The sequence below is a fragment of the Emys orbicularis genome, chromosome 6, assembly GCF_028017835.1.
Source record: "Emys orbicularis isolate rEmyOrb1 chromosome 6, rEmyOrb1.hap1, whole genome shotgun sequence".
Taxonomy (NCBI): domain Eukaryota; kingdom Metazoa; phylum Chordata; order Testudines; family Emydidae; genus Emys; species Emys orbicularis.
This window is the reverse complement of record NC_088688.1, coordinates 97138598-97244723: the sequence shown is the minus strand read 5'-3', so window position 1 is coordinate 97244723 and position 106126 is coordinate 97138598. Positions and strand designations below refer to the sequence as shown.

Genomic DNA, 106126 nt, shown 5'->3' with positions numbered 1-106126 from the left:
CCCAGGTATAGGACAAATACAAAGTTATAAATTTTATTGCTACATCTTAAACCTCCTTACTCTTACGAGTATTCCCATGCTGGTTGCAAGTGGACAAAAGCCAAGGTTTATTAATCACCCTTAATTAAACAACTTTACGTTGTACAGATAGTTACACGCACTATCACAGGTTTTTGGTTGAGTGCCCAATGCATTCCCAAACATATCCATCCTCTGTAAAAATTATATTCTGTCCCATTAGCTTTCAGGGTGATAGCCCATTTCATGAGTATCTACTTGTAACTCTGATAAATGAACTGCTGACTCCTGTGTCTCTCGACTCCCCTAGGACAGCTGATTTGTTAGTGTGCCTGTAATTTTTCTTTCTGTTGGTGTCAAACAGAAGGAACTGAAAGGACTTAGGATCCAGATAGGCCACGGGCAGGTTATTCCATAATTGTCCATTACTGGATTTTTTACTCCTGCTTTTGAAATATCTTGCACTGGACACTGTCAGAGACAGAGTACCAGACTATATGGACCACTAATTTGGTCTGGTTTGGCAATTCCTATATAACACTTGTGTTTAATACCCCTAATCACTTGTTTACATTGTCCCAGCGACTTGTGCATGCTATAGCTATGTGCATCTTAAGTGCTGGTTTTCTGGGTCTAAGCACTGCTGGGGGTTGGAGAATGGGCTTGTCATTGATTCACCCCAACAAGGGTTAACTGGTTAGGCCATATGGTGCAGGGGAAGAAGAAGGCAGACCTATTCTCGATCCTGCTTAGTGAGGCCCTGTTCAGAGCAGGAGAGATGAATCTGGGTGATCACTGCTTCTTAGATAAGAATGGCCATACTGCATGAGACCAATGGTCCATCTAGCCCAGTATTCCGTCTTCTGACAGTGGCCAATGCCAGGTGCTTCAGAGGGAATGAACAGAACAGGGCAATCATTGAGTGATCCATCCCCTGTCGTCCACTCCCAGCTTCTGGCAATCTTTGTGTATTTCTTGCTCAGCTACAGAGACTAAAGGGTCAATACTCCTGTCATTTACTGTTGTGTACATTTTGTCCTCTTTGTAGAAACCTGTCTGACAAAGAAACAACACTGTGTGAGGTGCCTGGTACTTCCTCCTAGAGTGTTGGCTGGATGCTCGCATATGAAAAGTGGTTACAGTTAACGTTTGTGACAGAACCGGGGGTCAGAGCACTTTGCAGGGCAGCTTGCATAGATCAAGCAGTTTGCTGGGAGCTATGAACAGCAGACTCATCCGTACTAGAGGGAAATCATTAGCGAGTCAATTCCACACAACCAAGAATATTGCTTTTCAAATTTTTGCCAGCTGTGAGAGAGGCTGTTTGTCAGGGTGAGAAATAAACATTTTTCCTATCAGACATATGTGGACAAGGGCATCCAAAAAAGTCATCCACAAATAAATAATTGGCTTCCTTTGAGTGTGACAGTGTGGAGACAGCAAAGTCGCTGTATCTATTCCTTCTATGTATACCTGAGCTGCATTGTGTCTCAGAGAAAGATACAGATTTTCAGCATGAAAGCAAGTTTCCTGATTGTAATTTGAGATGTTAGAAATGTCCAGCCCAATTACTGAGCTATCCAAAATTTTGTTGCCCTCTGGTCACTTCCTACCAACCTGAAATGTCTCAGTTTGGGGCATGGTATCAGCTGAGCAGACTGCTCAGTCTCTCAGTGTCCAGTTCAGTTAACCAGTCTCTCTCAGGGCTTTCAACCCCCCCCCCACCCAAAAGTGGAGGAAGGAACCCAAGTTCCTGCTGCTAGAGCAGCCTTCACAACACTATTGCTGCGCCCTGCACAGCTCAGCATCAGCCTTGCTTCATGGTGCCATATGCAGCTCATTGCCCCTCTCTCTTGGGCTACCCAGGTCCTTTTAAACTGCTCCTCCACTCAGAACATGCCCTGCAGCGGTTGAGGGACAGGGCCTCCGTAGCCCAGTATTGCTTTACTCCCTGCCCTGGGGCCTGTAGAGCCTGACACATCTCTGAATTACCACATGATGGCTTTGAGCCATACACAAGACCACAGAGTCATCTCCATGTCTGAGTTCTGCACCAAAACAAAATAAAGGTGGTATTTTCATGCAGTTGCAAAAGTAGCTGAAGTAATTACTGAAGGATAAAGAAGTCATTTCATGCCATGATGTGACTGTATAAGTAATTAGTGAGGTGAACACTTGCCGCAACATTTCCACAGTGATCTTGACGGGAAAAATAGAAGCTAATAAACCAAAGGAATTGTCAACAAACAAACAAAGTTGTTTCAATTTCACAAACATTTTCCAGATTGGAAAACAAGAATTTTGATTCAATCTCCCTATTTTATTATATATACTTCACCCAGTTCTCTCCTGTACTTCATTACTAAGTGGTTTCTTTTAACCCCACATTGGAGACCATTTGGTTTCTTTTATTTCATGTTTTAGACATATACATACTGGTTTTCAGTGGTGCTGAGCATTGCCATCTCCCCCCTCACTTCAGTGTGGGCTACAGGTGCTCAGCACTTCTAAAAAAAACCCCAAGTCCCTATTTTTTACATGTATTAAAAGACTTAGGCCAGCATTTTCCTAAATCCACATTTAAGTACATTTTGGGGAGCCTAATTTTAGTCATCCATGTTTGCAAATTTTGGTCTTAGCTTGTTACTGTAAAACAGCAGCCCTGCTAGGAACTTGCTCAACTCCTAAAGTTCAGTTCCTCTTTTGATGGGGAACATCTGTTGATTTAAACCTTGTCCAAAGCAGGAGAGAGAACACTTTCAGCTACTTTTACTCAGCTGATGTCTTCACTTGGCAACTGAACGTCTGATCTCAGATGAACAGCTCACTGTGATACTTAAAAAAAAATTCTCCCCTTTGTTCATTGTTTCATTCCAATATTCAGGTTAATTTATCATTATTGATTTGTTTCCAAGGGGCTGCAGGGAAGAATGGAAATGCTCAGACTATTTTTTAAGTTATTCAGATGAGAAAAAGGCCTGGCAATAATTTTTTATAATGTGAAAAGCGTATTGTTTTTCTTTCACTCTTTCAGAACTCAAAAATGGTTCAAATAACATAAAACAAAATAATCACCTTTCAGCAAAGAGCAAACATGGACAGTTTCAGTCTAAAGAGTGACCTTTTAAAAGATTGCAGTTGCCATCAGAAAAGCCTTCTTATTCCTAATATTAGTATTTCATATTATAAAGGTCTAATTTGAATATGCTTAACACCTATTAAACTAATTCACGAGTTTAACCTCAAGTTGGACAATCACAAGTTAGTTGTCTTGCTTTTCCCAAACTTGATAGAGCACGACCACACTGCAGAATAACAGTCAAGTTCTGAGTGCCTGTTTTCATGCCCCTGCATCCACACTGGTGCTGCATCCAATCAGGAGAGACACAAAGATTTCTGGGTGCATACCCCATAGTTCATAGCACCACAACTCACTGTGCTGCTCTATGCTCCCTTTTGTAGGGCTTGGCCACCATGTTGAACACCATGATTGGCCCAGGCTGGAGGAAGTGGGGAGGGGAGGAAGGAGGAATGTGTGCAATGGTCCTGTGGCCACCTGCAATGGGGGATTGTGGGCAGAAATGGTGTAGACCTGAGAAATTCATTTCCTGGCCAGACCGAAGCTAATGTGCTGGCACCTCCTTGTACTGTAAGGTACGGATCCCACTCACCTTAACAACTGGGACTGATCCCTGCTGGCTTTTATGGAGGCAGTGTTTCTTTAGCATGCCTCTGCAGGGGCTGTCATCAAGATGTATTGGTGGGTGTTTCTGAGGTGGCTTTTTGGCAGGAGAAGTTGGTAGCAGCTTGCTGTTACAAACCAAGGGAGACAAGGTCAGCACCACATAGTCATGGATCCAGTTGATGCTGTCTTCCATGGCAGACCTCCCCCACCTTATTCAAACTGCTGCCCCTGGATTAGGACCACAAGTGTGGGAGGACTACATCATGATGAAAATATGAGATGACCAGTAGTGGGCTCAGAACTTTTACATGAGGAAGGCCACATTGCTGTAGCTGTGTGAGGAGCTTGTCAGAGTACCAGAACCTCTGGATATGAGAGAGAGGCAATAATGGTCCAGAATGTTGCTATCACCCTGTGGAAACTGATTGTTAGGGATCTGTTGTTGGCAAATCCACTGTTGGCACAGTGGTCATGAAGGTTTGCAAGGCCATTATTGCTCTACTGCAAAACTGGGTGGTTACATTGGGAAATATCCCCAAAATAATTGTAGGATTTGAATGGATGGGGTTTCAAAGCTACTGCGATCAGCTCCTATACGCTGTTCCTTTCCAAGATTGAGACTAAGGCTAAAACCCACCCACATATTTTGTAATATTCTTTATAATAACAAAAATAATAATGTGGGAAGGGATTGGTGGACCTTCATCTCTTGATTGTTGTGACTAGTTGTGGCTGTGCAGATAGCTTGTCTTGCTTTGTACTAATTCAAGGTAACTTTTGGCTTGCCCTAGATCCAGCGGCGTATTATCGCCTAGGCCAACAAGGCCTAGGCCTAGGGCGGCAAATTTGCTCTTGCCCCCTCCCCAACTCCGCCCCTTCCCCAAATCCCCAACCCGCCTCCTCCCCCAGGCGCGCCGCGCTTCCCTCCTTCCACCTCCCTCCCAGGCTTGCCGCGCTGGGAGGGAGGGAGAAGCGAGTTGCAGCGCGCTCGGAGGAGGCAGAGCAGAGGTGAGCTAGGGCCTGCAGGTGCAGGGAGTAACGGGGAGCCGGGAACCGCTCCCTGGCCCGCCCCAGTTCACCTCTGCTCCACCGCCATCCCCCGAGCGCGCTACAACTCCCCTTCTCCCCCCTCCCTCCCCGGCTTGCCGTGGGGGAGCGGAGGTGAGCTGGCGGGGGGGGGGCGGCAATTTTTTGACGGCCTAGGGGCAGCAAATTTGTTAATCCGCCCCTGCCTAGATCTCAGAGTGTGGTGGCCGCTGCATGGCACAGAGATGGCATGACTGAGGGTGTTTGTATCTGAACACAAAGTATGTTAACCAGAAAGCTTGTGATTCACAACCAGTTAAATCTTTAGTGAAGATGTAGCCTCACTATATGTTTGTGCAGGGCTGAGCACAAAGGGAGCCGGATCTTGGTTGGGGCCTCTAGGTGCTAACACAATAAAAATAATAACAATAATGACCAGAATGTACTGATCAATGTGCAAATGAACACATGAAAACTTCTTCTCTCAATATTTTGGGGAAATATGCTACTATGTTGCACATGCAAGAGAGCCAGTTTTAAAGGCCTGTCCAGCAACTGCACATACATCATATCTAAGGCTACATTTTAGTCATGGGTATTTTTAGTACAAGTCATGGACAATAAAAGTCACAGGCAATAAACAAAAATTCATGGCCCGTGATCTGTCCGTGACTTGTACTATAAATACCCCTGACTAAATCGTAGGTGCTCTGGGGTGCCGCTGCTGCTTAGGGGGGAGGCTCCAGGGGGTGCTGCTGCTTAAGTGAAGAGGCTCTGGGGCGCCACTGCTGCTCCGGGGTGGGGGGGTGGAAGGACCGGGATGCTACTGCTGCTGCTCTGGACAGGGGCACGGCCCAGGGCACCGCTGCTGCTCCATGGGGGATGGCTGGCCCAGGGTGCTCCAGGGCCATGCCAGGGACCACTGCTGCTCTGGCAGCCTCGGGGGCCAGCTGCCTGGACCACCCGAGCAGCAGCCGCTGCAGCTGGCCTCGAGGCACCGCAGCTGCTCGGGCAGCCCTGGGGTCAGCTGCACCGGCTACTGCAGAAGTCCCGGAGGTCCCAGAAAGTCACAGAATCTGACTTCCATGACCTCAGTGATAGACTCGCAGCCTTAATCATATCTTAAAGAATCATATTTTCAGTGGAGTTAGTCTAGACTTGCTGTGTTGTAAGGGAGAGGAGAGTCCAGCTGTGTGTGTGTGTGTGTTCCTTTTTCTTATGTAGAGTGACTCAGATTTTCAAACCAATAATTTTAGAATAAGAAAAAAAGAGGAGGGGGACCTCCACAACAGCCATTTACAATGTTTAGGGAAAACATGTATTAATAACATTTTTTTAAAAAGCATACACACATTTCCAGCTTGAAATAAGTTTTCCCTCCCCAAGAACATTCTGAAAAATGCGTCATTTCCCGTAATTAAATCTCATGGCTAAGTTTGTTTAGGAAAGTGCTCTGTACTTCACATTTGCTAGAGGGTTTGAAGTGATATGGCAGTTGCTAAGATAATTACCCATGTTTAATGAAGAACTGAGTAAAAGACACATTTCACATGGATAATTTGTCAGCATGCCATTTCTGCCATTCTCCTCCCTCAACTTTTTATTACACAAAAAAAGGGATTGGGTTTTCTATTTCAATCCCGAATATACATTTTTAAAAAACATAATGCTTGAGGCACTCACTATTTTGATGACTTTTGTTCATTTACATAATGAGAGGTGTCTACTTATATGTTAAAATAGGTCTGTTGAATTATGGGAAAGTATACGTTGATCTGAAACAGTGTATTTTCCTGAGACATTCCTCATCTGATCTCAACGTAAGGATGGGTGAACTGGTTTAGACCATGAGCTTGTCCTTGATTAAATCTAAAATAAGAACTGGCCTAAACCTTTATTCATCCTACAAATAGCAGAACAAGAACAAGACCTTTTATTAAGATTCAGACTTTACATCTTGGAGAGAACTTGCCTGGCTCACTTACCCCTTCTGATTCCCTTGAATTTGGTGGTGGCACTATTCATAACTCTGACTATAATGCAACAAATACCAAGAGAAAAGTTACTGAGAACAATGTTACAGGTGAACACAGCAAGGCTCAGTACTTCTGTGATCTTGGTTAGCATAGCTGTGAAATAGGGAGAGAGTGACAAGCAACAGGAAAAAACAGATTGTACACAGGTTTGGATTTAAATAACACCATATGCCAGACGGCCTTAGCTCCTGGAGTGACATTTTTCAAAGGTATGAACAAGTTAATGGAACAAACTTTTCCTGATTGAGCTTGTTTCCTCTATGGCACACTAATAAACACTTTAGGTTTTAAGAGGCTTTTGCTTTCATGGGATGTAGGGGAAGTATTATTATCCCCATTTTACAGATGGGAAAAATAAGAGAGAAAAGTGATAAGTGATATCAGCGTATTGATCCATAAAGCTTACAGTAGTCAATGCCTATTCTTGATATAGCATTGATAGGTTTAAATGCACATAGCGATGCCATCTGGTGACTAAATATATACATTACGTTTAATATTTAGGGCATAAATTCATCAATATATAGATTGGATGATTTTAAGGCTGGAATGAACCATTGAATCATCTAGTGTGACCTCCTGTATAACACAAACCATAGAACTTCAACTACTTACAAGCCCAATACATTAAGTTTCCCAGTTAAGTTTCCTATTATTTATGATTTGTATTACTCTACAGACTAGGAGCCCCAACCAAGGACCAGGACCCCATTGTCATAGGTGGACATTCTCTTCCCAAAGAGCTTACAGTCTAAATATTTAAATATATATATTTTAGATGGGATGGAATTTTCAAAAGAGCAAATGTAGTTGGGTGTCCAGCTTCCATTGCATGTGAAAATCTCAGGCTTGGGCTTTTCTATCTTTTACACAAACACAGACAGCACCTTGGAGAGCCAGCAGTGAATCCCAGTATTACTATTATTTGTAATGTCCAAATCTAAGTGATATTTGAATAGTACCTCTATTTGTTGATATTTGGATAGCAGATTTCATCAGACTATTAGAGAAAATCATCACAAGAATAAAGGCATATAGGGGTTTACAGGCATATCAAACTCACTGTAAGAGCCTGCATGGCTAGAACCTGGGATCATGGGGGGTTCTCGACTGCTGAAGTCTCCACAGCCCCCTCCAAAGTTTAGGCTGGGTTCTTGCAGGAGGACTGTGTGAGGCTGGGCTCAGCAGGAAGTACCACCCAGCAGGACCTGAGTGGCACCTCCTAGCAGCCCACTGATTGGCTGGTACCAGTACTTAAACTGGGAAGCTATGATGGGGAGCTGTCTGAGCAACAAGAGACTGCCTGCCTCTCTCTCTTCCTCTGCTTCAGACTCTGTGTGTGTGAAGAGACCCCATACTCTGACTCTGCCTGACTCTTGGTTTGCCCTCTGACCTTCTAGTACCTGACATCCTCCAGATCCTGCTCTGACCACTATGTCTGACCACCCACGTCCTGGTCGTGACCCTCATTGTGTGAAGAAGGGGCTATATTTTAACAAAGATTTTTGGCTGGGTCTATAAAGCTACCCGTAATCCATAGCAATCTTCCCACTTTCAATCAAACAGGTTTGCACAAAGATTGAGTAGAAGATGGCACCTATGTAACACTACAGTCCTGCTTTTACACTACAGTCCTGCTTTCAAATTGTTCAACATCCTTTATAAAATATAGACACCAGAACTGTACACTGTATTCTAATACTGGTCTCACCAATGCCCTATAGAGAGGTAAAATAATCTCCCTACTCCTACTCACTACTACCCTGTTTATACATCCATTGATCACACTAGCCATTTTTGTCACAGCATCACACTGGGAGCTCCCGCCTCCCGTTGAGTTATTTGTCCATTATGACCCCTACATCTTTTTCAGTCTCTGCATTTTATAGGTATGGCCTACATTTTCTGTTCCTAGATATGACTTTAGTTAGTTAGCAAAGTTACTGTTGCAATCAGCATCTCTCACTGGGGAAAAATAAGGCAAAGTACTTTTAGAACCATTGCTATGTCTGCCCTATGTTTACTTGGTCATTTGCACATGCAATTACCCAATTTGCACAAGAAGTTCTGGTAAATGTGCAAATTAGGGTGCACTACTGCATTCCTAAAATATTTAAAATACAGATCATTAAGTGCCATTATAAGGCTTTCAAGTCAACAATCCACTGAGATGAATAAGTCCAGTTCACTTTTCTTGGAGCTTTTGTTTGATGCTCTCTACAGACTCAGACAACTCTTCATTGATTTTATATCAATTATACTTGGCTCACATTTGGCAAGTTTTCTTTGCAACAGAAAGAGCTAGAGATTTTTATTTTAAAAAAATGAAGTATTGTATTCTGCTGCATCTGAATGCTTCATGAAGATTGGATCAGTACTTTAAGTAGACTAGATCCAGTGTTTGGCACCACTGATTTACAAGGTATTATGAGATAACTAACTCATTTTTATGTCATATGGATTCTTATCTGAAGTTTTCTCTTCAGCAAATAATTAAGTTTAATAGCTTCTGCTGGATTACACTCTAGGAAACATTTCTGCATCTAATATTTTAGTCACAGTAAGATCAAGTATTCAAAAAAGAATGTACATTTTAATTTAAAAGGGGCACATGTTGCATGGCATTGCTGCTCTGCCATTCACAACACACATTTTTGTAATTTTCTCCACCAACCTACTTATTGAGAATGAAGACAATACAACAGAGCCACACATATCTCAATTTCTATTTCCCTTAAATCTCTTATGTAGTTCCTCATAAAATCCTTGTATGTTCAGCAAAAATTACCAAGTTACCTTTGAAAGCTCTAGCTAATTTACACTATATTTAACAACATCAATTAAACAAAAATAAGTGACAGAGAACAAAAGGGACAACACCAAGGAAAAGCACTCTGTTCCCCAATAAAGCCAAAGAGAACTGAAAGCATTTTCAGTAATAATAATGTAATTATTTACAGCTCTATAGCCTCATCCAGCAGAGTAAGATAAAGCAACATGGAAGTAAGACAAACCGAACAGTGGCCACAAGTTCACAAGCCTTCACTGATTTTCTGTGCCCCAGGTATTTGGGTGCCCAACTTTGAAACTCCTTGTGCCTGATTTTCAGAGGTGCTGATGACCCTCCTTGGCAGCTATATAACTTCAGCCTCTCTGAAAATCAGGCACAAAGTGTTTCACCCAAAACCAGAGGTACACAAAATCTATTCCTGTCTCAGATGCTGTCCCTGAAAGCATATGTTATGGAAAAAGTTCAGCTGATCTTACAAGATATGGAGCAACTGATGCTAATATACGAGATCAGAATCAGGTTGAGAATGTCCCTCCTCTAACCTCTTAAAAACAATACATTCTTCTTCTAGTGCTGTCCCTGTGGGTGCTCCACTTCAGCTGTTGGTGCGTCCCGGCACCGCCGATCAGAGATTTATGGTAGCAGTGTCGCGCATGCACAGTAGCCATCTCGTGGTGCTGTTGGTGCCGCATCCAGCATGCGTATAACCCAAGCCCTCCAGTTTCTTCTCATCTGTCCTCGGCTGAAAACGGAGCTCAGGGGCAGTGTTCATCACTCTTGCCAAACCTTTGAAAAAAATAGCAATCAGGCGTGTGTTAGTGTTTTACATGGAAGGACCAAACCTTTCCGGAAATCTTCTAGACTTTTTGTTTCTACTACCGAACGTTCGAAAGGCTGTGCAATCTCCACTCAGGGACTGTCTAAATGGATCTCTGCATGCATTCAATATTGCTATCATATTTGGAACGCGGACTCTCCTATGCACATCAGAGCGCACTCCACATGATCAGTTTCAACCTCTATAGCGTTCCTAAATAATGTTTCGATACTAGAGATTTGTAGGGTGGTCACTTGGGCCTCTGTCCACACATTCACTGAGCAGTATGCAATCACTCAAGACTCCAAGGCTTATGCCATAGTGGGCCTAACTGTACTTACCACTATGACTCAAATGAACCCAAAGTCCCTCCTGCCTTCTGAGGGGCACTGCTGTACAGTCACCTGAAGTGGAGTACGCACAGGGACAGCACTTGAAGAAGAAGAGAGGGTTACTGCACCTTGTGCAGTAACTCAGGTTCTTTGAGATGTGTGTCCCTCCACTGCCCGCCCTCCTCCCATCTACTTCGGAGTTCGCCACTAGGACTCTGCGGTAGAGAAGGAACCGGAGGGCTCGGGTGGTGCGCACACTACACCCGGCACCAACGGCACCGCGAGACGCCTACTGCGCACGCGCGACCCGTGCAGACACTGCTACCATAAATCTCCAATCAATGGCACTGGGATGCACTGACACCTGAAGTGGAGCACCCACAGGAACACACATCTCAGTTACTGCACAAAGTGAGTAACACTCTCTTTGACTCAAACTGTGTAGTATTGCTAGCTATAACCAGTTCTGAAAATGAGATTCGTCCCCATGCTCTGTCTCTCTTGCCCTGGCCCAAATACTGAGAAGATGTCTTCTTAGGGCATGTCTACACTTACCTCTGGAGTGATCGATCCAGCACGGGTCAATTTATCGTGTCTAGTGAAGACGCAATAAATCTACTGCCAAGCGCTCTCCCGTCGACTCCGGTACTTCACTGGAGCGAGAGGCACAAGCAGAGTCGACGGGGGAGCGTCAGCAGTTGACTTACCGCAGTGAAGACACCGCGGTAAGTAGATCTAAGTACATCTACTTCAGATATGCTATTCACATAGCTGAAGTTGCATAACTTAGATCGACCCCCCACACACACTGTAGACCAGGCCTTAGTGTTCATTTCCCTTTGCCCAAATGGGGTGTTTGGGTGTATGTCACCACAGCCTGCCCCCAGAAGAAATATGTTGGCTGGGCAGGGTTATTCCCTTTATGCAGGACCTCTTTCCCCTATTAGGACTTAGGCTTCCTAACTATAGGGTGAATTCTGGACAGAAGGTGGTCTGATGGCCTTCCCTTCATGCACAGTGTCTTCATAGGGTGTCTGACTGGTCCCCTTCTGGATCTTCAGTGATTAGCAGTCCCTCTTTTCCATTCAGTTACTCTAGGGAGCCAGTCAGTAGGTCCATATGCCCTAAATCCCCCCAGTAACTATCTTCAGAAGAGCTGTAAGGAGACTGCTTATTTTTCTTCTCCATCCTCCAAGCATCAGGACCAGGAAACACTTTCTTTGGCTTTGTTTGGCCCTTTAAAACTCTCAACCAGACATACCCCAGAGTAGACTGGAATATTGGGAAACCCTGCCCCATGCTACAGTGCACTCTTGGGTGTCTTTACTTTAGTGAGTTAAAAGGCTAGTATTGCAGGAATGTTCTAATTCCCGGTGCTGTAAGAAGGTGAGTGGGCAAGGTGCCCGCCCTGTGAAGATATCTACTGACATGACTTAGAGTGGGAGAGGAGGGCCCAATGATGGATCCTTAAGACGCAGGAGGGGAGTTTATGCTAACTGGACTCTCCGAGAAGGAAAAAAGGAAAAGCTTGGGTACTTTTGAAAACATCAGAGGGGAAGGAGATAAAAGACCACTAGTCTGCCTCTTCCAGCCTAAGCTAACATAAAATAAAAAAATTCCAATTCTTAACTCAGCTACCCCCAAATATTTTGCTGCATATGTTGCAAATGCCAATTTGGTACTCAGATGTGCTTTATATTCTTATTTGGGGGTCCTGATACCTGAATAGTAGGACTCTGGCTATCAAATTCTCCCAAATATTAATATTCACCTATTCACACATCACTCTTTTATGCCTATGATACCTATCCTGTGGGCATAAAGTTGTTCTATGTATTAGTTTTAGTAGTATGTCATTCTATCTTGTTTTGTTTTATCTATAGATGATTTAGTGTTTTCTGTTCTGTTGTTGCCGGAGGGACCTAGAAGGTGATTTCAGATAGGAGCCATAAATATGAAATGTTTTACTGTTATGATGGGCATATTTCTCAGCTCTCACACTCTGGTTGCAAGATTCAAGGCTGTCTGTGAAAGGGGCACTGTCAAGTACTTTTTGTGTCTGTATAGTTTACACTCATCGTTTGTTTTTTGGATTTCCCCCCCTCTCTGTTGTTTTTAAGAATTGCTTTTTAAAAGCTTGAGATTAACTGCTTTGTGTCCATAGTGCTTTGTGTCCTTCCCCCTTGTAATCCACTGGCAAGTCTCCTGTGTTCCTTACTGAGAACAGTCATTTATTCAGTGCATTTAGTACACAGTTATTCTAGGTGCTTGCATTTTACCCTGATCCAGCAAAGCATGGTAAGCATCTGTTTAATTTTAGACTTCTGAGTAGCCCTATTCAAGGGAACTACTTTGGGATCCTTGCAGGACTGAGTCTTTAGAAAATATTCATCAAAAGCATCTAGAGCAGTGCCGTAAAAATGAAGCACAAAATATCATAAATGAGTCAGAACTAACCAGCCCATGTACATATTCAAATGAGTGAGAGCGAGGACTCTGGCACCAAAGGAAAACCAATAGACAAAGTCCAACCACTCTATCCGAAATAGGGCTCAGTCCTCAAATTATTATAAATCAAGAGGAAAACAGGGAAGGGGGCAGTATATAGGACAGTTCAACCAAACCAGATGGATCTCGTCATGTGCTTTAAAGGCAGCCAAATGGGGGATTCAAGAGGACCTCTCCCAGGATGGTGTTCACAGTTATGGACCCTTAGCCATGGAGGCCTGCTCTTTGCTTAGTCCTAGGCATCAAGAGCAGACCTCAGTCAACCACATCTGCCAGGAAGGGATTATAAGGCAGACACAATACTCAATCATGTCAGAGCTCTTTCTTTAGAAACTATGCAATCTGGAACTCTCAAGGCCTAGGATTGTACTATTTCAGGAGTGACAAGGGATCAGCTAATATGTTGCAATATGGTTATGAGCTGGGAACAACCTAAAGGCTTTGATTTTGCAAAAGTCATCTGTTCCTTAATATAACAGCAGTTACTTCTCTAAAGCTGCCACATAATAGACAAGGATCAGGAATGAATTTGAGAGAGACTTCTATTCCCAGGCTAATGGATTATGAGTTACTGTCTTTGACTCCCTCTTAGTCACAGGTTGGTTTTCAGAGGAGAAAACAGAATTATAGGGAGAGGAAAGAAAAAGAGGGGGGAAAGGCATCCCTCTGGCTGGGTGATAGAAAAAAGAAAACAACAAACATATGCTCTTTTCTCACACTTTCCCTCTTCCTCACCATTCTGCATCCTTAGTGACCTTCCAGATAGTTTCCTAATCATGCAGCTGCTAATCGCAGGCGGTGACTACTAATGGGGATGCATTGCTTGTGTTCTGGATCCTTTTAATTGGTACAGGTTATTCCATCATGAGTTTTCTTGCCCTTTGTTCCTGAAAGATCTTGTGCTGGCCGGTGTCAGAGATAAGACCCTGGACTACCTCAGCCAGTGGTCTAACAATTATTTTGTATTACAAAGTATGGCTATAGGGTGAAATTCACTCCAGTGCAGAGGGCTTGCAGAATGCTCTATGCACCACTTGAGACCTACATTAAGGGCATAAGTGGTGCTTAGGGACTTGGTTTCTTCTATTTCATTATTTCTGTCTGCAGGTCAGGAAAGATTTGATTAGTTTCTCTGTTTTTCCACATCTAAAACCAGACCTATGCAATAAAGCAATTGGAATCATAATGTTGTCAAGCACAAGTGTAACGTACAATATCACTGGGACAGGCCAATTATACTCCAGCGTTGGGTTGCATTCCCTATTTTTGGCTGTGGGAATAGGTAACCATGGTGATTGCAGTAGCGCTACTTCTGCATACGAAGATTACAGTGAAAACTCTACAATTGCCAGCACTCACAGCCACGCTGCCTCCTTAACCCAAAAGGAGAAAACACTCTCCTGCTCAGCCATGGCTTTGTCTACACTGCATACTAACCATGGGGTAAGTAATCGTGCTTGTCAATGCGTGGTAGCCTACCCCAGTACTGTACTAACCTATTCTGCCATTACTCCTCCCAATCTTGTTAACACTGTATGTGGGCATGACAAGCAGTACAGCTATCTGGCTGATAGCCTGAGATTCATATTGCCACAATTCCATGTTCACACTCTATGCTCACATTCACAACATGTTGTTTTTGTCTGTTCACTCTTGGGATTATGGGAAGAAATGATCTAAGCCAGCAAAATTCATTTCCTGGCAGAGACCCAGCTGGTATGGTGATACATTGCTACATGCTGATGTCATGGCTCCTCCTATCCTTAATTACCAGGACTGAGAGCTGCTGCTTTTTTAGGAGGAAGTGTCTTTTTTCGTGCCTTTTGCCAGAAAACAGTGGCTGGGGGTGGGGGGTGGGGTTCCAGAAGCTGTTTTAAGGCCTGCGAAGACAGGGATGGTGACTTACTGCTCAGAGAGGCATAACAGTTACTGACTAGGACTTTGTGAATGTGGAGGTGTGGACTGAGCTGAAGATGTTTTTAATGGCAGATGACCCCCATGCCACTCTTAGGCCAGGAACACAAGCACACACTGTGGGACCAGCAATGGCCCCAGAACTTTCCATGAGGAAAGGCCATAGGCGCTGGCTTCCTCTGGGCCCGGGGAGTGCTCAATCCCCCGCTCCGCCCCAGGGCCCGCCCTCACCCGACCCCTTTCCCCAACCCCACACCCCCATCCTGCCTCTTCCCGTGCCTGCTCTGCCCCCACCCACCCCATCTCCCAAGGCCCCATCCTCACCCCGCCTCTTTCCACCCAGTTCCGCCACCTCCCCTGAGCATGCCCCATCCTCCTGCATGCCGTGAAACAGCTGATTGCGGCAACATATCCTTTAGAGCCCTGGTTGATGAAGCTTTCTCCTAACATGAGCCAACAGGACAAGATGCAGTTCAACAACGGCATGAGGAAGTGCAGGATTGTGGTGGAATGTGCCTTGGCTGACTAAAGGCAAGATGACACAGTTCACTGACTCGTCTGCCTTGCGGTATGTTGAACACCATGCATGTGATTGGGGCATGTTGTGTGCTTCACGATATTTGTCAGCTTACGGGCAAGTACTTTGGGCTGGAGTGGATTCCTCGTCATTTGAATTGGCATGTAATTAAAGACAACCAACAAAAGAACCCGTTATGGCTGCAAGGTCTGCTACAGCAAAGGCTGTAAGCGATGCCGTTTCTGCTCACATATTTGAGCTGCATGGCGACTATACTGGGGCAGAATAATGGGGCTGTTGCATAGTGCATTGACAAGCTCCTCTCCGAGCCTATGACCACTCCCCTCTTCCTCTTTCTCTCCTTGCGGTCTGACTGTGGGGGTGGGGTCATGTCTTTGCAGACATCCAGGTTCCAAACACACACCTGTCCCAAACAGATGCCTCCATTCTGAAATGAGGTTGTGTGCTCAGAATATGGTCCAATTCACTGTAAAACCGACAGGTTGTTGGGGCATCACTGAATCTCTTATCCTTATTGCTGGCCTTCCAGTAGATCACCTTGAGCCGCTTAATCTTCTCCCTGCACTGCTGTCTGGTCTACTCAATCCATGATTGGTCAGCAGCTGCATAGATACACCTTCATACGGCTGGATGTTCCTCTTTGTTAAATTCATGAGTTTTGCTCACTTCAGCCCAAAGATGTATTCATATGACCAGGTGCCTGCACAATGATACACAGGCTTCTTACGGGCCATTGCTCTGTTGGTTCAAACACCAGGAATGGGTGAGGCTGGAGAAACTGCAAGCAGGGTGGGACTGAGGATACTGAGCTGGAGGATATGAAGGTAGACCACTCCCAGTTAGGGATCAGAACACAGATAGCATGGGTAGATGGCAAGGTACTACACAGGAATGGGAGCTTGTAATGGTCTGGAGGTCACCCTGGTGCGCCCACTGTGGTCAGGTGTGGTGCTACAGGTGAGCCACTTCCCCAGTTTCCCTTTACCCCAAGTATAAACTAGTACAAGCAGACTTCCTAGTATTAAAGCGTGTCCCCTTTGGAGGGTCTTATGTATTTAACAGAAAAAGACAAAGAAACCTTCAGTCAGCTACTTCACCAGAAACTCTCCACCTATGGGCTATAAGAACAATCATATTGGGTCAGGCCAATGGTCCTTCTAGCCCAGTATCCTGTCTTCTGACAGAGGTCAGTGCCAGGTGCTTCAGAGGGAATGAACAGAACAGGCAATCATTGAGTGATCCATCCCCTGTCGTCCAGGGCCTCCCAGAGTGGGGGGCAAGTGGGGCAATTTGCCCCAGGCCCCGGGCCCCACAGGGGCCCCCACGAGAATATAGTATTCTATAGTATTGCAACTTTTTTTTATGGAAGGGTCCCCCAAAATTGCTTTGCCCCAGGCCCCCTGAATCCTCTGGGTGGCCCTGCTGTCGTCCATTCCCATCTTCTGGCAATCAGAGGCCAAGGGCACCCTTGAACATCTTGGCTAATAGCCATTGATGGACCTATCCTCCAAGAACATATTGAATTCTTTTTTGAACATTATTATAGTGTTGGCCTTCACAACATCCCTTTGCAATGAGCTCCACATGTTGACTTTGTGTTGTGTGAAGAAGTACTTCCTGATGTTTGTTTTTAACATGTTGTCTATTAATTTCACTGGGTGACCCCTGGTTCTTGTGTTATGTGAAGGAGTAAATAACACTTCCCTCTTCACTTTCTTCACATCATTCACGATTTACCAACCTGTATCATTTCCTCTCTTAGTCGTCTCTTTTCCAAGCTGAGAAGTCTCCTCATTTGGAAACTGTTTCCTATCCTTAATCATTTTTGTTGCCCTTCTTTGTAACTTTTCCAATTCTAATATACATTTTTTGAGATGGGGTGACCAGAACTGCACACAGTATTCAAGGTGTGGGCCTATCATGGATTTTTATAGTGGCATTGATATTTTCTGTTTTACTGTCTATCCCTTTCTTAATGGTTCCTAACATTCAGTCTCATGTCTTGCCCCTCCAGAGTCTGGGCACTCTCAAACTGAATTCCCTGACTGGAGCTTGGGCCTCTGCTGGACATATGGCTGGGTAACAGTCTTCCCCCCAACAGTGCACCACTCTTTGCTGAGCCAGTCCCTAATAGCTGCCCAGGAGGTTCCACACCCCGTTCATTCTCCTAGGCTGCTCCGGTACTTATTAATACAGATTCCCATAAATGGCCCTGTTTCCTACAGTAACTGAAGGGCTGTTATTTACACAACAGGAACTCTTTATGAGCTGATTACAATGGCACCAGTCCCAGATTAATCAAATTGCGTGGGTCAGGCTACAGACTCAGTGAAATGAATGTTCCAGCTGGTTCAATATTTCTTAACATCATTATGATGTTTGAAATCAACTGATGGGAAAGTGCCCCCTCTCCTGCAACTGTGACTTTTACACCTCTTGTAAATGCAAAGGATACTTTAAAATTCACCTCTGCATGGTCATTTCTTCGCTACCTGCAATTACTGGAGCTGAAAGTCTCTCTCCCCTTAAAGAGCACTGTCAAGAGGGAGAGAAAGTGTGATTAAAAGGGCAGAATGCAAACACCATTTTCTCCAGAATAATATTTTTAAAGCCTTCTATGTTTTTAATAATCCTATTTAGAATTTTTTTTAAGAGTAAGAGAGCAGGGTTAAGTTAGAGATGTGGCAGTGTTTTCATTATAAAACACTATTTTGCAAGAGTTTCTAGTACGTTCACAAAAAAATCCACTATAGTTTAAAACCAAGGAGAGAGGGCTTTTTTAAATGGCTGCTGAATTTGAGTGCAAAGTTAGGATGGAATTTAAGGCTTCCCTCTTTTTTTGGCATTTGCATAGCTCACCATTTAAAAACAAAAACAGAAGCTATTTTCTGAGAGACTGTATAAAGCCCTGACCCTGCACTGCAGTTGACTAATGGGACTCCAGATGTGCATGAGAACTGCACTAGTGGCCAGGTTCAGACACTATGGTGATGAATAGTGTTGGTGGGTGTAGGCCCAATCAGGCTGCCTAGATTTTACACATGTAATGATAAGCAGCATAAAAAAGTAGATCTACAATTAGACTAGCTGGGATACAATTTTTAAGTGGTATAAATTCAACCCTCATCCTTCAGGATTAAAGACACTCCCTAACTGCCCTGGGTTAAGAAGAAACTTCCCCATAGGCATGTTACTGCATATTTGTCCATTTCAACACGCCAGCTAAAACCTTCCTCTGAAGTCTCTGGAACTGAGGACTGTCTGAGACAGCATCAAATAAGATAGACCATTGATCTGAATTGGAAAGGGAACTCCTTTGTTCAAATGTGTTAGTAAAAGAAAGAAGAGCTTTTGGTGGTGACAGTGTTATTTTACATGTTGTGTTCTGCAAATGCTGAATAATAAAGAACAAGCCAACATGGCTGCCTCCTGACTACACCAATTATTTACCATTTCTATTGGAAACTATTTCTCAAAATAATTTTGAGCCTTTCTTTATAATCAAAAAAGTTGTTAAAGCTCTTTACATATTTGCCTCTAGCCAGAAGGTGTTTGATGATTCTGACATAGAAAAGAAATGTATGTTTGACTCATCTCTTTTTGTTCCATTAGGAAGAAAGCTACAATCATTTCTGAGAAACAAAGTAATAGCTATTTTCAAGAGAAGAGACTTTTTATTTTTCTTTGCATTGCCTGGGCAACACGGGCTCAGAGAAGAAAATCAATACCTTTAAACAAAGAGTTCACCAGTCTTTGAATTAATGTAGTTATTTTAATCCCACCTAAACATGCATGGATTGGTTAATGAAGAGACTTAAAAGCCTTCTGACGATACAGAAAAAGGAAGCTGTGGAGGCAGATCAGTGTGTAGTGGATTCTGATGCTCCTATTCATGTTTCCAATTTACCTGATTTTTAATCAACCCCCTCTCATCTGTGTTCCTGGTTTATTTTTCCTTTCCCTTTCTGCAGTGAGGCAGTGTGTCCTGACCTTTGTCCCTGTATAAACACTATTCTCTCTAACGCAGTTACCATCTGAGTATATACAGCGATTGAAGTACAAAGTAAAATACCCATTGACTCCACTGGGAATGTGTTTCCTCACTCTTAAAGCATCCATAATCCATTAGCCTGGGAATAGAAGTCTCTCTCAAATTCATTCCTGATCCTTGTCTATTATGTGGCAGCTTTAGAGAAGTAACTGCTGTTATATTAAGGAACAGATGACTTTTGCAAAATCAAAGCCTTTAGGTTGTTCCCAGCTCATAACCATATTGCAACATATTAGCTGATCCCTTGTCACTCCTGAAATAGTACAATCCTAGGCCTTGAGAGTTCCAGATTGCATAGTTTCTAAAGAAAGAGCTCTGACATGATTGAGTATTGTGTCTGCCTTATAATCCCTTCCTGGCAGATGTGGTTGACTGAGGTCTGCTCTTGATGCCTAGGACTAAGCAAAGAGCAGGCCTCCATGGCTAAGGGTCCATAACTGTGAACACCATCCTGGGAGAGGTCCTCTTGAATCCCCCATTTGGCTGCCTTTAAAGCACATGACGAGATCCATCTGGTTTGGTTGAACTGTCCTATATACTGCCCCCTTCCCTGTTTTCCTCTTGATTTATAATAATTTGAGGACTGAGCCCTATTTCGGATAGAGTGGTTGGACTTTGTCTATTGGTTTTCCTTTGGTGCCAGAGTCCTCGCTCTCACTCATTTGAATATGTACATGGGCTGGTTAGTTCTGACTCATTTATGATATTTTGTGCTTCATTTTTACGGCACTGCTCTAGATGCTTTTGATGAATATTTTCTAAAGACTCAGTCCTGCAAGGATCCCAAAGTAGTTCCCTTGAATAGGGCTACTCAGAAGTCTAAAATTAAACAGATGCTTACCATGCTTTGCTGGATCAGGGTAAAATGCAAGCACCTAGAATAACTGTGTACTAAATGCACTGAATAAATGACTGTTCTCAGTAAGAAACACAGGAGACTTGCCAGTGGATTACAAGGGGGAAGGACACAAAGCACTATGGACACAAAGCAGTTAATCTCAAGCTTTTAAAAAGCAATTCTTAAAAACAACAGAGAGGGGGGGAAATCCAAAAAACAAACGATGAGTGTAAACTATACAGACACAAAAAGTACTTGACAGTGCCCCTTTCACAGACAGCCTTGAATCTTGCAACCAGAGTGTGAGAGCTGAGAAATATTCCCATCATAACAGTAAAACATTTCATCTTTATGGCTCTTAGAAAGCAATTTTCTTCCATTCTAATTCAGTTTGAGCTTTGAAAGTTCTTGAGAGTCTGCATAGAAGCTAGTTGATGCTTTGGAAAAAAACAGATATAGTTTAAAACCTAATTAATGTATTTGTACAGCAAGTTTGCCACTAATCTGTAGAAGTAGCAAAATTCTCCCGGCCAACTCTGTGATCTGGCCTGTCTACTATTTTGCTATGCTAAATGCTATTACAAACATCTGTCCATCCAAAATGGCCCCCTGTCGTATGTTCTCTTACGTAAGCAAAGAGAGATTTAGACAGGAAGCAGACTTCTACTATTTCCTGTTTGCTCACGTGTGCCAAGGAAACCATTGAGGGGCAGAGCAATAGCACAGCAGACTGGTGGAAGCTTGGAACCCAGGGTACAGTTATGGAAGACAGGCACACACACACTTCCTTGGAGTTTTTTAAGGTCAGGCTTAACAAAGCCCTGGCTGGGATGATTTAGTTGGGGATTGGTCCTGCTTTGAGCAGGGGGTTGGACTAGATGACCTCCTTAGGTCCCTTCCAACCCTGTAATTCTATGATTCTATGATAAAGAGGGCATGGTTTAGACCACGCGTCAGCAACCTTTCAGAAGTGGTGTGCCGAGTCTTCATTTATTCACTCTAATTTAAGGTTTCGTGTGCCAGTAATACATTTTAACGTTTTTAGAAGGTCTCTTTCTATAAGTCTATAATATATAACTAAACTATTTTTGTATGTAAAGTAAATAAGGTTTTTAAAATGTTTAAGAAGCTTCATTTAAAATTAAAATGCAGAGCCCCCCGGACCAGTGGCCAGGACCCAGGCAGTGTGAGTGCCACTGAAAATCAGCTCACGTGCCGCCTTCGGCACGCGTGCCATAGGTTGCCTACCCCTGGTTTAGACTCTTTGGGACATTTCCCAAGCCAATTCACCCATCCCTACTTTCTTTTTAATCATCACTTTAACGGTACATACAATACCTGAAGTCCAAATTCATTTCGATCTTCATTCAATGGCCCTTTTTAAAATGTGAAAAGACACATTTTTTAAAAGTGTTGGCCAGTTCTTATGCAATGAGGTAAAACCCCAAATGTTATTTTGTTCTACACACTCTACACCAATGTGATGTCCAATACTATTTCTCGCATTCTGAGGTGTTATTTTCTAGCCCTTTCTGTCTGATCATAAATTAGACTTAGCTTGTAAAAATATGCAATTTTTATCTTACATAACTCCTCAATGTCAACTGCCAGAAAGGTATCTCAAAGGATCATAAGCGTTGTTGACATTACACTAGAAAGTCAAAGTCAATGATCCTGAAAAGGAAACGCTCTTTCAATGTTTAACAAAGGAAAAATCACATACAATATACTCAATCCAGGACATTGATAATCAAATTTTTAAAAATCATTAAGCACATCACTTACCTATTTAAAGATACACTATTAAGATTTACACTGTGATAATTGAAATATTTATGTATTTTCTTTAGGTACTAATAATGCCATGGAGTCTTTAATTTAAAATCTGTTTGTAAACTTAACTTGTCTATCCTCATGTATGCTGTTTATTGCTTTTTAAGTTATGAAAATGTGTTTATTTCTTAATTCACATGCACAAGCATAATGACATCGTCATCTCTGATGATTGGACATCTGATCTGGACACCTCTGCACATTCCATAACATAAAGGAACAGTGCTTCTGATAGCTGAACTTCTGCTATAATACCCACTCCACAAAATTCGCTGAAGTCAAGGCATGTGCTGAATTTTGTACAGTGGTTACTTTTTGGGTGGTATAACTTCACCAGAGATCTGAATGCTAATAAACGTATCATTTGTTTGAAAAAGCAATATCTTAGATTTTCACATAATTGTTCATTTACAAATGTCTGATATCAGATAAATGCATTGAATTAGAGTCTCCCATCAAATTGGAGACTGTTATAAATACAGAAATACTGTGCTATTGTTGCCATTGGATTGGGATATTGGGAGAAGGGGGAATCCATGTGACCATCTTGTTTTGAAAGGATGAAATTCACCCCTGTGCTGACAACGAGCCCAAGCTCAGACTTGGCACTGCAAAGCTGCCCTATTAGGACAGCTGGAGATCCCCCTTGTCATAAGAAAATCACCAGTTGCCTAAAAGCTGGCATACCTTCCAGTAAAAGGAGCATCTGGGGGTGTGGTCAAGAGTGGGAGGGGCATGGCTAGAGCACAGTGTGCTCTGCTTAACCCGTGCCAGCAGGATAGTGTCCATGGGGCTTAATTTACACTGGGGGGAAAACTGGCCACAGCACTGGGGAAATGGAAAGAATATTTATAGCCACCTGTACCTCAACCCCTGGGTCTTGCACCAAGCACAGCTTAGACAAACCTAAGGATCTGGCCCATAGAAAATTAGTGGGGCATAGGTCTTGTGCTGGTCCTCTGCACAGGAGTGAATTTTACCCAACAAGCAGTCTACAGTGTGAAAATTGAGACCCTCTGTATTATAGTAACTCCTGCTCCCAACAAAACTTCACCCCAAGCATTTATATTCTGAAAAATATAAATCTGTGGTGGTGGGGGGAGGGGAGGAAGTCCTTACAAACATCTTCTATTTTAGTACTTTGATTATTTAGGCCAGATTGTGAACTCCTTGTGCTCAGTGTGAGTTACTCTCATGAGTCAGCCCATTGACTTCAGTGGGGCTGGTCAGCTGAATAAGTTCTCCCCAATTTGAGTAAGGCTTGCACAATGTCACCCTAAATATTTACAATAGCATAGGACAACACAGTCAGGAATAAACATAAACACAGCATAAATAGCGTTGCCAAATCCAAGTCCCATGGAATTCTGTGGCAAAATTCCCATTGTGTGACCTGGATTTGACCCAAGATGAACAGCTCAGTAATTCTGAGAAAACAGTCACGTTCCTTCCCAGAGTGAAAAGTCAGCACTGTGCTGTTCTATCAAGTACAAATGTTTACTTTAAAAAAAAAGTGAACATGCCAGTGAATCTGCAGTTCTGCAGAAAAGGACCTGGGGATTACAGTGGATGAGAAGCTGGATATGAGTCAGCAGTGTGCCCTTGTTGCCAAGAAGGCCAACGGCATATTGGGCTGTATTAGTAGGAGCATTGCCAGCAGATTGAGGGAAGTGATTATTCCCCTCTATTCGGCAGTGGTGAGGCCACACCTGGAGTATTGAGTCCAGTTTTGGTCCCCCCACTACAGAAGGGATGTGGGCAAATTGGAGAGAGTCCAGCGGAGGGCAACAAAAATTATTAGTGGGCTGGGGCAGATGACTTATGAGGAGAGGCTGAGGGAACTGGGGTTATTTAGTCTCAGAAGAGAAGAGTGAGGGGGGATATGATAGCAGCCTTCAACTACCGGAAGGGAGGTTCCAAAGAGGATGGAGCTAGGCTGTTCTCAGTGGTGGCAGATGACAGAACAAGAAGCAATGGTCTCAAGTTGCAGTGCGGGAGGTCTAGGCTGGATATTAGGAAACACTATTTCACTAGGAGGGTGGTGAAGCACTGGAATGGATTACCTAGGGTGGTGGAATCTCCATCCTTAGAGGTTTTTAAGGCCTGGCTTGACAAAGCCCTGGCTGGGATGATTTAATTGGTGTTGATCCTGCTTTGAGCAGGGGATTGGACTAGATGACCTCATGAGGTCTCTTCCAACCCTAATATTCTATGATTCTATGAACAGGCTCATAATACAGATTCAGCTTGGGTAAGTAGTTACCTCCATTGATCACAGACCATAGCATAAAACAACCAAGTGAAGGGAGCAAAATAAGCAAAGTACCAAATTTTCAAAAAGTGGCCTGTAAATTAACACCTTCTACATTTCTACACATAGGTATCTGTGAATGTAAATCCCACTGCTCATGCAGAAAATGACCATCCTTTCACTCCAATATCCCTCAAAAATACACATGTGAGAAGCCACTGAAAGATATCAAGCTCTTTACAGATGTCTTGAAAGGAGAGCTGGGAGCAGTACTATCACAGTGTCAGGGAACTGATTGGTTGCCAGTCTCACATGCATCTCGGGATATGATAGCTGCAGAGAAATTGTATGCACAAATTGAAAAGGAGACACTAAGTATAGTGTGTGGCTGTACAAGATTTTTATGACTTCCTCTTTGGTCATAGGCTCAAAGCAGAAAAAAACACCTAGGATACAGCGACTACTTTTGAAAAGTGAAAGTATGATGACAGCCAGATACTGTTTTTGACCATGAGACTGAATAGTCTGTTGTAGACAAGGACTTGTCTGATGAGGGTTTGCAATGCAGCATATTGGAAAGATTGCTGAAATGCCCTGAGAGTCTGATTGAGATATGTTATGTTGTGTGAAAGCAACTTGCAGGGCTGCTAAGTTAGTTATATTTGTCATAGGTGATTAGCTTAATTTAATAGTGTTTTAGTTCAGTAAAAGGATCTAAAAAAGGGAAGATGTGCTATAGAGTAAATCATGTAGGTAGTGCAAAGATGCCACACTTCCTGTACACTACAGATGCCGTTTTTGTTTTCCCTGTGACCCTCCCTGCTGGGACCAGAAACAAAGAAGCCCAGGATACGGGAGTCACAGGCTGCAGCTACACAGAGCAGTAGGAAGTTTGTTACCTCACTGTTGGATACCTCACACTCCAGGAGTAGAGTGTGCCTGCCTCCGCTGGTGTGACCTCACCCCTGCCAGTGATCTCACACGCACAGTAAAAATCACTTGTTATAAAGGGCATCCCCCATCGGATGCCAGACAAAACTATGTCTTGTTTTGTTTCAGTACCGGAAGGAGGGGGACAAACCGCCCAAAAAGAGGAGTGTCCCAGTTCAAAACCGGACAAGTGGTCTCCCCATTGCTGTATATAGTTCTGTTCATAATAAAAGGGTTTAGCTTGACACCGCTCTGCTCATCATAAAGTTCCTACAGTTTTAACCTGTAGAGCCTGAAATGGCTGGAGACCCAATTACCTGAGACATCGTCTCTCTCTCCCTGTGATGTATTGCCACAGCTGAGAGCAGCAGAGGTAGCTCAACTGGAGCTCCCTCAGTACTGTATACATGAGGAGCTGCTGGCATCATGTTCTCTGGGAGGTCTTTTGGAACTTGCTCACCACAGTTGCTTTGCCAGAGCCCAAATTCACTACCAGCTGGGCACGTGACAAAGGCACTTGAGGGTATAGGCTGAAGTGGGTATATTCATGGGCAGTCCTTTGTTTGGGCCTGCAAGGGTTAATGAGCTGCTATGGGCCCACTCAGCCCTGCCCTGTTACACCTGCACTCACTGTCAGGTGATGAGGAGGTGGTTATAAAGGGAAAAGGGCAGCTCAGGTGGGGTTAAGTGCAGGTCTCCTATCCTTTGCTCCTTGAGGGTCTGCTCCTGAGACTGTCAGAAGGAAGGTAGGCAGGCCTGCCATAGGAGTATTGTGTTTGTTGTTTCAAAAGACTACTGGGGCTTTCTGTGCTACCTGGTTCTGGTCTAATGAGACTGTATGGATAACCCTGACCAAGGAGGTGGGGAACTTCCTCAATAAACTCTGTGGACTTTTGTACCCTGCTTGAATTTACCCTGTGATTAGTCTTAGAGCCTGAAGAGCATGGACATAAAGTTCATGCTCTGATTATTTTTAATTTAGGAGATAAGTGGCCAGAGCAGGGGCAGGGTGTTTGTAGTTGCATTAAAAAAAAAAAAAAGCCAATATTCTGCTTTCCTGACATGTGAAGCTGTATATGTGTAGGGAGAGCAGAGTATCAGTTATGAGTTGTCCTATAGATCTGAGTATTTTGTCACTTCAAAATCAAATATAACCAGTTAGCTTTAAAGAGATACTATTGCTTGTTTTTAATCTAGCTTTTCAAGCTGTAAAACAATATAAAGCACAACAATTATGATATGAGGGTATGTGTTAAAAGTCTTTAAATTAATTGTTGGATGTCTCCACTTTCTTGGGTACTTAAAGTGAGACCCCTTTAAAGGGCCTGACTCTTCAGAAAGTTCTGAACATCCACCCTATGAGAATCCGGTTCCTTTAAGATGTCTCCAGTTTGAAACCCAACAACTGAGACACCCCAAATCAGTAGTCACTCTAGAGCAGGGGTAGGCAACCTATGGCACACGAGTTGATTTTCAGTGGTACTCATGCTGCCCGGGTCCTGGTCACCAGTCCAGGGGGCTCTGCATTTTAATTTAATTTTAAATGAAGCTTCTTAAAATTTTAAAAACCTTATTTACTTTACATATAACAATAGTTGAGTTATATATTATAGACTTATAGAACGAGACCTTCTAAAAACATTAAAATGTATTACTGGCACGCGAAACCTTAAATTAGAGTGAATAAATGAAGACTCGGCACACCACTTCTGAAAGGTTGCCGACCCCTGCTCTAGAGCCATCTTTATTGCAAACTCTTCTTTGTTTTAGCGACACCTAGTGTCCTAAACGAATTTCTGTGGAAGTCACTGGTATAAGTGAGGATAAATGCAAAACCAACAAGGTCTTGCAGACTGTTTTGACTTTTTTAACATGTAAGCACAGTAAAGAATTCTCATTCTGAGCAACCATAGCCTCCCAGCAGTACGCCACAAAACTCTAAGCAAATATAAATATGTACAATACTTTAAATTGAACCATTTTTGTTTTGTTTTTTCTTTGTTCCCCAACATATTATTTCCTATTCCCCTTAAATGGAAAAGAGGTCTCCCTTAACCCAGCCAGTCTTCCTTTTGTTTGTTTGGCATAGTAATGTTCAATAGTAATGTTAATACAGTACAAAATCATAAAGGCAGTGAAGTCTAGTGGATGAAGCTGCTGACCTGTGGACTGACCATTGGGCAAGCCACATGTCTTCTCCCATTATTTGTGTCTATGCAAATAGTGAACTCCTTGGGGCAGTGACTGTTTCTCCCTATGTTTGTACAGTGTCTAACACAATGGGACCCTTACCTTGGTTGGGACCTCAACCAATTACTGTAATACAAATAATAGCAGTAGGAGTTCTCTACACTTTATTTATTTATTTATTTTTTTAATTTAATCAGTGAAATTGAACACCGGAGACAAGATTAAGGAAAAAATCTTGCTGGAATCTCTTGATCTTACATCAGTGATAGAAGAGCCAGTTAAAAACTCCTATAACTCTCCCCTAGATGAGTAAATATAGTTATATTTTAAAGTATTTTACCTTTGGCAAAGTGCAAAGCAGTCCCAGTTGTACAATTATAACATGACTCTATGGGGCTGTTAAAGCAATTACTTTCTTAGAACTGAATTTTGTTTGATAATGCTACAACTATGGTTCAGCATGGGTGGAATTTAAAAAAATAAACCTGTTGAGCCAGTCTGATGACCTAGAAGTAACACTGAACACTGTCACCTGGAGGATCTAACTTAAGATCAGGGTTCTCACTCAATGGAATAATCTGTTAATCTTTATTCTCTCTCCCCCCCCCACCTCCCGGATCATTGTCCCTTAGAATCCAGCAAAAGAACCACTAGCTATTGAATTGCTTCTCTTAGTTGATCCTCTCTGAAAACAGTAGCATTTTTTTAAAAAAATTAATTTCCTGGAGCTTGCTTGCAATGCTTGTAAAATCTGCTAGGGGGCAATAGATGCTAGCTTGTTTCCAGGCAGATTATGTCAAGGACACTGGGGCATATATTATGATTATGTATATTGCAGCAGTACCTAGAAACTCCAGCCCCATTGTGCTAGTGCTATCAGCATGGTGGAGATCTGCTTACAATAGTCTGTTTTTAATGTATTCTAGTTATAATGAATAATCATGTGTCTAAAGCACAGAACTTGATGACTTTTTTGATTCTGTTCTGGACTGCAGGTAGGTCATTTATGCCCCAGTTTTCTTACCTTTGTGCCTAAAGTTAGGTACCAAAATCCATATCTAAGTAAGTGAAGTTACAGGTGCAGAGCACCGCTGAAAATCAGGACACTTATTTAGGTGCCTACAGATTTAGTGTAGTCTTCAAGCACCAAGTATATGAGTACTTTGATCAAAGTTCTGACATCCTCCAATCCAGGCCTTTCTTCATGCACTGGATTCTGGATCTTCTTCCCAGGGCTATCAATAAGAACTTTGCCATTGATTTCAGTGGAAGTAGGACTATCCACAACCTTTAACAGGTGAATCAGCTACCTGACTCTTCAGTGTATTTCATTTTCAAATCCCCATTACAGCTGACTGTAGTGCAGTTGGCATGATGCTTCAACAGCCTATTTGTGCTTTTGCATTTACAGCTCTGAAGGTAGTTAGGCAGCTATCCTCCACAGTTTGAGAGAAGTACCCTGGCTACAAGCAGTGAATCCATAATTGATTCTCTTCGAAAAATTCCCTTTCACGTTTGATTTTTAGTTTATTCAAGTCAACAGACTAACTGATGTGAATCACTGCTGTCTCCATAAATTATCCTATTGTGGAAGGGAGAGTCACCCTGCATGCCAGACTTCTGGCCTATCATTTTAGGAGACGCTCTTCATAGTGCTCTGTCTAGTCAAGAAATTGATAAAACTAACCTACTGTACAAATAGGTTACAGGAATTCAATTGTCTGCAGTACCATAGCACTCCAATTTTTCATATTAATTGATAGGGAAGAAAAATATGTATTTATGAGTAATGCACTGGACTTGAACTCACAAGATCTAGGTTCAGTTCCTGGATCTGCTGCAGATTCCTAACTCGTCACTTTGGGCAATTCACTTGGTGTATCCCCATTTTCCCATCTGAAAAATTGGGATACTATTTCCTCCTCACAAGAGTAGCAAGCTGTGATGAAGTGAGAATCTTCTGGGACACTTTTGCTACATGTGCATCCATTTACCTCTGGACTTTGCATTGGTACCCAGTGGATACAAAAGGTTTAAAGCTGCTCTTGGGGCAGAACTGGAGACAGGAGGTGTTGTCATGTTGTCTGGGATGGAATGAATAGGTCACTAAAAGACTGACTGAGACTGACCTATCAATTGCCAGGACACTTACACGTAGGTAGCAGCAACAAAAAGGAAGGAGATTTCTCCCTCACTCCTCACCAGAGAAGCAAAGGTCCCAGCTCAAAAACAATGGAGCAAAAGGTATCGGTACTAGGATAAGAGTTGGTGTTTGTATCAAATTAGCTGGGACTGAGAGAAATTGAGAGGCAGAACCAGAAAGGGATTCCATGACTGGGTGGAACACTGGCTTGGCTTTAACCTTTTTCTCTATGCTAATGTAAGGATTTTCTGACAATGTTTCAGTTGATTAATAAATCCTGGTCTGTCTTGAGAAGGCTGCCTGATGTCACTGCAAATACTTAGTGAGATGCACTGGCCCCTGAAAAGGGCAAAAGTCTCTGACCAGGAGTCTAGCTCAGCAGGACCTGTTGGACAGAGCTCACTGTGTGAAACAGCAGTGCTGGTGCCCAGAGGCTGTCTTGGAACCATTGAGGCCACATGGCCTACCCTGGGGCGGGGAGGTCTGCTACACAGAAGGAGTTCCTCCAAGGGACTATTTAAAATGTAGTGTGTGGCACAGATCCTATGGATTCATGACATGAGTATAAATTAATGTGAGGCACGGCTTCCATCACAAAATTATCTACTTGTAGGTACCTAGACACAACTGCCATGGGGGGGGGGGAAATCTGGACTCTCCCTTCTTTTGTAATCCTAATATGGTCACTTCAGAGGTCTCGCACAAGACTTTGAAGTGTATTTCTCCCCGTCTTTGCATCATTGTCTAAAGTAAACGTTCACTTGCAGCCCCATACCTGGACATGACTTTTCCAGGTAACCAGTCACCTCCCTCCCTTCAACTAAACAATTTCTTTACAAAGAATCAAACTCTTTAACATTTAGGAAAACTGCATGAATTTTTAGAGACTCTTGCTTCAATGTGTTCAATTCATACTGTAAGACTAGACTTAAATGGCAATTAGTTCGGTTTACTTTTTCTTGACAAGACTTTGAAATGACAATTTTGATGTAAATGTATCTGTCCTGTTAGTCTCTTCCTTCCTGCCTAGAGTGAAGTGTAACTTTTCAGATCATGTCTACCATAAGGCATTTTTATACTGTGGATAGCAATTTTGGGAACTGAAGTATGAGAGTGTTGGTTGTGACCGTTGTTTTCAACACCATGTCGATAAACTCCCATTCTAGGCAAGTCTAATCAACAAGGCATGGAAAATGGTTGCCAAAGCTGTCTAAATAGTTATTCCCCACCATTGTGTTAGCAATGGTGTAGAAAAGGCCTTAGTGTAACAATGTATGTCAGACAGTATGGCCTAGGTGAGAGTCAAATGTAGATTCCCAACCATAAATCAGTTAACTGATTGAAAGAAGTAGAACTAAAGAACAAGTCCTCTTTTTGTATTCCTGTTTTGCCCTGTTAATCACCCATCTGCTCATCAGGGCTTGTCCCCAGCATTGACAGGCTGTCACCACAAGAGCAGAAACCTTCCGCTAATTCTCAGATCTTGTGGAGACTGCCAGTTCCATGACGTACTTTCCTACAACTTCAGGATTTCCTCTCACCTTAGGCTAAAGGGCCAGACCATTAGTGAGTTTTTTCCAGCAATACTGTTGCTTACTGAAAAGATGTTTTGTCATACTTAAATCACTCTCCCAAGTGAATTTCATACCCAATGAACTTCCTTGTTTCCATTTCAAAAAGCCCTATTCTGAAATTAATTCCAAATTACCTATGAAAACCCCCTAGTTTTCATATCCTTGTTTTCTCTATATCTGTATTGCCGTCAACGAGCAGGAAGGAAGGCAGTGTCACACTGAAGCAGACGTCAGTGCTGTCAATGGAGGGACGTCCTCTGACAACAGTGTGACTTGACCTATAACCCAGGGTTCAAATACCATCTACTCATTTCCCATTAGACTGTACATCAAAAGTTTCAAATCTGTTTTCCACTTCTGCCACTCAGCAGCCCAGTGCTCTGCAACATCACTAGCTGGGTGGTTCTTCAAACACACAGCCTTCAAATATCAGTGTGCTGAATATTTTTCTTAAACGACAGTTTGTAGTTTATTTATAAAACCATTACATGAAAGAGCTCTAATGGAACAGAAAACTAAGTATTAGTGCCCTGGCTTTGAAACACATTTTCAGACCTTTTGATATGCACTTTTTTATTTATTTATTTTAAGGTTACTGATAGTAGGTACAGCTTCATTTTCTGTTACTTGCCAACTATGTATATGAAGTTCAGTGAAAGATTCTCACCCTCAGTCTGGTCCCATTATGCTGGGTAAATGCGTCAGAACAGCATAAAGGGCCCTTAAAAACCATAGGGAATATTCCCCTAGTGTGTGCACTGCGAAGACTTCCATAATACACCTGGTATAGGGGGCATACCAGGGTGGCAGAGGGAGGGGCACATAAGGAGTGGGGACACATGATGATGTAGTATAACACATATGCCAGCCTGCAATCCATAAGGCTTGAGAAGGCTGTTGTATCTTAGATGCCCCCAGCATAACTTAGGCAGGCCCTGGGTCTCTCCAGTTCTGGAAGAAGCCCAGGTTCAGAGGGTGCAAAGTGGCTTAAAGCTGTCTTAGCCCTTCATCCCCTGGACTGAGTCCTGACTCAGAACCTCTCCCACAGAGCCTCATTCAGCTCACTTTTCGTGGTTTCACACTGGTGTAATTCCATTCACGGCAATGGAGTTGCCTATGCTACCAGTATGAAAAGAGAAATGTGTTCTTGACTAAATTCAGAATCAAAGAGCTCATACTTCACATGTATCTGAAACAGGCACTCTAAAGTTTATTAACCCCAGAGAATACCTTGTATTTTAATGTCCTAGGTGCTTAAGATTTCTTTTTCTCCTACTATAAGATATGTAAAGTCAATGGGAGTTAATTGCATGTTTTGGCATGACTAGGACCTCCAGATTTTCAAATGCGCCCCCCCCCCCCCCGAATATCATCTTAAAGACAACTTTATGTAACTGAGTCTAAAAACATGTTTTTTTTTTATTGCAGACAAATTAACTACAGGGCATCTTCTGAAGATGCCCTGTAGTTAACGGTCAGATTGTATGATCAATTCTCACACTACTTTATCCAGACCTGATGCTAACCATCAAATAAGCCTGGCTCCTGAACTCAGCACAACTCAGGATCAGGCCCCAAGTGATCTTTTGCATGAGGCAATCAGTCCTGTGATTGTTAGCAGTGGTGCTTGTGCAAAGTGCAATAAAAAAATTGTCCAGCATCAAAGTTTTTCCTCTGTGGTCAAGGCAAAGTTTAAAACCCCATACATATCTATACAAAACCATAGAAAAACCCAGTATTCTTGCAAATATTCATGTATACTGTAAGAAAAGGAACTATCTTACTGGAACAGACCAGATATTCATCTAGTCTCGTATTCTGAGTGGCTAGGATCAGACTTTAAAACCAGAAGTGATAGCCTAGTCTCACCTCCTGCACAACACAGGCCATAGGAGTTTCCTGCTTCAAGTTCAGTAGGTGTGATTCAGGTAGGCACATCTCCAACATCGAGTCTTGATTTAAGAATTTTGAGTGATGGAGAAGCCATCACAATCCTTTGCAAGTTGCTGCAATGGTTAATTACCATTAGTGTTAAAATTCTGCACCTTATTTCCAGTCTAAAATGTCTGTCTAGCTTCAACTTCCAGCCACTGGACTATCTTCAAATGATCAGAAAATAGCCTTCATCAAATTTCTGTTCCCTATGAAGGTACTTAGAGTGATCCTGTCACTCCCATAACTGTTTGCTAAGCTAAATAGACTCAAGGAGCTCACTCATGAGAGAGAGCACATCTTCCAATCCTTTAATCGTTCTCCTGGCTTTTCTTTGAATCCTCTAACTTTTGTATGAGATTACAAGAACTATTTCCCACAAATCCATGATGATTGACAGTAATTATATTACCCTTCTTTAAGAGTGCCACATGAGTCATTCCATTTTTTTGCCTAGGACTGTCAGACTTGTGTTATGAAGGAGCACCTATTTTACTTTCTCCAAACCACTTTGTCATTTTGCATTGTGATATCTATCATCCCCTAATCCTTTCAACCTCTCCTTGCGTGAAAGGCTTTTCATGCCTCTCCCAAGTTTTCTCCTTTTCCATGCAATTCTCCTAGTTTCCTCAAAACATTTTTTGGAATCCAGCATGGAGGTCTGTGTGTGTGTGTGTATATATATATGTATATGTGTATATGTATATATATATATATATATATATATAAAAGCTCATTTCCTTCTCCAATTTAATAATTGCAAGTTTTGTAATTAGTTTCTACATCAAAGCTGGGTAATAACTACAATAACCTCCTCCTTACCAACACCCCACACTACATGCTTTAGTGTCCATATCCTGTCTTCTGACTCCAGCACAGGTATGGAGGGACTATCTACTTTGTTTATAGAGCCAACTAAAATACCTGCTTTTACTCTGTCCTCTCATTTCTTGCCTCCCCTCCCTCCCTGAAGGTGTCATGGACACACTGACTAGCTCATCAGAAGTTACTATCCAATCAGTAAGTCTCACTTTTTTTTTTTTTTTTTTTTAATAGAGATATCCCATCTCCTAGAACTGGAAGGGACCTTAAAAGGTCATCGAGTCCAGCCCCCTGCCTTCACTAGCAGGACCAAGTACTGATTTTGCCCCAGATCCCCAAGTGGCCCCCTCAAGGATTGAACTCACAACCCTGGGTTTAGCAGGCCAATGCTCAAACCACTGAGCTATCCCTCCCCCCACTTCCCTACAGAGGATAAGAAGGCAGTCTCCAAAGCACTCTTGGCTTTTAAAAGTATTTCCCTCTTTATACTACTACTTCCTCTTGCTTTTTTTAAATGCAAATTTAAACGTCCATTTAAACAGAATCTTAAAGTTAGGGAAGAGAACATTCTACAAGGCTGGGAAATATTTCCATGCAGTATAATGTGGCTGGCCACACACAACAAGTTGTTTCTGAATACTGCTGCTCTTTATGCAAAAGAACTCTCATTTTATTCCTCATTTTTGGCTCAATATCCGCCACCTTTGTATACTCAACACTCCCTGGCAGCCTGCATGCAATTTCTTTCATGATTTAGATTCCCTGGCAATTGCTCAAATTGCTTGGATAAAAAAAGATACATGGTGTAGCAGTTCCCACCTACTGGGAACCAGCCCTTATTGCCTTACATGGGCTAAAAAAACACCCACACTTCCCCACTTTCCAAGTGGGGTGTGAGGAAGTTCAACCTCCGTGGCTCACTGCTGCTGTAATTGGACAGGGCATCCAAGATGGCACTTTGTTTGGTAGGTCAGTTGTGTACACTGAGCAAGGTCCCTTAGAACTGGGCAATTCTATGATGAACCATATGTGGTTAATTTAAATAGTCTCTTGTAAAAATTTTGTTTAATACTTTTGGTCCCCTCTGGCCTTGGAATCTATTGCCATAGCAGATGAAACACTTGCTAATTCCAGCAGTATTTCGGGTTGCAAAGCACACAACTAAGAGGTGCTACTGAATTCAAGTAATAAAAGGGTTATTCTATTCCAATAAACTTAGTTAAGCCTTCCCCATTAAGATGTTCTAGTCCGTATTTTATAGTTAGTTCTTCATAATGTAGAAAACTGATTTGCTTTAATTTCAGAAAGGCTGTTCCTACAAAAACACACACATGAACTAGATTAGAGATCAAACCTGGCAATATTGCTGCTGAAAAATAAATGCAGTTATATGTGACTGTCACTAGAGGACACTATTTATTTCTCATATCATAAGGCAAACTGAATTAGAAATACAGCTCACAAAGGAAAGATCAGCTGTGTGAAACAAACTATATACTAACCAAAAATAGTAGGCTTGTGGTCTTTCCACACTGGGAATCTTAATCATGTCATTAACATTTAAAATGTTAATGACATGACTTCAATTGAAGTACTGTTGCTTATGAGAGGTACCATAACAGCATTCAGATCCTCTATTTACACACAAGAGATGAGCAGCAAGCGTGGGGGTAGTGGCAGTACTCTGCAGAACCCTGTTCTGGAGCATATTAGCATGACTAAGAAAGTAGCTTAGTCTCTAGAATCGTTCATTAGCACTATTTTTGACAGTTTAACTTTCCTTCCTGTGATACGGCCATTTGTCCATTATACTTTGGCCTGTAACTCACTTTGCACAAACAGAATAGTCACCACATGACAGTGAGTTTCAGACACTTCCAATCAGGATGATTTTTAAAACCAATGACCTGGAAGTGGAAAGGCTCCATAACTCCCTGTATACCAGAAATTGACATACATTTTTTTTATTGTGGAATCCCTCTCTTGCATAAAGCTTTTTGAGAGACAATTCTAATATAAATGTTCCATTTATATTAGCAGTGTGTTAAGCACTCAAATGTCAGACTGAACTGTCCTAGTGGAAATACTAGGTAAGTATCACTTTGACTTTTTTCTTCAGTTGTACAGTCTCCTGACTAGAACTTTAGCCTTTCATATAAGATTCTACAGGAACAGTTTCAGACTTCTGTCCTTTCAAACTTCATATTTTTAAAATGTTCCTCAAGCATGTCAGGATTCTTCTCATCCATGCCATCTAAGTCAATGTCAAAATCCAGTTCATCACTTTCCTCTGACTCTTCTCTTCTACTGATCCTTCTTTGGCAATTTCCAGTAGTCTCATTCTCCATCTTCTCTGGTCCTTTACTGTTCCTAAAAGGAAACATACAAGTATTATTTGCCAGGCTTTCAGGATCTAATTATTAAACTGGGAGTGGAGCAGGGGGAACTTTTATTTTAAAAACAACACTTCTGCTGAATGGAAAAACGAATGAAATAGTAGAGAGAGACGTCCCTGAAGAGAATCCATGAATAGTTCAACATATCAAACTGTTGCTGGCCATAAGCCACATACCAGCAAATTAATGCATGATGCTCAGTAAAGAGAAACTGCTGGCACAAGAGCAATAAAAACACTAAATAGCATAGTTGCTATGCTCTACAGCAACTCTTGTTTGGTTTCTTTTTTCTGCGTACTGTAATTCTGAATAATCAGATGACAAATTAAATTCAAACAGTAAATTAGCTTGTGCATATTTTATGGTACTTAACTTCTTAATCCATTTTAGAGGGCTTCATTCCAAAGTAGATGCAATTTACCCTTTGCAACTAAAATAAAGTCTTATTGGGTCTGATCTCATTCCCACCAACGACAATGGGAGTTTCACCCCTGATTTTCTGTAGGACTGAGGTTGCTGTCTTCTACTGAATCCTGTCACGGTTACCTAAAGTGCATACTAACATTGGAAATTTCAAACGTGTTTTGTTAAGAGAATGCATGAGCTACAACTAGGGCAGGTAATCAAACTTTCAGAGAAGTACTTACGGAACTACAATTTCTTCTTTCTTTCCACATTTAGCACAGACTTCTAATTCACAAGCACAAGATCTACAAATAATATGGTAAGAATCCTTTACAGTCTTTTGGAGGCACTTCACACTATTAAGAAGGAAAACAATATTAGAGTGATTGTGGATAGTTAGCAAATTGGAATGTTCAACTAATTCTTGAAACAACTAGACTTATTATTGGAAAGTTTTATAGACACCCTCCCCCCAAAGTGGGAGAAGACTACTTTCTGTAATAATAAAGTCCTATGTATATGCCAATCTCATATGAAATATTACTTAATGTTAAAGAAATGTTAACGAATTGACTGTACTATCATATTTCTTTTCTCCTTTAACTTATGTCCGTTTTGGAAAATTAGAACAAAAGAGGGAAGAATTTTTTAATGATCAAAATGATAGAACACAAATCTGTGTCCACTTATTTGAGCAGGCTGTTTGGTTCACTAACACTGCCTATTTCTTTAAAAGCTGTACAACTTTTCCTATTTCTTTGGCTCAGACAAGAATAGTCCAAGCAGAATATAGTACTAAGACATATGTGCAATTTATAAATGCAAACTACAGATGCAGAGAAAATACATTATATACCTTTGCATTTCTCAATGTACAAAAGATGACTTGAGTCGAAACCCACAAGAAGCAGTGTACTATTCCAAACATTTAGAGGCTTTGGTTGCTATTGTCAAAATAAAAATGATAGAGGACCTCTGGCCTGAAGGTTAAACTGCCTTAAAATTTGAATGACTCAAACATTCATGATATATCAAAGGTCTTCTCTTTGGACAAAAACCGAGAAGATATTTCTGATGTAATCTAGTCAGACCCAAAACACCACCCTGAAAGCCAGCCCTTCTCAGCCCTGAAGCACTCCAAGGATTCAAGCACACAGCTTCTTTCACAGTGGGTCTTGCAGAGGAAGCAAAAGAGGCTGGATACCAAGTCATCAGATACTCTTCGAGTTCTTGGAAGGACCAGGTGGGCTAGTAATTAACATCTTATTGGCGCAAGAGGACTACTTTTTTTAAACCACAACTTTCAGTCACAATCTGTTGCGCTAGTTTCAAAGATGAGGGGGGGGAAAAGGATTAAAAACAAGACTAAGCAAAACTAACCATTTTAACTTAAACACCAATAAGCTTTCCTTAAAGACTAGTGCTATTATCAACCTGAGGAAAGGCTGGTGAAAAGAGGACTGAGGAAGTGGACACTAGAGCACAGGTGTGGTGCTTAGGGCAAAGATCTTTAGCATCCACACTCATAGGACCCCTGAGAATAGTCTGGGCTTTCAGACCCAGGGTCCATGGACTTGAGTCCCACTAACCCTGGGCTTACATTGCAGTGTAGACATACCCTTTAATACCTTACATTGCAGGGCACCAGATCTCATGGAGCGTGAATGTACAGTACCACAGGATAAACTGCACTAAAATCTTCTGTGGTAATGTCCTGGAAGAGGACATGAAAAGCTCAGCCTGTAGCAGCAAGGTTTCTAAGGTGTACTCACCCAGACCCTGCAAAGTTTCCAGCCAAAGACATGTCATTCATGCAAAAAGGTTCAAGGAGAACATAAAGTACTTAATTTGTGCACTTTTACAGTATTCAGTACTATCTGGTTTCTACCACAACTCCCTTCCTTGGGCTCCAATCTGTCTCCCCTTACTGTAGACTACACTGTGCTTCAAAGATAGTGATTCATGGATGTCCGACTCCTCAGAACATTGAAGTGCACAGGAATCATGGTAGGATAAATCTCTGAGAATATAAGCCCTTCATGTACTGTCACGGAGCGCTTTAGTTTCAGTAACTAGCATGATTAAATGTAATGTTAAAAATGGATCTGATCTGAACTCAAATTAAAACTTCCATTTTTTTTTCATGAAAATGTCACTTTTTGACCAAGCTGGCTATTTTCATTTAAAAATTAGTCATTACAGCACTGAATATTCCTTTACAAAATGAAAATAAATTTAAAATTCAACTTCCACTGAAGCCAGGAAAGCCATAAGAAAGCTTTGGGAACTAATAATGTGATCCAAGTGTCAAGAGCAACCACTACTGGGATACTTTTAGGTTTGCAGGGGGAGCTGCTCTCACTGACTCAATTCAGTAACAAAGCAAGTAGAAGGTCAACTGAAATAGTCTTCACTGAATCCTCAACTGGCTCTTCAGAGTATGCCAATCCCTGATGAGGGCAGAAGTGGAATATGTCCACTACTTGCCTTCCATTCAGATTTATCAGTAGCCAGACTTAGACAGAAGGTGCAAAAGGCCTTTTCTCTTTTGGCCATGAGGACTGCATATCCCATCCCTGTTAAGAGCTCAGTTTTTCTAGGAGTGGACCTTATGGAACTAGCCACAGAATTAAGTCATAAGATTTATTTTCCAGATTTTTTTTTTAAATACTTTTGTCATTACACAAACTCTCAACACCTTCAGCCCATTATGCTTTATGTTGTCAGTGAGTGACCTCTGTCCACCTGTACTCCCTGAGTTAGCCTGGCCCCCTTGATAAGGGATTTTCGAGGGATTAGGGATAAAAGGATGGCAGGCTAGAGCCTTGTAGGAAGCTCTCAATATTGCCTACCAGGCTGCTTGGCCAACAGCACCCCGAACAGACCACACTATAAACTGCAAGCAAGCACACAACAAACAGACACCAAACAAATATTTGTGGGAACATTTTCTTTGGTTTCCATTTGCATGGTTTCCAAACTACAGTAGAACCTCAGTTATGAACAGCTTGGGAATGGAAGTTGTTCATAACTCTGAACAAAACCTTATGTTTTTTTCCCCAAAAGTTTATAACTGAACATCAACTTAATACAGCTTTGAAACTACTATGCAGAAGAAAAATGCTGCTAACCATATTAATTTAAATTATAAAAGCACAGAAACCATTTCCTTACCTTGTCAAATCTTTTTTTAAACTTACCCTTTTTTAAAGTGGTTTAACAGTACTGTACTGCATTTGTGCTTTTTGGGGGAGGGGGGGTCTCTGCTAATGCCTGATCGCATATTTCTGGTTCCAAGTGAGATGTGTGGCTGACCAGTCAGTTTGTATCTCTGGTGTTTAATTCGGAGGTTCTACTGTACCTCAGATGACACTCTGCATTTTTTTTATTTGAAATGCTGCTTCAAAATTAAGCAATCCTAAATCTCACGTGGCTTTGAAACTATGGCTCAAATCAGAAACGATCAACTTAGCAAAGATGAAGAACCTGGTCTGAGTTTCAAGTCTGGAATGGAACCATGTAAGCTTCATGGGATGTTGCTTACATTTTATAAATGTCTTCTGCATCCAGTTTCTGGCAAGCATCAGTGAGTTATGACTGATGGAATGTCACATAACACTAGATCACTTAATAATTTCCAGCAGCCAAGATAGCATGAACAAGATGGAAAAGCTGTACAAAAAATATTTCAGTCCAGTCAAGTTGCTGTTTAAGATAAAAAGCGGTTTCAGAATACTAAATTATTTTGAGAAATTTAGAGATTAATTAGCACCTTAATAGCTCTTTAAAACCTAGACCTCTCCCTCTTTACCACTTATGGCCTGAATGGTGATCTTTTCTTCACGTCACAGAACAGAGCTGGTGCTAGCCCACCGGGGGCCTTAAGCAAGAATATTTAAGTCTTTTGAGATAAATTTAGGAATTTTCTAAAAGTAAAGTTAAACTCTGAAGGCAAACTGACATTCTCTGTTTTTGTTTGCTTTCCCAAATTGATCAAACATACCACACACCCATAGTAACCCATGAAATAGCCCTTGTTACTCAAGTTACTGTGAAGAAATTGATATTTTTTCACTCTGGTTTTAGTATTTGGAGCTCTAGGAGGACACTATTCATAATTCTGAAATCTACAAGTAACATCCACAAAAAATTAAATGGTACAAGTTGCCAAAATCTGCAATGAAGCCAATAACTTCAGCAGACATATGAGAACTGCAAAATCAGCAAGTGTATGTGTGTACTTTTTTTACAGAGTAATGTTTTTCAACAGCTTAAGTGTAGAACCATGTACACCAGTATATAATTAATTGTATGAAGTAGCTGCAACTGAAGATGCTAATCTCCAGATGAGACTGGGTTAAATCTGAATTTTTCATAATTCTTTCATAACTGGATTTTTAAATACTAATCACTATTTAAATTTAGAGTTGAGTTTATATTGTTGTGGCAAAGTATAAACACAAGATTCCAGACCTTTCTGTGGTTGACCCTGAAAGGCACAATAGGCAATCATTTCTATCAAAAGTATCAACTCATGCTCCTTTCTGCCTTTGAAACATTCTTTCTTCTCCCCTTCCCCCCCAGTTACTGAAATCTTAAATGTTCCCCCACAGTAACACAAAACAGTGCAACTCCACCAAAAATATTCTTAAAACATTCCTTTATTTTTTTTTAATCTGTTTAATGTGACCTGCACATCAGTAAACATTCTGTTACCTAAAATTACATATTTTGGCCTGATCCTGCAATTAGATCTGCATAGGCTGAGCTCTGCACTCTCACTGAGCTCCAGTGATGTCCATTTATAAGGAGCAGTTTGTAATAGTGGCGGTCTTTATTTGTATATGTTGAGACTAAGGAAGATCTGATAACTGCCAGAATCATCTATTCTATCTCAGCTACTGAAGAGAATTTTTTAAAATAAAGTTGATTTGATTTAATGGTCTTCCATCTCCATGAATGACAAGAAAAATCTACTGATGAAAACTATCACCTGCATGGAGGCCATTCATATTTTATACAATATATTCCTATGAAACAAAACACTTTATTTTAAAGCCCAATTACAGACAAGGAAGTTCTGCCTGAATTTAAAAAAGTGTAATTAAGCCCTAAAAGGGTTTCTTTAGGCCCCTGTCTAATAGCTCTGTTAGATGCCTATTCAGTTATTCATTTGGTGGTACTGAATGAGGTTTGACAGGCTCCAAGATTGAAAACATAAATTCATCTGGTTAAAAATTCCACCCCTTTCCCCCCCCCTCCCCCCAGTTAATCTTGTGTACTGTAAAAATAGAGAAGTTTCCCTGTCTCTGACTGACTTTGCAATCTTGGGACAATCATTTGTTTCTGTGCCTCAGGTTTGTCTATTTAGAGGATTATGATAATTAGGTTCCTCACAAGCACTGTGATTCATAAGGATGTTTAGGTATTTTAATGAAAGGTGCTATATATGTAGTGGGGGAAAAAACATCAAAAAAACCCAATGGTTTGCATTTTTAAGAGAACGCAACACTTTTTAATAAAGTAAATACAACATTGTAAGCTTTGTTGGAACTTCAGCCTACTGAATTTAGAACTCAATACAATAGGGATTACATCTCTTCTATACATCAAAATGAAATTTCCAAAAATGGTAATACACACCCCAAAAGAGGTTCACAAATTATACAGTGATTAGCTGTGAAGTAATTGTTGACTCACCATTTCTTCGGTTTTGATAGTGGTTTGTATTTGCTGAATTTTACACGCCACTCCAAGACCTCCTTACAGTGCTGACACACTCCATCATGAAGCTTTGCATTGATTTTCTAAAAAAAAAAAAAAAAAAATTGTGCTTGAAGTGTCATCTTTTATAAATCAACCAATTAGCAACTATTCATCAGTTTAGTTAATAATAAAAAAAAAAAAGCGCACCTCTTATGAAGTAATTCCATGATCTTTTGATATCATGCAGCTAGAGTACTGGGGGAAAGATGTATTCTAATGGCAGTGCAAGAACAATGAGTTCATCTGTTTATCTACCTGTTCTTATGTTAGTAATAAAGATACTGAACACTTCCAAGCATTCCTAAAAATCAGTAGAAGTAAGCGTTGCTAGACTACATCCATTTAAAGAGTGAAATGCATGTTTGTTTAGTATGGAAATGGATTTTGAGACAGCAGCTTTGCTCACTGAAGACGGGTTACAAGTTTAATACCTATAATTTACAATATATTGGGCTTTAGCAATGATGATGTATATTAAGTGGGTAGCCTTGGACTTTTCTAAAAGCACAGAGGAAATGGAAGTGCCACATCTTATACCATCAGGAGGACACTTAATGTCTTCCATACCATGAACTAAGTTCCTTCTGCTTTCCCTCAATTTCTTTTTAAAGAAAGAGAAAATATGATCAGTTGAACTAGAGAAGTGTTTCCATGATGAGGGAAAGCTTAGTATAGGTACATTTTGCCTCCCCCCTGCCCCAAAAAGTCCTCCTATTCTCTGAATTAGATGAGAATACAGTACACATGAAAAAATCACTAGTTGCACTAGAAACTAGTTATCCAGGGAACAGGGAACCTTGGCTTCCTTAAACAACCCTCCTTTCTTAGGGCATAGCTACACTTGCAGATGTAGAGTTCTTTGAGTTAAACCAGCCTTCGTAGAGCACAGTAGGGAAAGCGCTGTAGTCTGTCCACACTGACGGTGTGGCCACATTAGCAGCTCTTGCAACCGCCACAGAGAGCAGTGCATTGTGGCTGCAACGTGCTTTTCAAATGGGTGGGGTGGGGTGGAGTATGACAGGGAGTGTGTTGTGTGTATGTGGGGGGAAAGGGGTTTTTTGGGGGGCTGAGAGCATGTCTACATGCTGTCTTGTAAGTTCAGACAGCAGCAGACCTCCTCTCTTCCCACCCCTCCCCCAGCATTTCACAGTAATGGTTGCTTTGTCTCAGAGCAGATAAGCATGCTAGCTGTCAAACAGAGCTTTCAAAGGGCATATCCAAAACAATTACAATCTTCCATACCTACCTACTTAAAATAGATGTAATTGTTAAGAGTGCAAAGAAGTAGTTTCCTTAGTATAGGTTCTTAAATCTTTTAATAAGCCTCAGGCTGAGTGCATGTCCATTTTATCTACTGAATCTTCAAACTTTCAGGAATACCAACTCTAATTTCTCTGACCACCTTAGCCATTTTTATTCTACCTGAATACAAGAAGCTTGCGTTCCTTCCCACCTGATTTAAGCCCAATCAATTTACTTAGCAGTTTAGAATATTTTTGCAAATATTCTACACTATAACAACCCCTACCTCTTTAGTGACAATTTTTCCCACAGTCCTACAGACAAGTTGAGAAATAAGACTGACAGCTATTTCCCTTCGGCCTTCCGTTGCAACTGACAAAAACTGGAGAGTAGATTTTTGGGAAGGAGTATTCTATTACTACTCATATCTCCTCTGATGGGTACAATCCTTGGCTCCCCCACACATCACAGATGTGACCTAGAGACCCTACCCTTACCTTCATCTCCTCCTTTTGCCTGAGGCCTTATTTACTTTGGGAAATTTGTGCACATGGTGATTGTTTTGGACTGGGACAGCTCCACCAGCAGTAAAAGTAATGGAAACAAATGTAGACAAGAAGCTAATGCTTTTAGTCACCATGACATCTAATCCTACTCTGCACCACTGAAGAATATCTATTGCTACTCATGCCCCCTCAAAACACAACAAAAAAACCACCCTAAGTTTTCCAGGGTGGAGGCCCCCTGAAAGTTGTCTTAGAATCCCTCTGGTAATCAGCCATACAGACCTTTTCAAGGAAAACCTACCATTAGTGGGAGGGGAAGCTACCAAGCTACTGAAGCTTCACAAGTACTTTGCAGCTGCATAAAAGAGATTGCTTTTCTTGCTGGTACAGAAAAAAACAAAAAGGGAAAGGATTCTTATTTAAACTTAAAATTTAAAGAAAAGTATCTGACCAAAGGGGACTTATCTACCAGATGTGGGATTCAGGAGAGAAATCAAATCTGGGCCAGCAAGTTCTTTTCCCACCTTTGTTCCTTGAAGAGCTGCTAGTATCTACCCCCTTTATTAAAAAAACCCAAAAACCTGTCACCATGTTTTACTGGCATCACAAGTCGTACAAAGCATTTTCTTTGTCAAGAATACTTATTCTTATTTGTTTTTTTAATTTATTAAACAGAACATATGAGGTTTGCCTCCTAGGAGTCATTAAGAAGGGTAATGCTTCTTCCAATTGCTATGAACTGGCGATGGAATACGTACTTCTAGTTGGACGAGACCCCCCCCCCCCCCCGCTTTTTTTTTTTTTTTAAACTAGGTTTAGAGTAGAGCCAAAAGTTAAAAAGAAACCAAACCTGGAAAGCCAGAACTGCTTCAGAAAACAAAATGGAGGATCATTAATAATTATAGCCATTTCAGACATCCAAATATTATCTGATCATAGCGATGAATCCTGTGAGAATTCATCTACAAAACGTACAATAGTTGATTTAAGATGTGTGAAGTAACTAAGCCTAAAAATCTCACAGTAAAATAAGGAAAAAGCAGTGATATTAACAGATTTTTTGGCATACTTTCTACAGGTATAACTAATTACAAAGAGGCATAGTACAAGACATTCAAAAAAACAGCATAACTGACGAGTGTTGACTGCATCAATAGAGATGCTTACATAAAAGTGTAGTAAAAAATTAGATCAATGATAAGTACAAATACTTTTTTCAGTGGAAAAGAAACCACTAGCCTTTTCATTTGCAAGTGTTAAAACAATCTTAACTGGAGCAAAGTGTGTGTGTGTAAGGGGGGGGGCTATAAAAAAGTGTGTTGGAGAGACATTCTGCAGACTAAAAATTACTCAAATTGACTGAATAGATCTTAGTGTTGAGAGATGTTTAAAAATCTGAAGTGGCCTACTAGTACACATCAAGAAGATTTACTAATTAATAACAAAACTAATTGTAGTCTGAAAGGAAAACTGCAGTAATTAGTTAAACTACATATAAACAAGCATGTATTTTTTACTATAACAAATACACATTCAAAAACTAAGGCTGGGATTTCCAAAGGAGCTTAAGGGAATTAGATGTCCAAACTTTTTTTTTTTTAAATCGGTTCCTTTGAAAATACTAGCTCACCTTTAAAAAAATAACTGTTTCTATCTATTTTAAAGTTTCATACTGTCAACCATCTCCATAGTATCTAAGCATCTTCTCCATATGGTCAACCGCAATAGTGAAGTTGCTAATAGGCTTCATGGATCCTGTGGCTCGTCTATCTTTTGGTGTGGGGGGGGGGGGTGAAAAATTCTGCTTGGGATACGAGTTTTTGTTGTGCTGGTTGTTTGTTTTTATTGCAGGGTTTCTGGGGGTTTTTGGGTGGTGGGGAATCAATGTTACAAGTACCATACTTGTTTGGAAAGGCTGCTTGCTTCCTTTTGTTTTTGTTTTTAAAGACTCATTTGCAGAGCCCTTAGATTTGAATCCTCAATTCCAAAGAGAGGAATTCCAAAGAGGGGTCTGCTGTTCTCTGAACTTACAAGACAGCATGCTGACATGCTCTCATCCCCCCAAAACCCCACTCTCTCCCTCCACATACATACAACACACTCCCTGTCACACTCCACCCCACCCCATTTGAAAAGTATATTGCAGTCACTTGCATGCTGGGATAGCTGCCCATAATGCACCGCTCCCAATGCCGCTGCAATTGCCGCAAATGTAGCCACGCCAGTGCGCAAGCAGCTGTCAGTGTGGACAGACTGCAGTGCTTTCCCTACTGCGCTCTCCAAAGGTGGGTTTAACTCACAGTGCTCTACATCTGCAAGTGTAGCCATGCCCTGAGAAACATTGTTTCCCTTGGCTTCAGGCAGCCTCAGACACAAACTTTCAACCCAGATATCGAACTATTCTCAGTCTTCAGTGCTGATTCCTTCCTAGAATTGCTACCTCTAAACCTCTTAAAAGTGGGACTTGGAGTAGTGGCGGCAACGCCACTTCCTCTACTTTTCAATTTTAATTTTTTTTAATTTTTTTTTTTTTTTTTTTTAAAGGAAAAACTTTTCTGTGCCAAGTCCAAAGCTCCTTGGCTTCCCAGACCATGCTCCTCCTACCACCTGCAAACAAAACAAAAACCTCTCAGAACTGGATTTTAACATGCTCCAAAGCAGGACTTAAAGGGACTGGAGCCACTCCAACTCCACCATGGAAGATTTAAGTTTCTTCCGTCTTCACAGACTGGAGGTTACTTGTGATCCTTGCAGGCCCAAGTGGTGAACTTCAGGCAGATTGAACATCTGTTAAGTAAATGCTCCTCACCAATGCATCAAAGGCATTATGTATGGTAGCCTTAGACATTTGTCTCGCATGAAGGACATTCTTAAACCCAGTCTTTCCCCCAGGATCTGCCATTACAGCTGAAAAAAAAATCATGGAGTTAGAAGGGACTGTTCAGAAACACTTAAATACTGCAGGCTTTAATTATCATTATGCAAATAACTACTGCGGTATAAAATGATTGGAGAATGGACACATCTAAGCAATTCATCTAGTTGTCGTGTTTGATTAACAAAAAGCTTTTCAGACCTGATCCTGCTCAACTTATGTCAACAGCAGTTTCACCATTCTCTTTAATAGAACTGCAACTAACCCTTATTTTCTTAACATGGAATATATTTGTATTTAAGTATATAGTCTATACAATGACTTTTAAAATCTAGATTTCTGAAGAAGCAGTTTATCTATCTTCATTCTACAATTACTTAACTTTCCACCTTAATACAGTAAACATAAAAACTTGGTCTCAAAATAGAGTGGGTTTTTATTCTAAACTAATTATTATAGGTGGTGCAGGCAGCACCACCTAGAGTCAAGTTTGCCTGAAACTTTGCATTATAAGATCTAGCTTTCAGTGCTTACAACTTTGCCAAACAAACCGACAAGTCTGATGTTTTCTATGCTGAGCATCTGCCTAAGGCAGAATCTTTTTTGGAAAAGTTTCAACTAAGAGTTCAGCCATTTCTATATAATATTAGGGAAAAACAATATTCGATCCATGTTTTTTATTGCCAACCCATTTCATTGAGAAGCTGTAGTGCCTTCATTCTTTGGAGCATGTAAACAAAATTTGGCAGGGGGTTGCCCTGTTGTCAGGGATGACTTTTGCTATCCTTATGAAAAGTTGTCCAAATTTTGCCAAGTGATAAACCTTTGAAAAATCTCTGTTCACAAGTGCTCAGCAGACACTTGTTAGAATTTGGCAGTTAAATTCTCAGAAGATTCTAGCTGCCATGAGAACACTCCATCTTTTCACTGGAGCTGTGTGCCAACCGCACAGTGCGTGCACCATCCCCACACAGTGACTGAGCATGCTCCATCTCAGAGCCACAGGGAAAATCCTTCTCAGGCCCTGCAATTGCGGCTCCTGGCTGCTGGGGGCCAGCATGGTACCAGGCACTGAAACTGAGAGCACTGATACTGTCCCGCCTGTGCTCTTAATCCTCCTGCTGGAGCCCAGGCAGCATGGAGAAGGAGGAAGATTCAACTGCAGAGGGGGAAAATATATCATGTGATCATGTAATTGAAGATTGTCATAATAGTACATATGTAGAAGGGAGATAAATTGAAATTGCATAGGCAGCCTTAATTTTGGTTTTTCCTAACTGTTGAGTGCTTGGCCTTGCAAACGTAATATTCCTTTAACACTTTTTATAATGTAATCAGATATTCCAGGTATCACCACAGCATAAACATCCTAGCACCCTTCTGGATTTGTGAAGAAAACTTTACTTTAGTCACCATGCTTTTAAAGGCACCTTTAGGTATGTGCCTTTTCTGTATGCTAATTTACAGTGTGATAATTTAAAAAAAACAGCACTCTGGGATAAAGTACTAAAATATGGACCCTTCCCTTTAAAACAGACCATTCTGAAAATGACCGATTTGTTTTCAGCTAAGACTCCTTTTCCTGTTCTCTCAACCATACTCATTTACGATAAATGAATTGCAAAACTTAGTACTGTAGTCTGAGTTAAAATTTAAAGCCCTGCAAACCAGTGCATACTAGTTTCTCTTCTCCTCCCCCCCAACATACTGCTGAAGCAATATGCAGTAATTTGTATTCCTAAGAGCATTTTAGTATCATTAGCCTTTTTAATAGGTTACGGGAGGTACAACACTACACTTCTGAGTTGAAGGAAGCTCATTATTGTTAAGCCGTGTACTTTTTAAAAAGGAGTCAGCTTCCCTTACAGATACTTCACTAATTTCCAATGATACACTGTGACTGGTACTGGAGAAGGAAACATTTATTACTGGAGTGATGACCAAGATAGGATCAGCAATGTGTAATGTACTCGGAATGCAAGGGGCCATACCCAAGAAAATTGCAATGCATGTAATAATGCTGAAGAACACATACTTTTCCAAGTACTAGTTGGAAATAATTCATAATTGATAGATAAATACCTGTTTGTGAAGCTATGAGAAATCCTGAGTTCATTTTAATGGAGACAAAGCTCTGAACACTATAATTATCAGACAAAAGAATGATGCTCATTTCCTGTTGGCAGTAGGTTTCCTGTACTAGCCCTGTTCCTGCAGAAACCAACTGGCATACAGCAATGAAAGCAATCAGCATATTGTATATTTTTCAGTTCTGAGGTATGTGTTTTAAACAAGTATCACAGGAACATCAATTAAAGATAAATGCTCTTTTCCCCCCCCCATCCTACCCAATCCCTCTACTTCCTTAGTTGGTGCCCAGCACTGCCCATATTAGTCATAGATTAAACTTTTCCTTTTTACACTGAAACTCCAAAGTTCACCTTAAGTTAAGATCAGGTGACTGGCTCACATGACAAAAAAGCTATGACTCATATGCCCAGTCTTCTACATTTCCAGCAACATATGCTTGAATAATATGAAACTACAGAGCTCCCATCTGAGGTCCTCTCCCACAAAGACATGCACTGAGTAGTACCAGTGACTTTTATTTAAAATGAACAGTACACGTGAGAACCTTTAATACAGGGTAATATAAATGTAATGCAATTGAATTTTGTTCTGCAGCAAATCACTTTACAATTTGAAGAACTAGTCCAATTTCTTAATAGCTAAAGTATAATTAACATTTGTTTAATTACCTTGTCTTCATTGGCATAATTAGTATTGAGTTATATTTGAAGATTCCTTTTTCTTTTGGATTTAAGATTGGCATTCAACATGTGTGTGATTGCTGACATTTTGATACTCAATTCAAAGCTTAAAAAAAAAATGAATCAGAAAAACTGACCTATCAATAACCATTAACAATTTTCAAATAAATATTTTTAGTCAACTTATGATAAAATGCTATGGAAATAAATGCATGATGCCTAAACAAGAAAGTAATTTTATCATCTTGGGTCCCGAAAACACAATACCACAATTTAAAATTTTTTTAAAGAGAGTAGAGCAGATTTAAAGAGTAGAAGTATTTAAAGAGTAGGAATAGGGGCAGGAAAATGTTTTAAACAGACTGAGCAGTGCAAGTGGAAACCCCTACCAGACCTATAGTGAAACACATGAATAAAGAGAAGAGACCTGTATTATAAAACCAAAATGAGCCCACAGATATGTAGCTGGATTTGCAGTCAGTGGAAGGGAGAAACAATCCAGAGTTTTGAAAACCAAAAGGGCAATTTCAAATCAGATACAGAAATGGAAGAGAATAGCAGTTTGCCTGCTCCTCTGCAACAGAGGCTGTTGCAGAATGCCTGTAAGCCTGTCTGTCCCCTGTCCTCTGATGCCTTGCCAGCATCTCCTATGCCATTCCAACCTGTGGTGTTTGTGCAACAGACAAAGTGAAATGTATCAGTCAGAGGGCTGGGTTGGGTGGAACCACAAGAGAGCTAAACATGTGGGAGTAGCTGCCAGCTATTGTATGTGTTATTTATAGGGCTTCTGGCTTTCCAGGTTTGTTAGTTTCACTTTTGGGTTTTTTTTTTTTTTTTTTTTTTAGCAATTTTGAAGTTTTCTGTAGATGTCCAAAAATCAGAGGGTTTTGGAGCTCTTTTGTATATTGTATTGAGTAATGTCTTTGTAATGTCCTCTTGTGTGCTTGAAACAGTAGTAATGTTAAAACAGCACTATGTTGAAGTGCATTTGGGAATCTCTACTGTGTACCAGCAGGGTCTACAGAGACCAACTAATATGCAACACATTTAGTGTGCTTTAGAAATCACATCTCTAGTCCATGTTATGACTCTACACATTACTTGTATCTAGAGCTTGTCTACACATAACCATTTCTGGTGTTTATTGGATAAACACCAATTTTTTGTTTGTATGGAGGGTTTTTATCAGGTACAACCAAAAATCAGAAGCCCCCGTTATAGTCAATGTATAAGAATTTAACCAGCCAAAAATTACCACATTGTCAAGTGTGGGGTTTTATTTTATTTTTTTTTACATCTAGACTGTAACATGGGACTATTTTTAGTTTTTTCTATTAAGGGGTCTTTTTTGGCTAAAAACATAATCCAGGTGAAGACCTAAGTGATGCTGCTAAAAACAAAAAATTCTGGAGCTGTGACCTTGCTGTCTGTCCACTGAGGGCATCTGACTCATGCTGGCCTTCATCAATGCAGAGAAGCAGTGAGCATGGAATAACTTCTTCCATTTTCAATTGTTTGTTTACTCAGTTATTCTATTAAAACGGGGTTGAATGCAATTCAAATTTGTGCATTGTTTATTGATCAACAAAGGCAGGAATGAACATCGTTTGGTACTTTAATAATCTTATAGGCAGCCAGTGGAGCTTGTAATGGACTAAAACTCCCAATGGCTTCATACACATTCATGAACCAGAAAGACAGGTTGCAGTGGCCCTGTGAGTATAGCTAACTGGTCCGTGTCAGTTTCTCAGAGCAGGAAACAACATTTGCAATGTAGTAGTCACCAGCTAAAGAACACTCTGGCAGAGGTGATTAGACTGATCCCACCCATAACTCTGTTCAAACAAAACAATCTTTTGATAATGTTTTCACCCCGGGGAAGGCCTTATCTATTACCTTCCACAGTGACTCAATGTGGAAATTATGAAAGGGGGGCGGGAAAGAGAGAGAAGAAACATCAAGAGGAGGAGGAAGAGTGGATTAACACAGGCACATCTCTTTGGAAAAAGTGTGGAGACACTGAAATTATAGCCCTCTTTGGGGTACACTCCCTATTTTATTATAGCAAGTAGATATTCTGGGGATACCCTTTTAAACTTTAAGGACGTTGCTCTTCATTCTAAAGAGTAGAACTGAAAGTTGTTGGGGGCAGGCATTCTTGAAGTGCACTACAAAATGCTGATCTGAGATTGGGTGCAGTGGCAAGGAACATTGTCAGTATGCATTAATCTCAGGTAGCTGTTTGACATGTCAGGTATGCGTTATAAGAGGTAATGTACTCGTTGCTATGCAAAATTCAGTTTAACCTTTTGTTTTTACATCTGGCAATGGTTCCCATGATACATAACAGAAGTTGATATCACAACAGAGACCACAACCTATTCCCAAGCACCTCTCTCCTATGCCACTTTAACCAATGACTTCAAACTAACATCCTGTACTCTACTAAAACTCACAAAAGGCACACTAACAGCCCTACCCTTCATAATTAAAATACATGTGACAGCTATAAAGGTCTTCTATATAAAGATACACACACACCTAAAATTTCACTACAAAACCTGCAGACTCAGGATAAAGAGTCAGTCCACAACAACAAAAATTGTACAGCAGTGACAAACTCTCAATATGTAAACACAGAATGTGACTGTATACACTATACAAACTACTCCAGTTAAAATAACTTCTTACTTGTCAGCGTTACAGGTGGCAGTTGTCCAAGTGCAAACAGATCCCATGTCAATGTAAGGTACTAATAACAGACAATAAAGGGCACCAAATCAGATCACATCTAGTGAGAGCACAATTCTTTATAAAATGACAGGCAAGATTTGGGTCCTGATCTTGCAACTGGCTCCATGCAGGCAAACTTCTGGCCCCACTGGCAGGTACCCAGTTGAATAGGTGGGGTTTTATTTAGCACCCAATAGAAAAATATATAATTATAATAATTAATATAATTAAACAGGTAATGCCAATAGCATTATTTTTCACAAACATATCCTAAAATATATTGTCTAGCATCTGCAAGTTTTATGGGAAAACTTTTAAGTACATGTTAAATGAACATTACATTCATACAAATTCCTATAAAGTCAAATGTGTTACTAGAAATGGTGACCTCAGTAATATTCATGTAATCAATATTGTCATCTAGCTACAAATACATGCAGTACACTTATTTATTGACTCAGCTCATAAAATCTCTATCAAGCTAGCATTAAGATATTCAAAGGCAAGATACAATATTTCAAAAGGTCCTTGCAATGGTTGCATGAAGTGTCTAATTTTGTGTGATTGATACAATATATGAAGCATAGAATTCTGTCCTTGGAACCACATCAGTAGAATAGTGTTTGCATAGATGCAATGTCAACTCCAGAGACGGAAGTGAGATTGTGTATGTTGAAGACATTTCCTAATCCCACCTTGCAAAAAAAATTATACCAATTCCAGAATATAAATACAAAGCAATTCAAAGATTCTGACTTTATACACCTCTACCTCGATATAACGCTGTTCTCGGGAACCAAAAAATCTTACCGTGTTATAGGTGAAACCGCGTTATATTGAACTTGCTTTGATCCACCGGAGTGCACAGCCCCGCCCCCCTGGAGCACTGCTTTACCGCGTTATATCCGAATTTGTGTTATATCGGGTCGTGTTATATCAAGGTAGTGGTGTACTTCAAAATACCACAAGTACACAACTGCACAAAGCAGGGCAGTTGCATATGGGGTTCTGATAAGGGACTTTAGCTCAAACTGTGAGGTCCCAAATGAACTATGTTTGCTTATCTATTCTGATTAGCTCCCAGTGGCCGTGGTTCGCCGTTCCCGGCCAATGGGAGCTGTGGGAAGCGGTGCGGGCTGGAGCAGCAGGAGCAGAGGTGCCTCTCCCCCAGCCCCAGGGCAGCCTTCACCCTAAACTCCCATCCCTGGCCCTGCCCCAGAGCCCTCACCCCTCCCCAACCCTCTGCCCCAGCCCTGAGCCCCCTCCTACACTCTGAACCCCTCAGCCCCACCCCCCCGCCACACATCACCTCCATATTGGTGCACATAACAAAATTCATTCCGCACATGGATGTAAAAAATTAGAGGGACCATTGTGACACAATGGCAAACTCCACTTAGTGTATTCATATTGCCTCATTTCTACCCAGAGTGAAATATTCTTAAACAGTTTGATGCAGTTCTCAAGGTCTTCCTGACAGTTACTGGTTGCATTTGTCGGAGAAAAACAGAGTTCTCACTCTCAGGTTGGGTGCAGCAAGTCAGATACTTTATTATCTCTAGCAATTGCGTGGAGAGAGAGAGAGCTAAACAGGTCTCTCTACAGGTAAACAATTACAGCAAGCATTTATACCTTTTGTTACATACAATAATAAGCAACAGCTGCATTTTCTTTATACATAGGTCATCCTGATATCTTATTTTTCTCACCTCTATTTAGACTATAGTCTACATTCCATACTTGTCTAACACAAGGTCGCAACAACTTCTCACACAGTTCTTTCCCACTTGCCTCACAATCCTCGCTTCTACAAAACTCACATTATTAAGGTTACAGCTAACCTGACTCTTGCTCACAGAGGGGACTGTTTGCATTGAAATCCCCTTCAAATCCTTGTCAGTTCTTTCTCTATTTCCACACACACACCCTTTTGTGCTTCTAGCACAACTAACATCCTTAAACCTCCATTTGCATCAAGCCTTGGATTTCAGATTCTATATCAAATGCTTCAACCTTAGGGGTTTTGACTGGATGCAATGACAACGCATGATTAGCATGGACATGAAAGGTATTACTATTATTACATCCTTTACAACAACAATAACAATCCTAAACTAAATAACAATACAAGCAGTAACATTCCCATGGCAATAATATGATGGGGTTATTGTACAGTTTTAGTCACAAAGCACAATACATCATACTTAGTACATAAAGTAGACACTCTATAAGCTGTATGAAAGGCATTCTTTTCAACTTGATATATATTTTGAAGCATATGAATTTGCCCTTGTAATTCAGAGATTCTTTGAACCTCTGGTAATAGTGAAAGCAAATTTTGAAACCGATCAGGTACTGAACTAGTCCAATTAAAGGGTATCTGAAACCTAAAGGCTACTCGTAAAACTCTATCCGCAGGCCAGTAAATAATGTGATTGCCTGCAGCAGTAGTGAGATTAAAATGTATATCTCGCAACGTGGTGGCTTCAACATACACACAGCTATCATTAGCTTGGAAAAGTAGGTGTCCTGTCAGGGTAGTTCCTTGTCCCCTACCCTCCCAGCAAACATTGTCATGAACAGTGACAACTTCCCCTGGCTTCAGTTTACGTATACACTGAAGCTGCGGAGGTTCTAACGGCCAAAATGTCCATTGACTCCCTAACCCCATCCAAATGTCGGGTTATTCCAGGAGCACTGACTAGAAATCGATTAGGCATACCAGGTAGTCTAATTTCCCAAATTTCTCAGTGAACTACCCAATCCCACATGCATCCTCCCCACAGACCCGGCAGGATTCAGTATGTGGGAGCCCAGACCCCACTAACCGGTCCGTATGCTTGGAAGGAGCACTGTGAACGTCCGCACTTCCACCCAGAAAATCTCCAAGTATGTCTCCATGGCCACAGATCAGATGGTACTCCTGAAGTGTCTGTAAGGGCAGTGGGCCACACCTGGTACTCGAGATCACTCCGAATGGCCATTAGCTGGTCATTCAGGAAATCTTGAATTTCTGAACATGCCAAATTCCACTGCAATGCCTTCCCAGCCTCAGTGATATTCAATACCATCTCTGTCAACAGCTTCTAGGTCATAGAACTAAGGGCGGAAATAATATGTAACTCACCAAACCCAGCCTGTACTTGGGTTAGCTGTGCTCCAGTGATAAGGCCTGTGGCTCTCTCTAATTGTCCTAATTTCTCGTCACGTTCTTGGCTTTTAAAAATATTCCAAATTGCTGCTACGCTATTGGCACCATCCCATAGGGATCTGGCCAAGTCCCTCTTCTTTCTAGAGGAAATAACCCAGGCCCTCTGCTGTGCTAATCTAATGGCAGCCCCGCCGTGAGCAATTTGGGTATGTAGAGGTGATCTGGAAACTGGATAAGGGCAATGTAAATTTGACAGTCCCTAGTGTAGTATTAATCACAGTCCATCGATATCCTAATGCATCTCTCTTGGGTGTAGTACTATATCACATCTGTTATACACCTTTATATGCCTTCCGAGAGGCATTAACATTAATGGCATAAGAGGGGGTATATTGCAATAGAGTACAGGTTACATTATTAGTTACTGGAATAACTTCAATATAGGTAAAATTTCCGGTGGCAGAACAAACTCTTTGGGTATTTGTTTGATTATTCACTAATTGGGTGAACAAATAACAATAAGGGCCTCTTTCATCTAACACATTGCAAACTCCAGGAACAGCCATCATATCTACTTCGCTATAGAACCCATCAATTTCAATTACAGATTCTTGGGGTTCATTTGTAGTAATATATTTCTATCTCCACCGACCCATTTGTTTTCCACTCAATTGTTCACTCATACGAACTATTCTGAACCTTAAAGAATAATCTTTTTGAACAAAATTTCAATAAATCACTAAGATGTGAAGGCCTTGGCCAATGGGTTTCATTAGAATATACAGTATTGCCTGTACCTGGGTAAATTACAGTGGTGGTGGCAAGGGTCGAGGGGCTAGTGGGGGTAATGTTTGTAGCAGCAAGGCGTTTTTGGTATTCATCAGCTGGAAGCCAATTAGGGAGGCCAGTGCATTCTGAAGGTACTTGCCCATAAGCACAGTTTGCAGCCCCTGGGATAAACCTACCCCACCGTTTAATTCCACATTCACAAGAAAAAAGCCCGCAATTCCCTCCCTGCCAATGTATAATGCTCCGTTTCTTCCACCAGGGCAATTCTTAATGTCTTTTGTAGTCAGGTCATCTCACGGATTGGTAATTGGTTAAAAGACAGGAAACAAAGGGTAGGAATAAATGGTCAGTTTTCAGTATGGAGAGAGGTAAATAGTGGTGTCCCCCAGAGGCCTGTAGTGGGACCAGTCCTATTCAACATATTCATAAATGATCTGGACAAAGAGGTGTAAACAGTGAGTTGGCAAAATTTACAGATAGAAAACTACTCAAAGTTGGCACTGCAAAGAGCTATAAAAGGATCTCTCAAAACTGGATGACTGGGCAACAAAATGGCAGATGAAATGCAATATTGATAAATGCAAAGTAATGCACATTGGAAAACACAATCCCAACTGTACGTATAAAATGATGGGGTCTAAATTAGCTATTACCACTCAAGAAAGAGAACTTGGAGTCATTGTGGACAGTTCTCTGAAAACATCCACTCAATGTGCAGCAGCAGTCAAAAAAGTGAACAGAATGTTGGGACTCATTAAGAAAGGGATAGATAATAAGACAGAAAATATTGTATTGCCTCTATATAAATCCATGGTACACCCACATCTTGAATACTGGTGCAGATGTTGTCGCCCCATCTCAACGAAGATATATTGGAGTTGGAAAAGGTTCACAAAAGGGCAACAAAAATGATTAGGGGTATGGAACGGCTGCCATATGAGGAGAGATTAATAAGACTAGGACTTTTCAGCTTGAAGAAGACTACTAAGATGGGGGATATGATTAAGGTCTACAAAATCATGACTGGTGTGGAGAAAATAAATAAGGAAGTGTTATTTACTCCTTCTCATAACACAAGAACTAGCAGCCACCAAACGAAATTAATAGGCAGCCGGTTTAAAACAAAAGGAAATTTCTTCACACAATGCAGTCGACCTGTGGAACTCTTTGCCAGAGGATGTTGTGAAGGCCAAGACTATAACGGTTCAAAAAAGAACTAGATAAATTCATGGAGAATAGGTCCATCAATGGCTATTAGCCAGGATGGACAGGGATGGTGTCCCTAGCCTCTGTTTGCCAGAAGCTAGGAATGGGCGACAGGGCATGGATCACTTGATGTTTACCTGTTCTGTTCATTCCCTCTGAGGCACCTGGCATTGGCCACTGTCGGAAGACGGGATACTGGGCTAGATGGACCTTTGGTCTGATCCAATATGGCCATTATGTTCTTATATAAGAGAAATGCTATAAAAAGGGAGAACAGAGGACAAACAGCATTTGAGAGGTGATTTGTCGATGCCATGAGTCGAGATGAGGGGAGAAAGACGAAAAAAAGCATCACTGAATTGGGGAAGGGTCCTGGCTGACAGGATCCAGCCAGACTGCTGTAAGCAGTGTGGGGTGAGAAACCTTTTAGCTTTGAATTCACTTAGCTTGTTAAGTTAGGCATTAATTTGCATTTTACCTTTTTATTTCTTTGTAACCAATTCTGACTTTCATGCCTCATTACTTAACACTTAAAATTTATCTTCCGTAATTAATAAACTTGTTTTATTATTGTATTTAACCCAGTGTGCATTTGGATTGAAGTGTTTGGGAAGCTCCATTTGAGATAAGGTTTGTGCATATCATTTTCTATTAATGAAATGACAGACTATGAACTTGTGTTGTCCAGGAGGGTCCTGTGCAGTAAGACCCACATTTCTGGGGACAAACGTGAGATTGGGAACCTGCTGGTGTTACTCTGCAATATAATTCCGGAGTGGCTGGCTACAGAACTTCTATGCTGTAACTGGGAGTAATTTACAAACTAGAGGCTGTGTGTGAGCAGGCCACAGTGTAAAAGGCACCCCAGGCTGGAAAATTGAGGGGTGACAGCTGTCCATCAGTCTACATTGTACCCTGGGTAATGTCACACTTGTCCATTTCAAATCAACCTCCGTTCCTAAAATATAAATACACGGCAAGGTAACATCCCACCTTCAATTACATACTAATAGGATAGATGGGCCATGCAGTATATGCTGAAGGCGTGTGGACGGGGGATAAGGAGCGGTTGAAAGAAAGAAGCATGACTTAATTGGCAGTTGCACTGCACAACAGCTTCAATTTCCAAATGCTCCTAAGATGCGGTTCCATATACAACACATTACAATGGTCAACGTGAAAAGATAAGAATAACTGTAACAGAGCCCCCATCAGAAAAAATCTGGCTCTTCTCGCCACACACCGATTAGGAAAAAAATGGTCTTGCCTTCAGCTGAGCATCCAACTGATCCCCAAATTGACTTTTTTTTTTTTTTTTTTTTAATAAAAAGTAGCTGGCCCACTCCCTTGACTACGAGGGCTGATATCTCCACAATTTCTTCCTGTTGTTCTCCTCCCCTCTACCCCCCAACCTGATGATAGCGCATTGCTCCTATCAGGGATGAACGGCAGACCTCTAGCTGTCATCCCTAGAAAACCCTTTCCCCAAAACAAGATATTATTTATTTATATGATTAAGAATAGTTATGCAATTAAACTAGAGCTCTAATCCTGCAATTCACAATGTACAGACTCGTGTGCAGCGCCCCCAAGGACTTCAGTAGGGCTCTATGCAGGCATGAAAACCTACCAATGCATTGTAAATTGTAGGATTGGGGCCTCTGTCACTAAAACAAAGGAAGGTGAAGCAAGAAATGATTAACGGAACATTAATCAGATCTGAAAAATGTGCTTTATTCAGAAGACTTTAGCAATTCTAGAGCCTAATCATTATTGCAATACATCAATGTTCTATAATAGGCTAAATTTACATGATTAAGGAACGGCTCAGAGGTTGTATGGGACAGGAATAAAAATCCAATTTTTTTTTTTATTTTTTTTTAAGTTTTTGGAAAGTGAATCCTTGTTAATGGGATTTTGGTGATGAGGGTAACCTACCAATTTAATAAAATATGGTTTAATTTTAGAAAACATTAAAAAGATGTTTGACATACATTCAAACACAATTAATAAAAACAATACAGCAATTTCTCCCAAAAGCCTGGGGGGGAAAGTGCTCTGCAGTAATGGAGAGTAGAAGTGGGAATGCTTGTATTACAACTCAGATAACCTGAATGCCCAAGTTGGAACTCAGCAACAGGCACAACCAACAAACTTTTCAAGAATAGGTAGTGTTGTGTAGCCAATTCTAGATGCGTGTCATGTTTCTACTATGTTAATTAGCGGGGGAAAGAAGGTTAATAAATAATCCCTAATCATATCATAGCAAACTTTAGTGAATATTTTAGTGATTGAAAATTTTCCTAATGATCCTAGAACTGTGTTTACTGCAGAACTCCTTGAAGCCTGGTGTGACGTTATTGACATGAACTGGGATCGTATAGATCATTGTTGCAACCGAGGTCCTGTAGTGGCACCAAATCTTTTATAAAGGGGGTCAAATAAGGTGTCTACGACAAGGTTATGGTTTGCTAGTTATGATTATGCTGTCTATATGTGTGTATCATTTTTGTAGTTGAAGTTATGAATATTGGCTCTATACTGTCTGTATTTCAAACTTATGCTATGCTTCTGGGTGACACGCCAGACAAGTTCATGTCAGCTCTGCCTAGCCTGCTTGATTGCCCATTAAGGACCATCAGCTATACAACTGACTCATTGAGAGAAGGCAGATACGCCTTGTAACTCAGCAAAGTATGCAGGAACTTGCCCATGTGACTCCAGACTCCATTTTGCTGTAATTTTCCACAGTAAGAACAAAGAGGTGTTCTTACACCTGGAAAAGACTATAAAAGGCCTCATCTCCATCTTGTCCTCAATCCTGCTTCTTACCGCTGGAGGGACTTTGCTACAAATGGAAGCTCTACACTGATGACCCATCCCAGCTGTGGATGTACTCCCGAGACTTGATTTGAACCTGCAGTTTATTCCATCACTGCTACAAGCCTGAACCAAGAACTTTGCCATTACTGTATGTAATTGACTCCATTTAACCAATTCTAGCTCTCATCTATATATTTTTCCTTTTATGAATAATCTTTTAGATTTTAGATTCTAAAGGATTGGCAACAGCGTGATTTGTGGGTAAGATCTGATTTGTATATTGACCTGGGTCTGGGGCTTGGTCCTTTGGGATCGAGAGAACCATTTTTCTTTTACTGGGCTATTGGTTTTCATAACCATTTCCCCCCATAACTAGTGGCACTGGTGGTGATACTGGGAAACTGGAGTGTCTAAGGGAATTGCTTGTGTGACTTGTGGTTAGCCAGTGGGGTGAGACCAAAGTCCTCTTTGTCTGGCTGGTTTGGTTTGCCTTAGAGGTGGAAAAACCCCAGCCTTGGGCTGTAACGGCCCTGTTTTAAGCAATTTGTCCTAAATTGGCACTCTCAGTTGGGTCCCGCCAGAACCAGCATTGTTACACGTGGCGCTCTAGAATTTTTGGTGTCCTAGACAAACTGGAAAATGTACACCCAACTCCTGCAGTGACCCCCCCACAACAATCATCATAGAACTGTTGGATGCTCCAGAAAGTCACCTGATCCGCCAGGAGAGCTTTCTCTACAACCTACTACACACACCTAACACCTCTGTATTAATTTAATTATCTCCCTTTTCTTAGTTATTTCCTTTCCAAAATCCATTCACTTAAGTAGGCTTAGCCCTGGTCTACACTACAAGTTTAGGTCGAATTTAGCAGCGTTAGATCGATTTAACCCTGCACCCGTCCACACGACGGAGCCATTTTTGTCGACTTAAAGGGCTCTTAAAATCGATTTCGGTACTCCTCTCCGACGAGGGGATTAGCGCTGAAATTGACCTTGCTGGGTCGAATTTGGGGTAGTGTGGCTGCAATTCGACGGTATTGGCCTCCGGGAGCTATCCCAGACTGCTCCATTATGACCGCTCTGGACAGCACTCTCAACTCCGATTCACTGGCCAGGTAGACAGGAAAAGCCCCGTGAACTTTTAAATTTCATTTCCTGTTTGGCCAGCATGGCGAGCTGATCAGCACAGGTGACCAGGCAGACCTCATCAGCACAGGTGACCATGGAGTCCCAGAATCGCAAAAGAGCTCCAGCATGGACCGAACGGGAGGTACTGGATCTGATCGCTGTATGGGGAGACGAATCCGTGCTATCAGAGCTCCGTTCCAAAAGATGAAATACCCAAATATTTGAAAAAAATCTCCAAGGGCATGAAGGACAGAGGCTATAACAGGGACCCGCAGCAGTGCTGCGTGAAACTTAAGGAGCTCGGGCAAGCCTACCAAAGAACCAGAGAGGCAAACAGCCGCTCCAGGTCAGAGCCCCAGACATGCCGCTTCTATGATGAGCTGCACGCCATTCTAGGGGGTGCCCCTATAACTACCCCACCCCGTGCGTGGACTCCATCAATGGATTCTCACGCAACAGGGATGCAGATTTTGGGGACGAGGAAGATGATAGCAAACAGCATGCAAGCGGAGAAAACGTTTTTCCCGACAGCTAGGAACTGTTTATCACCCTGGACCCAGTACCCTCCCAACCCACCCACGGCGGGATCACGGACCTTGAAGGCGGAGAAGGGACCTCGGGGTGAGTGTACCTTTGTAAATATTGTACATGGTTTAAAAGCAAGCACGTGTAATGATTAATTTGTCCTGAAGATTTGGGATGCATTCGCGACCAGTACTGCTACTGGAAAAGTCTGTTAATGTGTATGGGGATGGAGCGTAAATCCTCCAGGGACATCTCAGTGAAGCTCTCCTGGATGTACTACCAAAGCCTTTACAAAAGGCTCCCCTTGGGGGGAGGGATAGCTCAGTGGTTTGAGCATTGGCCTGCTAAACCCAGGGTTGTGAGTTCAATCCTTGAGGGGGCCACTTAGGGATCTGGGGCAAAATCAGTACTTGGTCCTGCTAGTGAAGGCAGGGGGCTGGACTCAATGACCTTTCAAGGTCCCTTCCAGTTCTAGGAGATGGGATATCTCCATTAATTTAAAAATTTATTTAATTTTAGTTTAATCATGGCATAACAAAGCATGGCAGAGTATGGTCCCGGTGTTTGCTGGCATTCAAGCAACATCCGTTCTTTATCTCTCTGTGTTATCCTCAGGAGAGTGATATAATTCATGGTCACCTGGTTGAAATAGGTTAATTTTATTAAGGGGACATTCAGAGGCAGCCATTCCTGCTGGGCTGTTTGCCTGTGGCTTAACAGAAATCATCCCCGCTGTGCGCCACGCGGTGGGGGGAAGGGGGGGGGGAAGCGATCATCCCAGAGAATAGGGTGTGTGTGTGTGTGGGGGGGGTTCGTTGGGTTTGTGCTGCATGTTAACCCAAAAACCGCAGCCCCTCCTTTTAAATGGCCAACCCAATGGGTGCTTGGTATGGGAAATGAGGGCGCTGCTGTTTGAAACCATGTAATGTTAACAGCTTGGTTCACCGTGAAAGAGTCTACCCATTGTTCTCTAAAATGTGTCTTTTTAAATACTACTCTCCCTTTTTTTTTCCTCCCGCAGCTGCAAATGTTTCAATGCTCCCTGTATCATCTGTGTCCCAGAGGCTAGCGAAGATTAGAAGGCGAAAAAAACGCACTCACGATGAAATGTTCTCTGAGTTCATGCAGTCCTCCCACACTGAAAGAGCCCAGCAGAATGCATGGAGGCAGACACTGTCAGAGTGCAGGAAAGCACTAAATGAACGCGAGGACATGTGGCAGGATCAAGATGATATGTGGCATCAGCGTGATGAGAGGAGGCAGGATGCAATGCTGAGGCTACTAGAAGATAAACTGATATTCTCTGGCGTATTGTTGAGGTGCAGGAAAGGCAGCAGGAGCACAGACCGCCGCTGCAGCCCCTGTGTAACGAACTGCCCTCCTCCCCAAATTCCATAGCCTCCTCACCCAGATGCCCAAAAATGCGGTGGGGGCGCCTCCGGGCACCCAACCACTCCACTCCAAAGGACTGCCAAGCAACAAAAGGCTGGCATTCAATAAGTTTTGAAGTGCAGTGTGGCCTTGTCCTTCCCTCCTCCCCCTCTTCCACCACCCCACCTGGTGCTTCCCTCCTCCCCCACCCCTCCTGGGCTATCTTGACAGTTATCCCCCCATTTGTGTGATGAAGTAATAAAGAATGCATGAATTTGAAAAAACAATGACTTTATTGCCTCTGCAAGCAGTGAACAAAGAGGGGAGGGGAGGGCGGTTGGCTCACAGGAAGTAGAGTGAACCAAGGGGGGTGGGTTTTCATCAAGGATAAACAAACAGGACTTTCACACCGTAACCTGGCCAGTCATGAAACTGGTTTTCAAAGCTTCTCTGAGGCGCAGCGTGCCCTGCTGTGCTCTTCTAACCGCCCTGGTGTCTGGCTGCACGTAATCAGAGGCCAGGCAATTTGCCTCAACCTCCTACCCCGCCATAAACATCTCCCCCTTACACTCACAGATATTGTGGAGCACACAGCAAGCAGTAATAACAATGGGAACATTGGTTTCGCTGAGGTATAACCGAGTCAGTAAACTGCGCCAGCGCACTTTTAAACATCTAAAGACACATTCTACCACCATTCTGCACTTGCTCAGCCTATAGTTGAACAGCTCCTGACTACTGTCCAGGGTGCCGGTGTATGGCTTCATGAGCCATGGCATTAAGGGGTAGACCACACAGACCAGAGTTCCTAAAGATGCGAGTGTCATGTACTTTTCCCGGCCATCCCACGTTGATGTTGGTGAAACGTCCCTTGTGATCCACCAGTGCTTGCAGCACCATTGAAAAGTAACCCTTTCGGTTTATGTACTGGCTGCCTTGGTGCTCCGGTCCCAAGATAGGGATATGCGTTCCGTCTATCGCCCCACCACAGTTAGGGAATCCCATTGCAGCATTTTCCAGAGTCACTACCCTCGATAGCAGCAGCTCAATGATCGCGTTGGCTACTTGGATCACAGCAGCTCCCACAGTAGATTTGCCCACTCCAAATTGATTCCCGACTGACCAGTAGCTGTCTGGCGTTGCAAGCTTCCAGAGGGCTATCGCCACTCGCTTGTGAACTGTGAAGGCTGCTCTCATCTTGGTATTCTTGCGCGTCAGGGCAGGGGAAAGCAAGTCACAAAGTTCCATGAAAGTGCCCTTATGCATGCGAAAGTTTCGCAGCCACTGGGAATCATCCCAGACCCGCAACACTATGCGGTCCCAACAGTCTGTGCTTGTTTCCCGGGCCCAGAATCGGCGTTCCACGGCACGAACCTGCCCCGTTACCACCATGATGTCCAAATTGCCAAGGCCCGTGCGTGTTTTGAGAAAAGTCTGTGTCCATGTCCTCATCACTCTCGTCACCATGCTGCCGTCGCCTCCTCGCCTGCTTTTGCAGGTTCTGGTGTTGCATACACTGCAGGATAATGCGCGTGGTGTTTACAGTGCTCATAACTGCCGCGGCGATCTGAGCGGGCTCCATGCTTGCTGTGGTATGGCGTCTGCGTGGACTATTGAATCGACCTAATTTCATAATGTAGACATACCCTTAGAGATATTGACAAGAAATATAAATCCTTTGTTCTTAATGCCACCAGAAATTAGTAACATGATTTTTTTTACAATTCTATATTTATTAACTTCAGTTTAGAGCAGTGGTTCTCAAACTTATTAGATCAGCCCCCCTCCCCTTTGTGTCTGTAATCATTTACACCCCTCTCCTCACAAAAGTACCACCACAGAGCTCTGAAGGCAGAGTGGAGAGCAGCAGCTGCTGGCTGGGCACCCAGCTCTGAAGGCAGCACAATGCCAGCAGTAGCACAGAAGTAAGGGTGGCAATTTGAAGAGTGATACTTGTATGTATCACTTTTCACAGCAAACTTGGCACCCCACTGCCATCCTTCTGCGCTGCTGCTGCCACCCTGGGGCTAACAGCTGGAGACCCCTGCCTCCAGGTGAAGGATTGAGTGTGAGGGGAAGGAAAGCCTGATCCTGGGCTGCCTTCCAGTGAGAGATTGGGAGGGAGAAGAGCCAGGGGTGGCAGGGCTCCAGCTGTTCCCTTTATCCCTGCCTCCCAGGTGTGCACAGCCTTTCTGCACAAGCCCCAACCATCTGGGGCTGACAGCCAGAGCTCTTTTAAAAAAATATATATATATAGCACAGTTTGTGCCTCTCTAGGGAGGTCCACCCCATAGTCTGAGAACTGCTGGTTTAGAGAAAGAATTAGAGTAGCCAGTTTTGGTTTTGAGCCAGCATATTTTGGTTGTGATGCACTAGCACAAACAAGTTAATGACAAAGTCAAGACCAGAATTCAGTGTTGATTCTCAGTCTATGCCTTATCCAGAAGATCATCATCATAATAAACAGTCCTAGTTAAGGTGCTCAGTGTTGTACAATGTAAAAATTACTATAAACAATTGAAATATTACATGTGTATATAACTGGTAACTACAAAAAAATAGAGGAGAACAATTTCTATATACATTTTAGTGACGTTAGTTATGAGTATTTAAACATTTACTGCAGGGTGGTGAACTAGAGCTATGTGAAACTGTCAGGTTATAATGATCAGGGTCCATCTGAATGTTTGTTTCAGTTTTGTGTCTCAGAGGTGTACACACACCATGAGTTTTTGTTTTGAATTAATCCTAAAACTGAAAGTAAATCCCCAAAAAGAAGTTTGTCAGTTCAGCATTAAGCAAACCTGGGAATCTTGCATGGTTTTATTAGACTTAAGTCAGCCAGAGCCTCTCGCAAAGTTCATAAACCATTCAAAGATTTTGGTTTGCGTCTGTAACAAACCAGTAAATGATTCAATGGCAAAGATTTCCCATCTGTAAAATGGGGATATTTACCTAGCTTCCAGGGGTGGTGTTAATAAATTAAGGCATATGTTACTAAACTGCTGAGACCTTAGGCTATAACAGTATTATTACACAAACCCTACATTTTTGGCCTAAGCCAGGCTGACAAAGGGTCCCTTTACATTCCAGTTTAGGCAGGTTTACAAAGAGCCATCAGGATGGGAGCTGAAGCTCCCTTTCTCCCATTAGCGGGCTGGAGAGAGCGTTCATCCCCAGACGTGGCTTCCATGCCTGGTTTTTAATGATGCCAGTTGAGGTTATTAGTCATTTCAGCTTGTCAGGCAGCTGCCCATAACCTAAACCTCCCTTGTACAAACAATGCGCCACCTCCCCGGCCCCACGTTACCCAGCTCAGGGGCTCCCAGCCGGCCAGCACAAACACGCGCTTCCCCGCTCACCCCGATCGCGCCCTGCTCAGGTGAGAGGCTTAACTGCTGTTTATCGCACGTTAACGACGATTGCGCAGCACGGGCCAGTGGACAGGACACGTGACCGGCTTGCCGCAGCACCTCACGTGCACCCCTGCTCAAGTTTCCCCACTTCCGCCCGGCCCGACAGCTCCCGTAGGGGCTGGCTCTGCAGACGGCCCGGGCACACGGAGGCCCTAGGTCCGGCTGCTCGCAGCACTTCAGTGCTCTGTCGGGGGAAGCCCTCGGCGCAGGGGCCCTGGCAGCGCCTCCCCCCGGGCCCGGCCGCTCCGTACCTTGCGCTGGGCGCTTGTGTCATACTTGTCATTTTTGAAGACTCGCGAGTTCTGATGTCTCTGGGGCCTTGAGCGGGCCACGTTCCCCCTCTGGGAACTCATCCTTCCGCACCGGGAGCAACCGCCGCCGCCGCACGTGGCTCCCTGGCCCGCCCCCTGACCCGGAACCTCTCGCCCCACCCCACTGCCGGCCTCGTAACCCGATTGGCTGCGGCGGCAAAGGCAATCGAGCTCTCCCATTGGCCGGGGCTCAATGTCAATCGGCTGCTTTGTATGCCGAGATTTGCTCCCCTCTGGATTTCTTGTGCTTCCTCATTGGCCCTAGTCGGGCTGCAATCTCATTGGTGCGTTGTGGCCGGCTGCCGGTCGATGAGGGCCAGTCCCCAGCCTACCATCTCTTGGCCGCTGAACCGCCCTCTGCTCTGCCCAAGTCTAGATTAATTCAGTCCAGTCAGGGAGGCGGGGACGGAGTCTGGCGAGGGCCGTTTAGAAGCCCGGCCCTCGTCCTCTTAGTGTCCCGCCGGGGGTGCGAGCGACTCGGGCTTCGCGCGCTGCTGCAGGCCGCCGCGCTGACAGAGCCAAGCGGAGCCGTTACTCAGCACGTCCCCGGCGTTCGAACGGCGGCGGTTCGGGGGGGGGCTGACGGGGCCGCAGCCCCCAGAGGGAGCCGGACGCGGCCACGCTACAGGACCAACGTGAGACGGAGGCAGGTGCGTGCTCCGACCCCACTCACTGATCGCTCCCGCAGTGCGGGGCCCAGGTCCCTGCGGTGGGGGAGCTCTGTGCGCGGGGCCCGGAGGCTCGGGCTGGGCGGTCCGTGTCCGCGGGGGAGTTTGGTCTCTGGTCGGTCTGAGTGGGGCAGCGGGCTCACCGCCGGGGCACAGCGAAGGGGTGGGCTGGTGGCGCGTCGTTAGCGCCCCGTGCCGGGCGGTAGAGTGGGGCGAGTTGGTTTCGTCTCCCTGCGGCCGGGGGGAGGTCTCGGGGGCACGGTGAATGGGGCTTTGCGGGGAGGTGCAGAGGCCCCGGGGGAGGGTGAATGGGGGGGCAGGCTTCGCAGCTCTATGCGATCCCTAGGTGCTCCACGGGCTGTTGTCTCCTCTCTGCGGCCCCGGGGGCGGATGGAGCCAATCCAAAGGGGCACAACCTCCCCCTTTCTTCTCCTTGGCCGGCGGAACTGGGGAGCCGACTGCCTCCACCCTCTGGTGTGAGCCGCAGCGCCGACAGTTATGCGGAAAGATTCTAAATCAATATTTGAAACGCAGCTGCTGCTTATCTCATACGCTGGTGGGTGGGGGAATGAAATGTAGCTAACACGGGGCGAGGTATAAACTGTGTCTGTTTTGGGATGGGAGTACTGTATTGTTTTAGTACCTTATTTCTAAGTAAATTGAGCTATGAAACGTGCTACTATGCGTGGCGAGAAGTCAAATACTTAATTTTTAAAATCCGTGAATTGGGAGAATGACCATAAAATGCATATCTGATTTTTGTCTTTTAGTAGGTTCAGATAGCTTTTTGTATATATAAGTCGTCTTTTGTTTTTATGGAGTAACTAAAAATTGGATGTTTGGAAAATGTGAAGATCACTTTTTGGTTGTCCTGATTTGACCAGTTTTTAGATTGGAAACTAGTATGAAAAGAATTGTGGCAAAATAACCCATCTTGCAGACAGATTTCAGTTACTTTCAGAATGATATTTTAAAAATTAACTATACTAAAACCAAAATATAACTATTTAAAACTGATTTGTGTGTTTAAATTTATATTTTTCTTTATTATTTGTGCCTTAAATGGTGTAATGAGGTACCAGTTTGAGGCACTGAATCGCCAACAATGCAGTACTTCAGTGGCTGTCAATGTGCAGATTGTTTAAAGTAGAAGAATACTATAGTGCAGTGTCTTGCTTACAGAACACAAACATTATGTAATCTGATTTAATCCCACATATGTGTATATCTGGGATCTTCTGGGGATTGTTTCTCTGTTTGTTTGTTTTCTGTCTATTGTTTCCTCTGACTCTTACTCCTCCCCCCCTCAAAATAGACCCCTAGAGCTGTTTAAAACATATGAAATATCCAGCAAGAGTGGCTGCTGCCAGTTAGGGAATTCTTTATTAGACTTTTTCTCATACTTTTTAATATTAGTGAGTATAGTAAAACCATACAGCCACAAGAACATAAGAATGGTCATACTGGGTCAAACCAAAGGTCCATCTAGCCCCCTATATTCTTACAGGCCAATGCCAGATGCTTCAGAGGGGAATGAACAGAACAGGGCAGTTATCGAGTGATCAGTCCTAGTTTCTGACAGTCACAGTTTTAGGGACACCCAGAGTGTGTGGTTGTGTCTCTGACCATCTTGGCTCATAGCTGTTGGTGGACCTGTCCTTCATGAATTTATCTAATTCTGTTTCAAGCCTAGTTAAAGTTTTAGCCTTTACAGCCTTCCCTGGCAATGAGTTCTACAGGTTGACTGTGTGTTGTGTGAAGAGGTACTTCTTTGTGTTAGTTTTAAAACTTCTGCCTATTCATTTCATTGGGTGACACCAGTTCTTGTGTTATGCGAAGGCATAAATAATACTTCCTTATACACTTCCTCCATGCCATTTATGATTTTATAGACCTCTAACATACCTCCATCTTAGTCATTTTTTTTTCTCTAAATTGAAATATTTTAAATCTCTCCTTATACGGAAGCTGTTCCATATCCTAGTCTCTCTTGTTGCCCTTCCTGTACCTTTTCCAATTCTAATACTTTTTGAGATGGGGTGACCAGAACCATGTGCAGTATTCAAGGTATGGTCGCACCATGGATTTATATAGTGATACTATGATATATTCGGTCTTATCTATCCTTTCCTAATACCAAGGTTCATTGTCCATCTGCTGTTGACTCCCTCAAATAATCCTAATTGGTGAGGCATGGTTTCTGTTTACAGAAGTTGTGTTTGACTCTTCCCCAGCATACCATGTTCATATCTGTGTCTGATCATTCTGTTCTCTACTACAATTTCAACCAATTTTCCTGGTACTGAAGTTAGGCTCACTGATATGTAATTGCCTGACTCACCTCTGGAGCCTTTTTTAAAAATCAGAGTTATATTAGCTATCCTCAATTCATCTGGTACGGAGGCTGATTTAAGTGATAGGTTTTATATTAGAGTTAATAGTTCTGCAATTTCATATTTGACTTCCTTCCGAACACTTGGGTGAATACCATCTAGTGACTTATTAGTGGTTAATTTATCATTTGTTCCAAAACCTCTACTGACTCTTCAATCTGGAACAGTTCCTCAGATTCTTCACCTAAAGAGAATGGCTCAGGTGTGGGAATCTCCCCATATCCTCTGCAGTGAAGACTGATACAAATAATTCATTTAGCTTCACAATGGCCTTGTCTTCCTTGAGTGCTTCTTTAGCTATGATGATGCTAAATAGTTTTCCATGAATATTTTCATTTAAAGGTTAAAAAAAAAAACAGTCTAATCCTTTATAGTGATCAGTTTTAGTGTAGGCTATTCATATCTTCCAGAAGTACTTGAAAATAACAAAATAACTACATAGTGTGTGTATGTATATTTTAATTTATTTATTTTTAAATTTAGTTTTCAGGCTTCCTCCATGTTCTTCTCTGGATCCATTGTGTTCGTTCATTCTTTATAGCTCTGTTGGTCTAATGTCCTTTATCTTTTTTAATTGGGCACTAATTTCCTATAGTTATTTCTCACTACATTTTGAAATATCTTATCCCCTTTCTTGTAAAATTAGTTTAAGGATGTTTATTCATATATTTTTGTTCCACAGTAATGCATTATGTAACTAGAAAGGGATTTTAACTATTGGATTGTGGTGTAAATTCTGTTGTAGTTTTAGTCCTCATTTGTCTGTTTTCGGACAATTTTAGGAAAGGGTGAAGGAAGTTGTGGAATAGTCCAAATATATCCTGCTAAAATAAGAATGCGGGGGGAGAGGTGGGGGAATGAGAACAGTTTAAATATGTTGCATAGTGTAACTACTGCATATTTTTAGTATTTTCTTACCTCCCCCCACCAAGAACTTTGCAAATACGTATTTAGATGCTTCACTTTATTCATATCAGTAGTCCTTCTGAAGTAGCCAGTGGGACTACTCACATGAATACGGTTATGCACAACACAGGTGTTTACAGCATTTGGGAGACGTAGACTTTGGGCTTGTCTATAGCACGCAGCTTTTAGCGACAAGGCTGTGTCAGCCTTGTCGCTAAAAGTCAGCGTGTGTAAATGCTCTTTGTCAGTACTTTGTCTGCACTCTTGCCGACAAAATACTTCCAGCCACGTGAGCGGCGTTAGCCTTGTCGGCAGGAGAGCGCTCCTGCCAACAAAGTCACGTTCACACTGCCACTTGCCTTAGCAAAACTTTTTTGTTTTTCGTGGGGGTAGACGGTGGGCTGGCTTTTTTAAGTACCGTGAAAGACACAAGTTTTGTAGTCAACTTTGCAGTGTAGACATACCCTTAGTTAAGCTTTTAGGGAAGGATATAGTGGGTGTACTACTTTTTATAGATCTGGGAGGGAAGAAATTGCCTATGTAAAGCAATTACACTTGAAGTGTTCTAATAGCCCAAGATAAACATTTGGGATGTTCTCAATCATTAGACTGACCTATCTTTTTTTTTTTTTTTTTTTCTTCCCCGTTCTCCAGCTCTATTGAAAAGGTTAATTGCTGAAGATTGTATTAGATTTTAGCGGGCAAGGCAATTTTAATGTCCTGCTTTGGTGTAACAGTTTATTATTCATCTGAAGCTTAGAAGAGATAAGTTTTAACAAGCAGGCTATTTATGCTTAAAAACTGTCCAGTAAAAAGGGGGATGGGCAAGTTGGTTTTATGATTCTGAGCCTATACTGGTGCAATAATGCAAGCTTATGCAGTGAAGTTTTAAACTATACTTCAGAATTTTTCTACTTTGTAATAAGATAAACATAAATCTTAGATTTTTCTCATTTTTAAATATACTTAGTTTCTTATTGCTCTGAACTTTGAGCACATATCTTAGAAATGGAAATGCTGACATTGCAAACATATTTGTACCTTGTTGAACTTCCTTGAGCTCTATATTTTAACTTGCCTGTGACAAGTACAATGCTTCTCCTGTGCTAAATATCCATACTTACTCCTGGGGGAATTCTGCGCCACTGCACAAAGCACAAAATCAATGTACCCCACAGATTTTTTTTAAATATCCCTCCCCCCCCCCCCCCCCCAGAATAATTGATTCTGATTGGGAGGTGAAGGGAAGCTGAGAGGGGTCACATTGCAATTACACCTTTTGTTCACCAGGCACTGATGAGGTTCCAGAAGAGAGGGTAGTTAGCTCAAGAGCTGGAGCAGCCAGCTGCAGAGAGGGAGGGGGCAGAGGCTGCCTTCCTCACAGCACCCTCCCTGCAGGGACAGGTGAGGAGGCATGGGATATGGGGAGTCGCACAGGACTGCTGGGGTCACACAAACTGGGTTTCAGAAGGGATAGTGGAGGAGAGAGGCAGAGGAGCTAGTGGGGTGACATTGAGCCTGGGGCTGAATGGGAGTGGGGGTGCAGGACCACATGGGGATGGGGAGGAGGGTGCAGGCCACATGGGGATGAGGAAGAGTGGGATGCAGGGATGTGGGGAGGGGGTGGCTGAGTTGGGGTGCAGGGTCACATTGGGACATGTGCAGCTATACCTGACAGAATCGGGACAGGGAATGCAGGAACACATGGTTGCAGCAGTAGATGTGCCTGACTGAATGGGAGAGGTTGGAGGTCAGCCAGGGTCTGCATGGGGGAGGCTCCCCAACTTGCTAACAATCCCTCTCTCTCACCCCCACCCCACCCAAAAAAACCCCCCAAACTGTTCTATACTTCCCACACCCAACAACCTTCCAGGTTCACTCCCAGGCTTCTTCCCAGCAATTACTTCCCTCTCTCTCCGCTCCTCTGTTACTTCTTACTCCCCAAGTGTTTGCACTACTTGTGAGGGGTGTGGGAAATATGTTTTTGTATTGTAATTTAAATGAATTATTACTCAGAGTTCTGTATTAATATGCCTAGTAAGGAATCTATTTGTCATAAAACAATTCCTGAATCTTTTTTGTTGCCTGTATTGTTACAGACATACTTTCTGACAGGTATTTTGAAATAAATTACTAACATAATTGAAACTGGCATGATTATACTGTGTTATGACAGATAAAATATGCAGAATTTTAAATACTGTGTAGCATTTTTAATATTTTGGAGCAGAATTACCCCAGGAGTACATACTGAAAAAACTATTGGATAGTGATAGTGGTGCTCCCAACCTGCTCTAAAGGCACCTGTATTGATCACCTGAGGAGAAGGATACCTCCTTCAACACGTTTTGTGGTAACATACATCACTAAATATTTGACCTGGAATGGGGAATACTCATGTCCAAGATGAGGGTACCTGGTTAGTATATTGGATTCAACCACACTTACAATGGTCACATCTAAAGCTTTACAAAAGTAGGGTGAGGGAAGTGATATCCCACTGACAACCTTTGTGGGAGTGAAAACTATGTACATGTATAATGGATAGTGTAAGTATTCTGGAGTAACTGTTGAAATAATTTTATACTGCAAAGCATTATATTTAGAAGAAAATTTGGACACTGCTAGTGGGTTACACAAGTATTTGTGAGATAGCAATGGGAACAGTGGGCATCAGGATTCTTCTTTTCTATTCCTGGCTCTGTCATTAGATTGTGGTCTAGTTACAAATAGCATAGAAAACTGTAACAATGCTCCTGTTTGTGTCATTTGAGGGGTTTGAACCCAGGACTTCGGAGTTTGGCTTGTTTTTAAAGGTGTATATCGCTTGAGCTAAAGAACCAAATCTCTTAGCATGGAAGTACCATCGATGTCATAACCCTCTATATGTTACCCGAGTTAGTGGGGGGTTACACAAGTATCTGACTTGTCATGTTCCTGTTGAAAGTCTTTGTGGCAGAGTAGATGGGTTCTGTTCCTAGCCCTGTCTGAAGTGACACATGCAAACTATCATTTTTATTTTATCTGACAGTTACCACCGCACAAGGTATGAAGCCTTTGCTGCTAATAAAGTTTGTAAAGGGCACAAATTAATGGTGTGACGTTGCACTCCATATGTTTATGTAAATATAAAGTAACTAGAATATGCTTTATGCAAAAGGTCTCTTGTAAGGTATCATTACAAAGCTTATAATCTACAGAGTGTGTTCATCCTATTTGTATGAATGCATCATTCTTGTATCTGAAGCTAGAAATATGAAGTATTACTCTGCAGTCCTGTTGTAACTATGCAAAGTGTGGGCCATTAATGGTGGCTTGGAATCTTGATGACTCCCATTAACTAGAACAGTTGGTGGTAAATGGCTCTGTTTACTTGTAAGCCTTCTTGTATACCTGTGTGCCAGCCAATGGGTAATGAAGTCTCACAGGACATGTGAACGTGTCACAGAATACTGAAATCCATCTTAAACCTGGTACTTTTCCATTTAGAAGGAAGGGTGGAAACCCAGAGAGAGTCAAAGGATTCTCGCCTTGTGCCAAAGATATAAAAGAGGGTGGAACAGAACAAAGGATGCCAGTCATGAGGAATCGCCTAGTTACCACCTAAGCTGGAACTGACAAGGACTGACCAGGGAAAAGGATTGAGCCCATACTAGGGAGGAGTCTAGTCTGTGAAAGAAGCTTATAGGAACATCTCTGAGGGTGGAACTCTGGGCTTGCAGTTTACTTGTAACTTCTGGTAAGCTACAGTGCTCTCTGTATGAGGAGCCTGTCTCTAGTTTTGCATCCTTAAAATAGTCTGAAGGCTGGAACTTTTCACATCACAAGATTCCCTGCAATAGGGGGCCAAAATCACGTTACTCACGATAAATTTGAAACGGTTGACAATACGGTAGTGATTCTTGGCTAATGAGATCCTTATTCCTTTAGTGCATTGGAGACTTACTTTTTAATGTTGTTGGCTTTTCAGTGCTTGTCATTTTAACTTGAAGTTTTTGGAAGGAGCAGTACCATGCTTTCTGGGCCAAAATAAGTCATGTGAATTGTTGATTTCTAACTTGTCTTAAGGAATATAATCTTTATTCTTTTAATAAAAATAAATTCTCATGATTAATGACCTATTATTAAGAATATATATTCCTCTATTGGTTTTCAAATTTCACCTCTAATAATGATCTAAAGTTATATTTAAAATATTTTAAGATGTTAAAAATCGTTGTAAACACATTTTCTTAGTTACAAGTTGATACTCTCTATAGCCTTAGTTTTAAATTTAAGATTAACCTTTGTTGTAAAACATTCTTCCAACATTCTCCCGTATTCTGTAATTACAATGACATGTTAATTTTACTCCATGTTCTTGTATGGAATTGTAATTAGAAATTAATATTTTTCTCTTTTCCTATTTCAGAATAGAAGATGAATAATCTTTCCTTTAGTGAACTGTGTTGCCTGTTCTGTTGTCCACCATGCCCAGGGAAAATTGCTTCCAAACTGGCATTTTTACCTCCAGATCCTACTTACACACTGATGTGTGATGAGAGTGGTAGTCGCTGGACTCTACATCTTTCAGAACGAGCAGACTGGCAGTACTCCTCTAGAGAAAAAGATGCCATTGAGTGTTTCATGACTAGAACCAGCAAAGGTAACAGGATTGCCTGTATGTTTGTGCGTTGCTCGCCTAACGCCAAATATACTTTGCTCTTCTCACATGGAAATGCTGTTGACTTAGGTCAGATGAGCAGTTTTTACATAGGACTGGGTTCACGGATTAACTGCAACATATTCTCATATGATTATTCTGGATATGGCGCAAGTTCTGGGAAACCAACAGAGAAGAACCTGTATGCTGACATCGATGCTGCTTGGGTGGCTCTTAGGACAAGGTAAGGAAGGAGTTAATTGCAAATTGTTTTTTGCTGTGCTTTACAAAAGTTTACTTCATGCTAGCATAGATTGAGTCTATTCCCATCTTAAAATACTGTATTCTAGAATTATCTGATTCATATAAGATCTGGGTGGTGAGACTGCCACATTTCAAGTGAATTGCTTACAGAATTACTGCTATATGTTAAATCTGTTTTAGGCTCCAGTTCTGCAAATTGGATCAGCTTGCAGGATCAGGGCATAAATGATTATAGATGGCTTGAAATTCTAGTGCCCAAAGGCAGATACTTTTGGAGCAGTCCACTTAACTAATCTGTGTGTATCCCGCTTCTATTGGAGGATTAACAGATACCAGTGTCAGCAAATGTCAACCAGGCCCACTGCTCCTGGAGTGATCTCACATTTGATCTGAGAAAGCTGTCTGCTGTTTTCCTTGTAATGTTCTTTGTTGGTGTGCTGGTAACCTGCAGCAGAGTCCTTTCCCATCTCATCCACTTCAGACCTGTAGCTTCAGCAACAAGGAACAAGTAGTTTAAGGGGCGTGTGAGGTACCCTGACGTTGCGGGAGAGGGGAGGAAGGGCCCTGCCATTGCATGATTGGGGCACACAGATTGGGAGCACTTTGCCCCTTGGGGCATGCACAACCTTTTCTAAAACCTTGTAAACTATATCTTGTATGTGTTAGAGTATTTTAAAAAACAAACATATGGACTGTCTTGCATAGACAGAAGAACAGAATAGTATAAATTGCTAGTTGTGCATCTAAACTGTAGAAAGTGCATTGTGCTTGAGAAATAGTATGTGATTGTTTTAAACACTAGTCAGATTTTCTCCCGGGTTTGGTGTGTTTTGCTGTGCTCTCCCAGAGCAAAGCTAGTCTTAAATCCAATATAGCCTGCTGTATGAGGAGATCATCTGATGGTGTGGTATCACTGTCATAGAATCATAGAACTGAAAGGGAACTTGAGAAGTCCTCTAGTCTGTCCCCTGCACTAAAGGCAGGACTAAGTATTATCTAGACCATCCCTGATGTGTTTGTCCAACCTATTCTTAAAAATCCCCAATGATGGAGATTCCACGATCTCCCTAGGAAATTTATTCCAGTGCTTTACCACTCTGACAGGAAGTTTTTTCCTAATGTCCAACGTAAACCGCCCTTACTGCAATTTAAGTCCGTTGCTTCTTTTCCTATCCTCATAGGTTAAGGAGAACAATTTTTCTCCCTCCTCCTTGTAACAACCTTTTATGTACTTGAAAACTGTTATCGTGTCCCCTCTCAGTCTTCTCTTCTCCAGACTAAACAAATCCAGTTTTTCCAATCTTCCCTCATAGGTCATGCTTTCTAGACCTTTAATCATTTTTGTTGCTCTTCTCTGGACTTTCTCCAGTTTGTCCATATCTTTCCTGAAATGTGGTGCCCAAACTGGATACAATACTCCAGTTGAGGCCTAATCAGCACAGAGTAGAGCGGAAGAATTACTTCTTGTGTCTTGCTTACAATATTCCTGCTAATAAATGCCAGAATGAGGTTTGCTTTTTTTGGCAACAGTGTTACACTGTTGACTCATATTTAGCTTTTGATCCACTATGACCCCCAGATCCCTTTCTGCAGTACTCCTTCCTAGGCAGTCATTTCCCATTTTGTATGTGTGCAACTGATTGTTCCTTCCTAAGTGGAGTACTTTGCATTTGTCTTATTGAATTTCGTCCTAATTTACTTCAGACCATTTCTCCAGTTTATCCAGACCATTTTGAATTTTAATCCTGTCCTCCAAAGCACTTGCAACCCCTCCCAGCTTGGTATCGTCCGCAAACTTTATAAGTGTACTCTCCATGCCATTATCTAAATCATTGATGAAGATATTGAACAGAACCAGAACCGATCCCTGCGGGATGCAACTCGTTATGCCCTTCCAGCATGACTGTGAACCACTTATAACTACTCTCTGGGAATGATTTTCCAGCCAATTGTAAATTTAGCACCTTCGTGACCAAGACAGAGTCTGCTCTGCAGGCAGCTCTGGCCCAGAGACAGCGCGCTCAGGAATGCAGCAGGAAAAATCCCTTCCACCCCAGGGGCACCTGTTCCAAGCCCCCCAGAGTGAACACACACACCCACAGGAAAAGTACAGTGGATATAAGAAAGGGAGATATTTACACCTCTACCTTGATATAACGCGACCCGATATAACACGAATTCGGATATAACGCGGTAAAGCAGTGCTCTGGGGGGGGGGAGCTGAGCACTCCGGTGGATCAAAGCAAGTTCAATATAATGCGGTTTCACCTATAACACGGTAAGATATTTTTGGCTCCCGAGGACAGCGTTATATTGAGGTAGAGGTGTATTTACAGAGGGATGAGAGGAGAAAAACAACAAGAGAAAGTATAAGGGGAGCAGTAGAACAGGGTTTCATCCAAACCAAGGCCCCACAGGCCCAGTGGTTCCTCAGTGTCTGTCCTTCCAGACTGTGCTATGTGTCTGCACACAGAGTTCAGGAGTCCTGAGCAAAGTTCCCATCCAGTGATGAGTCTTGGGTGCTCCTGGTCATCTTCAGCGCCAGTGAATTTTTTCCCAACAAACCTCTCCGGTGCCCTCTTCTGCTGCTCTCTGCAAAGCCACATAGAGCGACCACCTCCCCACTTAATTAGCTAGCAGCCTCCCTCCTTATTCCCAGTGCAGAGTCAGAAGCCCCATGCAGCTCTAGGCAGCAGTGATACTGGGTCCAGCTCCAGCCTGTCCTTCTTGAGCGATTCCTCCCTGACACAGTGCTCCTCCTGGCTCCTGTCCTGGGGTGTCCCCGATCGGCTGCCCTGTCCTTCCCAGGCTTTAGGCAGGTTCTCTGCTGCTTCACTTTGTGAGGGCCTGCAGGCTCTCCCCCAGAGCTCCAGAGCCACACACCCCGAGTTTCCCTCCTTTCTCTCGCTGCTCCCACTCCCAGGAAAAAGATTTAAAGGGGCCGTGCTCTCTAAACCCCAAAGGGGTTACACAGTTATGCACACATCTTGTAGCTCCATCTAGGTTATATTTCCCTAGTTTGTTTATGAGAAGATCATGTGAGACAGTATCAAAAGCCTTACTAAAATCAAGATATACCACATGTACCGCTTCTTCTCCCCCCCCGCTGCCGCCCTTCACAAAGCTTTCTTTGACAGGGTAACAAGCCATCAGGTTAGTCAGCATGGATTTGTCAAGAACAAATCCTGTCAAACCGTTACTTATCACCTTCTAAGTGTTTGCAAATTGATTGCTTAATTATTTGCTCCATTATCTTTCCGGATACAGAAGTTAAGCTGACTGGTCTGTAGTTTCCCGCTCCGGTTGTCCTTATTTCCCTTTTTATGACTTACAAACTGCTACCTAGCTCTGGCCAGCATAAGGAGCATACCCAGGGATTCCAGTAGCCCTGGAAATCCCCAGCTACTGGATTTAACTCCCAATGCCTTAGGGAGAGGAGTTAAAATTACACAGGCAACTTTAACTTTGACATTTCAACCTTTTTGAATGCTTCACTGTACAACTTGAATTCTTGTAATATTTTTGATGGGATTAACAAGGACTTCATAGCTAAGATTGAGAGGTTTCCTTCAAGTTTTTCTCCCCCACATCTTGTTAATTTCTGGGGTAAAAAAATCTTAATTTTTTTCTGTATAGACTACCTCATCTGATTTGTAGCCAGAGGGGGCAGTTATTTCACTGTAAAGTACTCTAAAGAGATAGGGTTTCTCAAAAGTGGAAGTGTTTGTAAAACAAAGGCTTGTTTTTAACATGCATGTTTTGAATATTTTAGTCTGATTTGTTTTATACATAACCCATTAATGGGAACTAATGCACAGAATTACATTTAAAATGTGCGTGGAAACGTGAAATTTAAGACTCTGGGAGTCCAGGAAGGCCTAAGTTAGTAGTATGGTTTATAGTTTCCACTGAACACTATATAAACATATGCTGAGTTTATAAATGCAATGACCAAAGAACTACGGAAATGGTGTACTGTGTAGGCTTGATTTTCTTTCCTCCCCACCCCCCCTGCCCCAACAACTTTCTGAAAAGTTCCTTTCCACCTGAAACCTTTCACGGATAATCTCCCTTTAAAGGAGACCAAGTTTAGGTAATTGAACAAGGTGTTTTTGAGTTATGAATAGTGACTTCCACATTCCTTAGCTGCCCCCCCCCCAAAAAAAGTGGGTGCTTCATCCCATAGTGTGACAAGCAGTCTTTTAAAGATCTTTTTGGCACCCTTTGCTGGTTGCCTGATAGGGAATCTTCTCTCCAGCCTATTTTTGTAAAATTAAGTCTAAGTAAATAGCTATTTAAAATATTAGCATTCTGTGTCTTAATATAAAATTACAGTATGGATACTAGTAGCTAAGAAACCACTACAAGCTTTCTTGTTTGTAATGAGGTCCACAAATCCATGATATTGTGTACTCCACTCTAGCCTTGGAGGCAGATGAAATCTGTCAATCAGAGGTAGGGGAAGTGTGTCTCTACCTCTCAGGCCTATGTAGTGAAGTCCAGGCAGGCTTTACCTCAGCCCCTTTGGGCATGAAAACTATCGAGGGCATTAGGCCCACAGGAATAAGTAAATAAGAAAAGAAAATTGTCATCTGACACCCTAAGTGCCCTTGCATGCCTTCACAAACAATGCTAACGTGGGTGGACAGTATTGCAAGTATGGTCTCTCTCAACTCATTAAAAAAATTGTACAGCCCAAATTTCTGCCCGAGGAGGAGTCGGGGAACGCAGGCAGCTATCCTAGATTTTCTATGAATGGGTGAAAATGAACCTGCCCCTGTTCTTCAAAATCAAAGCCTTATTCCATGTTGTTCCTAGGCCATCCCCAAAAGAATCAGGATGCACTTTACTGGTATCTCAGTTTTTCAGACTCCTGCAAGGGTTGACAGTATTCACTCACTCTACAGTAACCCCATGTGGATGAAAGTATTGTACCACCTGCACCATAGGCTTGAATCTTGTTCTCACAAAGCTGACGCAGCCTCTGTTCAAACCTTAGTCAAACTGTTCTCTGTACCATCTATCTTTGAGGACCGTAATCTTCATAGCCATCACACCAGCCCAAAGTTTTGTGATATGATTCTATTTCTCCAGTGTTCCATAAGAATAAGGTGTTTGTGTCTTTATTCATAATTCTTGTCTAAGGTGACCCCTGATTTCCATTTAAATGGGGCAGTTAGCCTGTTTATATCTTCCCCCCCCCCCAACCTCATTGATATTTAAAGGAGCTCAAACTCTGTACTCTAGATGTTCGGAGGGCCCAAAGTTTGATCCTAAATAGACAATTTATCTTCTAGTTTCCCTATGCTTCTCAGGCAGATAAGGGAAGACCAGGGGTCTGCCAATCGCAACCCAAAGGTTGTCCAAATGTTTGACACTGTGTATTACTCTTGTGATGTTGCAGGTCTTCAACCTCTTGGAGATATCTGTTTATGCAGAACTAGACACATGGCAATTCCTATAGCGTGTTCTTGCTCTATCATCTTAGTATTTTTCAGAGCTGCTAATTGAAACTCTATATGCTCTTTAAGTGGCAATGTTTCCCTCAGTCTCTAAATCTGAGGCCCAGTTTGGGAGAACAGTATTAGTCATTTCTTACTAATACACTCTCTCTCAAAACTGATGCACTATTTGGGAGGATATTTCTGTACTCTGTTAAACTAGAACTTCTCCACCAACCTCAGTGGAGATTGTACTGCTTACTAAATGCCCACAAGTGGGAACAGAGCAAGTAAAGGCCACCTTGAAGAAGAAAGTTACTTACAGTAACTGTAGTTCTGGTAGAATGTTTATGTCCACTACCCACCTTCTCTTCAAATCTTTGGAGTCTAGTGTTAAGTATTGCCATTGAAGGACAGCAAGAAGAGAAGGTAGAAAGGAAATGTGGCCCCAACTGACACTGCTTGTATAATTCCATGCTTGTATGTCCCACTCATCACATGTGGAAATGTGCAGTGGCAGCAATGCTCTTGAGCTAACCTTACTGATTAGTAGCTTCTCTATTTCAGTTTTGTAAACTTTGAGGCCAGTAGTAGCTGAGGAAGCAGTATGTTCAGTGTCGTGGAGTCACCGGGCAATGCTCTGGAACTACTCCATACGAAGCCAATCAGGACTCTGGGGGAGCATGCCTCCTCTCTGTGAGCATACTGTCTCCAGGGCAAGAAGCTTACACAGGGTCTGAGCTTGGAGCATTCAGCATCCCCTTCTCACACCTTGCACTTCCCACAGCGAGTCCGCACAGGCGGGGCTCCTGGGGAAGCCAGAGGGCCCTGCACCCCAGTTCCGCAGTCAGACATGACTCTCAGCCAGCCAGTAAAACTGAAGGTTTATTAGACAATAGGAACACAGTCTAAAACAGAGCTTGTAGGTACAGAAACAGGACCCCGAAGTCAAGTCCACCTTGAGGGCAGGGAGACCAGACTGTGGGTCTGGGCCTCCCTCTCTTTCCCCAGCCAGCTGCAAACTGAAACTCTCCAGACCCTCCTCTGGCCTTTGTCTCTTTCCCGGGCCAGGAGGCAACCTGATCTCTTTGTTCTCCAACACCTTCAGCTGGCACCTTTGCAGAAGAGGGGCCCAGGCCATCAGTTGCCAGGAGACAGGGTGTCGGCCATTCTCTATCCAGACAGCCTTGCACTGGCCCTCTAAGGCGGGGGTCTCCAAACTACGGCCCGCGGGCCAGATTCGGCCCGGGGCTTCCATTTGTCCGGCCCTCCAACCAACAGGGGAGAAGTGAACAGCTGAGTAGGCACGAGCAGGGAGGGGCCGCCGGCAGCAACTCACACGGGGCAGCAGCACAGCTGAGTTGTGCAGAGGGGTGAGGGCCTCTGGGAGCCAGTGTCCCCCCAGAAGGAGAGCCAACTTAGGGGAGAGTCGTTGCTGCCAGGGCCAGCTCCAGGCACAAGCCAAACAAGCTCATGCTTGGGGCGGCAGATTCTACGGGGCGGCATTCCGCCCAATCCTAGGGCAGCACAGCCGCTTTATTTTTGTTGGTTGTTGTTGTTGTTGTTTTTGTTTTGTTTGCTAATCCGGCCGCCCTGTAGGGGGCGGCGGCGCGGAGGAGGGGAGCGCCCTGCTGGAAGCGGGCTGCGCGCTCCGTCTGCCCCAGCCTGTGCCAGGTCCGTAGCAAGCCCTGCAGGGCATCCCACGTCCTTCTCTCCCAGCTGACTGGAGCGGCACGGAGCCCTCCCGGCAGGCGGTGCGGCGGTCGGGGCCGCGTGGCGAGCGCACCGCTGAAGCCCTGGCCGCCCCCTTCTCTCTCTCCCCCCCCGCTCCCTCCCCCTGCACCCCCACTAGCTGGGGCACGTCTGTAGCGCAGGGAGTTGTTTCCTGCTTTGCCGCTCGGGCCGCGCCACAGGTGGTTGTTTTTTTAATTTTTGTTTGTTTGTTTTTTTGCTTGCGGCGGCAAAAAAGCCAGAGCTGGCCCTGGTTGCTGCAGCCGAGCACAGGCACGGACCCCTGCCTTAGAGTAAAAATACAAGTCAGATGCTTAATTACATCTCCAATAAATGGAGTAAAGAAGATGGAAATTAACAATTTCATAATGGTTAAATTTTAACTACATCACTAATAGAACCAAACAGTATTTGTATGATACAAATGTGAGTTTTTAGAAATAAAATTAAAAAAAAGAAATGATTTTTAATGTATTGACAAATATTTTGTGATTTCACAGTACCTGCATCAATTAACTTTTATACGTGATTTAGAATTTAATGCAACACTGACACAGAGTGTAGTAGAGTAGTGTTGTTTTTTAACAATTTTGCACATATTTGCAATATTTAATTTCTTTCACAGTCGCTTCGGCCCATGAAGCCCCTTCAAAAATCTAATATGGCCCTCGTCTCATAAAGTTTGGAGACACCTGCTCTAAGGCTCTGCAACAATCACACACCCTTATCCCACCAACTAGATACTTAAGAAATGCATAGGGGGAAACTGAGGCACCCACACAGTAGTCAGAGAGAACATTAAGAATAGTCGCACTTCATCACATCCAGTCATTGCAGAGAAAAGATTACTTTGTACTATTCTTGAACTACTTTTCCCAGCTTATAGTTGTGACCAAATCCCTTGGCCGAAGGAAAGGATTGTTAAAAACTTGAACAGCAAGGGAAATGTGGGGAATTTACCCACAAAAACGTATTTAATTCTGTATAATAATTTGAGCTTTCATTTAAAGTTTTGTAGAAGGACCTGCATTTTTCAAAAATAGATAATTTGAGAAATTTCTGAATGCAATAAATTAAACACAGTCCATGTTATTTGTTTGAGGATTCTATATGTTCTTTATTGAGAGTTTGTATAGCACAGGGGTTCTCAGACTTGGGTTCAGAACCCCTCAGGTTATTACATGAGAGGGTCGTGAGCTGTCAACCTTCACCCCAAACCCTGCTTTGCCTCCAGCATGTATAATGGTGTTAAATATATAAAAGTGTTTTTAATTTATAAGGGGGGTTGCACTCAGAGGCTTGCTGTGTGAAAGGGATCACCAGTACAAAAGTTTGAGAACCACTGGTATAGCATATATCAGTCAGGCAAATGATGCAATAAACGTTGGCATGGGTTTTTGAGATTCCCTTACCTTACATCTAAACGATTATATAATTGCAGAATAAGGAAATGAGAAAATTATGGGTAAGTGCTTAGATGTTCACGTATATACACAGAAATAACAGGGTGGGTCTTTAGTGTGGATAAATTGTACTGGTGCATCAAAATACATAATTGTGTATTGTCTGCATGATGGACGTTTGGGAAGTGATTCCAGGATGTATTTTCCCATTTTGTCTTATAGCTGATAAATGGATTTGTCCTTCAGCCATTCCTTATGTCTAGGTGTCTTATTCTTCTTCCCAGTGTTTAAAAATTACACATGTGGCTATAATCGTAACTACTATTTCTCTGAATAATGGGTGAGATCACAGTTCAGAATAATCAAAAACATAGATGAGCTCTAAGGATGCATCTTCCCAGTATCTTAATGTTTTTTAATTTTTTGGTGAATTTCTAGCCAATATTTTGCTGTAGTAGGGCAATACTTTATATACTCCCTCTTTGACGTGGCCAGCTGTGAACAGTGGATTTACATCCTAATTTCTGAAGTCTGAGGAGTCAGATGAAATCTGTTTCATTTTTACAATGTGTAGTCATTTTTAAATTGATACCTGGTTGCTCTGTACCCATTTTGCTAGCTTTCTGTTTTATATTTTGACTACTAGCTTCTGTGTTTAAATGTAATGTTTTCTGGCTTGGATAATTGGGAAATTGTTTAAGGCACTTGATGGTTGAAGTACTTAGGGTTTTGTGTTTGTTTGTTTGTTTGTTTGTTTTGTTTGTTTGTTTGTTTGTTTGTTTGTTTGTTTGTTTGTTTGTTTGTTTGTTTGTTTGTTTGTTTGTTTGTTTGTTTGTTTGTTTGTTTGTTTGTTTGTTTGTTTGTTTGTTTGTTTGTTTGTTTGTTTGTTTGTTTGTTTGTTTGTTTGTTTGTTCAGGATGGATTTTGAGACTTTCTGGAAATTGAAGTTAACTAAGTATTCTATCACTGCATATACCAGCCAGTCGTCATACAATTGTCTAGCCATATTTTGTATAATATGGACCAGATTCTTCCCTTCCCTTTCTGATCCCTTTGCATAGATAGCTTCAGTGATACAAAGGGGTGAGTCTAGTTGTCTGTTCAGCTGAGAACTCCTCTGGTATGAGTGTTCTCAGCTGGTGTAAAGCCAGTGTAGCAGGCTTCTATGCCTCTACTTCCCCCATAGGCCAAATAAATGTATGAGGGGGCATGGCCAGTGCTTCAGCTCTTCTCAGCTGGTAGACTGTCTTTTTTAGGACAGTTGCCAGTTGGCATACGTTCAAGTTGTCGCTGACACTGGGATCAGGGACAACCTAGACAGAATCAAGGAGCCAAAACAAGCTACCTGCATGTCCTTTCTTTGCTGTGCTAAGTTGATCTTGAATGTAATAGAGAATCTATATCTTCACCTTCTACTTTAAATACCGGTCTTCCCAGATAAGCTCCCCAAAGTATCTGGCTAGGTATATGTTCACAAGTGCCTGATAGTAAGGCCAGGTCTACCTTTAGAAGCACTTTGCTGGTATAGTTTTACTGGTATACTATACCAGCAAAGTGGTCCTCATGTGGACACAGTTTTATACCAGCAAACACAGCCCCCTTGTCACCTTCCCCACAAAATAAGCTATACAACTAAAAGCAGTTTTGCCAGTATTACTGCATTTATGCTAGGCTAGAGACTTCTGACCAGCATAGCTATGCTGACAAAAGTTTGTCATGTATACTTAGCCTAACTTTCATATGTATTGAATTGGTATGATAACAATGTTTTACAAATACCAGTGCAAATGTACACCATACTACTGTATTAGTTACAAAAATTAAAGCTGAGTTCCTAAAGGGTGCAGCTTCTCATATCTTCAAGAGGAGCTCTGAGTTTTATTTTTCTGAGTAGTCTAAGGACTACTTTAAAACATACTGGCAGGCATTTTTCTCAACGTATTAATGTTACACAATGTGGGAGGGATATCTAAACGTGTGATACCACTATTTCAACATGTTGTAAAAATGACCCTGCTTTTCACAAATTGTATTAAATGGTGAAATACTATTTTATTAAAACCTTTATTTAAAAAAAAAAAAAAACCCTTACAGCTATTTTTTTCTCACCGTTTTTCTGTTTTCTTCTGATATATTCTAAAATATTTCACTACTTTAAAGCTTCTGTTTGTCCTACTCCCTCTTCTCTCCCTCTCTTCTCCCCCCCCCCCCCCCCATTTATGCTGTTTGGTTTTATTTTGTGTTCGTCTCTTTAGATTTTTCCTGTGCACATTTGCTCATCCTCTCTTCTAAGGGCAACTCTCATTTTCAAATCCATTTTTTTTTAATTTCCCTTTTCTCCATTACTTTGTCTACTACTTCCCATCTATTCCCACTAGCTTCTTCTGTGCTCTGTACCCATCTGTTCTAATTCTGCTTCAGTTAACCCCTTTCTTCAGTTTGACATGTTCTCTCTCTACCAAGCCCTGATATTTCTTCAATGAACTTCCTAGCAGTCAGACTGTAAAGAGCTGTGTACCTCTGGCAGAGGATGGGAGGAGTACTGATCATGGCAATTAGTGCTCATTTGGTTCTTTCCCCTTTAAGGCTTCGAAGCACCAGTTCATTAATTGCTTTTCTGTGGCCATGCTCTTATGGGAGGTGAGTGATGTAGAAGAAGGTTGTTGCACTGGACGCCTTCTGGTTTGGGCAGCAGAAATCTGGTTTCTGGCTCCGTTACAGTCTGCCTGTGTGGCCTTGGACAGGTCATTGAATCTCTTTCCCTTGTTCCCCATTTGTAAAATGGGTGTTATACTTACCAAAAGTAGATTCTCAATCACTTCAAGTCTTTGAATCAAAATAGATGTCTGCCTATAAAAGATAATCTCCAGATTAATCAAGCCATTATTTCTGGTCAAAGGAACTACTGCACGAAATTGTATAGTCTATTATGCAGTTTGACAGATTAGATTATCATAATGGTCACTTCTGGCCTTAAAAATCTATGAATGAGCAGAGCCCAGCTCACTGTGATTTTTGTCATCACAGACAAATGGGCATCTTCTTGCTCCTAGAAGGTGGCGATAGGAATAATTTATCGCATCCTATATAACAAGAGTAGCTGGTTGTCACTCAGTTGAGTATGCTAGTAGCAACTAACATAAACAAATGTTGTGCTCTCTTCCTAAGCTCCAGTGCCCCTGCTGCTGCTGCTCACAGCTTTGCAAAGCTGCAGCAGAGTGAAAACTAAGTCTTGCCAGTTTTGTTATGCAGAAGTGAAACTCTCAAAAATTTCCCCACTCTGCATAGGGAACCCTGAGCTGCAGCAGAGGAAGACACTAAAGCAGTTTACTGGGGAACAGAACTTAAAATGGAGATACCAGCTCACAGCCGCCACGAAATAGAGTAGCTGAGACATGGACTCTCATCACAGTGGCTAGGAGGGTCTGGGATGCATGGGAGGAACAGAAAGGGAGGATCTTCTACCTTAGAGCAGCTAAATAGGGTTCAGTGAGAGGGAGCTCGATGTCTCTGTCTGTCTAGACAGCTAACCAGAGACAGTATGAAGGATGGAACCCCTTAACAAGCATCCAAGCTCTCCCTTATCTAGATCAGTAGTTAATCTGTTACTGTATTCGGCCTCTGACCAGTTACCTAATGCCTCAAAGAGAGAGATGCAAGAAACCCCAAATTGAACAATTATGGAGTAACCAGCCCATACAGGAAGTCAGTTAATGGTTAGCTTATTCCTTGAATGAAGCATGAAGGTTTTATATGCCTTCCAAATGTTAAGGTTTTTCTAAAATCCGATCTAACATAGCTGGATGTTCTTACTATTCATATAAACTTGCAGTGTTTTTTTTAATCTTGCTAAGCTCTTGGCCTCAGTGGAATCTGATGAGGATGAATTAACAGACTAATAGTGTGGTTTGCAAAAATACTTCCTGTCATCAGTTTTAAATTTGTTGCCTGTCAGTTTCATTGAATGTCTCCTTATTGTTGCATTATGAGAACAGCTAAATAGGAGTACCAAGTCCACTTTCTCTGTACCATTCATTATTTATATATCTATCACGTCCCTCCATTATTTGTTCTCTGAACTGAACAGTTCCAGTATTTGCCATCTCTCTTCATGTGAAATGTTTTCCATTCCACTGTTTCATCATCTGGCTCTGAACCATTTCTATTTCTGCTACATATTTTTGAGACAGGGTGACCCAGAGTTGAACATGTCATTCCATAAAATGGGTTGTATTCTAAACTGAGTGAAGAAGCTCTTGGATAGCAGAGAGAATGCTTTCTGTCTTCCAGCGGGAGTGACAGAGGTTGATGATGGTCTGTGTGAGAGACTAGAAAGCCAATATGAAAGATGGAGAGGACTGAGCAGGATCCAGAAACAGCACCCACTTTGCAATTGTAGCACCAACCTCTTTTCAAACAGGGAGGGTCCTGGGCATCTCTCCAGGGCTTTGTTTCTTGATCTGACCTGAAGGAACATGCATAATTTTTCAATGTTTTTTGGCTGGTTGGTATCTAGTAAATTTTTTTTCAAGTCCTAATTATAAGCCTTTTTTTCTCGAGTTTAAAATTTTGTGGTACTAATTTGGATGAGCTGAAATTTGACATTGCCTCTATATAGGAGAATTTTATTTGAGAGTTGGGTTTGTGGTTTAACAAGGTGATGCTTCATTTTACTTGTAAGTAATTTTTCTAAAATTAAGAGTGGCTGAGTAATGTTGTAACTGACAGTCTTCTTTAGAGTCCCATGTTTGCTGCATATCCAGTATTAACAGCTCTTTTGTACAGTGTTTATTACACAAGTTTGTGGCAAATGGAATAGCGTTTAATGAAACACTTCTACCTTGGTATTTTATTAAAGGGGTGGGAAAGGACTATACAACCATTTAACAAGTAGATTATTTACTAAATTTTTGAAGTCAATATCAGATGTCTATAAAGTTTACACCAATAAAAGATGACATTATCCATAACTAGGGCCCTACCAAATTCAAAGCCATAAAAAACGTGTCACGGCCTGTGAAATTGGTCTCCTCCTGTTAAATCTGGTCTTTTGTGTGCTTTTACCCTATACTATACAGATTTCACAGGGGAGACCAGTGTTTCTCAATTTGGGGGTCCTGACTCAAAAGGGAGTTGCAAGGTTATTTTGGGGGGGAGGGGCACAGTATTGCCATCCTTACTTCTGCACTGCCTTCTTCGGCTGCCCAGCCCTGAAGGCAGTGCCCCACCAGCAGCAGTACAAAAGTAAGGGAGGCAATACCATACCATGCCACTCGTACGTCTGCGCTACTGCTGGTGGCGGCTCTGCTTTCAGAGTTGGGATGCCAGCCAGCAGTTGCCACTGTCTAGCTGCCCAACTCTGACGGCAGCAGCAGCACAGAAGTAAGGGTAGCTAGCAGTATCACAACCCCCTCTATAATAACCTTGAGGACACCACCACACACACACACACACCCCGCGTGTGCGTGAACGAACACACACACACACACCACTCCTTTTTGGGTCAGGACCCCTACAGTTACAACACCATAAATTGCTGAAATCATGAAATTTATTTTTTAAATCCTATGGCCATGAAATTGACCAAAATGGACCGTGAATTTGGTAGGGCCCTATCCATAACTTGAGTATAGTGGGGAAGAAAATGGACTGTGACAGCAGCATGAGCCTTTTTTGTTGTCACTGGGCTTTATTGTTAAACATATTTAAGTTCTTTGTTTAAAAAAAAAAAAAAATTGTCCCAAATTTGGCATGTCCATAACTTAGTTAAATCTGATGTAGAAAGCTGCCTTGATTTAAAATACCTTGTCCTCTTGGAATACAACAAACACTTCTGATTTCTGTAGCAGGATAACTAGTGGACTTGATTCCAGAGTTCTCCTGACTTTATCCATGGTGCTATTGCATACATGTATCCTTTAAACAAAAAACCCATATTTCAGTATCTTTCCAGACATAAGACAAAAATGTTTGACAAATACAAAACTGGTAGTAGAAAAGCTTTACTGTCAAAATTTTAAGTCTGACAAAAGCGGAAGATTGAAGTACAGGAAAGCAATATTACAACTACAATATCTGGTTCTCTTACTAGTCACTTTTGTTCATCCTACTTGGTAAATTTTGATCCACAAATATGATCATTTTTCTGCCTAATTCATATAACAAAACCGATTCAATTTATTTTAGTGTATACCAGTTTTTAACACTCTCTTAATTTTGTAGGTACGGAATCCGCCCTGAAAATGTGATTATATATGGCCAAAGTATAGGAACGGTACCCTCTGTGGATCTCGCTGCTCGGTATGAGAGTGCTGCTGTAATTCTTCATTCTCCTTTGACCTCGGGAATGCGAGTAGCCTTTCCTGATACGAAGAAGACCTACTGCTTTGATGCATTCCCAAAGTAAGTTACTATTAACTGTGACGGGTTAGATCACAGAACCCCCCTTGGGAGCTGCCAACTGATGAGCCAAGACTACTTCTGCTCCTGCTTTCCCTTCCAGCTCGGGACCCGAGCACCCTGTCTTGCTGAACCAGACACTCCCGTCTGCTCCAACAAAAACCCAGGGTCTGAATTACTTGCCCCAAAACTGCAGACTTAACTGAAAGCAGCTAACGGAAGTGTTTTTGTCTTTAACACTCAGATGCCCAACTCCCAGTGGGGTCTAAACCCAAATAAATCCGTTTTACCCTGTATAAGCTTATACGGGATAAACTCATGAATTGTTAGCCCTCTATAATACTGATAGAGAGGTATGCACAGCTGTTTGCTCCCCCAGGTATTAATACATACTGAGTTAATTAATAAGTAAAAAGTGATTTTTATTAAATACAAAAAGTAGGATTTAAGTGGTTCCAAGTAGTGACTGACAGACAACAAAGTAAGTTACCAAGCAAAATAAAATAAAACACGCAAATCTATGTCTAATAAAACTGAATACAGATAATCTTACCCTTAAAGATGCTTCAGTAAGTTTTTTCCTCAGACTGGACATCTTCCAGGCCTGGGCACAATTCTTTCCCCTGGTACAGCTTTTGTTCTAGCTCAGGTGATAGCTATGGGATTCTTCATGATGCCTCTCCCTTTTGTTCTGTTCCACCCATTTATATATCTTTTTGCATAGGGCGGGAATCCTTTGTCCCTCTCTGGGTTCCCACCCCCTCCTCAATGGAAAGACACCAGGTTAAAGATGGATTCCAGTTCAGGTGACATGATCACGTCACTGTAAGACTTCAAGCCTTCAATCCTCCCAGCCTGACTCACAGGAAGGCTTGCCTGCAGACAGAGCCATCCGCGGTCAGTTGTCCTGGTTGATGGGAGCCATCAAGATTCCAAACCACTATTAATGGCCCACGCTTTGCATAATTACAATAGGCCCTCAGAGTTATATTTCATATTTCTAGTTTCAGATACAAGAGTGGTACATTTATACAAATAGGATGATCACACTCAGTAGACTATAAGCTTTGTTAATGATACCTTACAAGAGACCTTTTGCATGAAGCATATTCCAATTACATTATATTCACTCATTAGCATATATTTATAAAATCCTATAGAGTGCGACGTCACACTAACATTCTCAGAATAGGGAAGAAAGTAATCTTGCAAATTCTTTGCAGTTGTCCTTTAAGGTAATATTAAAAAATGCTAATATCCTCTAATTACATAATTTGTTTGCCAGAAGCTGGGAATGAGCAACAGGAAATGGATCACTTGATGATTACCTGTGCTCTTCATTCCCTCTGGGGCACTTGGCATTGGCCACTGTTGGAAGACAGGACACTGGGCTAGATGGACCTTTGGTCTGACTCAGTATGGCCATTCTTATGTACAAAGAGTGAATCAAGACCTGATGAATCCAGAAACTTTTGAATACATGAAAAAAGATTAACAGTAATTTATAAAATTAAAAATATTTTTATAATGCTTGATTCACACATTTGTGAATGTTTTATGTTGCTAATCAGTTTTATAGGTGTCTTTGTATTAAAAGGTAAGGGGAAAAATATAACTGTCCCAAATATAACTAGTGGGTGGTCCTGGCCGGTGTATTGATGGCTCTGAATAAAGTGTCTCTTTGAGTCTGTTGCTCAGACCAGCAAGGACTGGGAAAAGCTATGCCCTCACTGCTGCTACCCATGCTACTGCAGCTACGCTGCTATTTATACTTGTGCTAGCTTGATGAGAATTAGAATGAGCGAAGGAATCGCACCTCTAGTTCATAGCGCAGCCATAGCCTAAGGACAGATCTAAACTAACAAGTTAAGTTGGCCCAGCTATGTCGTTCAGAGTTGTGAAAAATCCACACCCCTGAGCAACATAGTTAAGCTGACCTAACCCTTGATGTAGACAGCACTAGGTCAATGGAATAATTCTTGTATCAACCTAGCTACTGCTTGGTGGTGGATTAACTACAGCAATGGGAGAACTCTTCCCGTTGCTATAGCAAGAGGCTACACTGAAGCGCTACAGCTGTGTTGTGCCTGTTTACGTGTAGACATAGCCTAAGAGTCTTATTCTTGAAGGTTACGTGTGTAAAGTTGACTGTTCTGTGTTCATTTTTGTATCTCTTTTCTTGCAGCATTGACAAAATTTCTAAAATAACATCGCCAGTGTTAATAATCCATGGGACTGAAGATGAAGTAATTGACTTTTCGCATGGCTTAGCATTATTTGAGCGTTGCCAGAGACCTGTAGAGCCACTGTGGGTAGAAGGAGCAGGCCATAATGATGTGGAACTTTATGGACAGTACCTTGAACGATTAAAACAGTTTGTATCACAGGAACTGGTGAATTTGTAAAGTACTTTATATATTTACATGCTTTTTCATTTCACTGCAGAACTGCACATTTTGATAAATACTAACATAAAACCTGAAGGTTTTGTTTTCAAATCATGTCAGTTGCCTTCATAAATGTACAGGTAATGATTTGTGAACATAATTAATGAAGGTTTTAATACCAGTATTATAAACTGGAATAACATGATCATGCAGTTCAGCTTCTGTAGTTCGTATACTATGTGTGCGTTTTCTTTTTAGATGTACAAAATATCACAAGGAGTACTGTATGAAATTTTAATTATGTAAAATCAGATGCTGTAAAAGTGTTGCCAAATGCTTTAGCATATCAGAAACAAATTTATAAATATTTTTTAAACATCTCAAAATGTACTGTGACTTATTCTGTTGCACAGGTGTACACTAAAAATCAGACTTCTAAACAGCTGTACTTGTAAAAATACCAATAGCCATGAGATTTAAGCAAATATGTAATGAAAACATAGACACTCACTGGAATTGGCCCAGGCCCTGTTTTATAGGGAGCAGGTCAAAACAAGTTTTGTGTTGTTTTTTTTTTGTTTTTTTTTTTTGCTACTGTGCATTATATCTTATGTCTTGTGGTTAATTTGTTGTTTTTGTTTTGTTTTGTAACTTGGAAGATGAGGTTTAAATCTGCCTACTCATCTATTCCTTAGCTAAACAGGTTATTCTGTAAAATGAAGTCCTAAAATAACACTGTTATAACAAATTTCATTCACATGCTCACTACTGAGGTGTAACTAAATATTTTAGTGGTTTATTTGAAACCAGTAAGGTATTTAGAGCTAGGAGCTAGTTTTAAATGTCAATTCTATAGAGATGCAGTATATGGATAGACAAACTTCCAGGATTCTTTCTAACTTTGTAATGAACAAATGCAAGCTTGCAGTTGTCAGTTCAGGTTTACTTTTGGGTGTTTATTAGTGTGCAACCTATTGTTTTTATTACTGTATGAAAATTTTACTAATCTGCTCCTGAACAGTGAAGAAAGAGAATGTTGACACTTTTTTGTATTAACTCATAGTGAAATACATTTTGTAAGTTGCCTTTCCCTTGAATGAGTTTTGCTTGAATAAAACTATGAAAAATAATGACAAACTTAAAATTATAGGTAGCCTAATTTGTAAACATAGTAATATTCCAACAAAATACACACCGTGCTTCTAATTTTAAGGCCTTATGTAGTTTGTTCTGCTTGTTTTTGTGATTGTCCAAGACTACTGTGTAATTGTATTATCAAATATTGTGAATGATTTGGTTCAGATGTGTTAACTAACAGTAAATAATATTACACAATTTGCTGTTCTTTATTTTGTTCTGAAAAACTTCAGTATACTAAATAACTATCTGGCTACTAACTATAAAAGGAGACTGCGATTTCTGAGGAAGATCATCTGCAGGCTGTTTTTCAGAGGCCCCCTTCACAAAACCAGGGATATGGTATGTTTGCCAGCAAAGAATCCTGGGCAGTGTTGCTGGCCATAGGCAGTTGATGACAAACTGTCGTAACTTGGGCGGTAGTCCTTGTTCGGTCTGAGTTTTATGCTGGGGGACATAGCAGCTCAGAACTGGAAGGACACAAAGATAGATTAAAGCCACCTTAGCCCCACTTCTCCCTGGGCTATGAGTTTAAGTCATTTTGCCCGTAATGTTTAGTACCCAATTTGCACAGCTGTCTCATTACACTTCTAGGCAGTGGAGAATTGGAATCTTGAGTGCAATTCCACATGGTTATCTTCAGCTTTATTCTGATCTCTATTTTTTAATGTAGATTCTTTCATGAAAGATGATTACTGAAGCATTAATATACTGTATATGTAGTAAAAGCTATGTAGCATATTCATTCAGTTATGAAAGCTCCGCGCTTATTACTGACATACAACTGCTAATTAGAACAGCTGGAAGTGTTTGATATGCTGTCTTATGTGGTGGTGGTCATGGTATTATGTTCTTTATGCTTATACCTGGGCTTCATTTTTGTGAAACTGACAATGGGCTATTTTATATTTAAAAATACAATTGTCCCATGATCACAAGAGTTGATGTCAGCATTCATTAACAGATGTTTGTGTGTTGGACAAACTGCCAAAGCAGAAAACACGGTGTGAAACTCCTCCTTTAAAAAAGATGAATGTGTATAGGCAAAAAAAATAATTTGAGTATGTTGTATTTATGTTTCTGACCTTTGGAAAGGTTGGTAGGTCTATTCTGTGTACTCACAAACCTTTATTGGCTCAAACAACATCTTCAAGTGAGTGTCAGGGTGGATTCTGCTGTAGAGGCACATGCCTGTTGCACACAAGATTGGGTTTTGTTTAATAGTGTCTGTCAGGGCCATGCATATACCCTGTGTCATCTCATGCTCGCATGAAAGGTGATGAAGCAGCCGTGACCCTCCCTCAGTTCTCTTATTGCCCATGGCAATGAGACAGAACCCAGTGAGTGCTTGTCCTGCTTCTCTGGAACTTCAACCATATTCCTTTTTTGAACTTTTTAGTGAAAAAATGACCATCCTCATTTTTAGGTTTTTTTTTTTTTTAGTAGGATGTTCCAAAAATAGAAAAGATCCTGAGTACATCCCCTGAGCAGGGCTTTTGCACCTTGCATCTACCACTTGCAAATCCCAACCTGTGTCGGACATATCCCTAGGTTGAGAGGCGTAGTAGATGCCTATTCTGTTTAGAGCAAATCATGTTCCCAATAAGTGTGCCAGTATGCAAATCTTATTAAGGACTTGTACGTCAAGGGACGTGGCTGAAACTACACCTACTCAATTGAGAGGTACTACTGCCTCCAACGAATTAAAAGGGTTTTCTTTAGCAAGTGTTCCCTTGGGTAGAAACCACACCCAAGCAGCAACAGGAAAGCAGGAAAGAAAATGCCATCAAGATTGGCACCAATAACTTCACAGGCAACTGGGCTGACTGACTTGGCACTGGTTCCCACAACATTGACAACATCATCAGAATGAACTTTGGCACCCCAATACAAGGGTGAGGACCAAAAGGGCCCAACCAGTGTCTGGGCAGAGCTCCAAATTCCAGAAGACTTCCTCCTGAAAGGAGGAAAAGAGACAGTACTCCTCCAGAGACAGTTTTAAGTTCTCTGTAACATAAGTGATGCTTAAAAAACCAGTACCAATACTGGAACAAGCAAAGACTCCAGTGCTGACGATTGCACCAATTACAGACCCAAGGTATTTAGGCTGTTCTGTGATGACATATCCAGGGATATTTTCAGCACTGGACCAGTGTGATTCAGGCCCTGAGTACTACCCCACAGCTCTGCCATTCAAAGAGTGCAACTTCTTATTAATCCCTAGATTTCACCTTCTCCCTAGTGTCAAACAGGGACCTCTCTCTCTCTCTCTCTCTTTCTCTCTCTCTCTCTCTCTCTCTCTCTCCCCTACGAGAGCGACCTTCGAACTAGCATCAAAGATCCTCTCACAAGGTACTATCTCAATAGATGCAAGTGCTCAAAGCTTGCTTGTCAGCCTTGCTTCAACTCTGGCTGGCAAACTGTCAGGCATTACTTGCCAAGTATAATTTCCTGATGTGGGAACTTCCTTTCTAGCCAGACTGCTACAAGACATTAGGGAAGTGCTATAGGAGACTATTAAAGAAGGCCAAACAATTACCAGAACAGGCCTGCATGTAGCCATGGATGCTCTGAGACAGCCACGAGGTTCATGACCAAAGCCATGACTACAAGATGAGCTCACTGGCTGTCAGCCTCTGGGATACTGAGAGGTCCAAGATACTATCCAGTACCTCCCATTTGAGGGAATGGAGCTCTTCCACTCAATGATTGGCTAAGTCTTCAATTCCTTAAAAGACTCAAGGGCCTGCCTCAGATCTCTGGGAGTATATACACCAATCACCTACAAGAATCCCTGCAAGTATTTGTCCCAGCAGAGGCCATGGGCTCACCTGGACCCAGTATAGCTAACCAGATTTACCCCAGTGGGAACAGTCACAGTACCCACAGAAGATGCCTGTCACCGGTCTTCCATATCATACACACACCACCCCATCAACCAGACAGCAGACTTGATGGGGATGGCAGGAGCTACATCAGAGCTGATCAGTGGTCAGCAACTACTTGTGGGAACTTACCTGCCCCGTTCCACTGGGCTTGGTCCAATTATTGCCTTGGACAACGATGGTTGGAAATAGTCGCCCATGGTTATTCCATCCAGACCCAACTCTCACATCCCTGTTCTTCTGTAGGGACTCTTCTCATGAGCACCTGTTACAAAAAGAAATGGCCTTGATGCTTTGTTGAGGAGCTGTAGAAGAGGTTTCACAAGCATACAGGGGAAAAGGCTTCTTGCTGTACTTCATTAACCTGAAGAAGGAGAGTCTTTATCCTATCCTAGATGTGAGGAGACTGAACAAATTTATTTGCTGCCTCAGATTCAGGATGGTAACACTTGCCTCCATCTCTACGGACTCAAGACTGGTTGTGGTTTTCAACTTGCAAAATATCTACTTCCACCTAGCTGTCCACCTAGACCCCACATTCATAGTGGGATCAAATCATGACCAGTACAAGGTACTTCTGTGCAGGCTCTCCACAGCAACAAGGGACTTCGCAAAATGCCTTGGTGTGATAGCACCTGAGCAGACTAGGCATTCATATCTACTCCTACATGGACCAGTGTCTGAACAGAGGCCAGTCACAATGGGAGTCAGCAGTAAGCTTTGAATACTCTATTCATATTTATTTGGCTAGGCCTTCTAGTGAAATACAAAGAATCATCACTTACCTATCACACATGATAGTTTATAGTAGCCCTAATCAAAACCAGATCAGAAAAAGTGTACTTGCCCTAGTACAGACTCCAGTTATTACTAGGATTCCTACTCCAGTTAACATCAGAAATGACTGACAGTATGGACGCATCTCAGAGTGTTAGGGCACATGTCAGCATGCAGGTATGTGACACTACATGGGATTGTATACTAATGTCTTGGAGCTTGGAGTCAACAGATAGGAATGCCATTACAAGCCAATCTGTCCTCCAAACCTATGTAATGCAGGTTTTCATGGAAGAATTAAAAAACTCACTTTTGCTTAAGAGTTGGCCAGAGTGCAAGTGTATTATGGATGCCTTTGTCCTGTAATGAAACACAGGCTTGCTGTATACCAGGGGTGGGCAAACTGCGGCCAGGGGGCCACAGCCAGCCCTCGAGCTGCCGCTGGGGCGCAGGGTCTGGGGCTTACCCTGCTCCCGTGCTCCGAGCAGCATCAGAGGCTGCTCCGCGCACATGTACCGGGGCTCCTAGAAGCAGCAGCTTGTCCCCCCTCCCGCTCCTACATTTAGGAGTAGCCAGGTGGCTCCGCATGCTGCCCCTGCCTGAAGCCCCACCCCCGCAGCTCCCATTGGTTGGGAGCTGCAGGGGCGGCGCCTGCAGACAGGGCAGTGCGCAGAACCACCTGGCCGTGGTCTGCTTAGGAGCCAGAGGGGGGACATGCCGCTGCTTCCAAGAGCTGCTTGAAGTAAGAGCTGCCCAGAGCCTCACCCCCTCCTGCATACCAACCCCAATTTTGTGAGCATTCATGGCCCACCATACAAATTCCATACTTAGATGTGGCCCTCAAGCCAAAAAGTTTGCCCACCCCTGCTGTATACAATTCCACCGATTCTCATAGTGATTTCCGAGATCACAAGAGACAAAGCTGTTATCGTTCTGGTGGTTTCATACTGGCCAAGGCAGTTTTGATTGACATCTACTACAGATGGTCCTTTCAGTCTCTGAGCCAGCTCTCAGATTTCCTGGGTTTGATCACTCAGCATCACAGCCAGATGCTCAATCCAAACCCCAAATCATTGCATCTGACATCGTGGCTGTTGTGTGCCCAAGCACCATAGACAGCCACTGCTCTCTATATGTCGAGGAAATTCTGATACAAAGGAAAACATTTCCCAGAAAAACATTGTAACGGGTTGGATCACAGAAACCCTCTTGGGAGCTGCTACCCAATGTGCCAAGACTACTTCTACCCCTGCTTTCCCTGCCAGCTCAGGACTCCAGCACCCTGTCTTGCTGAGCCAGACACTCCCGTCTGCTCCAACAAAAACCCAGGGTCTGAATTACTTGCCCCAAAACTGCAGACTTAACTGAAAGCAGCTAACGGAAGTGTTCCTGTTTTTAACACTCAGATGCCCAACTCCCAATGGGGTCTAAACCCAAATAAATCTGTTTTACCCTGTATGAAACTTATACAGGGTAAACTCATAAATTGTTCGCCCTCTATAACACTGATAGAGAGATATGCACAGTTGTTTGCTCCCCCAGGTATTAATACATACTCTGGGTCAATTAATAAGTAAAAAGTGATTTTATTAAATACAGAAAGTAGGATTTAAGTGGTTCCAAGTAGTAACAGACAGAACAAAGTAAATCACCAAGCAAAATAAAATAAAACACGTAAATCTATGTCTAATCAAACTGAATACAGATAATCTCACCCTCAGAGATGCTTCAGTAAGTTTTTTCCTCAGACTGGACCCCTTCCAGGCCTGGGCACAATTCTTTCCCCTGGTACAGCTCTTGTTCCAGCCGCCCCAAGCACCTGCTTGCCAGGCTGGTGCCTGGAGCCGGCCCTGACACCAATAGAGAGCCTACTTCTGCCTGGGTTCTCCAATATAGTTCTCTTGAGACTCATGAAGCCTCCTTTGGAGCCTCTTAGAATGCTGCTTACACCACTTCACTCTGAAGATTTTCGTAGAGGCTATCACTTTGGCTGGAAGAATGAGTGACCTTCAGTTGCTTAATGGTGACCCTCCCTATACAATATTTGATAGGGGCAAAGCAGTGCTGAAACCTCATCTACAGATCATCACCATGGTGGTCTCAGAATTTCATTCTCTCCAGTAAACCAGCTTGTCTTCTTTCTGAAACCACACTCAACACCAGGAGAAAAGTAATTGCACATACTAAATATGTCTAGGATTCTGTTTTATTAAATGGACAGGACACAACAATTCAGATTGTTGGCCCATCTATTTCTGGCTATAGCTGCCTGGAGTGATGCTAGGCATTCTAAAGATCAGGCCATCTCATCTCAAAGAACATCAAAATGGATTGCATAATTCATCTTTGTGTCTGTTACCAGTTGGAGAGTGTACATCTCCTATTGAACATCAAGGCTCACTCCATCAGAGTTCAGGTGACATCTGCCTGCTTTCAGAAATGTGCCAGTATCTGAGATCTGCAAGGCTGTGGGGTGGAGTAAGCCACTGACCTTTCTCAAATATTATGCCTTCAACATTGCAGTTGAGTGAGATGCCAAATTCAGGAGAGCAACACTACTATTGCTGTTTGAATGATGCAGCTGAAACTCCTCATGCACACCATTTTGAGGGGATACTTCTTGCCAGTCACCTACAGTGCGAGCCACAGTGACATATTTGAAGAACAACAGTTATTTACACTACAGTAACTGTGGTTCCCTGAGAATTTGGCAGTGTAGATCCTATGACTTCTGTTCCATCCCCACTTTTCAGAGTCCTGGGCTGCCATGGCATTAAATTGCGAGGGAGGGTTGAGGTCACTCCTCTTGAGAGCAAAGGCAGCGGGATACACGCCCAATGGATATTGCCATTTTTAAAAAAAAATCTGATCTTGTACACGAGGCGCATATGCACCTACAGTGGGATCTGTACTGACTACGCCATCTTGAAGAACCACTGTTACAGTAGAGTAAATAACCATTCTTCACTTACTATATGAAGTAAATTATTACATTTTTGTCAAGATTTTTGGATGACCAGATTCTAAGGAAGGGTAGAAGGGAGAACAGCAAAATAGAGAGAATGGATTTCAGGAAGGCAGATTTTGGTAAGCTCAGAGAGCTGATCGGTAAGGTCCCATGGGAATCAAGACTGAGGGGAAAAACAACTAAGGAGAGTTGGCAGTTTTTCAAAGGGACACTATTAAGGGCCCAAAAGCAAGCTATTCCGCTGGTTAGGAAAGATAGAAAATGTGGCAAAAGACCACCTTGGCTTAACCACGAGATCTTGCATGATCTAAAAAATAAAAAGGAGTCATATAAAAAATGGAAACTAGGACAGATTACAAAGGATGAATATAGGCAAACAACACAGGAATGCAGGGGCAAGATTAGAAAGGCAAAGGCACAAAATGAGCTCAAACTAGCTACAGGAATAAAGGGAAACAAGAAGACTTTTTATCAATACATTAGAAGCAAGAGGAAGACCAAAGACAGGGTAGGCCCACTGCTTAGTGAAGAGGGAGAAACAGTAACAGGAAACTTGGAAATGGCAGAGATGCTTAATGACTTCTTTGTTTCGGTCTTCACCGAGAAGTCTGAAGGAATGCCTAACATAGTGAATGCTAATGGGAAGGGGGTAGGTTTAGCAGATAAAATAAAAAAAGAACATGTTAAAAATCACTTAGAAAAGTTAGATGCCTGCAAGTCACCAGGGCCTGATGAAATGCATCCTAGAATACTCAAGGAGCTAATAGAGGAGGTATCTGAGCCTCTAGCTATTATCTTTGGAAAATCATGGGAGACGGGAGAGATTCCAGAAGACTGGAAAAGGGCAAATATAGTGCCCATCTATAAGAAGGGAAATAAAAACAACCCAGGAAACTACAGACCAGTTAGTTTAACTTCTGTGCCAGGGAAGATAATGGAGCAAGTAATTAAGGAAATCATCTGCAAACACTTGGAAGGGGGTAAGGTGATAGGGAACAGCCAGCATGGATTTGTAAAGAACAAATCATGTCAAACCAATCTGATAGCTTTCTTTGATAGGATAACGAGCCTTGTGGATAAGGGTGAAGCTGTGGATGTGGTATACCTAGACTTTAGTAAGGCATTTGATACGGTCTCGCATGATATTCTTATCGATAAACTAGGCAAATACAATTTAGATGGGGCTACTATAAGGTGGGTGCATAACTGGCTGGATAACCGTACTCAGAGAGTTGTTATTAATGGTTCCCAATCCTGCTGGAAAGGCATAACGAGTGGGGTACCGCAGGGGTCTGTTTTGGGACCGGCTCTGTTCAATATCTTCATCAACGACTTAGATATTGGCATAGAAAGTACGCTTATTAAGTTTGCGGATGATAGCAAACTGGGAGGGATTGCAACTGCTTTGGAGGACAGGGTCATAATTCAAAATGATCTGGACAAATTGGAGAAATGGTCTGAGTTAAACAGGATGAAGTTTAACAAAGACAAATGCAAAGTGCTCCACTTAGGAAGAAAAAATCAGTTTCACACATACAGAATGGGAAGAGACTGTCTAGGAAGGAGTACGGCAGAAAGGGATCTTGGGGTTATAGTGGACCACAAGCTAAATATGAGTCAGCAGTGTGATGCTGTTGCAAAAAAAGCAAACATGATTCTGGGATGTATTAACAGGTGTGTTGCGAGCAAGACACGAGAAGTCATTCTTCCGCTCTACTCTGCTCTGGTTAGGCCTCAGCTGGAGTATTGTGTCCAGTTCTGGGCACCACATTTCAAAAAAGATGTGGAGAAATTGGAGAGGGTCCAGAGAAGAGCAACAAGAATGATTAAAGGTCTTGAGAACATGACCTATGAAGGAAGGCTGAAAGAATTGGGTTTGTTTAGTTTGGAAAAGAGAAGACTGAGAGGGGACATGATAGCAGTTTTCAGGTATTTAAAAGGGTGTCATAAGGAGGAGGGAGAAAACTTGTTCACCTTAGCCTCTAAGGATAGAACAAGAAGCAATGGGTTTAAACTGCAGCAAGGGAGGTCTAGGTTGGACATTAGGAAAAAGTTCCTAACTGTCAGGGTGGTTAAACACTGGAATAAATTGCCTAGGGAGGTTGTGGAATCTCCGTCTCTGGAGATATTTAAGAGTAGGTTAGATAAATGTCTATCAGGGATGGTCTAGACAGTATTTGGTCCTGCCATGCGGGCAGGGGACTGGACTCAATGACCTCTCGAGGTCCAGTCCTAGAATCTATGAATCTATGGATAGAGAAGTGTAGCTCTACTTTAGAGGAAAATAAATTGCAGTACATTTACTCAGACTTTGCACAAGTATATTAAAAAGTACATTTCCCAATTTTTTTTTGAGACATATCTGTTGATATTTCTTTAGTCAGTAGTAGTTATGACTTTACTCCATGGAAACTGCTATTTTGTGAAGAATAAATTTCCCTTCATCCTGATGGTCAATTATAGCTTTCTGTGAATAGTCAAAGTAGGAATTTTTTCAGATGCACATGCATAAAGAGCACATTTGTTTGTTTATTCAGAATTTTCTGTCTTGTTTATTCTTGAAAGCTGTGCAAAATGGCAGTATTTAGCTTCTTAAGTGTAAGCAATAAGCATTAACATTTTAATAGCTAATTTAGTTTTTTCTGAGGTGCCACCATCATAAGACAAGCAGGTAGACTTCTAGTCAAGAAAAACATTTAAAGGTTGCCATCTTACTTTTGGATAAACTATTCTTTATCAAGATGAAGTACTTCAGTAAAACATCTGAATTAAAATGTCGGTTGTTGCTGTGTCTTATGAGGTCTGGAAGGGGCCTATGTTAGAGCCTATGATGCAAATAAAGAACAATGTAGCAGCTGTGGCCAAGAGTGCTTTATTTTATCTGAACTTGGCAAGATTGTGACGTTTGATATGGACTCCAGGACCCATTATTCTTATAATTTGTCACCTTGAGATTAGACTATTGCAATGTGCTTTACATGGAACTATAACTGGATTTGGAGGTCTTGCTTCTCTTTCCGGTGAGCTGAGTTGCTAAATCCTTTGAAAGCTAGAAGTGCTCTTTCGATCCCTCCTATGTCTCTCTTAAAAAGAAAGAGTAGAAACATAGATACAAAGCAAGCTCCAGCAGACTCCTATCTTGAGTGTCAGATGTTCTAGCCCATATTGGTTCTTATATGGTGCTCCTTACTGTAGAAGCTAAGCACCTTCCAGTCATTTATTAAGCAACATAACTACACATCTGTCATGTAGTGTTTGGTCTTTAGTTCCTTGGGGGAGAAATGTGTGCGTTAGCATCTATTGTTTTGGTAGAGACTTTTTAATACACACCTAGCAACAAGTATATTTATGTTAGTAAAGGCAAGGTCAGAGAATTGTGCCTTATGCTTGGAGTGGGAAGTGGTTTAAGTGTGTGAAGATATAAATCACTGGAAAGTAGAAATGGGCATGCTAGATCAGGTAAGTTATCCACTTAGTCTAATACCCTGCCTGAAAATGTTAAGTACTAGATGCTTCTGAGGAAGATATATGAAATCACATAGTGGGCAGTTATGAAATAACCTTGCACATACCAGGAAATTTCTTCTCCCCTGTCACTTAATGGTTGGTTTATAGGGCATGGTGTTTATATCCTCCATTTTTTAAAATCCAGATGCTATTTTCCTTGTGTGTGTGTATATACATATACTAATCCTTTTTGCAATGCTCTTTACTTCAGTGATATCTTGGAGTGCGTTTCATATATTAAATTAATTTTTAACATAATTATGAGCTCACAAAGTCTATTAGCCTAAATGTGTGACTTATGCTGTAAAGGAGTAATTCCCAACTGTAGTAAAAACTTGATCAGTCTGTGCAGAGCTGGCTGGTCACATGGTGTTCTCTTTCTTTGTTTCAAGCTGCTAAAAAGCCAGAAAGACCATTAAAAAATAAATACCTTCCAAATATTACTTTTACATGTAAGTTGCTGACTAAGTTGCCATTACCACTTCCTGGTCCATCAGTAACATGATTACCACCATTTGACAGGCTCTGAACTTGATAAACTGTTATCTACATTCAGGGTGACAACTTTACAAAATAATTAGTTGAAACAAAAATCAAGTTTTGCTTCACTATTACCAAACTCCCACCTCAACATGCACACATTAAGCTATTTAGGAGTTACAAGCAACATATATTAAAACTAGGGTTGTCAAGCAATTAAAAAATTAATCATGAGATTAATCAAATTAATCACATGATTAATCAATAGAATACCATGTATTTAAATATTTTTTGGTGTTTTCTACCTTTTCAAATATATTGATTTCAATTACAACACAGAATACAAAGTGTACAGTGCTCAGTTTATATTTATTTTTATTACAAATATTTGCACTGTAAAAAACAAAAGAAATAATATTTTTCAGTTCACCTAATACAAGTACTGTAGTGCAATCTCTTTATTATGAAAATTGAACTTACAGATGTAGAATTA

At 42.0% G+C, this 106126-nt stretch overlaps 2 protein-coding genes across 4 annotated transcripts; one reads left to right on the top strand and one right to left on the bottom strand.

Annotated features, from left to right (window-relative positions):
* Positions 1-35627: 35627 nt before the first annotated feature.
* On the bottom strand, positions 35628-67711 carry C6H9orf85 (chromosome 6 C9orf85 homolog). Of its 3 annotated transcripts, XM_065406408.1 has the most exons (5): positions 67586-67653; positions 47354-47451; positions 42731-42837; positions 37273-37386; positions 35628-36599 (listed from the first exon to the last, which is right to left on the bottom strand). In XM_065406408.1, exons 2-5 carry the CDS (start codon positions 47444-47446, stop codon positions 36407-36409), a joined length of 507 nt encoding a protein of 168 aa, XP_065262480.1. In that variant the 5' UTR covers positions 47447-47451; positions 67586-67653; the 3' UTR covers positions 35628-36406. The 3 variants fall into 3 exon arrangements, with proteins under 3 accessions (XP_065262480.1, XP_065262479.1, XP_065262481.1); XM_065406407.1 differs by lacking the exon at positions 47354-47451 and having other exon boundaries at positions 67586-67711; XM_065406409.1 differs by lacking the exons at positions 47354-47451; positions 67586-67653 and adding an exon at positions 44846-44925.
* An 8320-nt stretch (positions 67712-76031) lies between these two features.
* ABHD17B (abhydrolase domain containing 17B, depalmitoylase) lies at positions 76032-94127 on the top strand. The gene is made up of 3 exons (XM_065406679.1): positions 76032-76498; positions 91316-91495; positions 93678-94127. The coding sequence occupies exons 1-3, from the start codon at positions 76032-76034 to the stop codon at positions 93895-93897; spliced, it is 867 nt and encodes a 288-aa protein (XP_065262751.1). The 3' UTR covers positions 93898-94127.
* Positions 94128-106126: the final 11999 nt, after the last annotated feature.

What these genes read in the sequence shown, in the direction of transcription:
- C6H9orf85 (XM_065406407.1), bottom strand. Translation starts at nt 67,687, where the DNA reads ATGAGTTCCCAGAGGGGGAACGTGGCCCGCTCAAGGCCCCAGAGACAT. An exon ending in CTATCAAAACCGAAGAAATG is followed by an intron (nt 37,387 to 42,730) that starts GTGAGTCAACAA and finishes CCTTCTTAATAG; the next exon opens with TGTGAAGTGCCTCCAAAAGA. An exon ending in AAAGAAGAAATTGTAGTTCC is followed by an intron (nt 36,600 to 37,272) that starts GTAAGTACTTCT and finishes GTTTCCTTTTAG; the next exon opens with GAACAGTAAAGGACCAGAGA.
- ABHD17B (XM_065406679.1), top strand. Translation starts at nt 76,032, where the DNA reads ATGAATAATCTTTCCTTTAGTGAACTGTGTTGCCTGTTCTGTTGTCCA. An exon ending in TGGGTGGCTCTTAGGACAAG is followed by an intron (nt 76,499 to 91,315) that starts GTAAGGAAGGAG and finishes TTAATTTTGTAG; the next exon opens with GTACGGAATCCGCCCTGAAA. An exon ending in TGCTTTGATGCATTCCCAAA is followed by an intron (nt 91,496 to 93,677) that starts GTAAGTTACTAT and finishes CTTTTCTTGCAG; the next exon opens with CATTGACAAAATTTCTAAAA.